The sequence below is a fragment of the Ictidomys tridecemlineatus genome, chromosome 6 (assembly GCF_052094955.1).
Source record: "Ictidomys tridecemlineatus isolate mIctTri1 chromosome 6, mIctTri1.hap1, whole genome shotgun sequence".
NCBI lineage: Eukaryota > Metazoa > Chordata > Mammalia > Rodentia > Sciuridae > Ictidomys > Ictidomys tridecemlineatus.
In genome coordinates, this window is record NC_135482.1 from 17,981,709 (window position 1) to 18,090,201 (window position 108,493).

Here is a 108,493-nt window from a genome sequence, read left to right on the forward strand (position 1 = left end):
TGATGGCAGCAAGGGAAGACCCAGAAAAGCTAAACTGTCTAAATGCTGTTTGCTCGGGATCACTAGGCAATGCAGAGCTGATGTGGATCTGGGGTGAACAGTCCGGGCCTCTCAGAACACACACGGAGCCGGGATCGGCTGCATTCAAGCTCTCGTTCGCCTGCTTCTCGCAGCCAAACCGCCATAACTCAGCACTAACGATCCCGCCGAAACAACTGGTCGGCCCTTCTGATCCTACGGAAGTAAATGCCAACCAAGCCTTCATAGGCAGTGGCCACAGGATTGAAACGGGGCTTGGGAGAGACAGTCAGGACCCACCCGTTGCTTTGGTCACCCGGCAAAGGGAACGAACTGTCACCATTTGCATGGGATACCACCATGGCAGAGAACTGACATCACCAAAACGAGGCGGAGGAGATAACTTCATTGAAACCAGCGGCAACAGCATCAAATAAATATATAGGAGTAAACAGTAACTCAGCAGTCAAACAGAACAAGAAGTAACATGAGCAGCATGAAAAAGCAAGGAAGAAAAGGAGTACAAACAATTCAGGACAGCCTAAATATTCAGGAGGACCTAGAGCCATCAGAAAAATGGTCATATAAGAAACTCAAGGAACACCTTAGACAGATGGAATGGAACCTTAAAGAGGATACGAGACAGCAAATTCAAACAGTGAAAGAATACATTGAAAATGAATTACATAAACAGATAAAAGAAGAAGTTAAGCATCTTTATCAGGAGATAGAGATTATTAAAAAAAATCAAACAATAATTCTAGAAATGAAAGAAACTATAAACCAAATTAAAAACTCAAATGAGAGTATCACCAACAGAGTGGAGCAAGTAGAAGCCAGAACGTCAGATAATGAAGACAAAATATTTCATCTTGAAAAGAGTCTAGCCAACTCAGAAAGGCTGGTTAAAAATCACGAGAAAAACATCCAAGAGATATGGGATAACATAAAAAAACAAAATTTAAGAGTCATCGGGATAGAGGAAGGCACAGAGATTCAAACCAAGGGAATGAGTAACCTGCTGAATGAAATAATTACAGAAAACTTTCCAGAAATAAAAAAGGAAACGAATATACAAATTGTAGATGCATACAGGACACCGAGCACACAAAATCACAGTAGACCAACGCCAAGACACATTGTTATGAAGATATCCAATATACAAAACAAAGAGAAAATATTAAAAGCTACAAGAGAAAGGAGGCAGATTACATTCAGGGTAAACCAATAAGGTTAACAAGGGATTTTTTATCACAGATGCTGAAAGCAAGAAGATCCTGGAACAACGTATTTCAAACACTGAAAGACAATGGATGCCAACCAAGAATTCTGTATCCAGCAAAATTAAGCTTCAGGTACGACAACGAAATAAAAATCTTTCATGATAAATAAAAGCTAAAAGAATTTGCAGCCAGAAAACCAGCATTGCAAAGCATCTTAAGCAAAACACTACACAAGGAAGAAATGAAAAACAACAACCAAAACCATCAGTGGGAAGTGCCTCGGTAAAGACAGAGGACAGGGGGAAAGCTAATCATGGAGAAACAAACTAAATTAGAAAAAAAAAAGATAAATAATCAAACATGGCAGGAAGTACAAACCATATATCAATAGTAACTCTAAACGTTAATGGCTTAAACTCTCCAATAAAGCGACACAGGCTGGTAACATGGATTAAAAAAACAAATCCAACAATATGCTGCCTCCAGGAGACACATCTGATTGGAAAAGACATACACAGGCTCAAGGTGAAAGGATGGGAAAAAATATACCACGCACACAGTCCTCGTAAGCAAGCAGGGGTGGCCATCCTCATATCGAATAAAATCGACTTCAAGACTAAGTTAATCAAAAGGGATAAGGAAGGACATTATATACTGTTAAAAGGAATCATTCACCAACAAGACATAACAATTATCAATATTTATGCACCAAATAATGGTGCTGCGACATTCATAAAACAAATTCTCCTCAAGTTCAAGAATCAAATAGACAGTAACACAATAATTATGGGTGACTTCAACACACCTCTCTCACCATTGGACAGATCCTCCAAACTAAAGTTGAATAAAGAAACTATAGAACTCAATATCACAATCAATAACCTAGACTTAACTGACATATATAGAATATATCAACCATCATCAAGTGGATATACTTTTTTCTCAGCAGCACATGGATCCTTCTCAAAAATAGACCATATACTATGCCATAGGGCAACCCTCAGTAAATATAAAGGGGTAGAGATAGTACCATGCATTTTATCTGATCATAATGGAATGAAACTGGAAATCAATAATAAAAGAAGAAAGGAAATATCCTACATCACATGGAAAATGAACAATATGTTACTGAATGATCAATGGGTTACAGAAGACATAAAGGAGGAAATCAAAAAATTCTTAGAGATAAATGAAAATACAGACACAACATATCGGAATCTATGGGACACAAAGAAAGCAGTTTTAAGAGGGAAATTCATTCCTCAAAAAAAAAAAAAAAGGAAAAACCAACAAATAAATGATCTCACACTTCATCTCAAAGCCCTAGAAAAGGAAGAGCAAAACAACAGCAAATGTAGCAAAAGACAAGAAATAATTAAAATCAGAGCAGAAATCAATGAAATTGAAACAAAAAAGACTATTGAAAAAATTAACAAAACTAGAAGTTGGTTCTTCGAAAAAAATAAATAAAATTGACAGACCCTTAGCCATGCTAATGAAGAGAAGAAGAGAGAGAACTCAAATTGCTAACATACGGGATGAAAAAGGCAATATCACAACAGATGCTACAGAAATACAGAAGACAATTAGAAATTATTTTGAAAACCTATATTCCAATAAAATGGAAGATAGTGAAGACATCAATAAATTTCTTAAGTCATACGATTTGCCCAGACTGAGTTAGGAGGATACACACAATTTGAACAGACCAATATCAATGGATGAAATAGAAGAAGCAATCAAAAGACTACCAACCAAGAAAAGCCCAGGACCGGATGGGTATACAGCAGAGTTCTACAAAACCTTTAAAGAAGAATTGATACCATTACTTTTCAAGTTATTTCAGGAAATAGAAAAAGAGGGAGCTCTTCCAAATTCATTCTATGAGGCCAACATCACCCTGATTCCAAAACCAGACAAAGACACCTCAAAGAAAGAAAACTACAGACCAATATCTCTGATGAACCTAGATGCAAAAATCCTCAATAAAATTCTGGCGAATCGGATACAAAAACATATCAAAAAAATTGTGCACCATGATCAAGTGGGATTCATCCCTGGGATGCAAGGCTGGTTCAATATATGGAAATAAATAAATGTTATTCAGCACATCAATAGACTTAAAGATAAGAACCATATGATCATCTCGATAGACGCAGAGAAAGCATTCGACAAAGTACAGCATCCCTTTATGTTCAAGACATTAGAAAAACTAGGGATAATAGGAACTTACCTTGACATTGCAAAAGCTATCTATGCTAAGCCTCAGGCTAGCATCATTCTGAATGGAGAAAAATTGTAGGCATTCCCTCTAAAATCTGGAACAAGACAGGGATGCCCTCTCTCACCACTTCTGTTCAACATAGTTCTCAAAACACTGGCCAGAGCAATTAGACAGACGAAAGAATTTAAAGGCATAAAAATAGGAAAAGAAGAACTTAAATTATCACTATTTGCGGATGACATGATTCTATACCTAGAAGACCCAAAAGGGTCTACAAAAAAACTACTAGAACTAATAAATGAATTCATCAAAGTGGCAGGATATAAAATCAACACGCATAAATCAAAGGCATTTCTGTATATCAGCGACAAAACTTCTGAAATGGAAATGAGGAAAAACACTCCATTTACAATATCCTCAAAAAAAATAAAATACTTGGGAACCAACCTAACAAAAGATGTCAAAGATTTATACAATGAAAACTACAGAACCCTAAAGAGAGAAATAGAAGAAGATCTTAGAAGATAGAAAAATATACCCTGTTCATGGATAGGCAGAACTAACATCATCAAAATGGTGATATTACCAAAAGTTCTCTATAGGTTTAATGCAATGCCAATCAAAATCTCAATGGCATTTCTTGTAGAAATAGATAAAGCAATTATGAAATTCATATGGAAGTATAAAAGACCCAGAATAGCAAAAGCAATTCTAAGCCGGAAGTGTGAATCAGGCGGTATAGCGATACCAGACCTCAAACTATACTACAGAGCAATAGTAACAAAAACAGCATGTTACTGGTATCAAAACAGGCAGGTGGACCAATGGTACAGAACAGAGGACACAGAGACTAATCCACAAAGTTACAACTATCTTATATTTGATAAAGGGGCTAAAAGCATGCAATGGAGGAAGGATAGCATCTTCAACAAATGGTGTTGGGAAAACTGGAAATCCATATGCAACAAAATGAAACAGAATCCCCTCCTCTCACCATGAACAAAAGTTAACTCAAAATGGATCAAGGAGCTTGATATCAAATCAGAGACTCTGCGTCTGATAGAAGAAAAAGTTGGCTTCGATCTGCATATTGTGGGGTCGGGCTCCAAATTCCTTAATCAGACACCCATAGCTCAAGAGTTAATAACAAGAATCAACAAATGGGACTTACTTAAAATAAAAAGTTTTTTCTCAGCAAGAGAAACAATAAGAGAGGTAAACAGGGAGCCTACATCCTGGGAACAAATTTTTACTCCTCACACTTCAGATAGAGCCCTAATATCCAGAGTATACAAAGAACTCAAAAAATTAGACAATAAGATAACAAATAACCCAATCAACAAATGGGCCAATGACCTGAACAGACACTTCTCAGAGGAGGACATACAATCAATCAACAAGTACATGAAAAAATGCTCACCATCTCTAGCAGTCAGAGAAATGCAAATCAAAACCACCCTAAGATACCATCTCACTCCAGTAAGATTGGCAGCCATTATGAAGTCAAACAACAAGTACTGGCGAGGATGTGGGGAAAAGGGTACTCCTGTACATTGCTGGTGGGACTACAAATTGGTGAGGCCAATTTGGAAAGCAGTATGGAGATTCCTGGGAAAGCTGGGAATGGAACCACCATTTGACCCAGCTATTGCCCTTCTCGGACTATTTCCCGAAGACCTTAAAAGAGCGTACTACAGGGATACTGCCACATCGATGTTCATAGCAGCACAATTCATAATAGCTAGACTGTGGAACCAACCTAGATGCCCTTCAATATATGAATGGATAAAAAAAGAATGTGGCATTTATACAACATGGAGTATTACGCAGCACTCAAAAATTACAAAACCATGGAATTTGCAGGGAAATGGATGGCACTATAGCAGATTATGCTTAGCGAAGCTAGCCAATCCCTAAAAAACAAATACCAAATGTCTTCTTTGATATAATGAGAGCAACTAAGAACAGAGCAGGGAAGAAGAGCAGGAAGAAAAGATTAACATTAAACAGAGACATGAGATGGGAGGGAAAGGGAGAGAAAAGGGAAATTGCATGGAAATGAAGGGAGACCCTCATTGCTATACAAAATTACATATAAGAGGTTGTGAGGGGAATGGGAAAATAAACAAGGAGAGAAATGAATTACAGTAGATGGGGTAGAGAGAGAAGATGGGAGGGGAGGGGAGGGGGGATAGTAGAGGATAGGAAAGGAAGCAGAATACAATAGTCACTAATAGGGCATTATGTAAAAATGTGGATGTGTAATCGACGTGATTCTGCAATCTGCATTTGGGGTAAAAATTGGGAGTTCATAACTCACTTGAATCTAATGTATGAAATATGATATGTCAAGAGCTTTGTAATGTTGTGAACAACCAATAAAAAAATAAAAAATAAGTAAAAATAAAAATAAATTAAGATAAAAAAACCTCAGCAATCTGCAGCCATTTAGAATAGGGATAAATAGTTCTGCATACCTCAGAAGGGCTTGAGGGCTTCTCAGTGTTATAGCTCAATACTACTTTTAATGACAACCCTGAGTGATCTAGCTGGGTTATGTTTATCATGCACTATTTTAGAAGGCAGAGAAGATTAACATACTGGAAATGTTTCCATCCAAGATAATTAAAAGTAAAACTGTTGGTGTTTAAAAGGACAAATCCTCAGCCATCTATTAAACTCACTTATCCAGAACGGCTCTCCCCATCACCCCCCACCCACAGCCTCTGGAGCTGGGGTTTTATTATACTTCTTTGTATTACTTGATCCATTTGCTTTAGAACATTCGTTGGCTCTCAGCATTTAGTTCAGTTTTCATTCAGTAAGTTTTATTCCCTTTTTTTTTTTTTTTTTGCACAACACTCTAAGAGGGCCAATGGAGGACACAAAAGATTTGACCCTAGGTTTGTCCCAGGGATGCTCATGGTCTAAGTGAGGAGATCAGATCTGCATCCTTGATTGGACATAGGATACAAAGGAATGAGACACAGATAAGTGCCTGGCGAAATGGAAATGCATAGTGTGAGAAAGGAATAGAGCTCATCAACTCAGAGTTTCTAGAGATGGAAGATTTGGGAAGGTCATTTTGGGTAAAGAAAATAACAGGAGTAGTATACACTAGAGGTTAAAAAAAAGAGCAGATTGTGTCTTGTCAATAGTAAAGAGATACCTGGCAGACTGGGGCTAAGGGGAGTCTGCTTGGGAATAATAAGAGGTTAAGTTTGGAGCATCTCCACAGTTTTGTGAAAATTCCTGTGACTTTCCAAGGTCATGTCTTAGTCTAGTTCAGGTAGCCATAACAAAACACCACAGCCTGGGTGTCTTCAACCACAAAATTTATTTCTTACCCTTCTGGAGGCTGGGAATTCCAAGATCAAGGTACTGACCCGATGTGGTTTCTGGTGAGTTCTCTCTTCTTGGTTTTGAGATGGCAGCCTTCTTGCTGTGTCCTCACATGGTGGAGGGGTGTGTGTGTGTGTGTGTGTGGGAGAGAGAGAGAGAGAGAGAGAGAGAGAGAGAGAGAGAGAGAGAGAGAGAGAGAGAGAGAGAGAGAGAGAGAGAATCTCTGATGTCTAATCCCAGCATGAGATCCCCACCCACCTTCATGACCTTCCTTCAGCCCTAGTCACGTCCCAAAGGTGCAATCTCTAAATACTACCACATTGGGGTTAGGGCTTCAATCTAAGCATTTTGGGGAAACAAATCTTTAATTCATAATAGAGCATGTGAACATAAATCCCTGCATTTTTTTTTGAAAAAAAGCTTGATGTATAGATTGCTGTTGTCTTCAGGCATGTCATTTTGCTAGAGAGCTTATGTAGTAGCCAGTTGCAAGTTATAAAACTGACTCAGTTTTTCTCTTCTTTATTTTACAGATAAAACCATGGTAAATATTTAAACTCATGGGGTTAGAAGCTCTGGAGGATCCAACTTCTAGAGGACACCACCTAGAGCAGTAGAAGTGCCTGAAGGTTTAGGTGATATTTAACAGATTCATGGGTAATTGAGTATGAACACAAGCACTTTCTAAAGCTTGTTAACTGGTAAGGACTGGTGATTTATTAGCCTGTTAAAATCAGGTTCTAATAACTGCTTTCACCTTTTTCAATAGACTATTAGCTCTGAGAGGTTGAAGTAAGTATTTTCCCTAGTGTCTAGCCCCATACCTACCAGCAAGATGGAATTTAGTGTTAAATGAACAATTGAATGAATGATTGAATGCAAAACAAATTTATTTATTAACACTAGACTAAAGTAAAATCATGTATTTCTCAAAATAAACTTGGTCCGAATTGGCTGGGATTTTTGTGACCGGTGGATCATGCTTCTTTTTTTTTTACAAATTGAAAAACCACAAAATCAGGGATTTTTTAAAGGAATTCTTTCACAAACGTGTTCATTGTAAATCCAATGCACGTCTCCTGTTGAATTGGCTGCTTTGTGTAATCGAGAGCCAATTTCAATGTTCACATGACAATGAAAATCTCAAGCTTAAATTTATTAATATGTTGCCTTGGCTGAACACCAGGTCTCTTAATAGCAAAATATGGAGAACAAGGATATTAGTCTCCAAAGACTTGAGTCTGATTTTGAAAATAAATGGATGTTCTTAAAAAAAATCTTTCAGAAGAAGGCATAACTGTAGAACTATAAAGCAATTTAAGTGAAAAATAATTCAAAAGACGGAATCAAATTAAATTTTAGTATGATGTTTAGTTTGGAGCTCCTGCTGAAAGAAGGCCTGAGAGTCAAAATATTTAAGTGTTTTTAAAGCTCACCCAAGCAATTCAAATTCTGAAGCTCACTGTTAGAAAACTGCTTATCTAGACATACTTGACAGGTAATTTGCCAAACATACCAGGCTATGGAGCAGAAGCACTGCATGTTTAACTAGGCAGACCCCAGAAAAAGGGACTCATTCATTTCTAATAACCATGGCAGTCTTATATTGCTAAGTATCTGTCCAACACTATGTCAAGTGCTATACTGACATTATTTTATCCAATCCTTTAAAAATTCCTATTAAGCAGATGAGGAAGCTAAGACTTAAAAATAATTAGAGAAAACCATTCCAAACCAATGAGCCCTTAACTGGCAAAGTAGGATTTGAACCCAAAACTACTGAACTCCAAAGTCTTTTCTATGGGCCACTCCATTCTATTCTGTTGTTTCTCCAAGGGTGGTCCTCGAACTGACAACATCAGCATCATCTGGGAACTTGTTGGAAACCAAAGTACAAAAACCCACCCAGACCTTCTGAGTCAGAAACTCTGGGTGTAGGGCCTATGACTATTTGAACCAGCTCTCCAGGAGTTACTAATGTACAAAAAAAGTTGGGGAAGTACATCTCTATTTTTCCAGCTTAGCAAGTATGCAGGGTATTCCTTATAGATTCTAATAAAACTCAGAAAATTAACATTACATCCATCTCTTTGTTTGAGCCATGTGAATAATAGTCACTATACCAGTGGTGACAATTTCTACAAATAGAATATGTAAAATGAGCTCCAGGGAAAATGACACAGAACATTATTATTATCTAAAAAAAAATGAACAAAAGTACAATAATTGGAAGTCTTTCAAGACCTGACTACACATATTGGTTTGGGATTAAAATAGTAATCACTTAGCTCATTTTGAGCTTTAATAGATAAAACAGATTTTAATATAATCTGAGAAATGCGTATTTTGCCAAGAGGGCAAGAAAAGAGAAGAGCAACCATTCAGGGTGCTGTGATTAAAGTGAAATATAATATTTGAAAATGGCAATCAGAATTCCAATCTATTGCTATGAGCAGTTATCTTGCCAAATAATGAAATGTATTGACATTAATGCTGAGCTGTCATTGGCATGTTATAAGACATTGACATTTTCTAAGCAAAGTTACTGGAAGTCATTCAAATATTCATAATGGTGTAATAGGTGAACTGGAGACGTTTTCTTTCAAAAAACATTTTTGTTCCAAATGCCTTGATGAGAAAATATTTGGAAGAAGGCACAATAAATTTATATAAGACTTATATGGCTGAAATTGATTTTTATTTCCCTGGGAATTTAAGAATCTTTTAATAGTTGAGAGCTGGTGTACAGCTGCAAGAGGTTGGCTTAATTCAAAGCCAATATTTATGCTTTCTTGATAGAACAAATGAGAGTTCTTGTTCTGTTTTCTGTCTGATACTGAAAACCTGGCAACACTGGGATACGATATTTGCTTCTTCAAAATGTTTCTAAATTGTTGCTCACTGTTTGGTATTTCATCTCAAAGCTGCTTTATTTATAATATTATTAAACCTCAAGGAAATCCATATGGTAAAAAAGAATGGAGAAATTTTATGATTTTACTGTTTTATTCCGTTTTTAAAGAATTTACTTGAAACTGAAAATTGTTCTAGTCTGTTATTTAGTCTTAAGGTGTGTATCCATACTTTGCAATGGGATGGCTTCAGCAGATGGGTAAATTGTATTACACAGTAAATGTTATGGCTGAGGTCTAATTCTGTAGAAATTCCTTTTTCAAGTAGGTATGTGAAAGTTTGTTGGATTCTTGCTATTTCTGTCTTAAATAAAGCAAATCCAGCCTTGTGAACAAGTGAAGATCTAGCAACAGCTACCAACAGCTCTCACTCCTTCATAACTTCTGGATTTTTTTTTTTAGTGTTGCTTATTTACTCCTCTTGCTTACCATCTCTCTACTATATTGAGGATCTACTAAGGGCCAGCATTATGCTGGGGGCTTTACCTGTAGGTCATATATCCAGGTGTGGTTCTCTAACACATGGTAAATACTTGAGCAAATATTATATGCAAAATAATACTTGTGCTCTCAGCAGATGTGTCTGTAGACAAAATAATATAGGCTCCCCCAGAATCCTAGCTATAATGTAGTGTTGAAGATTATGTGTATTAGGGCTGGAGATGCAACTCAAGTGGTAGAGCACTTACCTAGCATGCATGAGAATCTCGGTTTGATCCCATCACCAAAAAAAAAAAAAAAAAAAGAAAGAAAAAAGAAAAAAAAAAAGGAGGAGGAGGAGGAAGAAAAGTATTGGTGGTACCACGCAGGATTGATTCTAATCCTTGCTCTACTGCTTACTGTTTAAGATCTCTTGTGATCATTTAAACATTCCAGGCCTCCATTTCCAACCTCCAAGGACTATTGTGAGGATTAATACAGAATGCTTAGAGCAGTGCCTGGTTTGTGGTAGGAGGTTGATATATTGTAGCCATCATTATTATTCTCAGGACCTTATTTTCCTTATCTGTAAATTGATGCATTAAACAAACCAACAAAAACCATATGGAATTATTGTGAGGAATGAGGTAGAGAACCTAATATGCCATTTCACTATTATATGTTAGCATGCAGATGCTTGGCATATTGCAGTTACAAATAAAAATATAAATAAATGGATAAATGAATTATATATGTAAAACATTTAGCACAGTGCCTGGCATGCAAGCCGTGTTCAATAAATGGAGGCTTCTATGTAAGTATTTTAAACTATTTTTAAACTATTTTGTAAATCATTTGAAAGAACATTTTCTCAAGCCTGACCTGTGTCCATAGTACTGTTTAGATGGGAAATCTTCACTGCCTGAACTAAGACTTCCAAAGAGTTTGTCCAGTGGCATTGTGGAATAATACCTTGACTAGGAAGGGGTTAGTGGTAAGATCATTAAGTCAGAAATCCAAGAGACCAACAAGACTTCAAGTCCTGGCTCAGTTATTTCCTAGACCTCTTCAAGTCTCTTTTCTTGATTATAAAATGATTAGTTTGGATTGAAACCTCCCCTTAATGACTCTGGATCTTCTATCATTTTAGAAATTGTATTGTAAATCTTTGTTCCTGAACATATGAACAATTTTTATGACTTATCCTTCATGTATCAGCATACTTATTTCACAAGTGCACACATAAATGTGAATGTGAGGGAGAGTCAGTAGTACCTTCTATACATTTTAATTCAATATATGAACTTTTCTTCTAGAATACTGAATTAATCTTTCCTTTTGTCCTTCCTTTTTCTTCTCTCTCTCTCTCTCTCTCTCTCTCTCTCTCTCTCTCTCTCTCTCTCTCTCTCTCTCTCTCTTGGTGATGTCTTCATAGAGTTGTAGATCTGTCATCTCCATTAGATTAGAAATGAGAAATCTTCTCAAAGAAAAATCCCTGATTGAGACCTATTTTTTCCATTCCATGGAACCACCATATGACCCAGAGGTATCACTCCTTGGTATTGATCCTAACCCATACATGTGTTTATGGCAGCACAATTTACAATAGCCAAACTATGGAACCAGCCTTGATGTCCATCAATGGATAAATGGATTTTAAAAATATGATATATACACACAATAAAGTTTTATTCTGTCATTGAGAAAAAAATAAATTATGTTATTTGCAGGAAAATGAATGGACCTTGAGAACATTATGTTAAAGGGAATAAGCCAAACTCAGAAAGTCAAGGGTTGTATATTCTCTCTCATACGTAGAAGCTAGACAGGAAAAAGGAAATAAAAGGTGTGGATATTTTTGTGAAAATCAAATGGAAATTAATATAGTAGAGGAAAGGGACCAGAGAGAGAAAGGGAAATAATGAGGAATGACATTGACCAAGTTATATTGTCATATTTTGTGCATGTATGAATATGTGACAACAAATCCCACCATCATGTACAATTATAATGTACTAATAAAAATATGGTAAAAAGGAAAAAACCTATTTTTTTCCTATTTCAGTCTAATAGGATTCCCACCTTCCACACTTGTCCATTTTTTCTTGCTTGTGTCAATTTAACATTTATCATATATCCAACTTGTTAGATGTGTGTGTTTGTCTACTGTTTCCCAATATAGGAACAGATGTCACTAAGTGAGTACTATTTTCAGAGACCATTGACTAATTTTCTAATGCCAGAAAATTGTCTAATTCTTACAATCTCATTTCTAATCTAAGGTTCTGAGGTATCATGGAAACCAAAGCTTTGTTCCCCTATTTCTATTCCAACATTCAGCAGGCCTGAACATCAATGTCCCCATCTTATGACAAGTTCTTGAAAACTTGCTGTGGAGAGCTCAAACATACTCGAGAGACTTTCTGAGACCTCCCATACTCTAAGAGTTTTTAATTTTTTTTTTTGGCATTACCATTTGCAAAAGTAAGAGATTGGACGAGGCTATTATTTCTGATCATAAAATCAAGAGAGCACATACTTAAATGAAGTAATAAATATAGTTTTGAAGTCTTTTTTTTTTAATTACGGGGAACTCTTGAAAAGTGGATATCATAATCAACCTAGGAAAGTTACATTAAACCTAGCATTTGGATTAGTCAAGATAAGCTAACAGCTTCAAATTTTCAGAGATTCACACAATAAAAGTTCATTTCTGACTCCTGCAGGTGTTCCTGGCCAGCCATTGATTCCCTCGTTAGCAACTCGGGGCCCAGGCTTCTTCCATCTTGTAGATCCACATTCAGGATCCTCTCCATTCAGCTGCAGGATGAGAACAGAGAGAATGTAGAAGATTTAGCAGGTTTTTATAGGCCAGGCCTAGATATATATCACTTCCCACCTATATCCCAGAGGCCAGAACTTAGCCACTGGCCATACCTTACTGCAAGGAAGACTGAGAAATGAAAGTACAGTAAGAAAAGAGAAGAGGGTAAGCAAACACACATCTACTATAGCCCTCAACATATACTTTACATTCAGCATTATTATTTGCCTGTAAAGAGCCCATAAATTGTTACCCTTTTCACCACTGGTACCTCTGACACTATTTAATAACCACTATCAGAGCCTCAATATAATACAAAGCCTAGGATAAATTGTAAACTGTGATAAGAAATGACCTCTGAATTAAGAATATTGCTCAAAAATACAGCTCTCATCCCACTTTAATACTAACAAAAAATAAACTAAGGATAAAGTAGAGAAGAAATATTTTTGTAGCATGCATTTCATTTAACTATACCTCTTGAGGCCAAGACCTGATTTATGTATCCATGGTCCTTATTTGGTATCTGGCATATACTAGGAGTTACATAAGTATTTGTTTTTAGGGAACAAAATAGAGAAATGTATTGAAAGAGTGCGGAGAACAAAATAATTGCTTATAACTGGGGGTTGCACTGTAGAGCTTTAGGAGGTGAAGTTTGCATTGGGATTATTATTAGAGTTGTACCGTAGATAGCCAGGGGGAAAGAGCAATCAGAAAATGCACCCAAGAGAATGTGGAGATTGAACAGGGCTTTGAAATTTTTACATGAACATAAAAAGAGTCAAGACATCAGAGACAAGAAAGACCCTGTGCAGAAGCCCAGAGTCGTGAAAAGACAGCTCACAGACCAGGTAACTGGGAGTTCTGCTGAGTCACAGAGATAATGGATGAAAGGCAGAGAAGTACTTAGCCATTCAATAATGGAGGATGTTGAATGCCACACTAAGTTTGAAGTTCTTTTGGTAGACGTTCAGGAATTGTTGTTCCTTTCAAAGGAAGGAGATGGTGTGAGCCAACCATACAGTGGGAAACTCACTGGCCTTCCGTGGAAAATGGACTGAAGTAATGAAAGGCAGACAACTTGGGAGGCCACTGCCATAATGCTGCTGAGAGATGTTAAAGACCTAGTTAGGATAATGACTAAGTGGACAGAAGGACACTGTGACTCATTGGCTGCTCCAGGTAGGAGTGAGTTGGAAGACAGTGGGTTGATTACAAAAAGGGAGAGGAGCTTTTAAAATAGAGATGATATGTTCAGTGCAGTATATATTACGTTTGAGAAGGACATCTTCATAAATATCTGGTCCAGAGTTCATGAAAGAGGAAAGAAGAAGATTTATGAACTATGAGCCCGTGGTTAGTGGCTTAATCCACAAAGGGCATGTAGGCAGGTAGGTCCTTCACTGGTTCTTAACAGGGTTATATGTGAATGTAGGAGGGGAGTGTTGGTCTAGTTCACCTATTACTGAGTAATAAACTATTCCAAAACTTAATTATAGAACAAAAGAATTTATTTTCACTCATAATTTATTGGGCCAGGAATTTGGAAAGGACTTGGCTAGGTAATTTTTTTTTTAAATGACATTTGCTATATATAGGCTGGGAGGATCTATTTGCAAGATAGTATCTCCCCTTATTTATGGGATCTTGTCCTTTGAGGACACTTCATATGACTTAGGATTCTAATCTCATGGTGGTTTCAAGATAATCATACTTCTTATGAGAAGCAGGATGTAAAAGGCACTAGGCCAATACAGGGCCACGCCTGGAACTATCATCATTTCTGTCACACTATTAGATGTCACAGGTTCAATCCTATTTAAAGATGCTGAGACCTGGACTTTATCTCTTGATGGGGGAATGGCACAGTCACACTGCAGAACAGAAAGTAAGATGGAGAGTTCATTAAATTCACCTGGGGAACTTTTCCAAATCAGCTATTATGCTCCCAAGTTTTAAATAAGTTCCAATTATGCATTGGCAATTATGACACATAGGCTTGTCTAACACCCACTGGGGTGCGGAGGATAGAGGGAAAATGGCCCAGGACTGAAATATGCAAAGAAGAGAGCAGCTCTGAGTAGGGAGTTTCTACTGAGAGACCAGAGATGAAGGAAAGGAACTAGAAGCAGTATGAGAGTCAAAGGAGGCGAGAATTTCAAAGAGGGTGGGGTCAGAGCACTAAATGCTCTGGGGACAATGAGAATGAGAACTGAGCACAGACTGCTAACTGGCTTTCGAAGCTCTCCGGGCCTCTCAGCAATCTGTTTCAGTTGGGTAGAAATTTGAATTCGGAAGCTTGCAAATTGGGTCTGCAACCCTAACAGGTAGTTTTAAGGACTGAAATAGTAGTTACATGACGGTGATATAAGCCAATTGCAGATAACAGCAGTTACGGACGACTATTCACAATCAAAGGGACACATTTGATGACAGCCTTCACACTGTGTCAACATGGTAGAAGGGAAAGTGAGCACCTGTGAGACAGAGAAAGGTTGGGGACCAAACTTATCCTTTGATCAAGAGCCCACTTCTTACTGCCATTACCATGGCAATTAAATTTAAATATGAATTTTGGGGGTGACATTCAAACCATAGCATTTTGGTATTTACTTTTATAAAATTTGAGATATCAATCCAGAATTATATAGCATCTTGGTTAGTTCTTATTGTGTAACAATTCACCCCAAAACTCAATGGCTTAAAATCAAGGATCAGCAACTACATCCTGTGAGCCAGATGACTGTTTTTGGAAACAGAGCTTTCTTTGGACACAGCCATGTTCATTTATTTACCTACTATTTTTGGCACTACAACAGCAATAGGGGAGTTAGGACAGCTTCGTGAACCTATCATATTTACCATCATGCCTTTTAGAAAGAGAGAATTGCCAGATTCTATTTAAAACAATGAGTATATATTACTGATCTTGAGTTGGTGGGTCAGTTTTTCTGGTCTCTCATGCCTCAGTCATGTTCAGTTTGCGTTCTGACGGAATGGGCTAGGTTCTCTCATATGTTGAGCTAGTCATCTTTTCATTGCTGTGACCAAATGCCTGACAAGAGCAACGTAGAGAAGGAAAGATTTATTTTAGCTCATGGTTTCAGAGGATTCAGTCCATGGTCGACTGGTGTCATGGCTTTGGGCTTGAAGTGAAGCAATCGTCAAGGCAGACATTTGTGGAAGAAGAAAGCTGTTCAGATCATGGCATCTGAGGAGAAAGAAAGGAGAGAAAGGAGAAATGGAGAAAAGATAAACACTCCAGCCAGGTCTGCAGTGATCTACTTCCAACAACTAGGTCCCACCTCCCAGTAAGTAGTCCATTCAACTATCAATGGATTAACCTACTGATGAGGTCAGAGCCCTTATGATCTAGTCATTTCCTAAAGCCTTTGAACACACGAGACCTTGGGGGATATTCCAGCTCCAAACCATAACATATGTGGCAATCAACTGGCTGTCAGCATCTAGGATCGCTTTCTCTGGGGTAGCTGGTATCTTTTTCTCCTTGTGTCTTTTTGTCCTCTATCAGTCTAGCCTAGTTCTAGAGTCTGAATGTTTACCTCCCAAATTCCTATATTAAACCTTAAGTCATCAATGAGATAGTATTAAGGGCCTTTAGGAGATGATTAAGGCTTGAGGATAAAGACCTCATGAATAGAATGAACTCATACAAGAGATGTGAGGGAGCTATTTGCTCTTTTGTTGTGTGTGTTTCTATGTCTTCTGCCATGGAAGGATATAGATGCATCCCTTCTGGAGTAAGAAGTATTCAAGGCACCATGTTGGAAAAAGAGATCAAGCCCCTCTGCTGGATCTTGGAATTCCCAGCATTCAGAACTAGGAGACATAAATTTTTATTACTCAGAAATTACCCAGTCTCAGATATTTTATTATAATATTAGGAACAGTCAAAGATACACCCAGGCTTGTCCATAAAATGCTAGTAAGTTTCCAATAAAGCAAGCAGATGCATACAAAGTCTCTTGAGACCTAGCTCAGAAGTGATGCCATCCCTTCTGCCACTTCTGTTGGCTGAAGCAAATCAAGATCAACCAGATTCTAGAGGTGGGGAATAATGTTACTCAAGATGAAAGCCATATTGTAAAGCCATATTGAAAAGGATGTAGATACAGGGAGACAAAAAGTATTATAGCCACCTTTGCAGTTAATTTATCTCACAGAATATAGAAATCACACCAGCCTGAGATTCCAGAAGACTAAGATTGGATTCTGATCTAGCTGCAAACATACTGTGAACTTGGACCTTTGGGCCACAGACTCCTTAGGACTAAATTCTATATTAAAAAATGCCGTACTCTGTTCTTGTTTGCATTCAACAAGTGTTTATTTTCTTGCAATATTTTTTAAACAAGACTTGAAAATACTCTCTGTTTTCTAATGTGGTATTACTTGGGCCAGCATAAGGGAAAACATCTGCTTTTATTTCATTCTCTTGACAGGGATTCTAAACATTTGTAATTTACATGAAAAAATTACAACAGTCATACTGGATTTCTTTAAAATATGAAGAAGGAAGAAGGTCTTGCAAATAAGAATGACAGAAGCCACCTTTCTAGTAAGAAGACAATCTATAGATGGTATGTATTCAGAATGACTCAAGAAAAAAAAAATCCCCAAGTCCTTACCTTCACCCAGAAGTACTGGTTAAGAGGTAATGTGAGAGAGATTTAGGTTACCGAACCCTCTAGAGAGTACTGTAGGAAGGGTTATGAAGACCAGGCTTTCTGTATACTTGTTAAACCCTTTCCAAATGGAACTAGGAGGATGTTCCTGGACTGGCCCCTGGGGCAATCCTCAAGCAGCATCCTCTGTACCCAGTTTGCAAGAGAGCTCTCCAGGCATCCGCCTTCAACAAGGTTGAGGCTCAAAACAGCTGGGGCTGGCTTTCATGATGATTTTCGTTCTTGTAATCTGCTTCTCCATTCTTCTCCAGGATACCTCTGTAAATAGGGAGCCAAAGTAGCTCCAATCATGAAATACCCTATTCATCAGCTCTCCTGTTTCCAGATCACTTTAGTCTGGTCCCTTCCTCCATTTCCTAGCCATTGCTTACTGTTCATCCTTGTTCTGATGTTCCCTTTCCCTTCTTTCTCACTTATTCAGAATCTAATCAGTCTTCAGAGCCAGGCTAAATTCTGACTTTCCCTGGAAGCTTCACTAATTCTAGGTCCCTCTGACATCTCCCATACAGTCATAGTTTACTCAATAGGCAGCTTGAGTATGTGCTTAGGGCACTTACAATTCAAGTGCCTTATCCCACACTCCTCTGCTCCTGTCACAACCTTACCAAGTCTATGTGCATGTATGTGTACACACACACACACACACACACACACACACACACACACACTATTAGCTTTAATAAACGGAAAAATTCAGAAATAATTAATTTTAACTTTAGTGCACGTAACTTTTATGACAGTTCAATAACACTTTTTCATTACATGAGGAAGAAGGGTGTGTTATCACTGTTTTTCAGTTCATAATATTCAGATTCTCAGTTTTGTACTTCTGTTAGTTAACTCTCCATCACTATAACAAAATACCTAAAATAATTAATTTATAAAGAGAAAGAGGTTTATTTTGGCTCACAGTTTTGGAGGTTCCAGTTCATGATCCCTCAGCCCCATTGTTTTGGGCCTGTGGCAAAGCAGCACATCATAGCCGGTCTGTGTGGTAGAGAAAAACTGCTCATCTCATGACCAGGAAGCTAAAAAAAGGAAGAGGAGATGACCAGAGTACTATAGTCCCTTTGCGGGGAATACCCCCCAATTACCTAAAGACCTTCCACTTCTAAGAATCTACCACCTTCCAACAGTGCCACCCTGGGAACCTTGTCTTTAACACATAGGCCTTTTAGGGACTTTCAGGATCTTAGCTATAGAAGTACTGGTCTTCCCTCTGAAATTATATTGCACTTAATGAATTTTGCATAGGCACAGGAATTTAATTGTAAATTGTCATATATATATATATAGTCTATGGTTGAGTACATGAATTCTGAACTAAGAGTGGTGTTGTTAGAATCTTAACTCTGACACTGACCGGCAAAGTATTTGTGATATAGTCTCCAATGAGGCCTGACATCAACTCTCTTGCTTCCTGTACACGCACGCTATTCCTCTGCCGGAAGGTGGCACATCTTTCCCCTTCTCTTAAATCTTGGTTAACTTGTGACTGCTTTGACCACTAGACTGGCAGAAGTGATGTTCTGAGACTTCTGAGTCAGGCCTTAAAAGAACAGGAAGATCCCATTTCTTTCTTCTTGGAATGCTCCTTCTTGGAACTGGGCTGTCATCCTGCCAAGGGAATATGAAGGAACATGGATGCACTCTTCAGATAACCCCAGCTGTGTCCCATCGATAGCTAGCACCAGTTGCCAGGCATGTGAATGAACCATTTTGGATACTCCAGTCCAGATGAGCCTCCAGATAAATGCAGCCCCAGACAGCATCAAGTGGACCAGAAGAACTGCCCCACAGAGCCTAGTCAACGTATAGAACTGTGAGATATAACAAAATGTTGGTTGTTCAATTTGTTAAGTTTTGGGATGATTTGTTATGCAGCAACAGATGACAGAAGCAGTATTTAACCTCACAGATTTGGATTTTTCCTCTGTAAAATGGAGTCAATAATAGTATATATCTCATAGGTCTCTTTTGAGAATTATACTATTACATATTGTGTATATATTTGACAAAAAATTGAACCAAGGGGGTGCTCTACCACCAAGCTACATCCTCAGTATCCCCCCCCCCCTTTTTGGATACAGGGTCTTGCTAAGTTGTTGAGGGGCTGACCTCAGACTTGTGATCATCCTGCCTCTCTCCCTAGTAGCTGGGTCATTATTATTTTTAATATGCAAGGAAAGGCTCTATCACCGGTGAAAAGAATTTCTGAATTAGAGAGCAGATATGAGTGCAGAAGTTGTAGGAACAGGAGAGAAAATAAGTGCAGCTAACATTTATTGGATACCTACTGTGTGTCAGGACTTGTTCTAGGTTTTCACATATCTTACTTGTTTCTCACAGAGACCTTATTAGGCCCATACTTTTATCCTGGTCACTGGGTTGAGGTTCAGAGAGGCTAAGCCAGTTTACTCAAGGTCTTACAGCCAGGAAATAGTGTAAGTAAACTTCAAACCCCAGCCAGTCTGACTAAAAAGCCCATTTTTATTTATTTTTTTCCTCACCTTCCTACATACTTTGGATAGAGGGGCTTCCTGAAATCTTCCAACATATAATTACTTTTTTTTTCAGTGAGAAATGACATAATTGATCAGATTCTGTTCAACTCAAACCAACATTCTGCCTCTGACAGAAATACTGAGGACAACTTAAGAACAAACCCTAAAGCATGTCACTTCCACTAAGAAAAGTATTACAAATCCAGCATCATGGAATCTAGATAAATCTTTCATGGAACTAGTTATTTTTAGCCTGTGTCACTTCTCTGGGAAACAATTTCCAGGCATGTAAAGCTGTACTGCCTTTTATTTTTCTCTAAAATATACCCTTAGCCCTCCGGGAAGAGCTATCCTTCATGCCTGCATACACTGTTGCTTAATTTATAAATAGGAAGTTAACTTATTTTTCTCACAGAGTTAGTTTTCTGGGTAAGGTCAGTATAAATCTGATAAGAAAACTTTAACTAGGTCTCTCAAACCAGGCCTCCAAGATCCTGGCTGAAAGCGCAACACAGATCTGCGTCCAATAATAAAATCCTCCTCAAATCTGGGAGCACTCAGCTCATTCCTGCCTTCTCAATCTTTTAAGTGCCTCCTTCCCATGCTCCTTCTTTCCCTTTCCCCAGTCTCTTGCAAAATCTTGTTCCAAAATGTCAGTCAACCATCAGCTAATGGGATCAGAAGTTGCCTCACAATCACAAAAACCTCCTGGTCCTGGCCAAGGGCCCCCCATTACTCCACTGTCCCAAGATGACCTCCCAGCCTCTGTGACGTAAGAAGACATTTCAGAGCAGCTTTATAAATGGAGAAAACTCATTTGTTATTTTTTCAAAGAATCAAGAAAAGAAAACATTATGAACAAGGAAATTTTTTGGTGGGTCATTGGCTGGGACACTGAAATTTGAACATTGAACAATTAATTTGAGGATAATATAAACAGATTTCATTATACAGATTTTAGGAATATGATATGAATAGTTTGTTTTTAATTCTAGAATGTTCTTCCCCCCTCCCACATGCCACACCACTCTCCACCCACCCTCTTACCATGAGTTGGCATTGTTGCTCCTAGATTCTCTACTCTGTTGGTTGTTTTCTCCATCTATGTCTGCTGTTAGAGTACAAGTGAAGGCACTCTCTGGTTGGCTTCATGTGGTTGCCTTGCCTACATTTACTCTGCTTTCCTATTGTGTTGCTGACACACATTTTTAAGAGTTCCATTGTATGACTTTCTATTCCCTCCCTACTCTCTTCAGAAAATTTTCAAAGAAATATTTTTTAAATGTTTTGTAATATAAGTAAGGTTCTTTCTAATTCTTTGTCCTCTTTTACAAATACAGCCATGTAATCCATAAGGAATCCATTAATGTGTAGAGGCTTTGAAGCTGCTAGATTTTGTGTGTGTGGTGTGTGTGTGTGTGTGTGTGTGTGTGTGTGTGTGTGTGTGCGCGCGCGCACGCACGTGTGCTGGTTATTTTCTTTTTCTCTCAGAATCTTCTCACTGCCAACCGCTGATTTAGGAATGTTTAGGGGTATATGCCAACTCAATAATCAAAATCATTTTGGTACTGGGAACCCAAACCCAGTCTCTGTAGACCAGTGGAATTTATTGCTTGCTCCAGTTTATTAAGTAATAGTACCAACAACATTTTGAATAAAGAGGAGTCTGATAAGATGTGATAGAATGTCAGTGTAATTCATTTTGATCATAAAACAATGCTTGTTTTGAATCTGAAATAGTAAAAGCACAAATAGCCCCGATGGTCATGGTCTCCCTCCCTTGACCTGAAATAGGAATGTGATTCATAGCTCAGTTCATAAAACAGACTCAGTGCAAACTGCTGGTTTTCTGCTACATGCACATCTCTGCTTTCATTCCACAAGTACGTATGTAGGACCTACTGTGGAGCCAAGTACTATGCTAGGCATTTTTACCACAGTGGTGAAGAAGATAAACACAATTCCTGCCACATGGCATTCACTGAAGGAAGATATCTCAGCAGTATAAATTACTTCTTGTTGAGACATTTAAGGCAGATGCCATAAATGAAAGTAATGCTGAGGCTTGTGGACTCTAGATTCTGACTTGTGTTCTGTGCCAGGTTGTACCACTCCAAACTATTTTATCTTGAATAATTTACATGGCCTTGCTAAGCTGCAGATTCCTAAATTGCAGTAGTACTTACTTCATAGTTATTTCAAAGACTAAATGAAAAAAAAAAATTTTTGCACATCTTTGGGCAAAGTGCCTAGTTAATAGCCAATAATAGTCATAGTAGTAGATGAGCCATGGTTGATCTTCATCAAAAAAGACTGTTTCCTCATCCTTGGTATTCCAAAGTTCATGAGCAAACCATCACCAGGAGGTGGCAGATCCATCCCATCCTAAGAGTCTCTGCAATTTGAAGAAGAGGAAAAATAAATAACTAAACAAATAGCCTTTCCTAATGCTCAGAAATGCACCCTTTGCCTTCCAAAACTGTGGTGCCTCCTACTATTCATAGAAGGTAGTACAGCTTCTTACTCCTCAGCAGCCCAACAGCCTTCGATGAAGATCCCTCTTACTACCTGAGCCCCAAAAGATGCAGCGCCCTTCACTACTCCTTAGGCCTCTCACCATTTGCTAGAGGTGTGGAAGCCTGCCACCCTGATGTAGACTCTTTCTGCTGACTCTGTCTCTTGGGTATCAGCAAGTACTCCATCCTTTTCCATCTTGATCCCAGGAGCAGCAGCAGGTCTGGGACTTGCCGTGATGCTGGGGCCTTCAGAGATCACAAGAAACCCACCCTGGTAATAGATCCTGGACTGCTAGTCCACTAGGGATGGTGCTTTTTTCAAACACTTATCTCTAAAAGAGCATTCAATAGTTACTATGGCTGCCACATGACATTGTGTGGGGCCTGAGAAAACACAATTGCCATATTTAACCAGACTCATCCCAAAATGGTTATGCGGGTTTCCTTGACCCATGGGGCTACTCTTCCTAAATTGTGATAGGGGTAGAAAGCTATGCCCAGTTGATTTGTTCCATAGCTATGCCTCTACAGGGCTGCCTCTGACCCAGCAAGAGAGAAAAGTTGGATTGGTTTCCAGTCTAGGGATCCAGGCACAAAAGGAACCAATAGTAGCAAATTCACTCCCTTCCTATAAAGAGTTCAGACACAGAAAATTCCATTTGGAGTCCCACAAAAAGTTCCACTCCAGTTGGCCCTTTGAAATCAGATGCAAATCTAGAAAAACTCAGGACTGGGCTATGTCTTATACAAGACTGAAGGGTTGAAGGGAAGAAGGGTGCTGAAATTTGGACTACACTTCTCTCTTAGCCTGGTTATGTGAGTAAAGCTCCCAGTGGAAGGGCTGCCATACATTCAGTTCCCACAGACACTATCCACCCACACAGCCAGAGAGGCTACCTTTCCTACTTAGCCTGCCCAAAGCTCTCCTCTTTATAACTGTCATAATGTATATGTTCAAGTGGGTGCCCAGCTTCCCTCAAACCCTTCCAGAATTTGATGCTACAGGGCACCTAACTACTTATAATCTGAAGCATCCATCCCACATTTGGAAATAGCCACTTTGTACAGGCCTTATGCTAACTTTGGACTCTGGTTTTCTACCAAGGGGTAGAACGAGGGATTCTGTTCATTTAGGATTTAAAATATATATATTTTATATATATTTTAATATATATAAAATATATAATATATATATGCATTTAAATATACGATATATGTAAAATTTAAAAATTCATTTAGAGATAATTGTAGATTTGCATATAGGTGTGAAAAATATATAGAGGGATCCTATACACTCTTTACCCAGTATTTATTTTAATAATCAGTATTTGTTGACACTGTTTTTGTGAGAGATATCAGGAAAATCAAGACACATCAGGTGAGACCCCTGACAAGTGCCAAGAGAGAAGTGAGCGATTTAGAGAAATAGTCCTGGGCAGCATCTTAGGGGATGAGTAGAAGTTTTCCAAGGACAACTCTGTCAGAGAAAAGAGCATGGGCAAAGGCTCAGAAGGAGGAAGTAATCTGGTGTGTGCTGGGAGCCATTCAAGAAATTCAGCATAGATGGGAGCAAAAAAATTCAAGGAAGGGATTTCAGAAGCATCTTGGGAATGACAATGGAATGTTGTGTGATCTGGCCTCCTGCATTCTACGCTGGGAAAATAAAAAACACATGGGGAATATGCTCCCAAACATGGCACAAAGTTGACTCTCAGAGGGGGAAGAGAGAATCTCCTTCAGGTCTGAGGAGCCCACAAAGGCCTCACTTCCAACCGTTGGAATATGGCCCATTTCCTTCCGTGTCCTGTACCCAAGGCCAAGGGCAGGAAGTCTAGCTGACGTTATATTGGTGGAACAGAACATTCTTCTCCTGTATAAGGGTAGCAATCGGAATGAAAAAATGCTGCCCTAGTTGCCAGTCTAGGCTGCTGGACTGGGCATAGTCACTACTGACCATCTTTGGCTCCCAAGTGGCATGGAGGGCATCTAGAAATCATTGAGGGTCCAGAGAAGGCATAGAAGGTAGCTGATGGTGCTCCTGGCAAACTCAGCAGAGGGTTACTAAAGTAGGGGCTCACAGGGCAGACCACCTGGGCTGGGAATATATTTTAGTCAGCTTTGACCAAAAGACCTAATAAGAACAGAGGTCATAGTTTCAGAGGTCTCAGTTTATAGTTGGCTGACTCCATAGCTCTGAGTCCAGTATGAAGCAAAACATCATGGTGAAAGGGCATGCGGAAGGAAGACAGCTCAGGCCATGATCACCAGGAAATAGAGAGGGCTTTGCTCACCAGGGACAAAATATAAACGCCAACAGCACACCCCCAGTGATCTATTTCTTCCAGCCTCAGTCCAGTTAATCTAGATCAGTGGATTAATGCACTAATGTGGTGACACCTCTCCTAACCCAACCATTTCAACTTTAAACTTTCTCATATTGTCTTACACAGGAGTTTTTTGGGGGAACACCTCATATTTAAACCATAAAAGGATCAAATAGGAATACCCTGTTCACATTAAAGAAATATACAGTCTAGAAAGCTGAGATGAGGCAAGTTAACCAGAAGGCCTCCAGACCTGGACTGAACTTAAAGACAGAAAACCTAGCATATTCTAGCCACTGATGTCCACAGAAGGTGCTAGCGAGTGAGGAGTGACCAGACAGGCAGGGAAAGATGGGGAGGATCCAGGGAGCAGCATGAGATCAGCACACAGATGTGAGTTCCACCTCCCACCATAGAAACATAGTAAGCAAATCCATATGCTAAGAAGCCAGTGAGGTAGAAGAGAGAGAGCAGACGCTGAGATCTCAAAATGTAAAAGTCCTTCTTACCAAGATGGAGCACATAGTAATTCATAGAAAAAAAAAAACATTTTCTTTGTCTAAATGAGCATTTTTTTTTGTGTGTGTAAATGATCAGTCCTCTGTATGCGGTTTAAGAATACCCTTGGCTGAATTTTGGTGAAAACAATTTTGTTGTTGTTGTTTTGTTTTTAATTCAGAATAAGGATCCTATGCTAGTTAGTAACTTCTAAATCATGCCATAATCCCTGCCAATGCTAAAATTTTTCTCTAGAATATTAAGTAGAAGAAGAGATGAGCTCCCTTTAAAAAAGCCAGTCCTCAGGTCCAAAGAAGTGATAAACACTAGTACATCTTCAGAAAATGGGGATGCGGCCTGCTACTCTCTAAGAGAACTTGAGTAGCCCTTGGATCTGTGAACTGGTTTACTTCAGGATGAGATTTTTGGGGGGCAGGGAGAGAAAGGAGGTGAGTGGGAGATTGAAATTTGTGTGGGATAAAGAAACCATCAAATTTAGGATTTGATGGCTCATGGGTCACTGAGGGACATTTTGTGTGTGTGCGTGTGTGTGTGAGTGTGTGTGTGTGTGTGTGTGTGTGTGTGTGTTTTAATGTAAGAAAGGGATTTTCTTAGAAAATTCTTATTTTCATAAAGCTTTCTTATTTCATCTCAGTTTTCTCAAAGTTACATAATCTTCTGATGAACTCCATCTTGTTAACAAGGATATTTCCACTGAGGGAGCTCAGTGGCTTTGCATCAGGTCATTCCAGATTCCAGGCTGAGAAAGCCCCTATGTGGGAGTCGCCTGGGAAAGGGACAAGTGAACTGGCCAAAATGTTTTAACCCATTAAGTCCCAAGTATTCAGTTCTGTGAATAATTTAATGAGACAAGTGCATTAAAATAGGTCAATACTTGTTGTCAATTTAAGTTTTTATAGATATTCACATCTTGGATGATGGGACAAAGTAAGATCTATTCCTTCTTTTCCAACATGGTGAGTACCATAGTTATTCACATTTCATTGGTCAAACACGGCATATGACTCAGCCCAAGTCCAGTAAGGTGAAAACGTAACCCTGCCCCTGCAGGAGACATAATAAATCACATGACCGTGAGCAAGAATAAACAGTACTCACAGAGAGGAGCTTGAGAGTAATTGAAAAAAAAAACATATAATCTGCTATGATAATAAAAACTTATAAAAAAATTGAATAGCATAGAGAAGAAGGAAAACAAAAATTACTTGTAACCCACTGTTAGCATTCTGATATATTCCCTTTCAGTATATATATGTACACACATTTGCTTGTTTAACCAATTTATTATTCTATAACATATACATATTTACATATGCCTTAAAATCTGCTTATTTATATAGAATTATATATTGAACTCTTTCTCACATAAGTCATAATTTTTTAAAATATCATTTTTAGAGACTGCATAGTTTTTGTATTAGTTCTATTAGTTTTTATAGCAATATCTAAAAACTGTCAGCTTGGTTGTGTGACTTCATAGAGCAAGAGTTGTTCCTTGTTCAGGTTACATGTCCAGCCCAGAATGGCTTAGACGCCCTGTGCATCTTGCTCACTCCAGAACAGAACAGAGCCGCTGCCATCTCAAATGTATTTGGTTGTTGTGAAGGCAGGAGAGAACTAAGGAAAGCATGTATTGGCTCTTAGATCTTCTGTCCCAAGAGTTTTCGTGTTCTGTTAGCAAAAGCAAGCCATATGGTGTCACCGATTTTAATAACCACAATATTTTATAGATCTGCTAGTCAAGAGGTTGAATCTTTTCCCCAACCCTTGTCCCTTAGCTTGGCCATGTGACTTACTTTGGCTAATGAGACATTAGCAAATGCAATACTGAGGTTTGACACATGCTGGTGTACTGGAACTTCTCTCTCCATGCTTTTAGAACAGCTAAGATTGAGCTAGAGGATGAAAGGCCACATAGAGAGGCTGGGCTGTCCCAGATGAGTATGTGAGGACATCCTCAATTACTCTGCTCCAGCTGAGCCAGTCCAGACCAAAAGAACCATCCAACCAATCCACAGGTTTTGAAAACTGGGGGGTTGTTATGCAGTGTGAGCTGGCTATGTATGTGATTATCTCTAATATAATCTGGGGAGGGAGCCATGTTTTGGAAGAGTCTTTATATCTATATCAATATTAAATCTTATAGATGTGCAATCATTTGTTTAACCATGTTCTTATTGTTAGAATCACACTGTGACCAAATGTGTGACACAACATTTATTACAACTAGAAATAACACTCCCATAAACATCTGTGTGTATACATTTTTACCCAAGTTTCTGGTTATTTCATAATAATAGAAACTTCCATTATAAAAATAGATTGTGTGTATACATTTTTATCCAAGTTTCTGGTTATTTCATAATAATAAAAAACTTCCATTATAAAAATAGATTGTCTGAATAAGAATTACAAGGTCAAGATTTAAGCCTCTTAGTATTTACCAAATTATGTGCCAAAAGGATTGTACCAATTTATATATATTATGAAAGTGTCTAAGTATAACCATGTTACTGCAGCCTTATTCACTATTATTGAGTGTAAACTTTTTTAAAGTATTTTTTTAGTTGTAGATGGACATAACGCCTTTATTTATTTATTTGTTTGTTTGTTTATTTTTATGTTCTGAGGATCAAACCCAGTGCCTCACATGTGCTGGGAAAGCACTCTACCACTGAGCTACAACACCAGCCCCTTGAGTGTGAACTTTTAAAAACATCTTTGGCTGGGCATAGTGGCATATACTTGTAGTCCCAGATACTCACAGGGCTGAGGTGGGAGGATTATTTGAGCCCAAGATTTCGAGACCAGTCTGGGCAACCTAGCTAGATCCTATCTCAAAAAACAACACCAAAAAAAAAAAAAAAAAAAAAAGCAAAGGAAAGGAAAGAAAAAAAAAAACTTTGCTAAGCTGATGGGGAATTGTTTTTCATTTAAAAGTTAATTTCTTTGAAAATTGAGGTTGAAGTTTTTGCACTTTTTTGAATTTTATACAACATCCAAAGTTTATGTTATATTTATTTACTTTTCTATATTAAATCAAATTCAACTTGAGTGCCCCACAGAACAAAATTGGCAGGAAGCCCAATACCCAGTTTCCTTTCCCTCCCTTAGTTGGTGGGGACCTGGATTCCTGCAGAGGTGGTGTGGAAGTGGGGGGCTCTTGCCACACCCCATCTCTCTCCAAGCTAGGCTCTAGGACAATTTCACCTGTTTCCCATCCTTGAGGTAATGTTCAGTTCTCACACTTGGACTCGCCTTATTGAGGTCTGTCTACCTCAGAGACACTGGAGTGGGAACAGGTCCCCTTTCTGCTCAAATCTGTCACCATTTGTCGCCCATTATCACCCTCCACCAACCACTTTAGGAAGATGGGGCGCAGATCTCTAGTTCCCTGTACTTGCCAGGGTTAGTTATGGTTTGGGAAAACTGAAGTGTGGCATTGAGGAGGTGGGGAGGGGAAGGGAGGAGGCTGGGATAATGGGTGCTTATGTGTATTCCAAAATGCTTTTACCAAAGGAATGAGCAGATATTGCAGAAGAAAGCCATTTTAAGTGAGAAGTCTGTTACCAAAAAAAAAAAAAAAAATGAGCTGGGGGTGTAGCTCAGTTGGTAGAGTGCTTGCCAAGTGTGCCCAAGGCCCTGTGTTCAGTCCTTAGCCCTGAAGAAAAATTTCACAATATAATCATTGAGATCAAAATATAAAGTCAGACTAGGAATACACTTCCTGAACATAATACCAAGACCCTCTGTAATCCCACCTGCCACTTGCACTATTTTTTTTTCATACACTTTTCTTTGAAAAAGCTTCACTTCCAATGTCAGAGGGTCCAGCTTCTGTCAGTCCATCATCCAACAGCTGCTCTCAGCCCTTGGTGGGCAGATGCAAATACCCAGTCATAGTGGCATGACCCCAATGAGCATATAGTTTGTCTCCCACTCTTCTTTCAGGAAACGTTACTGAGAGAGACAGAAAAGTGCTTGTGGTGGCCCTCCTTGGTGCTACCTGCCCCTGTGTCAGAGTGGGCAGATGGTGCAGTTGCCAGGTTGCCGGCATCTCAGAAGAATGAAGAACTGGTAGAACTGGTGAGAAACCACACGAAGCCTGCGAATGCCAAACTCATGTGGAGGCCACATGTGCCCCTGCAATCTGTGTGTGCATTCTGTCTTCTATGAAGGACCGTCAACAAAGGAAGGGAACAGAAACTCTTCCCAGTGTGGGGCCACCTCCCCTTCCCCACACACGCTCAAGCTGGGGCAGTGGATTTAAAAGTGGGCAGAGGAACAGGGCCTCTGAGACAGGAGCTAGAGTAAGGGCTCAGCTCTCCTGTTTTGAATTTGTCCCTGGAGAAGAGAGGGGTTTTTAGAGCTGTCTTACTCTTCCAGGCCCACTGGGATGGAGGGAGGTCTTTGATGTAGTTACCCCACCACGCAATCTCATCTTAAGGTTCCACTTGAGCCACGCAGAAGGAATACGTCTTTTGAAAGAGCAGAAGCACCCAGAAGCCTCTGGGTGCAGCAGGACACACACTGTCTAAGCTCACCACCTGCCAGGCAGCCTGATGGATGTTGAAACTTCACAGACTGGGAGAGAATTCCCCATCCAGATCGCCTGCTCCCCAGAGCTCGCTGATTGTCCTCATCCCTGTGAACAAAAGCAGATGTGTGCTCATGAGCAAAGTAAACATTCAAGGTCAATATATGTTCCTCTCCGCCAATCTAGCTTGGCACTTCAATATGAGCAAATCGTCTATGAAGCAGAGTGGAACTTTTCTATAACACTGGTGTCGAGTGACAGGACTCACATCTGTGTCTTAGGTTAACTGCTATATTCAGTGTCTACACAATAGACTTTTTCTGTTTCCCTGTTTTTTCCAGGGAAACAGAAACTCTGTTTGAGCTACAGTAAATCTACTGATATGGAATAGTTCTTCCTTATTAGAGAAACAAGAGAATAAGAATACTTAAGAGCCGAAGTGTGAATCTTGGTCCTAATGCTTATTCTTGGTGGAACTTGGGCAAATAATTGAACCTCAATGTCTACTGCTATAAAATGGAACGTTTAAATTTTTATTCATTTTGCTGCTGGAGGGACAGAGGTGATCACTCGTCTATTCTGAATGCTGCAAATGTTGGGAAACAGAGAAGGAGCCTGGAGCCCTGAGCCCTGTGTGGAATCGAGCCTCTGCTCTTCAATTATGGGCCTCTGCATTTTTGTATAAAAAAGAAAAACCATCAAGTTTAAGCTACTGTTATTTTGTGTTCTATTACTCAAAGACAAAATGAATCCTAAGTGATAACAGTGTTCAGAAGCATGGATTCTGGAATTAAACTGCCTGGGTTCATTCACTTACTAGCTCACAAGCTAGTAATTTAGTTAATTTGTTTTACTTCTTTCCTTCAATTGTAAAGTGAGGAAGCTAAAGACAGCATCTACCTTCTAGGATTCTTAGGAATGAGCTCAGACATGTAGAGTTTAAAATATATAAAGACTTTATATATTTCATAACTGATTTTAATAATCGTTCATATTTATTATTTACCATGTTAATATGAACTATTACAAATAATAGTAAATAATAAATATGAACGATTATTAAAATCAGCTATGAAATATATAAAGAATCAAGATGTTCCCAAATGGAACAAATCAAAGGGTATTCTTCTCTCAAATCAAACGTAGGCTTTTTAGTACTAAGGAATATAAATGGTGCTGATATTAATATCTTTAAAACTTGGGTGTAGCTCAGTGATAGAACACATGCTTAATATTTACAAGGCCTTGGGTTCAATCTCCTGACCCAATAAATAAATAAGTGGAACATGTATGTGGCACATTGGAAGAATCTTTCCATCACTCTGATGAGTTAATTATAATTATTTGCATTTCATGGAGAAGATAATCAAAGCTCAGAGAGTTTAAGCAACTTGCCAAAGATCACACAGCTGCTAAGGAGCTGTGGTGGTATTCAAATATAGGTCTTTTGCTCTTTCATTTTCTACAAATCTTCACTTTATTTTAAATGCAATTTTTTTGTACTGTTATGCCCTGCATACCTTTATCATGTTTTTTTGTTTTATGAAAACCTTTTTGTAAAGGGCTGGATTTTTCTCATAGTAAAGAATCATAGTCCATATCCCCATGTAAGAATTTTGTTTCTTCATCCCTGACAGAGCTCAGATACACACACACACACACACACACACACACACACACACACACACACATACACACACACACACACAAAAGCCTTTATTTGATTCAGTAAAATGTTAACCCTAGAATATGCTTGATAAAAGGAGATCCAACTAGGGCTCTGCTCAGGAATTGGGGTGGAAGAAAAGTCCGAGTCCATTTTGATTGCAATCTAGATAGTGGGGCTTGATTGTGACACTCAGGCTCACCCTGCAAGGGACCCAAAGAAGAGTGGAGCATCTGGGGTGGGGCCGGGCTGGCGGACAGTGCATGTGTTTTGAATTGGCAATTCTTTTAACAGAAGCAGTTTGGAACTAAGACTGGGAAGCTGCTGCTCACTGGGAATATTGCTGCCATTTTCCATGTTTCCTGAGGGCAGGGCCAGCAGCGGCTACCAGAGCATCTGGGGGATTTGAGTTCGATGCTAGGATGAACTTGCTCTCTCTAATAGTTGTGAAGGGCAGACACATAGGAGGCTGTAGACTGTTACTATCCACGAAAACGTGAAGAAAGAATCAGGGAGGCAGATGTTTCACCCTTTGTGCACTTTAGAAAGTGCTTTTGAGTTTCCCACCATGCACCGATGGTACTTCAGGTAGAGACTATGGATTTAGGAAACAGGAATGAGAACAAAAAGAAAGGATATAGTAATTCTCAGCAATATTTTCTTCATTCAGAGTAGTGCTGAGTTCAAATCTCAGCTTACTAATGCAACGATTTGGGCTAATATCCTTATCCACTCTGCTCAGTGTCCTCATCTATAAAAAGGAAATCACAGTGTATCTACCACTTAGAGAGACTGAGGTTGAAGTAAAATATCTCTAATATGCATTTCATAATCTTCTTATGAAGCTTTTCCTTTTCTGTGACTCTATGATTCAGCACTTCCTGGAATTCAAAAGTACTAGAAACCTTCCAAGAGTTTAAACTTTCATTTCTAGCTTCTAAGCTCTTCCCAGCATTACTCTGAGAAGAGTGGTAGAGACATCAGAAATCAGGCACAGCAACTGGGCTTTGTCTGCTGGTTCAATAATGCCCCATCCCATTCCATCTTCTCCACCGTCTTCATTGTCAGAAACAAGATGCTCCAGGAGGGTAGACTCAAGGTGGGATGTGGCTATTGCTTATGCCTCTTGATGCCTGTATAGATGAGCTACACTGAAACCACCTAGGGGCTTGGGACAGAGTCCATAATGGGGCAATTCAAAGGCACAACTTTGGGGACAATTGGGCAGAAAAAATCAGGCACCAGACAGGTGCTACCCCTGCTCACTTGGGGACCCTGATTCTCACATGCATTCAATGAGAGCATAAAATCAGGTAAATGCCACAGATCCTCCAGAGCCAAAGTGTCTCTGAGCCAGTGAGGTACAGAGCTCCTCCAGGCGTAAATTCCACTATCTCCTGTTGGTTTCCGTGAGCCACACTCCTGAGTCTTGTTTACACTTCCTTTTGAGGAAATGATTATAAAAGTCTGTGTAAAGTCTTCTTTCCTCAGTGGGGCTCTGGGCAGGGGCAGGATTGGCAGGCAGAGGCAGAGGCAGTCATGACAAGGGAGGATGCAGGGGAAAATGTAACCTGCCCGAGCTGTAGCGGCTGACAGTATCACCTCAGAGCAAGCCACCCCATAAATCCTCAGGCTTCTCCTGGGTGGGAAGGCCTGACTGCCGGTCTACTCCACGGGAAACTGAGAAGGTATGTAAGTTCTGTCCCCAAGCTTCTCATATCCTCCCACATCACTAAAAAGAGTCTAAGTCGAGACAAAAACATTCAAATTAAAAAAAAAAAAAAAAAAAAAAAAAACTTGGATCCTAAAGAAGTTTGTTGTTTTCCTCATCTGTATCTTTAAAGTGAGAACTGACAAAGGAAAGAATTCCCTTTTTAACTAATAGGCTCCATAGGACTTCCCCTGTTGAATGTAGCTGCCCCAAAGTGAGGACAAACAGCTGAGAACAGTTGTTTTATGTGATTTTCTGTTTTCAAAGGTAAAGGGCAAAAAGATGTTCCCTAATCGGATTCTATCCCTTTTTTTTTTTTTTTTTTTTGGTCAAAGGAGATAGAAACAAACCCCAAAAGAAAAGGAGTTTGTTCTCAGTAGCTTTCCATTCAGCTGGAAAAGAATTGCTCAAGTCTCTCTGGCTGCTACAACTTGTGTTTGCCTTTTCTTGCCATTTTGTGGAGGAGATGGCCATATATGCGGTTCGCTAGCGCCCCCTATCGTCCTTTTCAGGAAACTAACCATGCTCCATAAACTGCTATACTTGATTCCCTCTTAAACTCTTTAATAAATCTCAACAATTCAAAATTGTGATTCTACATTTGATTCCCTGCAATTCATGGTAAAGTTACATTGCTATTTCCTATACATATAGAATGTTAGGAAGGGTCCTTAGAAAATATTTAGCCAATTTATTTTATTTTATTTTATTTTTACCAAGTGTGGCATTAGTTATGGCTATAACCCCCAAAAAGGGTCAGGAAATGCTGGGTTAAATAGGCATTGATAAACATTAAATGTTTATTAATGGAGAGCCTTTTCTTCCAGGCTTCTCAGAGCATTTAATTTGGACTGTGTAGCTTCCAAGAGGAAATGCGATTTCTCAATCACACTTGACAACAGAACCACTTTTTATATGTATTTCTCATAGGGCCAATATTCAAAAGGACACACTTGGGATGTGCTGAGTCTAAATGAATCGTTATACAAATTTGGAAACCGAGTCTCAGTGACTCGGGGATAGTAAGGTCCCTGCAGGCAACTCCCAGCAACTTCTTTGTGAGGATGCCCCTGTTAAAGTTGACCTTTAGTACTCCTGTACCCACAAAGAATGTTTACGTTCGAATGGGGCAGGGCATTGCATGCAGCCAAGGACGTTAGGAAAGTCAAGTAGACCCCTTTTAAAGAGAACATTCCAACTATGAGGAGAATTTATTTCTGATATTTTCAGTTCCATTTCTCTCTGACTCTTCTAAAAACTTCATTAATTTATAAAAAGTCTCTGTTGAACAAATACTTATTTAGCACCTACTGTGCACACATACTAAGGAAGGTGAGGTGGTGATGGTACCACATCAGATAAGAGCCAAGTTCTATGGATCAAGTGCTGGGTCTGCCATATTCTGGTTGTGTGTATTTGGACAAGTTGCTTATAATTCTGTCTAAAAAAAACGGGGATAATAATGCACCCATGATAGGATTGGGTTGAGGATTGAAAAAGACAATATACAATAATGCACATAAAATGGTTAGCACTGTGCCAACACATAGAAGTACTCAGTAAATATTGGCCTCAGCTATTACTGTTGTTGTTGTGATTATTGAAGCTTATTTCCTGCTCCCAAGAACTTAATAATTCAGCTGGTGAAAAAAGACAGCACACTCAGAAACTTCAAATAACAATGAAAGGGAATGAACGAGAAGCATCCAGGTTTCACATCCACTTGCAAACTCCAGCTAGCCTTCAGTAGCTGCCTCAAGTGTCACTTAAATTCTTATGGTAAGAAGAATCCCAAGGTTTTTTTTGCCAGCTACAGAGAGAAAGAGCCCTAGTACCGATTATGACGTTGGTCAAGGGAATCTGGAATATTGATATGCAGTTATGTGGCTTATATTTGCCAATCCTAGGATGAATGATGAAATAATTATACAGGACCATTATTTCTGGAGGAGATGGGATAAGCTGGCCCTGGACGATGGTAGCTTATGAATGGAAAACACTGAAATAAGGAAGGGAAGTATTCTGTGAGAGGAGCACTAAGGATAAAACCAACAAGTCCTATTTGGGTGGCACTAAATTGAGCAGCTCTATAAATATGGTAACCAGAGATGCTGAGCCGGCCACCCAACATCAAATAAACTATCCCACTATCCCCATTAGCTCCCTCATGTGCGCTGGGCTATGTGCCTGGATTTCAGAGTCAGACAATGTGGACACCATTCCATCTCTAGTACCCATATTCTCTACCATGGAGCTATTCAAAGGCTTTTTCCCATAGCCCTTGCTCACAAGGACGATCCTTTGGCATTAAGTCCATGGCTGCTCTTCAAAGCCCATTACCCTTTGTGCACTTTAGAAAGTGCTTATGAGTTTCCCATCATGCACAGATGGTACTGCAGCCCCAAGCATCTGAGCTTCCCTACAAACACACATGCAGGAAAAAAAAAAATAGCTGAAGATGGAAAATGAAGAATCGACCTACCAGAAACTGGAATGTCCAGGCATACTATGTGTCTCTTCTACATCCAGTACTACACTAGCTCTGGGAGGAATATCAAAGAGGTACTTATTAAAACCACAAATAAGGATGGGAGGTTTTGCAAAATTTCCTGTTTGCAAAAACTTCATAACTTGGTATAATGAGATATTATTCATCTACTCCTTTTTATTGAATGTCTCCCACTAACACTTCTGTTGTTAGTCAGGACATGTGTGGTTACAAGTGACAGAGACCTAATTTAAACTCATTTCATCCAAAGGAGGTGGGTATTATAAGGGATAATATGATGGCCATGAAATCTAAAGACAGAAATGTGACTGAGGCTTGGGAACAACTGGAACCAGGAATCCAAACACTACTGTCACAGTTCTCTCTTACTCTTCTTGTCTCTGTGATTCCACTCACTCCTCATTTGCTTAATTCTTTGCTCTAGCTAGAGATCAGCTTTCTCCGTGGAGAAAGACCTGGGGGCCAAAAGCTCTAAAGTTTACTAGTATACCTATATAATTTTTGTCCCTAACAAAAAGAGACTAAATGTTCCATCTAGTTCCAAGCCAAAAAAGTCCCAGAAAATAACTCACTGAAGCAGTATGAACCAGGTCAACTCTAGAGAGTAATGAGACAACATGGCAGTTTCTGTGGGGGGCCACAAAGATGGAACCCAGGGAGAAAACTTTTGAAAGAAGAGGGATGATGTGCTGGGCAAACAGTGGAACAGATGCCCGTTACATTCTTCTCTTATTTATTTTTAAAATGCCAATTCAGTTAGCACTCAACCAACAATTCCATTCATTTAAACACGTATTCACTTACTGAATGTCTGCTGACATACCAGGTACTGTACTAGATTTTAGGGATGCCAATAGGAACATGATGTTCTCTTTAAATCATGTGCCTCTTACAGGGCTGGCTGGGCATTTGGAGATACAAAGAAATATACTTAGTTTAGTACCTTCAGTAACTTATCATATAACAGGAGAAAGAAAACTCTACACTTAGAGAATAATCAAGGGGCAAGTTGTGTGCTGTGGTATGAGGGTAGGAGAAAGTTCCAGGTGAGTGAGTTCAGTGGAATCCGGAGCACTCAGGAGAAGTATCTTGGAGAAGGCAGTGTTTTTGCTGGGTCTTTGGAGGATGAGGAAGTTTTGTTTATGACTACATGTGTCTAAAGCACTGTATTTTCACAACATCACACCAAGTGCGGCCTCTGCCTCTGGAGGCGTTCTGGAAGGCAGCCGCCAGCCAGTGGCCTGTCCCTTTCTCAGAGACAGGACTGCCACCCACAACTCTTCTGATAGCCTTGTTTTTAATTGCCATGGGCTGTTGGGTCAAAGCCGCTGAGTTTGAGGCAAGTTCAAGACCATTTCCTTCAAGGATTAACTCATCTTTCTGGGCTTGGGGAGCCTCACAAGCAACATCTGGTACGGCCTGCTGAGGGGGGATTTCACCGCAGGAGTCTCCAATTTCAACATGTGAGCCGTCCTGTTGAATCACATCAACAGAGACGTTATCTTGTAACGAGAGCTGCTTGTGACACCCCACAGACATGTTTTGCACATGACTATAATAACGGTAACAGGTCCCTTTATCACTTTATGTCTTGCCAGAGTGACTGAATTCCAACTGTCAGGGTTGAAGTCCCCTGTGGGTTTCCTCTGGGGACATTCCACAGCCCGTCCCAGTACCATGAATAACACCCTCCCTGTGCCTGGACCAGCCCCTAAAGGCACATTTTTACATAGGTTCAGGGAATCTGTTGGCAGTTCCTATTGCCAGATCCCATATGTCACCTCCTTGTCTGCCCAGGCCTCCTGCAAAGTCCTTGGGATCATCTCCTTGCCTCTTGGTAAAACCATGACTTTATTCCTTCATGCTTTGGTATTCCCAGCTCTACCCTCTGCATCCCATGGCCTAGTTCAGCCACCCCTGGGTTCTCTTTGAGGTCACAATTTTACCATGTTCTTAAAAGTGAAACATTATGAAGTGAGTGGTGGGGTGTTCTATGGGGGGTATATGATTCATAGAAGAGCTATTACCCTCACCCATGACTCACCAGGGAGATGAGGCTCAGAGTTTGAGTAAACTGCTCAAGTACAAGATATAAACCCCTGTCTGTCTCACACCCCTGCCTGCTCTTTTTAAGGGATAAACAGGGGGATGCAAAAAATGATCATGGGAATCCCTACTTCCAAGTGGAAATGAGGAAAAGCCAAAAGGAAGTTGGCTCTGAGTGTAGAGCAGAGTGTTGAGGTGTGGTCAGCTGTGTGGGCAGCCAGAATAGGCTCAAACTGTTGAAGGCATTGGCCAATGTCTTTGAGAAAAACTTCAGTAATGGATCTGCAAGAGTTTTCTAGGAAGCAGGTAGAGCAACACAGACCACAAACAAAAGGAAAGAGCAGGGAGCTATTTCTCAACTAGAAATTCTGGGGTGGGGCCCAGGACCTGAGGTCTAATAAGCCGTCCAGGTGATTCTGGCGCACCCTCAAGTTTGTGAGCCACTGCTAACCTACAGCGTTTTTTTATTCCTGAGTGGAATCACCTGGGCCATTTCCTGAAATTCTGATTTGATTTTTCCAGGCAATGTTTTTGTTAGTTTGGTTTTGGTACCAGGGATTGAACCCAGGGGCACTTAACCACTGGGCCACAACCCCAGGCCTTTTATATTTTATTTACAGACAGAGTCTCACTAAGTTGCTTTGGACCTCGCTAAGTTGCTGGCTGGCTTTGAACTCACAATCCTCCTGTCTCGGCCTCCAGAACCGCTGGGATTACAGGCTTGGGTCACCGCGCCTGCCCGGCTCAGCAATGGAGTTTCACAAAGCTCTACACATGACTAATGGGAAACAGGGGGTTGAAAACCAGTGCTGCAGAGGGAGGAAGCTGGGGGAGAGGAGTCAAAGAGCAGTGGAAGGGGCAATGACGTAACTGCAGTGCAGGACTCTGGCTGTGCCAGGCCTTGTGCTAAGACAGGGCTTTTCCAGCTTTAATGGGCAGAAGGATCATTCATTTCCAAGTGCTTTCCAGCAATGCTCCAATGAGTCTACAGGACAAATCTGTGAGGCAGGTGCCACCAATGGTCCCATTTTACAGATAAGACACTGAGGCTTCAACAAGGGGATTAGAGTAAGGAAGGGCTAGAGTTGGAATTGGAAATCAGGTCTCTTTTCATTCCAAAATGCTTCTTCTTCTTTTTCATTATGGTAAAATTATATAACATTCACCACTTTAACCATTTTTAAGTGTTCGGTAGCACTCAAAATGTGTGGAGAAATCACTGCTTCCAGACCTTTTTTGTTGTTGTTGTTGGTACCAGGGATTGAACTCGGGGGCACTCGACCACTGAGCCCCATTCCCAGAACTATTTTGTATTTTCTTGACAGGGTCTCACTGAGTTGCTTAGTTCTTTGCTTTTTGCTGAGGCTAGCTTTGAACCTATGATCCTCCTGCCTCAGCCTCCCAAGCCACTGGGGTTACAGGCATGATCACCGCACCCAGCTTCAGAACTTTTGCATAATCTAAAACAGAAAATGTTTCCCATTAAACAATAATTCTCCATGTCCCCTTCCTCCCCATCCCTGGTAATCTCTCTTCTACTCTTTGTCACTATGAAACAAAGTTTTTGTTTGTTTGTTTGTTTTTTGGTAATGGGGATTGAATCCAGGGCCCAGTGCTCCACCATTGAGATATATTCCCAGCCATTTCTTATTTTTCCTCCTCCTCCTTCTTCATTTTTTAGTTGTAGATGGACACAATACCTTTATTTATCTTTATATGGTGCTAAGGATAGAACCCAGGTCTCTTACATGCTAGGCAAGTGCTCTACCACTGAGCCACAACCCCAGCCTCTATTTTCATTTTGACACAGGGTCTTGCTGAGTTGTCCAAGCTGGCCTTGAACTTGTGATCCTTCTTCCTCAGCCTCTTGAGTAGCTAGGATTATAGGTGTGACCCACTGCACTGGGCAAAGTACTTATTCTCAATCACTATATGTTTCAAGATAGGATCAAGAGGATGTGGAGGTGCTGAATTTGATACTGATGGTATCTGTGAGGTAGGTAAAGCCACTACCTGTAACCTATGTACCCACAATATGGAATAGCTTATAACCACCCCCTCAAAAAAAGCAAATTCTTTTTGTCTTTGTGCCTAGCACTTGCTAATCCCTCCATGAGCTGTGCCTTTTCCCACTTCACCTTCATTTACCCAACTGTCTCCTTTGAGTCTCCTGCCAGGCATGACCATCCCAGGGAGCTGAATCAAGTGCTTTGGGGTCTCACAGACCAGGGCTTGAAAAACATTCAATCCAATCTCCCAGACATCTTGGGAAAATGCACATGCAGATTTAGTAAACCTGGTTCAGAGCCCTAAGACTGCATTTCTACCAAGCTCCTAGGTGATAGGGCTGGTCCCCAGGCCACACCTTGTAGTGAGGTCACAGAATGCAGTGCTTCGCCATGACACATTTTACTGCCAGGTTTCCTTGGCTGCTTCACCACCCCCAGTGAAATATCTTGCGGGCAAAATCCTGTCTTATTTGTCATTATATTCCTAGACTCAAAAACTGGCTGGCCCAGAGTAACACTCAATAAATGCTGAATGAATGAATATACAAATGAGCTCACAGTCTGGAAGGATAAAAAGGAACCAGATCTTTGATACTAAGGAACCTGGCATTTATCATGAAGTCATGGGCAGGTACTGGGGGATTTTAAGTAAGAAGGTGATAATATCAGGGGTGTGTGTGTGTGTGTGTGTGTGTGTGTGTGTGTGTGTACTGTATGCAAGACATGTTGGAAAGGACCAGAGCTGAAGTCAAGGAAATAACAGTAGCAAGATACTGCACTGGTCTAAGTAAATAATTATGAAGGCCTGAACTAAGACAGTAATGATGGCAACAGAGAGAAGGAAAATGACTGAAGATCAGATGAGTAGGTTGATCATAAATCCCCATTTGCTTCAGATGGTTTATCCCAGGAATAACCCTTCTTTGGATGATAATTATCTGTTCACTCTATGCACAGGAGATTGAGTTAGTAGATCATGGGGGGGCTGGAGGAAGCAGCAAGAGAAATCTAGAAGGCTTCTCAAATATTTGTCCTGAATGACCCAATGGATGGTAATACTTCCAACCATGCTCAGGAGATAAAACACTAGAAGCGTCTCTTGAAATAAAAATATTTAAGATGTTATTGCAGAGTGCTCAGTAAATTGCAGTACATAAAATGGCAAGGAATTGTATTGGAGGCAAACAAATGGCTGAAGTTTGGAATCCTGATGGAAGCATCACCCCACGAGACACCCTCCCTCCCTGAAGCTTGCAATTGAATTAGTCCCCAAATGACTTATTCCATTAGGAAAGGGGCCTTTGAGGCTCTTCAGACCAACTGCAGGTGGGATGTCAAAAAGAGCAATTAATTCTTGGATTTGTTTGTCATTTCCCATTTTCTTCCATTCAGGTCACTGCTGTGATCGCTCCAAACAATTGGTGACTTTTGAGTATCTTCACGATGAATTGGATTCAGTTGTCCACGTTCATTTAGACACTCAGTATGATGGGTCACACCACATCCTGGTTGAGTCAGTAAAATATATCCTCTGGTTTGACAGTCTTAATTCAGGGGACACCAAAATGTTCCATGCCATTTCCAAGTCTCATGACCCAAGATCCTTACTCATTTATTCATTATCCACAATACCTCCAGCCCCCCTCCCCCACAACATGTCAACAGCTGGATAATTATTTAATAAGCCTCAGGAAATACCTTTGCTTCTTTTCTCTTGGCCCGAGACCTGGGATTTTTCCCAGTTTCAGTTTTCAAGGTGGCTCTTAGTTAAGAGTTCCAAATGCGGTCAACAGCAGAATAAATTCACCCACCAGAGACTTTTGAGGGAACTTTGAAACAAAACTGGGGCTTTTTAAGTATTGAGAAGAAATGAAAGACTGAACTAAGCTCAGTCTTCATTTTAATACGTGTTACAGGTCATGTTAGCAGCTGTCAAAGCGCTGGCCAATTCTGAAGACATCACTCTTCGCCCTAAATCAGATGTCTTGGGTGGTATCTGGAATGCACTCTGTGGGCTGACCCTGACAGCAGGATTGTGAATGAAGGTGAAATTTGTCTTTTAGACTTTCCTGACATTTGTTCTAATATTAGCCTAGTGAGAAAGTGAGAGTAAGAGAGCTGGAACCTCAAGTCCTACCACTACTTTGGGATAAGAGATGATATGAAATGCTGGAGGTCTGATGTCAAATCTATAGGTCCGACAAAAGTGAATGCTGAGAACAAGTGACCCAATCCAAAAATAGGCAAAGGACTTGAATAGATTTCTCCCAAAGGGGGGGGGGAGAAATATATATATATACATAACTAATTCACACAAGAAGAAAATGCTCTATATCACTAGTCATTAGAGAAAATGCAAATAAAAACTAAAATGAGATACCATCTCATACCTATTAAGATGGCTACCAAAAAAGATAGGAAAAAAAAAATCAAACGATAGTTAGCACATGGAAAAACTGAAAACTTGTGTTGGTGGGAATGTAAAATGGCACAGCCATTGTAGAGAATAGTATGCTACACACACACTCACACACACACACACACACACACACACACACACAATTCTGCTTCTGGGTATATGCCCCAAAGAATTGAAAGCAGGGTCTCCAAGAGATACTTATGTACTTTGTTCGTAGCAACATTGTGCACAATAGTTGAAATGTGGAAATAACTAAAGTATCCATCAACAGATGAACGGATAAGCAGAGTGAGATACATTTGTGCAATGGACTACTATTTAGCCTTAAAAAGGAAGGAATCCTGTTATATACTACATCATGGATGAACCTGGAGCACATTATGCTAAGTAAAATAAGCCAATCAAAAAAGACAAATTCTGTAGGGTTCCTCCTACAGGTAATTAGAATAAGCCACATCATAGACAGGAGGTAGAATGATGGTTGCCAGGGGCTGGGGGGAGGAGAGAAGAATGGAGAATTATTATTTAAAGGATACAGAGTTTCAGTTTTACAAGCTGAAGAGAGTTACCAGGGTGGATATTGGTAATGGTTGTGCAACATTATAAATTTACTTAATGCTACTGAAGTGTACAACACTTCAAACAACTAAGATGAGAAACTTCATGTTTATGTGTTTTGCTACAATTTTTAAAAGTTTAAAATGTTTTGGAAGTGAATTCTCAGGATTTCTCGCCAGCCTGATGGCAGCCTAAATGGTCTTTCCCCTGTGCCTGCCATGACTTCTCCCTGAAGAAGTCCAGAACAACACTATCGATGTAGATCAGAGGTAGAGTGCTTGCCCCGGTTCCATCCCCAGTAGCACCACAAAAAAAAAAAAAAAAAAAAAAAAAAAAAAAAATCCAGAAAAGACGTTTCTTTCCAAGCAGAAGATAACTTCCATTTCTCTGCACCAACCAAGAGCAAAGATACTTCTGGAAAGTCCTCAGAAACCACAACCTCCAGAGCCCTAATAACCCCGAAAATACCACCTTCTCTCCCCCTCTCCAGTGGGATTTCATTCCTCAGGGCCTTATATGACCTAGAAATGCTGAAGAAATTCATACTCAGGATAATGGTTGATAACCCACTTGTCAGTGGGGAAAAGGTTGACGGAAGGAGTCGCAACCTCGGGTTTCATCCTAACCCTGTCACTTGGCCTCTGTTGACAACCTCATTAACCTCATTACTTTTTTTTTTTTTTTTTGTCTTTTCTGTTTTGGACATGGGGCTGAACCAAGGGCTTGGCGAATGAAGGCCAGTGTCTTGCCGCTGAGCTCCATCCAGTCCCTCACAACCCCTTAATTTCCCCAATAATAAAGTGGAGCTGATTATGAGGAAATCCCACTCTCACAGTCTGCAATATGGTAGATGCTCAGTCAATTCTCATGGCACCTAAGTCCTTGAACACCTTTCTATAGGTGATCTCAAGTAAGACTATTTTTTTTTCAAAAATTATATAAAAGATGCATTGAGGCAAAAGTAAAGCTGGTGATTTTCAAGTCAGACTTTACATCTCTGGAAGCTGGAGTTTCTTGCTCTCTTCATGCCCACTCTCTTGCTCTCTTCATGCCCACTGCATTGCTGGCACTCCCCACTCCATGGCTCATTCTGCACCATGCCAAGCTGGGTCAGGAAGGATCACAAGGCCTGGGGATTCCCCCCAGTGTTCTGCCACCAGTCCCTTGCTAGAGGGGACTGGAAAGGTTGGAATTGATTGTTGATATCTACAAAGCACAATTCTCTCAAAAGATTAGGAAAATATGTTAAGAGAAGTAGCAGTCAAAAAGGGAAAGTGGGAACACAAACCACAGTCGTGTTTCTCATCTCCAATAACTCATACCTTGTTCTTCCTTTATCTTTTTTCCTTTCCCTCCTCTTTTGATGAATGGAGAAAGACAATGGTATAGATACACAACGGAGTATTATTCAGCCATAAAAAAGAATGAAATTAGGTCATTTGCAGGAAAACAGATGGAACCAGAACATGTTATGTGAGTGAAACAAACCAGAAAGAAAGACAAATATTGCATGTTTTCTTTCGTATGTGGAAACTTAAAAAAAAAAAAAAGGATAAGCTGAAAGTAAAAGAGACTGTTAGGCACCATGAAAAGGCTGAGTGTGGAAACAGGGTGGGGTGTTGGGGGGAAGAGGGTAGAAGAAGAGTGAATGCATATATGATCATCACAGGTTGTATGCGTGTGTGGAAATATCACAATGAATCCCATTGATCTGTACAATTATTATGTGCTAATAATATAATTTTTTAAAAGAGCTACACTAGCAAATCTTATTCCACATACACCTTTTGGTTTGTGAAGGTGCTGGCTAAGGGAACAAAGACTGCCATGGGGCCATTCTTATAAATCCATCTCTCTAATTGCCCCACTGCAGCTGGACGTGTGCAGTATTTTTCCATTCAGCTTTGCCATATCATGTCAATCATTTAAGAGAAATTATTCAGATTTTGTTTTTATTATCTGTGATTAAAAATTAATCAAAAGATATTCTGGGACTGTGGTTGTAGCTCAGTGGTAGAGTGCTTACCTAGCATGTGTGAGGCACTGGGTTCCATTCTCAGCACCACATGAAGGTCCACTGACAATTAAAAAAATACACACACACACATACACACACACACACACATATATATATTTTAAGATATTCTGGTCAGAAACTTCCTGATCTTCACCCCCCCCAGGCTATTTTCTCACATTAACCAATTAAAGTGCTGGAAGCATAATTCATTCTTTACCTATAAACTGAAATCCCTGTTCTGAGTCTTCTTACCTATGTGCAAAAAATATGCATATATCTGCATAAACACACACATGAATGACAAAAAGGTGGTGGTGGTGGAAATAAGTAGAAAAAAAGATTAGAAGATGCAGGAACAGAAGTGCCAGATCACAATGAAAAGTCTTAAGCAAGCTGGAGACACCCTTGACCAGGCAGGAGCAGAGGGGAGGAGGCAGAAGGCAGGACAGTCCTGCTGTCAGCAGAAAGGGGAGGGGAGGAAAGACCTGAATTCCCTGCCATAGGGGTTTAAATAAAAGGAGTCACAAACAAAGGAAGCGTCTACAGAAGGTTGGTGACCAAGTTAGGAGGCCCCTGTCCCACCCCAGTTACCACAGACTCCGCCTCTGTGCATGGTCTACAGTCCTGGCTGCTCTGAGTGACAACTTAGTCACCCCAGAAAGGAGAACTTACATTCAGCATCCTCCTTTAGAAGGAAGTGTGCGCACGTGTTGGAAATATTTCTAAAGGCAAGATGACAGTATTTGTGCAATTATAGATGAAGTTCTCATTTGTCCCCACTCGTGGAACTTCCTCCCAGAGACTTCCTCTTGCACGTGTATGAAAGGATGTGCACACAAGGTCATTTATTTACAATTGCCTTGATAAAGAAAGGATAGGATAGTTGCATGTTGGAATAAGATACAGGGATAAAACAAAGCAAACCCACTGGAAAAAAAACAAAGAAGTTTCATTATAGTTAGATTATGAGGCCCCCCCAAAACTCCTGTATTAGTGCAGGCATGTTCAGAGGTGAGATAATTACAAGAGCTGTGACCTGGTCAGTGGATCAATCCATTAGATGGATTAATAATCGGAAAGGATTACTCTACCAACTGGTAACTGTAGACAGGGCATGGCTGGAGGAGGTGGCTCACTGCGGGGGCGGGGGGTGTCCCCTGCAAGGGTTTATCATCCCTGCAGCCCCGTCCTGTCTTTCTCTTTCCCTCTCCCTGCCTCTTCCTCTCCCTCTCTCCTTCCCCCTCTTCTCCTCTCCTTCCTGGCCTCCAAGAGTTCAGCCATGATACTCCTCCTCATCTTGATCCAGAGCAATGAAAACAGTTGAGCATGGGGCTGGAGTTGTGGCTCAGTAATAGAGTGCTTGCCTGGCGTGAGTGAGAGACATTGGGTTCAATTTCCAGCACCACATTAAAAAAAAAAAAAAGTAAATAAAGGTACTGTGACAATCTACAACTAAAAGAATATTAAAACAAACAAACAAACAAAAAAACCAGATGACCATGAACTGAACCTCTGAAACCACAAGCCAAAATAAACTGTCCTCCTCTATCGGTTCTTCTCAGATACTTCTCAGGTATCTGGTCACAGTAACGCAAAGCTAACTAGCACAGTCTGTAGGTGTGGATAAAGGAAACATCTCTGAGATTCATTGCTAAGACAGAAAAGGAGGCCTCAAACTGTTTGTATAGTATGCTACCCTTGGCATAAAAATTAGAAGGAAAATACTTAGAAATGTCTGTTTTTGCTTTTTTCTTTTTTTTTCTTTTCTTTTTTTTTTTTTCTTTTTTCTTTTTTTTTGGTGCTGGAAATCAAACCCAGGGCCTTGTGCATGCAAGACAAGCACACTCTACCAACTGAGCTATAGCCCCAGCCTGGTTTTGCTTGTCTTTTCATAAAAATCAGATAAACAAGAGAATATCTGCAAGGAGAATGAACTGAGTAAATGTGAGTAAAGGAAAACAAGATGGCTTTTCACAGTCTGTTTGCGTGATGCTTTGATTTTGGAATCATATGATATTCACTCAAAAAATATTAAATTAGAACAAAAGATTCACAAAGTAAGGATTTGTAAATGGGGCAGCTGAATCCCACTTATCTAGAAATTATCTTTCCATCCCACATGGTGTGTTAGTCAGCTTTTGCATTGCTGTGACCAAGAGCCCTGACAAGAATAATGTAGAGAAGGAAAAGTTTATTTTGGCTCATGATTCAGAGGTTCAGTCCATGTCCACCCACTCCATAGCTCTGGGCCCAGGTAAGGCAGAACATCATGGTGGAAGAGTGGGGTGGAGGGAAGCTGCTTAGGACATGATAACCAGAAAGCAGACAGAAAGAGTGCTGTATTCAGTAGAGGCGGAAATCTAAACCTCAAAGGCATCCCTACCCCAGTGGCCTACTTCCTTCAGCCACACCCTACCCACCTAGGGTCACTTCTCAGTTAATCCATTTTAGTATATTCATTCACTCATTAGGTTACACCTCTCACAATCCAATCACTTCACCCCTGAACATTCTTGCATGGTCTCACACATGAGCTTTTTGGGGACACCTCATAGCTAAACTGTAACAATGGAGACTGTTATAGTATTTTCATATCGGGAGAATCCTTAGTCATCCAACTCAGGTTTTTTGGAATTAGAGGCTATCTACTCACACAACTGAAAAATAAGAGGTGGAACTGGCTTTGGGGATGGTACAGCACAGAGCCCTGCTTTCTGTGACAGGCTGCCCAACCAACAGGCTTTCCTGGCACCTCGTGGCACCCTGGCTTCAACCACCCAGCACATTAGTTGCCATCTCCCTCAGCATTTTCCAGGCATCGACTTTGGAGGTCGCTGCCACCCCCAATGTGAGTTAGGGATCCGGCCGCTCTTCACTTTAGAAAATGAATCTGCTGGGGGTGACCAAGCAGAGCCAGAAGCTTTTCCTCCAGGATTTGAGGCTGTGGTTGCTCTCTTGTGCAACAGACACGACACAGATGCATGACATTCTGGACTTGAGAATGCGGGGCATTCAGAGCCAGACCAAGAGTATGTGAGTGGGGAGACGGCTGGGCTTCCCAGCTTGCCAGACGCAGGGAGTGGGAGAGAAGGGGAGACCACTTATCTCCTCCCACTCCCCTTTTCCTCATTCCAGGCCCAAACAACAGACCAGTATGTCTCCAGCTGAGTAAAAAAATGGGAACATGGGACAATGCCACATGTTAGAGACGTTAGGAAACCCAAACACAGCACAACGTTGATGTGCTTAATTTGGTTTATGAGATGCAATTTGCAATTTCTGTGGAATCCTCTGTGTTAGTGTTAAATAAAGGCGAGGGGGGTAGGGTGTGTGGGGGGGTGTCACTGGGGGACTTGATGAGGAATCAGGAAAACAGACTTCCAGACTGAATCTCTTGCCATCTGGCTATAGAAGCACTTGCAGGTCACTGAACCTCTCTTTGTGATAGTTTCCTCATCTGAAAAATGTGATAATTAACTGCCTGTTCAACCTCACAGAGGTTAAGAACGAACACAGGAGCCTTGAAGAATATAAACATGACTTAGAAATTAACAGAAGGCATCTGTGTTACCTCAATTGCTTATTTACTTTTTTTTTTTCTTTTTGGTTCTGAAAACGTTATTAGCATGTATACTTTGATTTACTAAAGCAAGTTAGGATGGGTTGTGGGGGTCCAGGGAGACCTAGATTCCTCAGTGAAATATGCTGCTTTTTGTATTTCCAAGGTCCTTTTCCCACACCTGAGAAACCACTTTCACTGACCAATCAGCCCTCTTCAGAGGACATGTGACTTAATTCTGACCAATCAGAATACCACTCTCCCCTGGGCATGTGACTCAAGCCAGCCAATCAGGAACAATGAGTCTCAATTCTGGTTTTTTTGTTGGAACCACTTGGAATTCCTTGGTTTCTACTGGATAGGTTGGAGGCCCCAAGGTTCTAGAAGCCTTCTCCCTCCCAGGGAGAGGGGGAGCTACCTAAAAAACATGTCCATAGAGAGAAAAGCACTGAGGGAGGAGGGAGATGGAATCCTGGGAACACTTCTTGATCCCCCTATCCCTGATGCCAGCTGTACTCTTGAACTTCCCAGCTTCCCAGGTTAGTAGATACCCATTTTTCCTTCACAAGGCTAGATTTCTGATGTCTTCAGCTCTAAGAGTCTTGACTGATATGATCTCCTGAGACTGTTTGAGAATCTCTACAAAGATAAACCAACAGTGACTACATGCAAAGCTACATGAATTAAGAAAACACAAGGTTTAAGCCATACCTTTGTGTAGTCCAAGAGGGTGTGGAATCATCTCCCAGATAAATATGCATCATAGTAGTACCAGGTGACATTTTATAATTAAACAGGGACACAAATTACTAAAATAAAGAAATATTTCATTTTATTTTCTTTTTAAGTCATGAGGGACAAGGAAAGGTGAGTTCATAAAAGTTAAAACATAATACCAAAATATGAATAAAACCAGCTTTAGAGGTTGCACGGAATCAGCAGAATGTGATTATCTGTAGTGATTTTGGGCCTTCTCAGTTTGCCCAGACAGGTGTAGCGTTTGGTCTAGCCCATGTAACAATTTCTGTGGTAACTGTCCAGAAGAGAGTTGTCATAGAATCATGGAGCCCAAACAACTGAAATGTTGACAGTACACAAAGCAAAACAGTCAACATCGACGGGGTGATACAATTGGTTTACATTAAAGTAACTAGTAAACTTGAATCAATAAATCCCATTATGCAGCACCTCAAATACCCTGAGTCATTCCTTCATTTGCTCATTCAGTCATTCATGCATGCACATTCAGTAAATAACTGTTTAAGAAGCACCTACGGTGTTCCAGGAGGTACTGTGTTGAATGCTGGGGTTACAAAGGTAAAGATTAAAGCACATTCTCTGCCCTCAAGGAGCGCTCAATCTAATTGTGCAAAGAGACGGAGATGTAGAATGACAGTGCATCTTTGACAAGTGCTGATAACAAGAGTCTGCTTCCCAGAGAGACACTCCATGGGTTCACTCTACCGTAGGGTCCACGGAAGAAGCACGTGGGCTCCTTTTCCTCTTCAGAACCAATGTCACTCTTTAGTTCCAGTGTTACAATAAGGATCCACAGCATTACAACAAGTTAAGTGACCCAGAAGTGGTTATCAGCTTCCCATCCCAGAGCACTTGGGGGAGTGGCAGGTGGTCATGGCAGAGGTGGAAGACTGCGTAGCAGAGTTAATAGGGAGCCGCAATGGGCTCCCCACTCCCGAGATGCCCTCTCCAAGGCTGTCCAGATGGGCTACTAAGCCCTTGTTATGAACCCTCAAGGTCTGCTCCCACTTGGCCATACCCAAGGTTGTAGTCTGAGGGTCTTTGAAAGAGGGAATACCTTCTTGTCAACATTCCTAGAGCTGCTTCTTTCTCTAGAAGAACTTGCTTTTCAGTTGCCATTGGTGATTTGGGTAAAAAGGCAGAGTCTATAGGTCCTGCTTAACCCCAAGGGCCTGACTTATATTTTCTATAGTGTTGTGGAACATCTGAGCACATACATTAAAAGGAGGAGAAAATAAACAGCACCTCCAATGCCCAGATCTTTCAACTGACCCCTCTCCTTTCTCCCTGTCTCTCTCTCTTGGACCTGAATTCTCTTTGGTGTTTACAGGCATAAATGAATTTGAAAGATGTGAGTTTCAGCTTCTAAATCAGACTGTTATTGAGGTTACACCTTTATAGTAAAGGAGAGTTGTACAATTTCTAATCTGCCTCGCTGAACCCATCCCGTGGGAATTCCCACTACTAGTGACTGCCAATCAGCAGCAGGGGACAGTTGCAGCCTTGTGGACAGGGAGAAACTAAAAAGGCAGAATTTCAAAACCCAGGTCACTTCTGTATTCCGCTAATGCCACAGTGAATAGTAGTAAGGCCTCCCCATAGAAGAATTTTTCATATTTCATCTAAAACCCAGAGTATCTTAGTGTTAATTTATTAACTGAATATTTGAAATTTGGGCATATGATCATTATTTTCAGTTGAATTTTATAAATGCTCCTGAGATAACAGATGTATATAGTTAATTCTCTAAAAATGAAATTTTAAAATGAATATCCACGGATTTTGCTTTTTAATAAATGTACTAAACTTCAATTCCTCATTTAGTGTATTTCTATAGAACACTTGCACACAAAGACAACAAGCAACAGAATATGTACAAAATAGGAGCTCTCCATTTTCTGTAACACCTAATCTTTTCTGTATAAGAGTTTATATAAAAAAGTGTCTACTTAGAAAAGTATAAAAATATTGCTACAATGTTATAAATGCTCTACATTCTCTAGGAAAACATACCTTTGTAAATAGTACAACTATAGGAATCTTGGTGAAATTCAAGTCCTGGATGTACCGCAAATGCATCCCAATCGGGGCGGCATCAAAACCTGTCCATCTCTGTGCCACTTCTAGAAACCATCTGTGACATTCACTGAGACAGAATCCTCTTTTCTTCAAACATCACCATTGATTTCTGTGGATATCCTTAAGGTAACACTCTATTAAAAAGAAGAAGAAGAAAAAGAAAAAGAAGAAAAGAAAAAAGATTTCAAAGAAATTGAACAATTCCAGGGCTAACTATGAAACTTCCAGCAGCGTTACCCCACCTGAGTGATGACCTCACTATGGTTTGTGCTATGTTTGATTTGGGCATTATAGAATTTTTCTTGGCTTTCTGTATTCTTTTAACTAATAATTCACTTGTTTCAAAATGTAAGACTTTCACTACAGCCAAGTCTGCTAAGGTCCCAACCTTCTCTCTGCCTTGAGAACATTTTTGAACAACACACTTTTCCTTTTTAAAAAGACATATTTTCTGGTTTTTGGAACGAGTGAATCCTCTAAAACAATCAGGGTACATGGCTTGAAGCATATCTCAAGTAGAAGAAGGCATAGGAAAATTTCATTGATTGAGTGAGCTATAGGGATGCTTCTCTTTGGAGAGAGAACTTACAGAATGGTAGAAAAAAAAATTTCTAGCTACTCTTCTGATAGATGACTAATATCCAGAATATATAAATAATTCAAAAAACTTAACACCAGTAAAACCCCCATTAGTAAATAAATAGGCAAATGAGCTAAACAGACACTTCTCAAAAGAATAAATACAAATGACCAACAAATATATGAAAAAATGTTCAACATCATTAGCAATTAGGGAAATGCAAATCAAAACTCCACTGAGATTTTACCTCACACTAGTCCAAATGGCAGCCATCAAACAATAATAATTGCTGGAGAGGATGTGGAGTAAAAGGAACCCTTTCACACTGTTGGTGGGATTGTAAATTAGTACAACTACTATGGAAATCAGTATGGAGGTGCTACAAAAGACTAAGCAGGGAACCACCATATGACCCAAATATACCACTCCTTGTTATTTATCCTCAAGAATTAAAAGTCAGCATGCTATAGGGATTCCTGTATACCTATGTTTATTAGCAGCACAATTCACAATAACCAAACTATAGAACCAGCCTAGGTGTCCATCAATGGATGAATGAAAAGGTTGTATATATACACAATGGAGTTTTATTTAGCCATAAAGAAGAATGAAAGTACATAGTTGCAGGAAAATGGATGAACTTGAGAATATTATGTTAAGTAAACTAAGTCAAACTCAAGTCAAGGATCATATGTGTTTTCTATTATGTGGAAGCTAGAGAGAGAGAAAAGGAAAAGAAAGGTACTAGGGGGAATCTTGAGAGAATTGAAAGGAGACCAGTAAAGTAGAGGAAAGGGATCAGGGAAGGAGGAGGGAAGGGAAAGGGAAAATACTGGGGAACAATATTGACCCACTTACATTGTTATATTATGTGCATGTACAAATATGTAACAGCAAATCTCGCCATTATGTATAATAGTAAAATATGTGAATTAATTATTATATTTATTAATTATGCATAATTATTATACATATTAAATATAGAAAAATGTTTCCCTTTGGGAATAAGTAAACTAAGTTGCACAATATGTATTTTTCAAACACATCAAGAATAAAAACAGGGCTGGGGATGTGACTCAAGCAGTAGCGCGCTCGTCTGGCATGCGTGCGGCCCAGGTTCGATCCTCAGCACCACATACAAACAAAGATGTTGTGACCGCCGAAAACTAAAAAATAAATATTAAAATTCTCTCTCTCTCTCTCTCTCTCTCTTTCTCTCTCTCTCTCTCTTTAAAAAAAAAGAATAAAAACAAACTGTTCTTTTTAAATTCAATAATTTTTTTCTAAATTTTTTTACTAATCCCCAATTGTCAGCAATTTGTAACATCTGAACTGATAAATACCTACCTGAAAATCTTGGATGAATGTTAGGAAGTAGAAAATAAAACCAAAGGCCACGGTCCATTCACAGATTGCGCTCACTACATGGTACACATAATCCTAATAGCAATAATAAAGAAAGAGAATTTAGCCTAAAAAATACCCACTTAGCATACAACCTGAAATAATAATGAGACAGACCAGAGGTGCGAGAAGCTGTCCAGAAAGCCTAAACCAGAACCTTGAGGAAACAATATAAGCAAGACCACAATAGATAAACTTTAGGGACTGGCCCAATAAGAACAGGAATGGAATGATCCTGAATATTCTCTCTGGCTCTCACACACTCCGGTTTTAAGACAGTCTGCATAACTTCAAAAGGCAAAATATGGACCACAAAACAGTTAAGACTGGGAAGGAAATTTAGACTCAACAGAAGAAAGAACTTTCCATTTAAGGCATGCCTTGGTCTCCCGCAGTTGGGAATCCTGTAGCTGAAGGGCACGTTTAACAAGCATCTAGTCTGCGCTCCTGTGGTTATTCCAAAGAATGACTGTGTGCATCTAGACAAGACAAAACATAAAGCCCCCACTGGGTTTTAAGTTTCCCTGTAACTGGAGAAATTGCTCATTCAGCAGTCAGTTCTGCTTATGTCAAAAGGTAAATAAAGCTGCAAAGCAAATGCTAGTAATGAGACTTCCCCAGGACACCTGCATATCTTCTCCAAGACAAGGAGAAGAATGGGAGCCAAGAATCAAAGTGGCTTTCATGGGGGTTTCCAAGCTCAGTTGCTTATGGAGGCCAGGAAATTAATAAAAATAAATGAAACTGATGGTTGTTAGGTGAAAGAGAGAAAGAGGGGCCCATGCCTCATCAACTCAATTCCACATTCACAAAATGGGAAAATAATACCCCAGTGCTTCTTTGAAAGAAGTTTTTAAAAAAAAAAAAAGCCTATTTGTGTGCATGCATGTATATGTGCACATGTGTATGTGATCTCCTGGTTTTTTTTTTTTTTCTTATGCTGGAAACTCATTTCAAAGCATTTTAAAATTCCATCTAAGTAAGGAAAAAACGAATGTCTGCATTTTAACTTTAGCTCACATGCCAAACTAGGCCTGCAGACTCTTAGTTTACCCCCTCTGATTTCAAATAAGGTTAATTGTTTTTCCTACTTCGCTTTCTGCTCTGCTATAGGTTACATGTGTGAGTAAAAACGTGTGCTGGGTTGCTAGTCAGTTCCATGGTGACAGCTCTTTTCCTTGACCCTGTTTTCATCCCATAAAGATTTAACAGATTTATCAAACTCGAGCAGACATCACTTTTGGCAGTCTCCAGGGACACATCCATCCATTGTTCTCATTCCAGGGCACGCTGGGGAGAACTTGGCCAGCCTGCATTAGGAGTGGAGAACAGAGGCTTCCTCTTTTTGGTGCCAGCAACAGGGGACATGTCCCATCCCATATCATCCCTGGACAATGAAGACGGCTTATTAAAAGGAGGCGTAAAAAGGGGTGGGAGAGGACATTGACGTGAAGGAAAACATATTAAAATCTTGACTTTGAAAAGAAAAAACAAACAGAGACACAATGGCAGAGGGTATGGGGGATGTCTCCAGCATCATATTAATACAAGTTCCGTGGAGTGGCTTCATCCAAATGTGAACACAGGCCAAGCTCTGAACTCCTCGCTCGGTGGGATGAAACAGGGACATATTTCTCACCCTCCCTACCGAGTAAGCCCATGCACATAGGTATGCAGTGAAAGCTCTAAAATACTATACAGAAATCTAGGGCAGTGCCTAAAATGATTATTCTTTTCAGGTAATTAATGTAAAGAGGTTCACGTTGTTGTTTGTTTTCTGATTTTGCAGCCACTGATACTGGAAACAGAAGGAAACACCAAAGTGGCACAGAAATTTATAGACGGAATAGAAAATCAGGTACTTTTCACTCTTTTAGATAGGAAATGGAAGGTGACAGATTTTTCAGAGACCTGGGGATATGCTTTGTGGAGCCCTTGACTTGTGGTGGAAGGTCGCCCCCCAGTGGCCTAATAGTAAAGTACACCTGGGCCTGCTCTGCTGTTTGGTTTCTTGTCAGGAGGAGATCCCCCAGTGGAAAGAGGAGCCTAAGCCCCTTTGGATAGGAACTTATTTCCCCCCCATGCAGGAAAAAAAAAAAAAAAAGTTGCTTTTTTCTAGGTCTAACCTCTTGGATAATCTGGACATTTTCCTGTCATATTCAAAGGAAGTGTTTTTTGAATTCTTGTCTGGATTATTCTCTTCCTTACCACCATCTTCAGTCCTTCCCGGGTCTCAGCAACCTCCGTGGAGAGCTAGTATCCTCTGTCTTGGGGAGCCCTTCCTGTGACCCTGCTATCCCCTCTAGCCAACCCCGCATTTTCCCCCAGCAAACCTATGTGGATAGCTGAATGAGTGAACCAGCCTTCCTTGCCCAAATTCAGGGACCTCGTTCCATTCCTAAAGGCTGTTTGTTCAGACCCATCTGCCATGAATAATCATTTCCCTTTCTCCTGAAAAATGCCCTCCTCTTGCTCTCTAGGGTAATATATCTTCTTCTCATTTCAGATTGAGAATTCATGTTTCAAAGAACCACCTTTGGCAGTGGACAACTGGTTGTTTGCCCCCACTCAACTATAGGCTTCCTTGGGGACCTGCCACCCTATGGCTGACCATCCCCCCAGCATCCCTCAGCACAATCTTGCTTGCAATAGGGACTTGGTCAGTGAAGTCAGCCATACTGCCCAGTTCTGATTCTTCTTGATTCATGACTCTTCTTTTTATGTCTTTTTTTTTTTTTTCTGGGTATAGTCCTTTCACCTGCCCTTTGGAAAACAATCTATTGCTGTTCTCTCACTAAATCCCTTCTCTCCTGGGGCATCATTCATTCAGTCTCCTGTACCACATCTGGATGAAGCACTATCATAAGAGTTTCATGGCATGGGGTGATCTCAGTTTCACATACTTGGGTCCAGGTGTTTCTGATATTTGGTTTGGAAATTATTGGTCACTCTATTCTATGCCATGAGGGCTCTTGGCCCTACCAGAGATCTAGCTTCACATTTTTAACTGGACACTCAGCCTTGATTTTTCCCTGTAGCCTCAGATGCCAGTGGCTGCAAAACCAAACACATCCACTTCTGCCTGTGAAATCATTTATCCCCGATAAAGACGGTATCTCTGTGGCCATGGAAATAAATTATTTGGTTCATCCAAAATAAAGACTTGGAAATCATTTTTGATTCATCATTTCCCTTCCTTCTCAAGTCAGCCATGTGCAAGGGCTCATCCAGTATTTTTATCCTATCATTTCCAACTGAGGTTCATCTTGATTTGAATCTCAACTCGTAGAACTCTCTGCTTCTGGTCCTGCTAATGCCAAACTCTCTCTTAAATCCACCCCAGCTGTTGCTTCTACCTAATATTTGTCCAATAATACTCAATTTCCTTTCCTGATCAGAAGTCTTCAAAAGCTTAGTCTGGCCAAGTTGAACCTCTCTGTCAGCTTCCAGAAGCCCATTGCTTCCTTGCAAAGTTACCCCTGATTATATTAATTGTCACTGTGTCCTGAAGTGAACTGTCCACTACACTGAATCTTGTCTTGCCCTCTCTGATTAACATTCTGCACTTTATCCGACCTCTATAAACCTTCACTCACATTGTCCCCTACCCTTTAAGGTCCAATCTCTTACTAAGCCCTAAAAGTTGAAGTGTATAAGAAAGAAATAAGGAATTCTAAATTTTGAAAATGATTTCAGGAACCATTTGGGATTATCCCAATAACTAATGTTATGCAAAAGTTATGGGAGGCCTAAGCTCCTACACTAGGCCTCCAACAGATCAAACCAAACCAAAATGGAGTCACTTATGCTAAGTGCCACATAATCCAACTGAAACTTCAAGAGACTAGATAGAGCACAAAACTGAGAATTTTTTTTTTTCCTGAAGACAGGAGATTTCCATTTACCTGAGCCTGTGTGATAAAGAAGTCTCTTCTGCTTACAAAATAAAGATAATGTGAAGTAGCCCCATGTGAGCCAATCAAATTCTCCCCATTGTTCTGTTTCCTTGTTCCCACTTTACAAAACCTACTGTGCCCACTGCTTGGTGGAGCTTTCATTCTATTTTGTAGAATGGACCCTGCCTCAGATTCAGGAATTTCAAATAAAAGCCAATTAGATGTTGTAATTTTGTCTTTTGAAGCTATTTACAACACATGCATTGTCAAGTAACTGAGCAGTAAGTTGATTACACGACACATTTACCCCACATTTTGCAACCTGTTCTAAGAAATGACAGTGATCCTTCCTAGGATTCGGCCAGTCACAATCTCTCATAAACAGGATCAACATCATCTTGAGAACAACTTAAATGTTACCTTTTCTTTTGGATTCCACTCCAGTTTGGTTATAGAAATTAGTGAAGCACAGGCAATCACTTTTTAAAAAGAGAACATTGTTAAGGAAACTACAGAAGAAAAAAAATGGTTCTATAATACTAAGACAATTCTAGTAGAATCAATACGTGGTGTTAAGATATTAATAACACTGCTACAATCAAACCAGTTCTAATGGCTTCTGGTAATCTTAGACCTTCAAATATGATAGTAGCTAAATTACAACAGAAATGCAGTCATACTTTAGTGATACTTTTTCAGTTACATGTAGCAGAATTTTAATTTGCAGCTTGACCCCCAATGTTTGTCGATGTTCCCACTTAAATTGGCTGTTGACAGCTGGTCAAAATAGCTGACAGGATAGTCCAAAATGGGTCCTTTTTGAGTACTTACTAACTAAATAAAAATACATCTTCCCTAAAAATATTATTCTCAAGGTAACAGCTGTAAGGAAAATTTAACATTTTATATGCAAAAATAAGCTACAAAAATTCAAACTGCTACCTGTTAAAAACAGATGTCTGTTGCATAACTGGGTATAAGTGCAGCCCTTTCTCCTGACACAGTTTCCAAATCAAAGATATTCAGCCTACTTCAGACTTTCAGGCCAAGCCTTATAAGGCCAGGGGCCCAGGCTCCTGCCCTCCCTCCACACTACTATCTGTACAAAAGGTGGTGATCAAATTTAGAGGGTAAAATAGAGCTGGGCATGGTGGTGGTACACCTGTGATCCCAGGTGCTCAGGAGGCTGAGGCAGGAGGATTGCAAGTTCAAAGTCAGCCTCAGTAAGTTAGTGAGGCCCTGTCTCAAAATTAAAAAATAAATATAAAAAAAAGGAGGCTGGGGATGTGGTTCAATGGTAGAACACCCCTAGGTTCAATCTCCAGTGCCAAAAATAAAGGCAAAAAAAAAAAAAAAAAAGAGGAAAACAGAAAGCTCTATGGAATCTACCAAAAAATTAGGACTTCAAAGTGCTGAGTCAATGCAAATTTAGGGCCTTCTCTGAATTCAGAGTCAGCACATCCTCTCTATGTCTCGTCTTCATATTTTGCAATACTTAACACTTCCCAGTTTCTCAAAATAAAAAAAATTGAGAGCATCAAAGATTTATCATTTTCATCACCATACCCCTGTGTGCAACTGTTTAACAGCTACTAATTCTTTCGTTTATCTGTTCTTTACTTTCATCTTCAGTACACCAGGTACTGCACTGGCTTGGGAGCGAGGGGAAAGAAACCCCAGCAAAACAGAAAAGGTGAAAAAGGATAATCCAGAGCAGGAGAAGAGCGTGGGCAAAAGAGAACAAGAAACAGCCAGGCTTAGGGGACACAAAGTGTAACATGAAGTTGGAGAAATAGTAGCTCATCATCAGATCATGTGCTTCCTGCCAAGGAATCTGGACTTTATTCTGCTAGTGATGGTGAAGGCTTTCGAAAGCTTTAGAGGTCAGTGCAAGATGAACAATGCAGCAGGAGAAGTCCAGAAGTGTGACTCTAAATGACTGTTCTCATTCAGAGCCTCAGTTTCATTTCACAAGAATGACCCAGGAAGAAGAGAGCGGGGCATTTGGAAGATGCTTTGAATCCTTTGTAAGGAAATATCATTACCATGCTGAAGTTGAAGACAGACTTTTGCATATAGATAAAAATTCATTTTAGTTAATTTGCCCCAGGGACATAACCACTTCTGTTTGGGGCTGCAAGAGCCTTCTAAAATGAAATCTAATACTTTAGAAAACTCTTGAGGTCTGAAATGTTTATTTTGCTAAAAATTCTATGATTTTTAATATCTGGGGAATCTGTCTCTAAAAGTTGGAAGCAAGGAAAGATTTTATACCAAGAATCTGCTTTTATACTATATACACCCTATAGTGCACACACTATAAACACTATACATTTTACAACCCAAGCTGCCAGTTTTAAGGAGTTATATTTCATGAGAAAGCATGAACATCTATCTTCAACCCATAAAAAAGACTAGGAAATTGAGAAGGCATTATCTTAGGGATAAAATAACTGGTGAATTTCTCAGGATTTGAGAGTAGGTTCCTGTGCTTAGAAATTTTGTGATTAAAAAATTTCCTTCCAATGCTGTGTGTGGTGGCGCATACCTGGGTGACTGGGGAAGCTGAGGCAGGAGGACTATAAGTTCAAAGCCAGCCTCAGCAGCTTAGTGATACCTATCTCAAAATAAAAAATAAAAAAAGGGCTGGGAATGTGCCTCAGAGGTGTAATCCCTCTGGATTCAATCCCCCCCACACCAAAAAAAAAAGAAAGAAAGAAAGAAAAAGATTTCCTTAAGATTTTTTTAAAAATAGAGATTTCCTTAAGATTTAAAAAAAATAGACTTCTTATTTTGTATAACTTCTATTTTAAAAGAAAAATACAAATCTCAATGTGTAGAAACACATGATGTATTCAAAATGCGTTCTCAAGCTTACCTACTTTATACCATAACCCAAACCAAACTAATGAAATTGCCACTTATTAAATAGTTTCAATTTTTCTGCAATTTGACATTAATCATCACTTTTAAGAACACTGTAGCATTCTTTAATATGACCACAGTTGGTATTTTTAAAGATGCTTCACACCTTTAAAGACCACAGTTTTTTTAATTTTCTTGGTTAAAAACTTCATTAAAGAAGAGAGAAAAAGACAAAAAAAAAAAAGGACAAAGTTTCATTTCCTCTAAATCAGAATATACAATCATGACAAATTCATATAATTTTTTTCACATTGCTGAATTAGAAAATGAACTTTATTCTGAACTACAAAAAGACTACCTACCTTTTAATTGACTTAATAAGTGATGGTTTTTTCAACATCTCAGTGTGAACCCTTGGGACTTCACAGGACTATTGCTTTAAGTTCAATATCAATATTTGGTATCTTCAGCCAAGTACTACAAAGAAAACTAAATATTTTCAAACGGCTCATGAAACTAGACTGTGGAAAGGAAAGTAAATAGAGACTGAAGTGTTCCTACATTGTTCCATTCCCCTTTCACACCATCTTCCCCCGCAAAGATTTGTTTGATCTAACCAGACCAAGTTGAGATGTTTTCTTAATGATTTACAGTTTTCTCCCGTTTGTTGTTCTGAAGAATGTAGAAACTTGTGGTTTTATCCTTTGATTTTTTTTTTTTTTCATGCCTTTGGAGAGGGTGTCAAACTTGCTAGGACAGTGTAACAAAGATTCTTTGCTTGGCCAAACTTTGAACTCCTGAAACTTCTCCCAAGTCCATCTGGACACTTCATTCTAAAATCCAGTTTTAGCCCAGCACAATGACACACGCCTGTAATTCCAGTGACTCGAAAGGCCGAGGCAGGAGCATCCCAAGTTCAAGTCCAGCCTGGACAACGTAGTGAGACCCTGACTCAAAATAAAATAAAAAGGACTGGGGATGTAGCTCAGTGGTACAGCACCCTTGAGATCAATCCCCAGTACTGAAAATAAATTTTTAAAAAAGAGAAGAATTAATTAAGCCAGCATCCCCCACCGATACCTCTGACCCTGCCCTGCTTCTATGGCTAAAATACCCACTTGCCCATGCTGTATTGGGAGTTCAGCCCAGTCTCTCTCCCCTGCAAGACGCTCAGTAGTCTCTACACCTATCACTATGGCCTAAAAAGAAGTCCTCCTTACCATACATTAATAAATGCCATTAATTCTTTTTTTTTTTTTTTTTTGCTTTAGCAACTGACAAATGTGAAAAGGATACTGGGGACAACAGCTGCACAGGAAACAGCAGAGATGGCCATGCGTATGTGGCACGTCAAGATGCTGTTCCACTGTGGACACGATTTGTAAGAGATGATGGATTGCAGGAGCGTATACACCACACCGCAGACAAAAGCCAGAAGGGCGCCCCCATCGTGGACCACAGGCACAGCTAACTCCTGGGGAGAGAAAATCACAGATGTGTAACGACTTGCATTTGACTGCCAGCATTAAGTTTTGAATTCTCAGTCACTCCGCATGCTCCAAGCCACTGTTTGTCACAGATGCAATCGTCCTTGGAAAATGTGGCTGCTTCCAGAAGAGTACCAATTGCAAAATAAACGCCAGCAACTGGGTTGTTCCCTAGCAAACCTGGGCATGTGGAACAAGGAAGGAACAATGTTTACCTTGGAGGTAATGGACTTTGACCCTTACAACCTCAATCTCTGTATCTATAAAATGGGCATAATCATTCCTGCCTCACAGGTATGTGGTGAAGACTATATGACACATCTCATACAAAACTATCATTTAAAGTAGGAGATGTAGCTCAATGGAAGAGCACTTGCTTAGCATGTATAAGGCCCTAGGATTCGATCCCCAGCACTTAAAAACAGACTGCAAGCTGGGCACGGTGACACATGCCTATAATCCCAGTGGTGTAGGAGGCTGAGACAGGAGGATCTCAAGTTCAAAGCCAGCCTCAGCAACCTGGAGGCAAGCAACTCAGTGGGACTCTGTCTCTAAATAAAACACAAAATGGGGCTGGGGATGTGACTCAGTGGTCGAGTGCCCCTGAGTTGAATCCCTGGTAACAACAACAATAACAACAACAAAAAAAAACCAGACTGCATTAATACTCTGTCATATATTATTCATTTACTAAATATGGATTTTGTGTACCTAGAACACTTAGCATGAGAATACAGATTCAGGAATGTTATACACAAAAAGTAAAATACATTTTATGCATTTTAAAATGAGTATTAACTTTTAAGTATATAAAGAATTCAGGGAAATAACAAAATATATGCCAAAAAAAGGTTAAGATGGTAAATTTTATGTATATTTTAAATACAATTAAAAATAATTTTAATAAAAAGGAATCAATATAAATAAATTACTTTCTCCCCCTGAATGTTAGGCACATTTGGTTGACAAGAAATAAAAGGCAAAGCATCTGCAGCTAATGAGTCAGTTTCAGGAATAATCTGAGAATTCTGGTACTTTCCATTCTTACTCTCCTTTTCATGCGAAGTAAATCAACATCTTGAATTGGCATCCTTTATTTCCTTTCATAAATACTGTCAGGGAATTTCCTTCCTTAGCCCCAGCCAATTCAACATGTCCATTACAATCTTAATCCACAAATTGCATAACCCTATATTAACACTGATGTTATCAGACCCAAAGGCCCTAGACTCAGCAGGAACTGTCTCTATAGTGATGTCTTTTAGAAGGGAAAGGATTCTTAGGTCATACATGAATTTTGGGTAAAGGATGAGATAAAAACGTAGCACCTTTTTTAGACAACTTTTTAGAAACTCTTGCAAATTTAAAAGATAGCAAAACATAGAGCCAGGTACCATGGTGCACATCTGTAATCTCAGTTGAAGCAGGAAGGTCTCAAATTTGAGGTTAGCCTGGGCAACTTAGTGACCCCTGGTCTCAAAGTGAAAATTAAAAATTTAGCAATTTAGCAAGACCCTGTCTCAAAATAAAAATTAAAAAGGGTTGGGGAGGTGCTGTGGTTGCAGTTCAGTGGTATAGCACTTGCCTAGCACGTTTCAGGAACTGGGTTCAATCCTCAGCACCATATATAGATAAATAAACCAACAAATAAATGTATCCATCTACAACTTAAAAAAAATGTTTTAAAGGGGGTTGGGGAAGTAGCTCTGTGGTGAAGTGCCCATGGATTCAATCCCCAATTCCTGGAGGGGGATTAAAAAAAAAAGAAGAAAAAAGAAAAGGTAGTAAAACATAGAGAATACTAGAACCAACAGGGCTATACCTTGAAAATGTTCTTTTCTAAAAAAAACAATTCTTTTTTAATTTTATTTTTTTTAAAGATAGAGTGAGGGGGGAGAGAGAGAGAGAGAGAGAGAGAGAGAGAGAGAGAATTTTTCAATATTTATTTTTTAGTTTTTCAGCGGACACAACATCTTTGTTTGTATGTGGTGCTGAGGATCGAACCCGGGCCGCACGCATGCCAGGCAAGCGCGCTACCGCTTGAGCCACATCCCCAGCCCGCTTAATTTTATTGTCAATCTACAAGTAATAATTGTATATATTTATAGGATTTTGTATATTTTTATATATTTACAATGTGGAATGATTGAACCAAGCAGATTAACACATTCATAACTTCACAGTTATTTTTATAGTCAGAACTTATAAAATCTGGTGCTTTAACAATTTTGAAATATACATAATTATTAATGATAGCCATCATGCTATATACATCTCATTCATCCTGTCTGAAACTTTGTACCATTTAACCTCACTGTTCCCTGCCCCTGGTACTGTTCTACTCTCTGCTTCGATTGTTAGATTCCACCTATAAGTGAGATTTTGTGTTATCTGTCTTTTATGTGTCTTGCTTATTTCATATTTAACACAATGCCCCATGCTGTTTCAAATGATAGAATTTCAAAAGGAAACTTCTGAAGGGAGAATAAAGTATTGACAGAAATTAGTGAGGACAACCTCAAAAGCAGGCATTCTACCCACCCACTCACAGAAAGAGTTATCTGTGAGCTTCTCATAAATGTGATTATCACGACTCAAGAAAACAAGAGCCAGTCACGCTCTCTCTTGGCCTCTCAACTCAAATTCTTCTCGAGGTAGCAGCTCAAGTTGGCCTGCTGATGGCATGCTAGAAGTGAATTACAGGATATCAAACAAGGAAGTCGTAAAGATGCACTTGTGGGAACACTGCCAAGGCAAATACTTTGTTCCCAGGGACTGTTAAAAAAAAATTCTATTTTCGGTCTCTATAAACATTTGATAACTTCATGGAAGCCTTAAAAAGAATCAAAAATTCGATTATCTAACCATCTAAGTTTTCTTTCTAAAGCTTGCCCTTTATGGTTTAAAAAAAATGACATCTGTATGCCTTATGTGGTGCTGAGTTATTCAAAAGGTAAAATAATGTAAGTACATGGTACCCCTCCCAAATAATTCAGACCCACACTGGATTCCACAGTTTATATCATTCCAAGCCACCCCTTTTTGTCTTTTTCTTTTTTAATCATGTTTTCTGATGGTAGAGATATGTACTGTAAACAGTCACCCCTCAGGATCCACAGGAGATTGGTTCCAGGAACCCTATCAAACACCATAATCCACAGATGCTCAAGTCTCATGTCAATTTGCATAGTATTTGCATATAGCCTCTGTACATCCTTCTGTATACTTGATTTAGTCATTCTTTAGATTGCCCGTAATACCTAATACAATGTAAATGCAGTGTAAATAGTTGTTATACTGTATTTTTTAGAAAATAATAAGAAGAAAAAAGTTTAAGTTCGGAACAAATGCGATATTTTTTTTTCTGATTATTTTCAAGCTGAGCTTGGTTAGATTCAGGGATGGTGAGGTGACTCTACTTAGTTTTTCCTCATAGATAATTTCTTCATTTGAAATAACACTTCATTGAGAATAACTCTTTTTTTTTACAGTTCTGGACAGATTGCTTCAATTCGAAGGTCACCTCTGCCACACATTGTTCATAGGATATTGGGCAAGTATTAGCTTGTCTGGGCCTCTATTTCACCATATGTAAATAGGGAAAAGAAGAGTGCCCACTCATAAGGCTTTTATTGGAATTGCATGATCTACAGTGTGGGGTATTTTCATACATATGTCTGTCATGCAGAAGAATCCCAATAAATTTTGTTTGTTGTGAAAAACAGAATACATGCTCTATCATATAAAACATAAGAAAATGCCATAAAAAGCCCAAGTCACATGACAAATGATCCACACCACCACTGCAGCTCTCTGTGTTGCTTTGAGAAGCAAATTTAAGTGCACAATATGTCCCCTGTGAAACCTAATACACTTGCTTCAGGGGGACTACAGATTTGGCTCTCACTTTTCTAGCCTCACCATTAACAACATGCAGACACTAATAATCACAGGATTTATAACATCCAAAAACTAAAATGAGTTGAGTCCTGAGAAATTATCCATGGCCTGTGTCATATTGAAGATACAATATAAGGAAGGGGACTGGTCTGTGTCATATTGAAGATATAATATAAGGAAGGGAGCCTTTCCCCATAAACCTTTGGTAAGTACAGGAGTGAATTTCCTGAGGCACAGTATTATAATGCCCCCCCCACCATGAGAAGTGCAGAGAAAGGGATTTTATGAGGCCCACCTGGGGCCTTTTACACTGAGGACTCTGTTTTTGATGATCCAACTTCATGCAGGAGAGGACAATAGAGAATGAATGGACAGCGAATCATATAGGTGGAGGACTTTGGTTATTTAGTGTACAGACACATATTTGAGCAGTCTACTGGAAGTGAAGGCTGCCATCTTTATTTGTGAAAATAACATTGTACAAGGTCACCCCTGATGGGAAGACAGTTAAAGAAGCACCCCAGGCAGAAACCAAGGTCCTCCTGGAGTAACGCCATTCTGCTCTCACAGAGACAACAGGTGAAGGAGAGCACAGGTCCATCTTAATGGTAACCTGTGATGATGAACCAATAATGACCACAATAGCCACCAGGTACAGACTGCTGGCTATGGTAGATTATATGATGGAATCCTTGCAACAATCCCTAGAGGTGGGCATAAGTAGTAGTAGTAGTAATAGTAACTAGAAATTTGACCAGTATTTTTAAAATATTAAATATTGTCTCCATAGACAAATAATATGAGCAGAAATCCATAGAGTAGAATAATGATGTTTTTTTTCCCATATACCTCACACATTGAGGATATATCAAGTAGACTCTGCATAGAAGTTAATTTTCTCTGGGGGCCATATTTTGATTCTGAGACTCATTAGCTAAATAATCCCCAGCAAATGACTTAACCTCCACTAACCAAACTTTGGCTGCAAAAGGAGGAGATCAGATGCTGCTCTTTGAATGCCAGATGAAATCTACCGAATGGTGGAATTGGTAAGCACACAAATATCTTCATACTCAGTAAAATCAATATAATTACTAAGTAGCTCTCCCTGTATCAAACCACATCAATATGAAATGGACCAATGCAGAAGCCACAGCATTTTTTGGAAGCGCACACTCATAATTGTACAAACATGCACCCCTTCTCTCCCAAGGATCAGATAAGACCAATGTCCCAATGTCAAAGATTTATTCCTAAAAATTAATCTCATCCAATTTTTGGAAACTCATCAACCATTTCACAGCTCTCCCAGCAAAAGTGTGCTGCTTGGGTTCCTGCTTCTCTCCTCACACATTGTCCCCAGTACCAAGAAAGCCACAGACCATACCTGAAAATTTGCTACAATGCCCATTCCGATACATCCCACCAATCCAAGAACTAAGGACACCAAGTTAAAAACAGGAGTGCCGAAATAGCTGGTTTGATTTTGCTTCTCTACTATTTTATATCTCGTGTACATCGTGGCTGCACCTGAAAAAGAAAGGCACTTTGATGAAATTTTCATGGTTTTTTTTTTTTTGGAATGAAAAACTTAGAAGCAGTTTTTAACCATTTGTTAAAATGTCCTGATTACAGCTATAACTGCAGGTAAGTGCTAGAGTACTTGCCTAGCATGCATGAGACCCTCAGTTCAATCCCCAGTACCCACCATAAGTCCTGATTGCAATGCCTCCCTATTTGCCCATCCCTGTCCCTTCCCGCACCCCATTTTAGTTTCTCTCCAGTGTGATGGAATAAATAGACAGAAACATACACACCCCGTTGTGGTTGTTATTTTTTCACATAAAAGCCATTATAGTATATGTATTATTCTGTCTTGCTTTTCTCACTTAACAATATACCCTGGAGATTTTTCCAAGTCAGTACAAAACAAATCTACCTCGTCATTTATGAAGGGTCTTATAGTATGAGATACCATATTTATTTCATTATTCTTTTACAAATGGATTTCTACATTGCTTCTCTGTTTTTTTTCAGTTATAAACAGTGTTCAATAAACATCTTTGGATATAAATCTTTGGGCACTCTATCAGGTATTTCTGAAAGGCCAGTTCTTAGAAGTAGTTATTACTGTTTCAAGAAAAAAAAACCCACACACAATTAAAATGCTCAGAAGTACTTCCAGATTGCTCTAAGACTGTAACAATTCATATGCCCATCAGCAGAACTGGAGAGCAATTTTGTATACACTCGCCTTTTTAATTATTGTCAATCTAATGAATAAAAAATGGCACCAGTTGGTTTAATTGGCATCTTCCTAGTTATTACTGAGATTTAGCAATTTTCATTGTATCTACCAATCATTTTCATTTCATCTTCTGAGAATTGCATGTTTTAATTTTTTTCTCATTTTCCTCTTGGTTTTGTTTATTCATTTGTAATTTGTGGTTGCTTTTTACACATTATGTCCCCTAGTCTAAATCTGCTATAAATATTACAAATTTTCCTCTGATCTGTTGTTTGTCTTTTAACTTCATTTCTGATACCTTTCATTGTTTAGAAGTTTTCATTTTTTTACCTACTCAAATCCGTTAACTCTTATTTAGCATCTGTGCTTTGTGTATGCTCAGATAAGTTTTTTCATCCCAAGATTTTGGAAACACTAAACTTCTCTTGCACTTTTGCTTTTTATATTACTTCTTTAATTGCAACTGTTTGTGTTAGATGCTTAGAATGTGAACGTTGGAGGCCGGGTGCAATAGTATACACCTATAATTCCAGCTACTCTGCAGGCTGAGGCAGGAGGAACACAAATTGAGGCTAGTCTGGGCAAATCAGCAAGACACTGTCTCAAATTTAAAAAAAAAAAAAAGAAAACCACAAGAAAGGAAGGAAAGGAAGAAGAGAGAGAATTTGCGGGATAAATAGATAGCTAACATAATTTTAGATATGTATTCCCTTTAACTCAGCAAGCTTACAGAAATAGTCACCTCAATACACAAAGATATGATTAAAAGGACATTCACTTCTACACTGTAATTACAAAATACGAGAAAGAGCCTAAGTGTTTACCAATAGGAGACAGACTGAATAAATTAAAATACCAAACATCTACATGATAGATATCAGTCATGTGTTAAAAGGATAAGGTAACTGGATACAGTGGTGCATGCCTGTAATCCTAGAGGCTCTGAGGCTAAGACAGGAGGATCATGAGTTCAAAGTCAGCTTTAGCAAAAGAAAAAAAAATAAAACTAAGCAACTCAGGCCTTGTCTCTAAATAAAATATAAAATAGGGCTGGGGATGTGGCTCAGTGGTCGAGTGCTCCTGAGTTCAATCCCTGGTATCTGCGTCCCATCCCCAAAAAAAGGATAAGGTAGATTTGCCGTGTATTGACATAATGATGATTAAAATATTTTGCTATACTTTAAAAAGCAGGCTAAAAATTAATAATTTATCATAATTTATTTTTATTGATTGTAATTATACATAATAGTGGGATTCATTCTGACATCTTCATACAAGCACATAGCATGATTTGGTCAAACTCATTCACCAGTAACTCCCCTTTCTCTCCCCCAACACTCTTCCTATACTCTACCATTTTTAAAAATTTGTGTATTATAATTATACATAAAGGTAAAAATCATTGTATATATTCATGGACTATTTTAAGTAAATATATTCATGTCAGCTTCTGCATGGCCTAGAAGCAAAAGCCATATTTATCACTTGCTGTTTCAAAATAATTTCAGTCTTCTAAGTCTGGACTCTTGGCAAGGGATGGTGTAAGAGGGTCTGAGATTGAGATTGACGACCCCTCATTTCCACTTCCCCTTGCTTACTTCCAATTCCTTGGGAGAAGATACCAAATGGGTGACGAGACGAAACATACTCCCTACCAAGTGGCATGAACAAATTCCAAAGATACCCAGTTACCAATCAGTTTCCAGTACCTCTGTCCCTTCTCACCTGCACCAATGGAGAGGGACAGAAAGTGCTGGTTAACCATAGTTCCTTGGCAACCTGATTGTTCCACAGGGTAGAGGATTATGAAAGGATTAAGAGAAAAATCTCTACATCTTACATCTACATACTCAGATCCCCCTATAGTACACTGAGTTTTACATCAAAAAGTAGTTGTGATATTACATTAATTGACTCACAACAGGATTGTATCCCATCAATTGCATCTCAGGTGGTTTTGAGGAACTGAAAAGAAAAATCATACTTGTGTTGGAGACAAACTATTCCTTGTTTCACCTTTCTCATTTCTTTAACAGGTCAGTGGTTCTCAAACTTTAGTGAGTATCCAAGTGTCCCCTACAGTGTTTTTTAGAGGGGAGGGCTGGGGGTACTGAGGATGAAACCCAGGAACTCATGCATGGCTGGCAAGCGCTTTACCACTGAGCTACACCTCCAGCCCTGAGTGCTCATTAACATCACATATTCTTGGGCCCATTCTAAAAGGTTCTGAATGAGTACATCTGTAGTACAGCCAGGGAGGAGCACTCTAACCAGCACCCAGATGGTTTTCATGTAAGTTGCCTTTCACATGAGCACACTTGGAGAAACAGTCTTTTCTGCATTGGCTTATAGAAGTATCTTGGCTATACATCACAGTTTTTAAAAACTAAGTTGCATTTCAAAGCCACCTCAGAAGTTCGGGGTTTAAAACCACCCACAGCAAATCCTGTGTCAAACTGCTAAATAAAGTGAAGAATAATTCTCTAACAAGGTTATAATCTTGGATTTCTACATGTTTTAATTTCTCAATGTAGGGCAACATTCTAGTTGCAAAGGTTGTACTTTTAAAAAAATATACAAATTGGGGAGGGAAAGGGAAGATATTGGGGAATGAGACTGGTCAAATTGTTATGTGCATTTATGATTATAGCATAATGAATCCCACTGCAATGTAATGCACCAGAAATAGAAAAATTGTAACATTTTTTTAAACATTTATTTTTTAGTTGTAGGTGGACACAATATCTTTAATTTATTTTTATGTGGTGCTGAGGAGAAAACCCAGTGCCTCACATATGCTAGGCAAACGCTCTACCTCTGAACCACAACCCCAGCCCGAGATTGTAAATTTTTAACTTATTCATAATAATTGTATACTTACCAAGAAATGCAGAGAAGTTTATCATGAATCCAAAAATACCACTCTCTGGAGGTGTTGTTCCTGTATCACTAGGAAAGAAATATGCAAATTATCAAAAAGAAGTTTGGTTCAGCCCTCTGGGTATGTAATAGGCAAATTTTGTATTGTGTTTCCAAGAAAAAAAAATCAAGAACCAATAAATGGGATGGATTCCAACTAAAAAGATTCTTCTTAGTAAACAACCAATAACATGAAGAGAATGACTACAGAATTGGGAGAAAATCTGTACCACCTGCACATCAAATAAAGCACTAATCTCCGGGATATATAAAGAACTCAAAAAACTTAACACCAAAAAAAAAAAATCCACAAATAACTCAATCAATAAATGAACTGAACGAACACTTCACAGAAAAGATATATAATCAATCAACAAATATATGAAAAAATTGTACATCTCTAGCAATTAGAGAAATGCAAATCAAAACAATTCTAAGATTTCATCTCACTCCAGACAGAATGGCAATTATCAAAATACAAGCAACAATAAGTGTTGGCTAGGATGTGGGGAGAAAAGTACACACATACATTGCTGGTGGAAATGCAAATTGGTGCAACCACTCTGGAAAACAGCATGGAGATTCCTTAGAAAACTTCAAATGGAACCACCATTTGACCCAGCTATTCCACTCCTCAGTTTATACCCAAAGGACTTAAAATCAGCATTCTACAGTGATACAGCCACATCAATGTTTATAACAGCTCAATTCACAATAGCTGAACTATGGAACCTAAATGCCCTTCAACAGATGAATGGATAAAGAAAATGTGGTATATATACACAATGAAATATTACTCAGCCTTAAAGAAGAATGAAATTATGGCATTGGCAAATAAATGGATGGAGTTGGAGAATATCATGCTAAGTGAAGTAAGCTAATCCCAAAAAACCAAAAGCCAGGTGTTTTCTCTGATATGTGCATGCTGATCCATAATGGGGAGTGAGGATAAGGAAGAATGGAAAAACTTTGGATTAGGCAGAGGGGAGTGAGAAGAGGGGAGAGGTATAAGAATAGGAAGGACAGTGGAATGAGACAAACATTATTATCCTTTGTACATGTATGATTGCATGAGCGGTGTGACTTTGTATTATGTACAGCCAGAGGAATGAGAAGTTGTGCTCCATTTGTGTAGAAAGATTTTTTTTTTTTGAGAGAGAGAGAGAGTTTTTTTTTAATTAATTTTTTTTCAAAGAGAGAGTGAGAGAGGAGAGAGAGAGAGATATAGAGAGAATTTTTAATATTTATTTTTTTTAGTTCTCGGCGGACACAACATCGTTGCTTGTATGTGGTGCTGAGGATCAAACCCGGGCCGCATGCATGCCAGGCAAGCGCGCTACCGCTTGAGCCACATCCCCAGCCCTGTGTAGAATGATTTGAAATGCATTCTGCTGTCATGGAAAACTAATCAGAACAACTTAAAAAATTTTATATTGTGTTTCTTTTGGATGTTCAACAACATTGAATTCTGAGGGTATGGACTGATTTTGTTTTAATGTATTTTCATTTGAGCACTGAGAAACCTAAAATTTATTTTTTCATCATTGAGAGATCACATTTTTTCCATAGCATAAAAGCTAGGGGAAATGCTTAAAGTGAGTGGTGTTGCAGTTTCTCAAATGATGGAAACTCATACACTTGATATGCATTCATTCTTTGTAAAGAATTGAATTTTATATTGAAAATAAAAACTGAATATTCTACTATTGAGATATTAAATACAAAAACACTTTGATAGCGGCTGGGGATGTAGCTCAAGTGGTAGCGCGCACGCCTGGCATGCGTGCGGCCCGGGTTCGATCTTCAGCACCACAAACAAAGATGTTGTGTCCGCCGAGAACTAAAAAAAATAAATATTAAAAATTCTCTCTCTCTCTCTCTCTCTCTCCTCTCTCACTCTCTCTTTAAAAAAACACTTTGATCTTTTAATGACTGGGTTTATGCACAAATTTTATGCTTCTGAAGACATAGTGATGAAAAGTTTGGCAATATTAGTGATCACAACTAGTGCTTTATTGAAACAATGGGGTATATTAAGAATATATTGTGGGGCTGGGGATGTGGCTCAAGCGGTAGCTCGATCGCCTGGCATGCGTTCGGCCCAGGTTCGATCCTCAGCACCACATACCAACAAAGATGTTGTGTCCGCTGAAAACTAAAAAATAAAATATTGAAATTCTCTCTCCCTCTCTCTTAAAAAAATAAAAATAAATAAAAATAAAAATAAAATATTTTTTCAGGTACAGTCTTTTGATTAATTAGATAACTTGGGTAATAGCATTTGACATGTTCTATTTTCTATTCCTTATTGCCAAATTTTAAATTTTTACATTTTTAGGCTCCTCATAAGGAACTTTTCCAAAGGAAAGTTGAAGATAAAAGAGCTCTCAATTTGAAACAACTTGTACCCATTTTGAGTGTTTCCACATATAAAAATAGCTCCAAAATTTATGTGTTGAAAAACCAATCACATTGAAAAGACACACTTCAAAGTAGCTGAAGAATTCCGAGAGAAGCTTGTGTGTGCAGAACACTTAACATTCAAAGAGGAGCATAAAGAGGTCAATAGCCACCGCCCTTACATCAAATACTTTTATTCATAATTATTTCAATCTCAGTGCCACCTGTCCCTGTAAGAACCTGACATTCCCACTTTTCCTCATTTTTCACAATACAGGAAGTTTGAAGGAGAAAGTTCCACATGGGTGAAATGCCCTTCTGAGCATGGTACCAAGCGGGCACCCAGGAAGGGAGATGCAGTGCAGGGCTGTGACCCTGGGCCGCACTTTTGCTAGATGATTAACTCTGGGAAGTCAAGCTTTTCTCTCTTGGCCTCAAGGCACATAAAAGCAGCAGCTATCAGGTTGAGTCATCTTGGAGTTCTTGCTACACATTTGTCACACCTCAGAGAGTCACATGCCAGGGACAGAAGAGAGACAGCAATGTGCTGGGAAGAAGACTCTGTGTTTGTTTGTGAAGGAAGAGAAATGGAAGAATGATGGGATACTTAGGAAGACAGGTAGGTGAATGAGGCCCTGAGTCTATCCCCAGCACCAAAAATAAAGGAAGGAATGAATAAATCCATGTAGGACACAAAGCACAATGTAAATAGCCTTTCTATATATATATATATATTGTTTGAATGAATATTAGTACTGGAAAAACTGACCTAATGTATACCACTTACTGAACAATAAGTGTGTATCAGACACTGTTATGTGCTTATCATACATGATATCATTTTATATTCATAACCCTGATAGGGATCCTATAGCAACTACATTTTACTAATAAAATGGGTATTAAAGGTTATGTTACTTGTTCAAGGTCACCGAGCTACTTAAAGGAATCTATATCCCAATTCAAATGTCTAACTCCTGTCTCCCCAGCCTCTATTCCTGACTCCTTTGCCTCCAATGGCAGTGAAGCAACAAAGCCGTTAGAGCGAGTGGTGGCACAGAACAAACACTGATGTGCTGGCGAATGTTTATCAGCTAGCTCTGAAGGGTGTCTGATTTGTTAGCATTTCCAATTGCATGGTGAAAATATACCCAACATGTCAAAATGTGGGTTCCCAAAATGCAGGTCACTGAACATATAGAAATAGATGCACACCATTGTCTTCCTGGAGTAAATATCAGCTGATTCCAGCACAACTTGGGAATGAACCATTGTAGTAATGAAAAGGGATCATTATGTCTTTGCTGTATAGCAGGAAGAAATAAACCAGGCAAGAATTTACACCTTCTCAAGTACCATAATATAATTGTAAGTCCTCTTTTACAAACATTAGCATGGTAAATCTGATTTTTTTTCAGCATCACTAAGTCCATAATATCCACTATCAATGCATGAGTACCAATGGGCTCACATTCTTATACCTTTGCACCCAACATAGGCAATGTCAATATAACAAGAATTGGTGGAAATACTCATGCACTGAATTCATGAACAGCTGTATGGTTAAACAGCCATCTTTTCAAAATTTTTGACTTGGCTGTGCAAATCCCTATAAAATGAATTCATTTGTCAACAAATCATGTTAGATACCATCATTATTCATCAACAAAATATTGTTAGGCAAATATGAATCACAAATTCCCAAATCTGGGCTGGGGATGTGGCTCAAGTGGTAGCGCGCTCGCCTGGCATGCGTGCGGCCCGGGTTTGATCCTCAGCACCACATACCAACAAAGATGTTGTGTCTGCCGAGAACTAAAAAATAAATATTAAAAAAAAATTCTCTCTCTCTCTCTCTCTCCTCTCTCACTCTCTCTTTTAAAAAACAAACAAACAAACAAAACAAATTCCCAAATCTATCAGGTAAGAATGGTGAAAGTTTGGGGTTTATTTCCACTAAATAACAAAACGGTCCCTAATTACATTAGCTGAAATTTTGCTCCAGAATATTTCATTGAAATTTTCCAAGCAACAAGTGAAATGTGGATACTTTTAAGAACTTTTTTTTTTTTTGGTGGAGGGGTTGCTGGGATATAAACCCAGGGATACTTAACCACTGAGCCACATCCCTAGCCTTCATTTTTTTTTTTTTTTAATTTTTGAGTTAAGTTGCTCAGGCTGGCTTTGAACTTGGGATCCTTCTGCTTCAGCCTCCTGAGCAGCTGGAATGACAGGCGTGCACCACCGCGCCTAAGTATCTAAGAACACTTAAAAACAGTATTAGTTGTCCATTGCCATTAATAAAAATGGTAGGGCTCTTAACTCTTACTGAAAAATGTTCTTATAAGTTGGTTTCTGATCTTATATATTACCTAATTAGTAAACACTGAGTCACATCTTCTGCTAATGTTGGAATCCAAATAAGCATAACACCAAGCAGGTAACCAAGAGATCCTGTGGGTTGCCTCATTTTTACTTTTTAAAGCTCAAGCTAATGATGCCATCATGTGAAGGCAGAACTGTAGTACAGTCAGCCCATCGTATCTGCGGGTTCTGTTATCTGTAGATTTGACCAACCCAAAATATTTTTAATTGCATTTGTACTGGACATGTACAAACTTTTTTCCTTGTTGTTATTTCCTGAAAGCTACAGCATAACAACTACTTACACAGCATATACAATGTTCCAGGGGTAATGAGTAAACCAGAGATGATTTAAAGTGTACTAGAGGATTGTGCATGTTATGTGTAAATAACCCATCATTTTATACAAGGGACTTGAGCGACCACAGATTACGGTATTCTCCAAATCTGGTATCCAGAGTGAGTCCTGGACCCAATCCCCGATAGATACCAAGGAACTACTGTATTGGATTGCTTAGCTGTACCTGGGTGCTTGATTTAGGAAATTGGAGAAAAAGTGAAAGGCGAAACCAGTTGCTTCCCAAGCTGGCAGAAGTAGCCACTCCACCCAGCTCCCACACACTGTTCTGTATCCCGTGGTTGCAGCAGTGTGGTTTGCTCTGCCCCAGTCCCACCAACCACCTGGCTGGCTGCCTTTTTAAGGAGGAGCTTCTGAAACTGAACCAGGGATGAGGAGAGCAATTATTCCTTTGCCTGTACTTTTTAGAAGCTGTTGAGGCTGGTATGTGTACACAGTTGTTTCAGGATACGTTGTGCCTGGGAAATCAATTTATGTCTACATTTCCTGTATTTACATTTCCACAAGGTAAGCCAACTGTGGAAAATTACAAGTAATTCATGTAAGATCCTTCTCCAAACTAATTTATGATGTCAAAGCAGTAGTACATTATTACTTAATGCTCAAAGGAGTGAGCACAATAGAACAAAGAAAAATACCTGATAGTACAGAACTTTCCCAAGCTTGGACAACAGCTAGAGTGTTTGGTTTGGTTTGGTTTCGTACTAGGGATTTAACCCAGGGGTGCTTTATTGCTGAGCCGCATCCCCAACAGTTTTTATTTTTTATTTTGAGACAGGGTCTTGCTAGGTTGCTTAGGGCCTTGCTAAATTGCTGAGGCTGGCCTTGAACTTTTGATCCCCCCTACCTCAGCCTCCCGAGTTATTAAGATTACAGATGTGTGCCACCTCACCCAGCCACAACTGCTATTCTTTTAATCATTAGATACATGTGATTCTATTACTGAAAAATCTGGAGAAATTGAAATGTAGGCTTATTGGGAGGATTTAGATACTGACAAACTGCCACATTCTTTGTATCTTCAGACTGAAGTTTACTAGAATGTTCTAAAATTCCTAGGTCCACTGCTTGAAAGATTGAGCAAGATTTAGAACCTAGAAAATTAAATGCATCAGTAATTAAATGCAATCACTAAAACATCATTAATTTCTTTATCTTCTCAATATTTAAATATACCAAAGGAATGAGTATGGTAATAAAAAGTCATATTACATTTTATGAGACATGGCTGATTACTAGTGATAAATTTATGACAGCTTTAGTTGGTAATGACTATTTTAGGATGGGAGATACCCTGCAGCTATATCAACTATTTTTAAACTCAGAAAGAATTTCCTACTCACAAACAACTTGCTCTTTTCTTGAACTAAGGAGTTTGGCTTCTCTCCTTGTTTTCACTCATACAATAAAACTTAAAAAAAAAATCATCCAGCTTCTCTTACATGTCGGGAACTGTGCTAGGTGACACGGATATCAAGATGAAAACAAAGTTTACTACCTTCATAAAGCTTGGTACTTAACAACAAAAAAAAATTCACAGGTTCATTGATTCAACATGTAATTACAGATTGTCTTCTGTATGACAGGTAATTTTGTAGACATGGTGAATGAATACAGAGGTAAATAAAACGGAAAAACTCTTCCTTGGTGTAATTTATATTATTGTGGGGAGAACACCAGCAATAAAAACCAATAATCTAGCCCTGGCACAGTGGTGCTTGCCCCAGTTCCAGCTATTTTGAAAGCTAAGGCAGGAAGATTGTTTGAGCTAGGGAGTTTGAGGCTAGCCTGGGCAACACAGAGACCCCCATTTCAAACAAGCAAACCCTATGATGTAGGGGTGTTGAGTGCTGTGAAGAGGGAAGAATAGATACTAGAACAGAGACTGATAAGGGATCTACCTTTTGAGACAGGGTAATTCCCAAAAATGACCTTCATGGAGACCTGAATGAAGCGTGTGAGCATTAGAATATTGGAGCCAGGAAATTTGCTGACCACAGGCAACAACCAAGCATACAGGCCTTGAGGTGGCAATGTGTTAAGGAAACTGCAAGGAAGTGGGTGTGGCTGCAAGGGAGTGAGGGAGGAGGAAGGTTGTATCTGAGGTCCTGCAGAGGAAAGGTCACAGTAAGGAGTCCCGATGCTCTTCTGAGCATGATGGGAAGCTGTTAGGGGCTGAAAGCATCAAAGTGACGTAAAGTTGATTGACATTTTTAAAGGATATTGTGAAAAGAATATAGATTGGCAAGCTGGGCCAGGAAGACCGTTAAGAAACTAGTTTCAGTAGTTTGTCAAGAGATGACAGTGGCTTAGACTAGTGTGGCTAATAAAGATGGAAGGAGAAAGTGATCAGGTTTTAGAAGCCTTTGAATGGAATCTCTAGAAACTAGTCCTCCCTTGGACTATACAGGTTCCAGAGTACCAAATGAAAAAATAGAAACAGACCTTTTTTCAGCACTTACACTCTGCCAGGCACATCTCTTAGCTAATCTTCACAACATCATAAAATACTTAGCATTGCCACCTTAAAGATTAAGAAATCAGTGTTAGAAAAATAACTTGCCCAAGGTCACAAAGATAGTGGATGGAAGCCAGGATGTGCATGGACAAGTAATGTCAGTGGACATAACTTAGGAACTCTTTTCTGCTGAACTATATATATTATACTTCTTTAAGCATATTGTATTTCTGTGTGTGATTACAGTATTGTGTATCTACAATCAGGTTCATAGCAGCTTGTTACTGCTGGAGCCATTATTAAGGGGTCCTTGGCTTACAGTAACTCTTTAGTGCATGCTCTTGATGGACTGAGATGCAATTATTCAGTTATTGTGAAGTAAAGAGGACTTTAATGGATCTCTCTCTCTCTCTCTCTCTCTCTCTCTCTCTCTCTCTCTCTCTCTCTCTCTCTCTTTATCTCTCTCTCTCTCAGTTGAGATGAAGTGCTTCTGTTTGAAAGTTGTCAGTCCTGGATTAGTCATGAATATGAATAACATTTTAAAATTCTCAAAGTTTAATTGAATTCAATGGGAAGGAGAATTTGATGCACTCAAATGAGCGGAAAATTTAAATCCAACAGAAGAAGTTATACGTTCATGATTGGCTCAGAGGCAACACTACTACTTCCACCACAATTAATTTTCAGGCTGAAAAAACTAGTGATCCTCAATTTTCTTTCTTTATTTTTAAATTTATTACTGGAGATTGAACCCAGGGCCTCTTGCATGCTAAGCATATGCTGTACCACTGAGCTATGCCCTTGGCCTCTAATTTTCTTGTTTTCATTATAATTAACTAATTTGGGTAATGATTTTTAAAATTTACCATAAGGCTATGATTTAAAGAAAAAAAATTGCAGACACTAGAGCACATCAACAAAGTCCAGAATTAAAGTCACATTACTTCTTATGGGCTATGATTAAGAATCTGATTAGATACCAAAGTAAAACTTAATATAAATGCTTAATTATTTAGGCCAAAGGACCTCTATAGAAGTATCTGTTCTCCAAGGCATTCCAGTTTGAGACTTAGTTTTAGATAAGGCATGACAAATATTAACGAAAGACATACAAAATGATAAAAAGAGAAACTCTACAATTCCCCACATATTCTGAACCAATAAAACAAATCTAAATTATTTTATTATTTTTCTTTAAACAACTACCAAGATTGGAATCAAAGATAAATACAAGGCACAACAGTTTTGCTCTGGTTGTTATTTAGATATGGGGGATTTTTTTTATCTTCTGTTTTTTTCTTTTTTTTCATTTTTGAAAAAAATCAATTATAAATTGTGATTTCCAAGGATGATACTTTTCTAACTAAAAGTTTCAAATGACATGTCCACATTTTTGTCCTTATGACTGTGTGGTGTAGATATACTATGAAGTAATAGTCACAATAAAGATTGAAGATGTCATTAACACATGTCAGAATAGTGATTTTAGGCACAGTGACCTCACTATTCTGAATATTTATTCTCCACTGTGACAGTTACAGAGGAAAGCAACAATCACCACTCCCAGAAATTCGGTATAATCTCAGTCATCAAAAAGTTGTTTTTAAGCAGAAGTCATCAAAAATTATATGGATACTAATATAGCACAAATGTTTTAACTTAAAGCATGTAAATGTACATTCATTTTTTTCACCAGTTGATGTGGTCCAAGGCCATTACAAGAGCACAGGTATATAAATTAGTATTTTGTTAACGATCACATAATGTACAATCACAATTATGCACTAATTCTAATAATTAATAACCAAATCCTCTGTAACCAAATCCCTTAGGCTATCTGGTATCAACTTAGCAATTTCCTGCCGGTAGATCACTCTGCTGACTTCTTTGCCCTGTGTCTCTTTCATCCTCAATGTTCTGTGACTCTTACTCTTAAAGTTTGCCACTTGTACTTGCAGAAGAAGGGAGACAAGTACTAATAAAAAGCAAAGCTGTCAAAAAAAGCTGTCTTCCTGGTATATAAACCACCTCTCTTCTTGGAATCATATCATTTCCAGATTTGTTTTCTTTAAAGTGGAGGGAATTATTAAAGATACTCTTGCAGCAACTTAAATGAAGGATCCTCCTAGTTTGTTTTAATCAATTTTTCTGAATATTTGCTTTTGTCAGATCCACTACTAAATAGACCAACTATAATTTGAAGACAACTTGTTTCTTTTGAGTCTTCCCTAAGTATTATTCCACTGAATTTTTTCATAAATTATAATTCTCTTTCTGCATTGAGGGATCAATAGTTGCTGTGGATTAAATCACACAGTTACAATCAAAGTGATAATACTAATAGAGAATTTATTATGTTAATGAGTTTTAAGTTCATACATGAATTTATTATTAGGTGCTGTTATTAATCTATGGAGAAGTCAAGTAATTTCTCCTGTTGGAGAAGTTAAGTCACTTGTCTTACTTTCTGCGGCTGGAGCACCAGCTGGAGCTATATTCTAACCAATGTCTTCTTCAAAGCTCTTGCTCCTAACCTTTACATTATGTTCCCTCTGGGAGTGAATATCAATTTTGTAAATATTCAATGATATGAAAAGACTGCAAAATGAGACTGAAAATCTCATAAAACATGAAAGATTTCAGAAGTCAGCAAAGTGATATGGGAGGAGGACTGGAATCACAACCAAATCAACAGAATCAGCTAACAATTGAAGAGGAGGAAACTGACCAGATTAATAAAGCAGGCCTATGTTGATCAACATTCAACCAATATTCACTATGTAGCTACCATACGTCAGAAACTACATATGTCAACACAGGAGATCCAAGAGTATACTCCAAATTTCTACCCTCTTGAACCATATTTTTCATGACAAACAATATGCAATATCCTTAAGAATTAGATTAAGGATGGCTATTGAAAAAAGCTGAAGTCTTCAAATATTTTTGCAAAAAATGAACAACTTCTTATCCCCCCTTCAAAAGCCAAATGCCAAAAAAGGACTTTATATCATGCAATCCTTAAACAATAATGAAAAATTTGTTCATCATTCCCTTAAAAAAATTATTAGAATTAGTGCAAAATTGTAATGATACATTATGTGATCGTTAACAAAATACTAATTTATAAAGTTGTTTTCCTCATTTCTAGTTTCTGTTTTGAAGTCAAAGGCCTGACCTCTTTTCCTTCATCTACCATGTAATTTTGGTCCTTCTTTAAAACGGCTTAATTTTAAGTGGCCCAGTTTTCTTCTATCAATTACTGAGCAAAGATTGTGGTCAAGAGGAAGAACAACACCAACAGACCACAATCATCCAGCAAAACCATACTTGCAGAAGAAAGGAGACAAGTACTAATAAAAAGTAAAGCTAGGATCTAGAAGTGGCAAAACTTTAAGAATAAAGGGTCACAGAAAGAGAAATGGGGCAAAGAAGATAACAGAGTGGTCTACCAGCAGGAAATTGGTGAGTTGATACTAGATAGCCCAAGGGATTTGTTTACAGAGGATTTGGTTATTAAAAATTAATTTTTTTTTTTTTTAGTTTTCGGCAGACACAACATCTTTGTTTGTATGTGGTGCTGAGGATCGAACCCGGGCCGCACGCATGCCAGGCAAGCGCGCTACCGCTTGAGCCACATCCCCAGCCCCATGAATCCCGTGTTTTTAATTTTCTGATAGGAAACCTATCCATTTGACTGAAAAATGAATATTTACCCAAAGAGATGGTGGGAAAAGCCTTATAATCACCTTACAATATCTTACTGATCTTTTCTACCTTCCATCACACACAAGTAAACCACTTTTATTAGTCTCTTTATTTTTTAATTTTTGGTACTAGGGATTAAACCCAGGGCCTGGTACATGATAAGCATGCACTCTACTGCTGAGCTACAACCCCAGTCCTTATCAGTCTCTTTATACAAGCTAACACACACACACACACACACACACACACACACACATTATTTTTCTTCCCCTTTTTCCTGACTAATGGTAGAATATTTTGTTCTGCATCTGACTTCTTTCCATTTTCGATTATATCTTGGAGATTTTTTTTTTTCATATCAGCACATAAATTTAAAGTGAATCTGCTAAATAGCAAGAGATTTCACTTGAGGTATTGTAATTTTTGGATAATCTGTATTTATTTAGTCAGTTCTCTATTATGGACATTTGCATGGCTTCCAGTCTGTCATTATTAAAAGCAGTGTTGGACTGAGTGTGTAGCCCAGTGGCAGAGCACTTGCCTAGCATGCATGAGGCCCTAGGTTTAATCCCCAGCCCTGTAAAAATAAATTAAAAAATAAATAAATGTAATCAGTGTTGTGAACAACCTTGTAGAAATGCCATTCTTCAGATGCGCAGGTATCCCTGCAGGATAAATTTCCAAAAGAGGGGCTGTTGCATCAAAGGATGTGTATGTATATATCATTTCCATAGATTTTTGCTAAAGTCCCTCTACAGAGATTAAAATCAATTTACATACCCACAAGCAATATAAGAGATAGTCTTGTTTTCCCAAAGTCTCACCAGTAGTGTTGTCAGACATTTGCATTTTCTGCCAGTCCAGTTGGTGAAAAAAAGGCTTCAATGAGTTTCAATTTGAATTTTTTGTTTCTTTTCATGAAATTGAACATCTGTCTGTGTCAAAAATCAGTACATTGCCGATTCATCCAATGTACTGAAATTCGGAGAAAATGTTATTCGGAGAAAAATACCTGATAAGGAAGCTGACTTTGAATGTCATTCTGGAAAGAGATCTTCTTGTGCTTTTTAAAAAATATATTATATTTAGTTGTCAATGGGATCTTTATTATTTACATGTGGGGCTGAGAATCAAACTCCGTGCCTCACACATGCTGGGCAAGCGTTCTATCACTGAGTTACATCCCCAGTCCCTCTTCTTGTGGTTTTTATTCTTATTTAAAGTGTTAGAGTATGCTAAAAACATCAGAGCATGGGTTTGGCTGAACAATTTTAGCATGGGAAAGGGGACTCCCCCTGAGAACCTCTAATCTCTGACCAACCACCAAACTGAATGGCTTTATTGAGCTTCCCAGGGATCTGCACTGACCAAGGATGAGTAGAGAGCTCAAGAAATGTAACTTCACACATATTGAGGATCTTTTCAAGGATCTTACATCCTGGTGAGGAAAGGCAGATAATAAACACAATAAATAAGTTAAAGCACATAATTTCTTAGCAGGTGATAGGGGCTATGGTGAAAAATAAGACCATATGGGGGATCAGGAATGTAGGGTGCAATTTTAAACAGGGTGATCAGAACAGATCTCACTAAGATGATAATATGTGAACAAAGGAGGAGGTAAAGGACAATGCCTGGCACTATGTGGAGTAAGAACATTCTGGCAGTCAGCCAATGCAAAGCATGGTTGGATGGAAGTATAAGGAGTGGGGGTAGAGGAAAGGAGGAGGAAGAAGCCATAAGATCAGTGATAACAGATAAGGAAGGTTGGGAGAGAGCTGAGGGGGTCCTGGGGTTTAGGGAGAAGAGATAAGGTAAAAAAAAAAATTCTGGGTTGGTGAACAAATATGTTACACCATGGTTTCTTGATGTCTGGTTCCTATCTGCATTTTGTCCTTGTTTCAATTAAGTTTTCCAGAAGGGGCAGGGCAAGCCAATGCTCCAGCTGCTCACATAAGCAGACAGCAAACAACCCAAACTCCCCAGACAGACATGGGCATAGTTGGTACACTTTGTTGTTGGCTGATGGCTCCTGGCAGTAAGGGGACCATCTCTTGCCTTTTTCTCCTAAAATTCTGCTTTTCCTGTAGGCCTTTTTCCTTGTTAAATTTTAAACCCCTTAGTTGGAATGAGCATCTCACAAATATTTCACTTTGTCACCTTATTTCCTCATTTCTGATTGTCCCCGAGTTTACCTTGAGGCGATGTTAGTCATAACTACACATGGCCAGGCCCATGCGCATATCATATTATTCATATTCAGACTCAGGACAAACACAGCTATTTTAACAGCTCTTCATTTTTTTTTTGCAAGTTGAAGGGAATCTATTCTGTCTTAGAAATGAGAGAAGGGAGATGGTAACACTTGGGATTGAGAGGTGCCATGAAAAATCCAGCCCAGATTTCTTCCAGGGCACAAGACTAGCTTGGGGGGGGGGTCTCCAAATCTTTAGAACATTTCTTCTTGCAATGACCAACCCTAGAGATTTGCTGCTGTGCACCATTCTACCTGTCTGTATATTCCTTGCATCTTTCTTTAGACCCTAGTCCTCTCTTGTCTTACCTGTCTCCCCTTCCTCTCCATAAAAACAAAAACAAAACAAAAAATCAACCAAACAAAAAAACACATAGAATATTGTTTACCAGACAGAAAAGATACAAAGAAGGAGAGGCCCTCTCTATCCTAAAGTAATAATAAGATCTTGGCTGTCCTCAAATTTATTTTCCCTTCACTAATCAACGCAGATCCAGTGGGGTCACACCACTTAAATAAGGATGAATCATTAATGGTTAAGGAATGCCTACTCTTTCAGGTACAGAGCTCCAAGCCATATAAAGAGGACCAAGCGGGGCTGGGGATGTGGCTCAAGCAGTAGCGCACTCGACTGGCATGCATGCGGCCCAGGTTCAATCCTCAGCACCGCATACCAACAAAGATGTTGTGTCTGCCGAAAACTAACTAAATAAATAATTCTCTCTCTCTCTCTCTCTCTCTCTCTCTCTCTCTCTCTCTCTCTCTCTCTCTCTCTCTCTCTCTCTCTCCCTCTCTCTCTCTCAAATAAATAAATAAATACATAAAAAAGAGGACCAAGCCACTCTCCCTGGCACTGATCCTCAGAAAAGGTGGAAGCCAAAATACAGGAAAAATAAAATGGCAAAATAATGCAAGCGATGTTAAGAGTTGACAATTTGCGGGCTTTAACTTTGGTCGTCCAGTGTCCAGAGGAGTCTTAAACCAGAGTTAGGCTTAAATTCCCAAGGGAACTTAAACCAGACTCCCAGGGATCTGGAGTCAGCATCTTGTGGCTGTGGGCAGGGCACGGATCTGGATGTGAATTGTTTCTTCTATTCATTTATTAGCACGGATTGACATCAGTGTCATACTGATGTTTCATTATCTTTATTTAAACCTCCAGTTTTTTAGGGGGAGGGGCATGGAAAAGGAGGCTAGATATCCATTTCGAGAGATGTCCGCAAGCAGAAGAGAAATACACGTGCTGCTTAGCACACACCTGGATCTACCTTTTAAAATAAAGGACACATCAGTCAAGACCTATCTTTCGTTCAGTCTCACCAGAGAAGCCTTTTATCACAATTCCGTTCCTTACCCCAACTAAAAGTTCTACGGTCTGTTCGGTCCTGAACCCCCATCTTGATGCCACTGTGTTCAGTGCTCAGGGTACAGACAGACCGCTCAGCGCAGCACCCCTGCCTCCCTAGGCATTGCCGGAGTTGCCACCTTCTGGTTTACATCGACCTCAAGATGCCCCCAGCTGGGTGTGGACTGGCCGTCTTCCCTCCCCACCAGCAGCGCTGCCCTGGGCTCCCTCTGTCTGCTCCCTGACCGCTGTCGTCCACCCTGCTCCTCACCTGATGTAGGGGAGAAAGGGGTTGACGTGCCCGGAGAGCACAGCGACCACGTAGGAGATGATGAAGGCGGCGGACGACCAGGTCACCAGGAGGAAGGGGACGAAGGCCATCCCCTTCAGAAAGCACAGCATCGCGCCGCGGCCGCCGAGGGGGCGCAGCGCTCAGCGGGACGCGACGCCGGGTTGCTCCGGGCTGCGTGGAGGCGGCGGCCGCGCACTTGCCAATCAGCTAGACTGCGGCCACGTCTCGTGGCGGGACCCGAGGCTCCGGGAAGGCCTGGGCAGGCCGGGGAGGGAGAGAAGCGCGAAGAGCCAAGAGAGGTGGCAGGCTGCAAGGCCGCCGGGCCGGGGTGGGTGGGGCGCGGGTGGCCCGGGCTTGTTGCGAAACGCGTGAAGTCACAAAGCGGCTGCTGGGCCCCGGCGATTAGGAGACAGGCGGCCACCTCCCCCCGACGCCTTTCCAGGGTCGATCAGGCTCCTTTCACTTTTGATTCGGACGCCGCAGGGTGGGTGTGAGCGCGGGACGCTGGCTGGGACGCCCGCCCTGGTGGTCCCACCCCCAGCCGCCCGCCCGGGCTCTTGCGCAACTCTGGAGAAATGGATTAATTCCTCCCCGCCCCTCCTTGCCTCGGGGTTTCCGGGACTCTGGACTTCCCACCGGTACCCCGAGGGCTTCCCCTCCGGGGTTCCGCCGCGGTTTTGTCTCGGGGAAAAGGGTGGCCATGGCTTGGTGACGCCCACCCCAACCGGTCGCGCTGCTGCTACTGCTGCTGCTGCTGCTGCTACTACTGCTGCTGCTGCTATAGGGATCCCGTCAGAGATGTTTGGTGACGTTCCCCAGGCCACCTGGCGCGGGTGTGACACCCACGTGGATGGTGTGCACCTGAAAACCAAGGTCACGTATAGGGTGGGTAGCAGTGGCAGGGAGCATGGGATCCTACCCTGGCTCAGCCTGGCGGCCTGGTGTGTCGTCTACTGGTCCACATCTCACCAGAGCGACTTAGAGTATTTGTTTTCCCTCGGTTTTTTTCCTTTCTCCTCTCATGGATCTGGATTAGTCCAGATTTGGAGCCTTAACCCAAGATGAATAATGTTGACCTGATACTCTTCAGACTCTGCAAAACGTATTCATACTCTGGAGGCACTTGTTAGCATGCTGATTTTAAGGGTTTCTGAGCCCCATGTAAGTGGCAGAAGTCATCGGCTCAGAGGTAACCAAATGTGGGCTCATTTCAACCACATAAACATTTCTTGGGTGCCATGTTGTGCTAGGGAATAGGCTAAGAAGACCAAATAGCACTATGGGGATAGGAGACAGATATATCCACTAACATGAAATTATATAGAATAGGATACAAAAATAAAATAGAGATATGCATAGAACTGGGGACCAGAGAACAGCACTCAGATGAAGGATATGATGGTAGTTCCTGGAGATGACATCAGAGAAATAGCATTCTACAGAGAGACGAGCATTCCATGCCAAAGAAATAACAGGAGAAAATAGACTAAAAGTTCTTGTTCTGTGGGACTAAGAAAGCACCTAAATATGTGTAAGCAGGAAATGGGCAAAAGAGGCCAGCTCACAGAAACTTGGCTTTATGGTTTTGTTTTGTTTTGTTTTTTGAGGGAGATAGCAAGGAAATTATAGGAACATGAATGCATTAGTATTTCAGAAGATCAGGTGACAATGGAGTTGAGAGACCCACCACACTGAATAAAGCAGAATCTTTAAATTAAGTCTTTTTAAAAATTGCAAAAACTGTCATCCATGATGTTCTGTGTACATCTCTGCCCAGGTCTCTGTTCTGAAAACAATTCTATTCTCTCATCATCTTCTCTATTCAACCTTCCCTTTTCTTCTTTCCTGCTTTACTATTGATTCACCCAAACAACACTCTTCCTCGGCAAAGGAATAATGACATCATAAGGGATTCACCTGATCATCTTGCCCTTCTGTTACATAAGTAATTCATTTAGGAAATAGTTTTACCTAATCACATTGAGGACAGGTGCTGGGGGTTGAACCTAGGGGTGCTTTACCACTGAGCTATATCCCAAGGTTTTTTTATTTTTTATTTTGACATAGGAATTTTTTGCTAAATTATAGAGGTTGGCCTTGAACTTTTTATCATCTTGCCAAGGCTTCTTAATTGCTAGGATTATAGCTACCATGCCTGATTACTAATCACTTTTAGCATAAATATGAGTGGCAATAATATTTTGTTATTTAAAATAAACACATATATAATATATACATATATGTATGTATATATTTGGAATAGGGCTATTTCGGGGAAACCCAGCGTGTGAGAACTGTCCATCAAGACAGAAAGTGCATGGCTGGGGATGTGGCTCAAGCTGTAGCACGCTTGCCTGGCATGTGTGCGGCCCGGGTTCAATCCTCAGCACCACATACCAACAAAAAGATGTTGTGTCCACCGAGAACTAAAAAATAAATATTAAAAAAAATTCTCTCTCTCTCTCTCTCTCTCTCTCTCTCTCTCTCTCTCTCTCTCTCTCTCTCCCCCCCCTCACTCTCTCTTAAAAAAAAAAAAGACAGAAAGTGCAAAGAGAGCAAAAAAAAATGTAGACAAATTCAAGACTGCATAAAATGCAGTTTGTTAGGGGCTTACGGATGGAAACATGACTTAGGTGACAACAGCAAAGGAGAATCCCTGCACCCTGATGCCGGTGCAAAGGGTTTATGTGCTTTGCTACACAAAGGTTGCCCATAACCAGAGTGTACCTGAGCTTTCCCCAAAACTATTAGCATGCTGAGCTGACCATCATAAAGACTTTGTTCCTGCTAGGGGTCACCTGACAGGCAAAATGGTAGTTACGACCATGACAGTCATGTCATGCTGGATCCCTATGTAGCTACATAACTACAATCATATATGTATACTTAGTATATGGTATCAAGCAGCCCTGAGAAGACACAGTGCCACTTTTCCTTCTAAAAGTTTCCCATATTATAGATCTTGAAAGACCTTCCTTCTTCCTGGAATAGTAAAGTTTATGACACTAAGAAATGCAGAAGTCTGAAAGCTGGGCATAGTGATGCATGCCAGTAATCCCATCTACTTGGGAGGTCAAGGAAAGAGGATCAAAAGTTTGAGGCCAGCCCAACTTAGCAAGACCCTGTCTCCAAAAAAAAAAAAAAAAAAAATTGGCAGGGTGGGGATGTTGCTCAGTGGTAGAGTACTTGCCTAGCATGAGCAAGGCCACTGGTTCAATTCCCAGTATTATGGGGCTGGGGAGGAAATGAGGAAATGTGGAAAAGCATGTGACTGAGTATCTTTAGAATATATAATAAAAGTCACCTTCTCTCTTGGCCTGATTCCTGACTTTCCCTGGCAAAAAAAAAAAAAAAAAGGAATGCTACTTCAAGATCTGGATGGAGTGACCTTATAAGGATAAAGTCAGTCTTCCTTGGGTGATCCAAAGGCAGTGTGCTTCCCTCTAACTGGTCCTCATATCAGCACTCAGGTATTATTCTCCCTTTGTTATGAGTAGAAACAGACTGAAGTTCCTGCAGCTAACATATAGATGTATAGAATTTTCAATCCAGTTCTAGTCTTTGGGGCTCCAAGGTACGTAACCATGGTAAATCCTCAAACTCCAGAATTACAGAAGGAAACTGCTTAAACAGTACATGGTTCTTATTTCTGTATTTTTATGTAGGTATATGTATTTATGCATGGATGTATATATGCAATTTGAAGAAATTATTATATACATGCATACATATGTGTGTGTACACATACACGCACACATATGTTGCTGGGGAAGTTGGGGTTATCTCTCTCTCTAGGCTTTTATGTGAAAGAGAAATAAATTTGCATTTACTCATAGCCAATGTTATTTGAGAATTTTCTCTTATGAGTAGCCACAACTATTTTATCATATTGTCTTTATGTCTCTAAAGTCAAGATACTTGTTCAAAGCCAGCCTCAGCAAAAGCGAGGCACTAAGCAACTCAGTGAGACCCTGTCTCTAAATAAAATACAAAAATAGGGCTGGGGATGTGACTCAGTGGTTGAGTGCCCCTGGGTTCAATCCCCAATACTCCCCCAAAATAAATTAAACTCAAGGTACCTAATTGCACGGTGGGCCACATTCCTAGAAAATTGAATATAAATTCATTTTTCTTTTTTTTAAATATTTATTTATTTTTTAGTTTTCGGCAGACTCAACATCTTTGTTTGTATGTGGTGCTGAGGATTGAACCTGGGCCGCACGCATGCGGCCATAAATTCATTTTTCTAAATAATATTATATTTTGGAGTGCAGGGGTATTAGGAATTGAACACAGGGCCTTGTACACACTGGGAAGTGATTTATCATGGAGCTATATCCTCAGTCCTTTTTTATTTTGAGACACTTAAGTTGCCTGGGCTGGCCTTGAACTTATGATTCTCCTGCCTCAGCCTCTTGAATAGCTTGGATTATAGGTGTGTGCTACCATTCCTGGCTCACTTTTGAAATACATAATAAATCCTCTTATATCCACATCATGGACAACCACAAAGATGGGAAGTTATACTCCATGTATATATGACATGTCAAAATACATTATACTCATTTTATTTTGAGACAAGATCCCACTAAGTTGTCCAGTCTAGTCCTCCTGCCTCAGTATTCCAAATAGCTGATCTAGTGCAATAGGAACTATTTCAGATCAAGTGCAATAGCATCTCTTTAAAATGCAGAGTTCAGAATAGTCTGGGTACTGTTTCTCCTTAAGCTGCAGCACAAAATCTCTTTCAGAGATGGCTTTAAATGGGCAACATTCTAACTCAATAAAAACAAACAAAAAACTCTTTCAGATGGAAAAAATACTACTAATAATAGTAATGCACAGTTCAGTATCTCAGTCACTAATCATTACACAATTTTTTATACCAGATATGACTTAACAATTAGCACCAGTATTGTAATGGCATTTCCAAGCAATGTATTGTAATTGATATCCTGCAGATATCACTATAACAAATGGATCAGAGTTAACAGCACCATAATAAATCATATTGATATAATGAGATATTAAATAAGATCTGACGAAAATCTGCTTTTCCTCTGGTATTTTCCCCTAAAACCCATAACCCTAATCTAATCCTAAGAAAACATCAGACAAACCCAAATCGAGGGCCATTCTATAAAATTTCCCATCAGTGGCTTCAAAAGTATCAGGGTTATGAAAAGCAAATAATTACTAAGAAACTGACACAGGTTGAAAGGAAATAAGGTGACACAAGGACTTGGTATTGGTATTCCAGATTGGATCCTGGAACACAAAAGGAAAAAAATAATGGGTGAGAGTTGAGTAAAGTCATTTAATTAGTGGTATTTCGTCTATTAGTTTATTAGATTTCCTAGATTTGACAAATGTACCATGGTTATATAAGATATCAACCTTAGGAGAAGCTAGGGAAAGCATGTGTGGAACTCTCTGCTATTTTTGCAACTGTAAATCTAAAATTCCAAAATGAAAACTTAAATTTTAAGATTTGCTGTGATTTATTTGTTATACATTCAATGTTTAAACCGTGTTTCTAAAATTATTCCTTTTTAATTTTTTGGTGCTGGAGGTTGAATCCAGGGCTTTGCACATGCCAACCATTTGCTCTACTACAGAACTACACTCCTTGCTATAAGCTCCCATATTTTAAATCTCACACTTCATTAGTGTATTTGTTAGGGCAACAAATCCAAGATCAAGGGGCCAGCAGATCCAGTGTCTGGTGAGCACCTGTCTCCTGATTTTCATCCTCTTGCTGTATTCTTACATGTTTGTGAGCAGAGAGGGAGACAGCATCATCTTTCAGTGTTTCTTCTAATAATGGTACTAATCCCATCATGAGGGCTCCACCCTGTAACCTACCTACTGCCCCAAAAGTCCCCCTTCTAACCCACCCAAGAGTTCAGGCTTCCATATATGAATCAGGAGAGGAGAGAATATAAACATGCCGTCCATAACAATTATTCGCTTTATGACAACCCTTTTACTTTTATAAAGTATATCACAGAAGCAGAAAACAAATTGTAGCAGAAATGATACGTTCACTTGCAGTGAAAAATCCATGCTTCTTTCTCATTGTGTAGTTCCTAGCCAGGAAGGGACTTCTCAGGCAGGGCATTTGGTTCCCAGGCCTCCCTGTGTCACCATGAGACCACAGGACTAATTTTTCCCAGTGGAAGACACAAGTCATTTCCGAGAATGGGTTGCAAAAAGGTGGGTATGGCTTCCTTACCATCTGTCTTTCTTCATCTGCTGGCTAGTGCCGGTAGCAGGATGATCTGGAAGTCACATGTTATATTCCTGGCCTAGTCTCTGAATGACTTTGTGAGGCAAAGCACCCTGTCCAAACTCCACCCCACAGTCATTAAGAAACTCTCATTTGAGTCTTTACATAAATGAGAAACTCAAGCTCTTGAGATTTCTAGGTTTATTTGTTTCCGCAGCTCACATTATCTTAATTAACATATACATCTACTTGACTTTTTCAACTTTTCTAACTCATCTACATTGGATTGATATTTCCAGATTTAGAGTCAGGCGGATGTTTACAATTCCCACGAGCAACAGGGGAAACTAAAGAAATAAAATAATCATTGTAATTCAGCACATTTCAAATTAAATCAAATAGTATCATAGTACATTTTTCCCCCAGAGTTACTAGCCTACAACTCTTTCCCCAGCAGAGGTCATAGAAATTCTTTTTTTTTTTTTTTTAAAGAGAGAGAACTTTAATATTTATTTTTCAGTATTTGGCGGACACAACATCTTTGTTTGTATGTGGTGCTGAGGATCGAAACCAGGCCGCACGCATGCCAGGCGAGCGTGCTACCACTTGAGCCGCATCCCCAGCCCCATAGAAATTCTAATCGTCTCTGCAGCTAACTATAAAATAATTTTCTGACCTACCTCATTTGATACTTGGTCATAAGACCCTCCTCATTCTGGAAGGGTCCTGCCCCATAACTTGGAGGGAGGAATGCTGCTCAGAGAGGCCAAGAAGAAAGTTGAAGCAGAGAGATCTTGCTGGGTTTCCCTACCCAGTTTCTTAGCCTTAGGTCATACTCCTTTATTCCAATCAAATTTCAACATGTTTGTCCGTGCTTCAAACATGCCTATGCAATTTAAATCTCCTTAAAAACCCAAAAGGAAATCAAGCATGGCGGCACATACCTATAAATCCAGCTACTCGGAAAATCGAGGCAGGAGGATCACAAGTTTGAGGTCAGCCTGGGCAACTTAGCAAGATCCTGTCTCAAGTCTTTTAATTTAAAAAACGTGCCAGGGTTGTATGTATCTCAGTGTTTGTCTAGCATGTGTGAGACCCTGGGTTCAATCCTCAGTACCACAAAAAAAAAAAAAAAAGAAAGAAAGAAAGAAAGAAACACACACACAACACCATAAATACAGGTGTTATGGTTTAGATATGCGGTATCCCTCAAAATCTCATGTGAGAGAAAATATAAGAAAGTTCAGAGGTGGAGTGACTGGGTTATGAGAGCCTAAACCCAACCAGAGAATTAATCCCCTGATAGGGATTATATGTAGGCAGGTAGGGTGTGGCCGGAGGAGGTGGGTCTGTGGGGGCATGACTTTTGTCCTTGGTGAGAGGAGAAGTCCCTCTCTGCTTCCTGGTGTCAAGTCCTGAGCAGCTTTCCTCCTCCACCACACTCTTCCGCCAGATGTTCCGCCTCACCTCAGGCCAAGAGCAATGAAGTCGGCCGTCAAACCCTAGCAACAAATGAACTTCCTCCTCTAAAATTGTTCTTGTCATGTCTTTTAGTCACAGCAGTGAAAAGGCTGACTAAAACACAAAGAGAACTTCTGACAGCTGAACATGTGGAGGTTCCTGGAGGTGGGTACACCTGGAAAGGGCATGGGAGCTTCATGCCCCATCCCTGTACCTACTCCTATTCATCTCTTTGCCTTTATTCTTTGTCTTATCCTTTATAAAAAGTGGAATGTGTGTTTCTCTGTATTCTATGAGCTGTTCAAGCAAATTAATTGAAGCCCAGGAGGGGGTTGTGGGAACCCCAGTGTATAGTCTGTGGGTCCAAAGTACAGGTGAAATAACCTGAGGTATGTGAGTGGCATCTAGAGAGAAAAGACAAGTGTTAGGAACTGAACCCTCAACCTGTTGGATCTGACACTCTTTCCGGCTAGTGTGAGTATTGAATTGGATTAGAGGATGCCCAGCTTGTGTTTCTGGTTGCAGAATTAATTACCCGCTTGCTGATGGGGAGAATCAACATAACTTTTTAAGGCCACAGAAGTCTGTTGTGTGGGTAGTTGTGGTGTGAAAGCAGAGGCAAAACAGGCTCTTTTTCTGATGACACAAATGTATTCTCTTAATATTATATAGACAGATACATATTTACTCAAACTTGTAAAGAGGTTTTTGCTAAATACGTACAGGATTTTTACCTATTAATCATACCTCAATAAGTGCCTTTTTAAAATACATACATAAATTTAATTGTAGATGGACACAATGGCTTTATATTATTTATTTATTTTTATGTGGTGCTGAGGATCAAACCCAGTGCCTCACACATGCTACGTGAGTGCTCTACTACAGAGCCATAATCCCAGCCCCATAAGGTGTCTTTAAAAAAAAAAAAAAAAAAAAACATGTCATTCATAAAAGCCGTACTGTAAATCAATACATATTGTTTTGAAACATTCATGGAATGTTAAACAGTGGTTGCAAAATAGTATTCAATATGCTTCTATAAAGGAAAATGCATGTATATTTATTAATCTATAAGAAACAGGTACAGGGAAAGATCTATAAGAGGATATACCAAAATATCAGCAGTGATCATCTGGAATCATAAGCCCCTCATTTCTTTCCTGTATAAGATCCCTGTATTCCCTAATTTTAAAATACTTGACATATACTATGCATTTAATAAAGAAATTATCAGAAAAGGAGGAAGAAAGCAAGGGAGGGAGAGACTGAGGGGCTATCATTCACATACCCATCTTTGTGTCTTTAAAAACATCAAAATAGGGGCTGGGGATGTGGCTCAGGCGGTAGCGCGCTCACATGGCATACGTGCGGCCCGGGTTCGATCCTCAGCACCACATACCAACAAAGATGTTGTGTCCGCCGAGAACTAAAAAATAAAATATTAAAAATTCTCTCTCACTCTCTCTCTCTCCCCTCTCTCACTCTCTCTTTAAAAAAAATAAAAAATAAAAACATCAAAATAGTCTATTTTTCAATGGCAAGGTCATGGATCATTCTAGGCAAGTGGATGTAATGATTTTTCTTCTTTCAAGGGTCCTTTGAAACAGTCAATTAAATTTATTTGAACAAATCTGCATAATCACTGCTTTGAGGGAAAATAAGAGGGGAACACATATTAGTGTATACCCTCTCTTCAAAAAGTACCATATATAAGTTTACTCTCCCTTTTGTGATCAGGAAGAAACTAAAAATATACTCTTGGGGATAGCGGTTGGGTTCAATCTCCTCCTTGTATTCTAGCTTCTGCAGTGGGGCATTGTCACAAAGCAGATGTCAGGACTGGGACAGGCAGAGCAAAGTCCCCATGTGAACTGACTCATCCCTGTGTGTGTATGCACATGTGTTCCTGGGGCCTGCATGGACATGAGAGTTTATGTCTTTTTCGTGGTGTGGCCCCTAGCTGTAAATGGATTCTGGGCTGTGTTCCCAGAAGTTTCTCCTCTGTATATAGAATCAGAAAATATCGACGTGTTCTTGACATGTTTTTGTATAAGCTCCAGATCACACAGTGAGCTTGAATTTCCTGTGCCTACCTCCTTGTTTGTAATTATATAATTAATCTTGAAAGATATGTTGTTGTTGTTGTTGTTGTTTTTAGATTGTCCATCCGGCAAACTCCTGATCTTTTTTTTCCAGTTATACTTCTAGAAAGTACACTTCACAAGGGTAAGAATGTCTTTGGGAGCCATGCCTGACATAGGTGAGTAGTAGACATTTGTTGGATGTATTTGCCTCAGCAGTGGCCTGTCTCAAGAAGTCCCCTCCCCACCCCCACCTCCACATTTGACCTCTGTGCCACTGCTCTGCATCCTGAAGCTACTTCTATGACACATTTCACAAGGTTAACCTCTCATCCTACAAACCAGACTATGAACTCTTTATGTTCAGGAACCAAATCTCCTGTATTTGTATCTCTAGTGCCAAGAACTAGCACAAAATAAGTGGTTACTTAAGATAAAAAATACACATGGATGAATGCTTGAGACTAGTTTAATCTTTTTACCAAGAAAACCTGGTCTTATACATTTGTGCCCACCAATAGGATATTAACATCTCATAATTAGTATTCGTAACTCCATGGCACTGAGTACAGAAATCAGAAAAGTTTAAAAAGTTGGTTACTCAAAGGGAGAGAGGGCCAGAGCCCTTTGTGGGAATGATTTGACTGTTGTCATGATAACCTGGTGGTTACAAGTCATCACTGATTTGGGCAATGTCATCAGATTCTTCTTCAGTTTCATAATAGTTCCTGGCTGATGCTTTTGTTACCAAAGATGAAGGAAAAAAAACAAAAGGAGCACTTTTAAGAAACTTGGGAATTTCCATTATGATAATGAATGTGAGAATTTCTTGTAAGTTTTAAGAGGTCAGGTTTTTTTCCCCCCTTCCTCTTATGAATAGTTTCTAAATTAACTCACAAATATAGGAACTCATATGATCTGACTTTCTCCACTTAGCTAACCTCAAACCTTATACTGACTTCAACAGTCCTAGGGGTTTCCTATCAGGTATAATTCATGAATTCATTATTATCTGTGAAAATAATGAGGTATGATGCTCTTGTTTGCAAAGATCTCATCAATTTGTTTCTCCATGGAGTAAAGATAACTATAGAAAGAGAGGAAAGTGTTTTGTTAGATGTTCCTCCTTTGATATCTGATATAAATTGGATTGAACTAGAAAAGGGCTGATAAAATGACAGAAACATCAGATCAGCAGGCCTTGTCTGTCTCCTCCTCCTCCTTCCCCACAAAAAAGGTTAATTTTCTGAGGTAGGGATTTCTTTCATAATTATTTTGTTTAACATTTAGTTAATGTTCTCTCAAACAACCAACCACCCAGGCAGGATTCCAGTTTGTCAGGCATTCTGCTTTGTGATTATGCAAAGAGAACACCCCATGCCTGAAATCAAGGGCATGGTGTTCAATTGAATTTGATCCTTCTAGGGGATGATAAGTGGGTCCAATGTGACTGGAACCTAGGAAGATTAGGCTGGGGAGGTCGCTGGTGATGACGTTGTAAAGGGTTTTGTATAACATGCTAAGGAGATTTGAATTTACCCTGAAAGTAACAAGGAGATTTCAGGTATAAAGTGGTATCCTTGTTAGATTTATTATGTTGTGGTTTTTTTTTTTTTATGGTGATAACTCTAGCCACCTGTCAAGGTTTGGACTAGAGATAACATTGGGAATTAAAGTCAGGTGAGTCATTTTAAGAAATGCCAAGGGCCTAACCTAAGGCAGTGGATTATGGAGGAGAAAATAGGATTTGGTGGCCAATTGGCTGACTACAATAGAGGAGCTGAAGAAAAGATGGAGCTGGTTTCTAGCTTAGAGGCTCAGTGAATATTAATCATTAGTTAAGTCAAGGAAGAGAAGTATAGAGGACTGTGAATTGGGTTTTAGACATACAAGTTGGAAGTATCTGTAAGATACCTCTGTGAAGACAAGTGCTGGGGGCTTGAGAAATGCCTGGGGAGGCATCAGTGGAGAGGGCTAGTACCCAGTTAAGATCTGGTGAGATGGCCAGGAGCAAATGCTGCATGAAATCAAGCACAAGGAGAAAAGGAAGATTGATCTGGGAAAATAATCTGTCACTGCTCAACTTCAAATTTCAGTACATCGGGTATAAATAGAAGCTGGATTGCATCACACTGAGGAGTAAAGGCAGGAAGTTCAGACTTTTATTCCAAGATGATAGGTAGAGAACTCCAAGAGGACAAAATGGTGAGATCCATTTGTAAGTTAGCAAGAATCCTATTTGAAGGAGAATCTCCAGGCTCATCGAAAGAATAATTGATTAAGCAAGGTCGTGGAGGAGCAAGAAGAGGAGGGAGGAGAAAATAGGAGAAAAAATATGTTTTCACAAAATCTCCAAGTTGGCCAATCTCAGTCATGTGATTTCTTTTCCTGTGCTTAGAATGGACATGTCATAGAGGGGTTCTTTCCATGTTGGTCAACTCTAATGACCCAAACCCTAAAGAGTGAAAAGTTCAACAATAGCACTGGGATGTAGTCTAATCCCATAAGAGGTTAATAGGTGACCTTTGATAAATACAGCTGACGGCTGTATTTATGAACAAGAAACTATCTGAGTATTTCCAGAAAAAAATTCTATTGATTAATAGAGTAATTTCTTGGATTTATGTAAGAGGAAACCGTAAAATTGGAGCAGTACATGTCCAAACTCACATGGTGATGCAGTGGTAGAGTCTCCAACAAAAGGATCATCATTCAGGTTTCATAATTTTGTCTGGAAGTCTTGAACTCACATTATTTTGGTCAAAGAATTGAAAATAGAAAACCTTTTGAAGATTGATTCCAATATTCATCAGCACTCCAAAATCTTTATTCTTGCCAATCTAGTTTTCTGGTTTTGCTCAACTCTATCATCAATACCACTAGAATGTATTAAGCTCTACTATTTTGTGATCAAAGAAATTAAATATTATGTATTGAGCTATGAAAAAAGGAATAGCTTCTGGATTTTCTATAATTGGTCTTAAATTGAAGGAGGTGGTAGGACATTCAAATTTGCTAAAGGATAATATGATTGGTATAATATAGAAATATCTCCCCCAATAAATTGTTTTCTGTAATCTATTCCCTTCTCTTGTAAATTTTCCTAACTTTAAGACTTGGAAGTATTTATTGCCTTAGGGAAACAAAGGGAAAGAATTAGTTTTAGGTTAAAGAAGATTTTTTAATTTTTATTTTTATGGTACTGGGAATGGAACCGAGGGCTTTGCACATGTTAGGCAAGTGCTCTATCACTAAGCTACGTCCCAGCCCTTCTTATTTGTATTTTATATTGGAGACAGAATCTTTTTTTTTTTTTTTTTTAGAGAGAGTGAGAGAGGAGAGAGAGAGAGAGAGAGAATTTTTAATATTTATTTTTTAGTTCTCGGCGGACACAACATCTTTGTTGGTATGTGGTGCTGAGGATCGAACCCGGGTCGCACGCATGCCAGGCGAGCGCGCTACCGCTTGAGCCACATCCCCAGCCCTATTATTATTATTATTATTATTATTATTATTATTTATTTTTTTTTTTTTTAGTTATATATGGACACAATATCTTTATTTATTTATTTTTACGTGGTGCTGAGGATCGAACCCAGTGCCTCACACATGCGAGGTAAGCGCTCAACCACTGAGCCACAACCACAGCCCCTGGAGACAGAATCTTGCTAAATTTCCCATGCTGGCCTTAAACTTGTGATCCTCCTTCCTCATTCAGCCTCCTTAGTAACTGGGATTATAGACACATCCCAGCATGCCCTGCTACACCCACTGGAAGGTTTTCATAAAATCTAATGGAGGAAGCCTTTCTCTGGTCATGACTGTAGTCATTCAGCAATAGTCTAATTGGACAAAGCCAGTATCTTCCCTTAGAAGAGAGCCAAAAGTCCCTCCCTGACATGTCCTTTGAGAAAATCGAAGATAATCAAATGGGACCTGCCACTGGGTAACCATGAGGAAGTAAGTGAGGGGAAGGTGAGCCTGCAGCTCTGCCCTAGGTCTGAGGAAGATAGTCTCCAATGGATGCACAGGTAGGTATTTTTGGGTCACTGGGCCCCAGTCCAACAAGAAGAACAGATTATTAGTCCTCATACTGTAAACATTGGCCGTAAATATCCTCAATGGCTGGGCATGTCAGTTAGTGCTCAATACATCAGTATTGAGTTGAGCAAGGACCCTGAGTCCCACAAGGATTCCAAAGCCTGTGAGACTCACGTATGGATACAAGGGCTCCCTCTTTGTGCTAAGAGGATACATGGCTTACTTTATGGGACCTAGGGGACCTGGATACATTAGAAATGTAAAAAGGGGAAGGAGGATGAAACAGCTCTGATATGGAGTCAGATAAAAGATTGACTGTTAACCTGAAAGAAACAGGTTTAGCCAGCAGCAACGAAAGTAACTTTACTTGGCTAGTTCAACTCCTGGGCACTTCACTCCCTTCTTCCCTCTCCCTCCAACCAGGAAGGTGGAGGTTAGTGAGACTCTTGGATCAATTGTAAGTAAAAATGAGCAACAATCATGGCATATGTGGGTTATGTTAAAGTTTTAGTGTCATGCCATTCAGTCTGTGTCAGGCACCATGCTAAGACCTTTCTGTGTGTTATCTTATTTAAGACTCAAAACAGCCATATTAGACAAGTTAAAGAGGAGAGAGAGAGAGAGAGAGAGAGAGAGAGAGAATTTTTTAATATTTATTCTTTTAGTTTTCGGCGGACACAACATCTTTGTTTGTATGTGGTGCTGAGGATGGAACCCGGGCCACACACATGCCAGGTGAGCGCGCTACCGCTTGAGCCACATCCCCAGCCCACTATGATACCATTTTACAGATGAGGAAACTCGAACTTAAAGATGGAAAGGGTCAGGTCTCAAATTTTCACTGATTTGATTCATCTCAGAGACTTTTATTTTGAACAACTAGTTCTCTGTTTTCTCTATAGATCAAGTAGGGCACTTAATGAAAGCTTACAGTTTCAGTGATCATTAATTGATTTTATGTTTATACCACTCTAATTATTTAATGTCTAAGAAATTTTAAGCATCATTTGCTCATTTGGCTTTTTTTTTTTTTTTTTTTTTTTTTTGTCCTGGGTATCCAACCCAGGGCCTCCTGTCTGTTAGGTAAGAGCTCTATCACTGTATAAAACTTTTAATAGAGTGTTATGAGAGATACAAAAAATTTGTTACTTTTAGATTCTCTTGAAGCTGTGGGATGGACATGATGTTTTGGAGGGCAGTTAACCAATATCTATGCAAATTGAAATGCATATCATATATATCATATAAATATGATCCATATATATGATCAGAATAAACAAAACTCCAGAACTGGAGCTACAGAACACCAAAAAGAAAAGAAAAGCTTTCAAAACAGTTAGATGGAAAAACAAACACAACAGTTTATCAGCAACTGACTATTGACTTTCAATAGCAATATTGGAAGCCAGAGGGATGTGGAATAATATCTTCAAATATCTTTATTTATTTTTTTTAATATTTATTTATTTATTTATTTATTTATTTTTAAAGAGAGAGTGAGAGAGGAGAGAGAGAGAGAGAGAATTTTTAATATTTATTTTTTAGTTTTTGGCAGACACAACATCTTTGTTTGTATGTGGTGTTGAGGATTGAACCCTGGCCTCACGCATGCCAGGTGAGCGCACTACCACTTGAGCCACATCCCCAACCCTTCAAATATCTTTAAACTCTTTAGGTCAAACTGTCTTCAGGATGAGGAAAAAAACAAGACATTTTAAATAAACAACAACTGGGAATTTTATCAATGATAGACTTTCTCACTAAAGCAACATCTAAAGGATGTATTTTAGCAAAAATAATTATTCTGGAAGAAAGATCTGAGATCCATGAAAAAATAGAAAGATCATTAATTATAAAACATGTGGCTAATTCAAAACAAAATGCATAAACAGAGAAATATATAATGTTTGTGAACTGGAAGATAAAATAGTATCAAATTAATCTTAAAAATTTAATGTAATCCCAATAAAAATTTTAGTGGGCATTTTTACACAAGTTAACAGGCAAAACTTAAAGTTTATGGAAATACAAATGATCTGCAATAGCCAAAAGTATTTTTTAAAGAAAAGCATGATTGGAGGACGTACAGTATCTAATTTTGAGATTTTCTTTTTTAATTATTTTCTTTTTTAAAGTTTTCTTTCTTTTTTATATCTTTATTATTTTGTTTTTTATTTTTATGTGGTGCTGAGGATTGAACCTAGTACATCACATGTGTGAGGCAAGCACTCTGCCACTGAGCTACAACCCCAGCCCTTAATTTTGAGATTTTCCATACAGCTTTGGTAAACAAGGCAGTGTACTATTAGTGTAAAGAAAGACATAATGTTCAACTGAACAGAACAAAGAATCTAGAAATATATATATCTATGTATATACATATTAGATATATGTTGCTGTATATTAGATATGTATTGTGTACTTATATATGTATGTACAAACCTTCCAAGACTGAATTTTAAAGAAGATTGATCTCAGAAGGGCACATGGAAAACTTTTGGGGGTATTTTGATTGTGGAAGAAAACACCAACTGCACATTTTGTCAAAATCCATTGCATTATCAAAGGGTGCCTTTTATTGTATGTAAATTATATCTTAATGATTTTTAGTATTTTTTTAGTTATATGTGGCTACAATATCTTTATTTTATTTTTATGTGGTGCTGAGGATCAAACCCAGTGCTTCATACATGATAGGCAAGTGCTCTGCCTCAGAGCCACAACCCCAGTCCTGAATCTGACTTCAAAAAAAAAAAAAAGAAAAGAAAGAAAGAAAGAAAAATACCCTTATGTTTGGCTTAACTCAAAATCATCACCTCTGACTAGCATTCATTGATGGAAGGGAGATTGGTAAGAAGTCTATTAAACTGCAACACTCAATATATTTTGTGGACTAGGAGGCAGGGCGGGGGAAGTTGCTCTGTATCTGTAGCAATGAGGGAAATGCAACTTGAAACATCAATAAAAATGTTTCATTTTCATCAGGATCCCTCCTTGGTGTTTTGCATCTGTGGCTTGAAATAATCTTTCCCTGAAGTTTTACGAGGCTTCTAACCCCTACTTCACTCGCATTTCTGTGAAATTGCTTCCTGATGACACCCTCACTTCCTGAAGACACTTTCTAACCCCAATTCCATCGCTCTCTAGTTCCTTGTTCTGCTTCATTTTTCTTTATCACACTCACCACCGTGGAAACCTGCAGTGTATGTTAATATTACTACTACATTCCCCTAGGGGAAGGAATTTTCTTTTAGGTATTGTTTATAGATTGTACTTTGGCCCACACAATACTGGGCAGGTAATAAATATATAATGAATGTTTGTTATATAACAGAATGAACCAACAAAGAAGAAATCATTTTGTATAGTTTAGTTCACCAAATGTATAAAACTTTAATAAAGTGTTGTGTGAGATACAATAAATTTGTTACTTTTAGATTCTCTTGAAGGAGTGGAATGGACATGATGTTTTAGAGGGCAGTTAACCAACATCCATGCAAATTGAAATGCGTTTGTCTTTTTTTTTTCATTTTTTTTTTTTTAGTTGTAGATGACACAATACCTTTATTTTATTTGTTTACTTTTATGTGGTGCAGGGATTGAACCCAGTGCCTCACGCATGCTAGGCCAGCACTCTACCACTGTGCCACAACTCCAGCCCATGTTTGTCCTTTGACTCACAAGTCTACTTCCAGAAACTATTTGACAGAAATATTTAGTATATTCATGCATAAAGATATAGGAGCAAAGATGTTCAGTGTATCATTGAATAAAACTGATAAATTATTTAAAAGTAAGGGAATCATTAATTTTTTTTTAAGAGAGAATGAGAGAGGAGAGAGAAAGAGAATTTTTAATATTTATTTTTTAGTTCTCTGCGGACACAACATCTTTGTTGGTATGTGGTGCTGAGGATCGAACCCGGGCCGCACGCATGCCAGGCGAGCATGCTACCGCCTGAGCCACATCCCCAGCCCCGGGGAATCATTAATTATATCACATGAAACCAAATCTGTGGAATTTTTCCGTCTGTAGAAATTAAATGTGTGTGTGTGTCTAACATGGAGACAGAGAAATAGAGAAGAGTACAGAAGAGTACTTTTAGGCACTGGAGCAAGGCTGCCTGGGTTCATCTCTTAGGTCTGTTATTTCGTCACTTTGTGATCTTAATCAAGTTACTTATTTTCTCTGTGTCTTCATCTTCTGCATCATGAGAATTACAATTGTTCTTACCTTACAGTGTTATAATTAATATTTTTAAAATACTTAGAGCAGTTTCAGAGATATGGCAGGCACACCATAAATACTAGTCTTCATTATTATGTCATTATAAAAATGATAATTATTATTTAATGTGATATTATTTTACAACTAATGATTATTATTGTTATTCTTACTGCTACTATGTAAAGAGTTTTGAAGACTGTTTGGCTCATCACTGTAGTCCCAGGACCTAGCAAAGTACATAGTCAACCCCAACAATTATCAAGTTAATGAATGATAATATATTTATAGAGAAAGCAATCGTAAGATGTATATAATGTGCTTTTAAAGGATAATTTAATGCTAAAGTGTTTGGATGAAGTGCACCCATCTCTTCAACTTACTTCAAAATACATTTTCAGAAAATAAATTGATGAATGGGTATTGGCATAGATGGTTGGACAGCTATGTGATAAAGCAAATAAGATAAAATATTAATAGATTAATAGTAGGAACCAAGTGGTGGATACATGAATATTTTACTTTGTAATTCTTTCAATTTTGTGTATAAAAAAGACTCTGTGTATGTGTGTGTGTGTGTGTGTGTGTGTGTGTGTGTGTGTGTGTGTGTGTTTAGCATGAAGAAATCCTACAGGATTTTTTCAGCAAGGGTGCCAATGACATTCCAGGGGAAGGAAACTTGGTCATTTGGGAACCTAATGGACATTCCGAAGTTGTTATCCCTGAGTGCTATGCCCTCATGGACCTATTGAGCTCCCTAGTCACCATGACAACCAGAAATGTCCTCTCACATTCCCAAACACTGAAGTGTGGAAAACCAGAATCCACATGCAATTGGTATCAATGGTTACTTCTATGTAGTTTCATTTGAGGGGTCTGGGGTGAAAGAAAAAGAGAATAATACTTGTGTTGTAATTTCAGGAAAAACAGTGCTTTCTAAGAAAGAATTAAATCTGCAGAAAATGATTGTCTGGAAGAATGCACATAACAGTTCACAATGGTTAACCCTCAGGAGGAGGAACAGAGTCCTGAGGGAAAGAAGTCTTTGACTTTTTACTTTAAACACATCTTATTACTTTCATTTTTATAGTATTGATCATTTTGGAACAACAACAAACTTTTAGGGTCAATTTGTTTAAAAAAAAAATGTATGGTGAAACCTAGAGAAATAAACAACAGAAAGAGCGATAGGAGATTTGGTCTCCTTTGACCTGTTCTATACTAAGAAGATAATGGTTTCATAATAAGAAAATTAAACTGAACTTTATTTTAAAAATAAAAAGAATATTAAAATTAATATTAATGATGCATAAAAGCACCAATATTTGCTACTTAGCAGTCAGGTTCTTTTGATTCTAATTCAGGCTTATTAAAAATATTCAAGAGAAACCCATCTGCATGGAAAGTAATTCATTGGTATTTTTCATCAGAAAGAGAACAACAGTTTGACCAATATATGATGTTCTTAGCACGCTCTTGCTACCATGTCCATTGAAGTTTCAGTGATATATTTGTTGGGTCTGGACCATCCAAATTATCATTGTGGATGCTGCCACTTAGTGGTGAAATGTGTTGACCATCTGCTGTCAAGTTTTGTACTTTTTAGGTGAGTTTTAGGCCCATGTCCACCACAAACAGATCATTCATTAATTTATCAATTATTAATTTACCAACATTTTGCTGGGTCCCTAACCTAAAAAAGCATTAATGGATACAATAAGGATCTGAGGAAATGTGAAGCACAGTCTTTGTCCTGAAAATGCTTTTCAAGAGAAAAATGCAGAGGAATTTTAATAAAATCAGGAGGTTAAGTATTATAAAACCATGGAATCTCCCTGCTATAGAGGATTCTAACAGTCATCTGGTTCAAAGCCATGAGATGGTCAATATCAAATAAAGAATAGAGAACTTACCAGTAGGAAAGATTAATGAATGGAGTTGGGAGTAATTTCTGAGGCTTTGGCCTGGGAGACTAGGAGGGTAATGGTACTGTTGAAGGGGAGACACAAAAGTCAAAACAGGGAGATGGTTTGGACACAAAAGATGATAGATCTATTTTAGACACGGAATATGAAGGAACAAAAGGGCATTGTGTTGGCTAGTCTCCATTTGCTCCCTGATTAATTCCCATAGCCTTTGTTGACCCCATGGATGGTTTTACCCAGCCTCTCCTAACCTCTGTAGAGAGCCATTCATGAAACATGAGGAGCCCAAAGCAGCATGGAAGCCCATTGAGTGGGAAAGTCTGGTATCTGGGAACTTAACAGTGGCAACCTTGCTGTATAGTAGGTGTGAAATCCCACTCAGCTGTGCTGAAGGTCCTGGGCATGGGGTGACCTGCTGTAGCCACACAGCCTTTCAGAGATGGGTGTAGCCTGCCAAGATGCCAATCAATCTGTTGATCACAGGACAACATGAAGCAAGATTCCACCTGGAAACCCGTATCCCTGCCTTAAACAAACCACCAGATCCATTTTTCTTTTTCTTTTTTTTTTTTAAATATTTATTTTTCAGTTTTCGGCAGACACAACATCTTTATTTTTATTTTATGTGGTGCTGAGGATCGAACCCAGCACCCTGCGCATGCCAGGCGAGCTAGTTACCGCTTGAGCCACAACCCCAGCCCCAGAGCCATTTTCTAATTGTTCTGTTCTAGCTCCTGTGTGGACTGGAAGATCCTATCAGGCCCTCCATGCCTTTTAAAACTAATTCTGACTTTGTCTTATTTCTTCACTGATTACTTCAGACTTCTCAGGTGGTGTATCCCCTCCTGCCCAGGTACAATTACCTTAGCCAGGTGCTGGCCACTCCCGATAAACCTCTGGTTTCAACTAGTGGGAGGTGCTAGTAAGGGATAGAAGGGTGGAAGCAGACAAAGTTTGGAGTACTTCTCTCCACACCTAGCTCCTCCCTTCTCACAATGGCTGACTCCTCCTCTAGCTCCTGTAGAGAGGCAGCCCCTGGCCTGCTGCTGTGGCTCCAGCTCTCATCAGACTCTGAGAACATTTTATTCTTCAAAATATCATCACAGCTTTCATTTCATTCTAGAAGTGTCCTTAGAGAATACAATATAGAAAAAGAGCAGAGAGCAGAGGTCTAGTCCATGGGAACTCTGGGCCACCTAGAGAGAGCAAGAGGAGAAATGCAAGCCAGAAAAAGAAATTAGTGAGTTTCCATTACTATAACAAATACCTGAGACAATCAACTTATAAGGAGGAAAGGCTTATTTTGGCTCAGAGTTTGAGAGGGTTCAGTCCATGTTTGGTTGGCTCCATTGCTTTGGGCCTGTGACTGCACATCACAGTGAGAGTATACAGTAGGGATAAACTACTTACCTTATGGCTTGGAAGCAAAAGATAGGAAGAGGAAGGGGCTGGGGACCCCCTATGCTCCTCAAGGACATGCCCCCAATGACTTTAAGACCTACCAATGGGCTCCATCTTTTAAAGGTTCCACTGCCTCTCAGTAGCACTTGCTGGGGACCAAGCCTTTACCTCATTGACTTTTGGGGACTCTTCAGGTATAAACCATAGTATAGAGTATATAGTAAAGGTCTTCAAGAAGAGTCAGGAAAACATTCTGTCCTGGACACCCAAGAAGAATGTCAAGAGGGGTTTATTGAAAATATTATCAAATATTGCAAAAGGGTCAAGGAGAGATGAGCCAAAAATAACTACTGGATTTGTTAGTTAGGATTCATTATTTTGGTAGTATTTCATTATTTCAGTAAACAATTTAAAAAGTTTAAAGACTAAACACAATTTTTTTTAAAAAGGGCAAAAGATTTGAATGAGCTTCTCACCAAAGAAGATACACAAAAGACAATAATACCATTAGTCATTAGGGAAATTCAAATTAAAGCCACAGTGAGTCACTGACACAGTCACACTAGAATAACAATTAAAATTCCAGGCTAGGCCAAATATTGGCTAGGATGAAAAGAAACTGGAACCCTTGTGCATTGCTGGTGGAAATGTAAAATGAAAAATGGTTTGACAATTTCTTAAAAAGTTAATATGAATTTAACATATGCCCCAGCAATTGGTAGGTATCTACCCAAGAGAAGAGAAAATATACATGCACACAAGAACATGTATGTTCTAGCAGATCTATACATGATAGCCAAAGGAAACATTTAAATGTCAGTCAGTGATTAACAGTGATAGATAAAATAGAACAAAATGAAAATGTGGTGGGCATGCTATGTAATACTACTCAATAATAAAAAGGAATGAACTACTGATGTGTGCTATAATTAGGACTGGTCTCAAAAACATGCTAAGTGTAGAAGCTAGACCCCAAATACCAGATATTGTACATATTCTATAATTCCAGTTACAAGATGAAATGTCTAGAAAAGACAAATTTAGAGAGACACCCAATCTGGGGTTGCCTAGAATTGGATGTGGGATTGAGTATTAACTACAAAGAGGTATAAGAGCTTTTAGGGTGATAGAACTATTTTAAAACTGAATTGGCATGGTGGTTGAATAACTCCATAGCTCTATAAACCATTGTTCCCCTATGTGGAATCAATTTTATAGTACATAAATTGTACTTCCATAATTTTTT

General features: G+C 39.3%; 1 protein-coding gene and 1 long non-coding RNA gene across 5 annotated transcripts; both read right to left on the reverse strand.

The window, feature by feature from the left end:
- Window positions 1-12,697: 12,697 nt before the first annotated feature.
- On the reverse strand, window positions 12,698-23,748 carry LOC120887908 (uncharacterized). Its single transcript, XR_013440362.1, has 3 exons — window positions 22,363-23,748; window positions 19,036-19,289; window positions 12,698-18,700 (listed from the first exon to the last, which is right to left on the reverse strand). It is a non-coding gene; the product is annotated as an uncharacterized LOC120887908 (long non-coding RNA).
- Window positions 23,749-28,954: 5,206 nt separating this feature from the next.
- Dram1 (DNA damage regulated autophagy modulator 1) lies at window positions 28,955-86,641 on the reverse strand. Of its 4 annotated transcripts, none has more exons than XR_005731286.2 (8): window positions 85,862-86,641; window positions 70,666-70,733; window positions 66,924-67,066; window positions 61,446-61,623; window positions 57,705-57,763; window positions 53,332-53,424; window positions 51,339-51,538; window positions 28,955-30,180 (listed from the first exon to the last, which is right to left on the reverse strand). XR_005731286.2 is itself a non-coding variant. In XM_005322359.3 (7 exons), exons 1-7 carry the CDS (start codon window positions 85,990-85,992, stop codon window positions 51,494-51,496), a joined length of 717 nt encoding a protein of 238 aa, XP_005322416.1. In that variant the 5' UTR covers window positions 85,993-86,641; the 3' UTR covers window positions 49,377-51,493. The 4 variants fall into 4 exon arrangements, 1 of the variants encoding a protein (XP_005322416.1); XR_013440363.1 differs by lacking the exon at window positions 28,955-30,180 and adding an exon at window positions 49,285-49,375; XR_005731285.2 differs by lacking the exon at window positions 28,955-30,180 and adding an exon at window positions 49,377-49,642.
- Between the last annotated feature and the right edge of the window lie 21,852 nt (window positions 86,642-108,493).

Coding starts and splice junctions, on each gene's coding strand:
- Dram1 (XM_005322359.3), bottom strand. CDS start 85,992: ATGCTGTGCTTTCTGAAGGGGATGGCCTTCGTCCCCTTCCTCCTGGTG. Junction 70,734..85,861: donor CCCTTTCTCCCCTACATCAG/GTGAGGAGCAGG, acceptor TTTCTTTCCTAG/TGATACAGGAACAACACCTC. Junction 57,764..61,445: donor CTGTGCAGCTGTTGTCCCCA/GTATCCTTTTCA, acceptor CTTTTTAAAAAG/TGATTGCCTGTGCTTCACTA.